General features: G+C 48.1%; 1 protein-coding gene and 1 long non-coding RNA gene across 7 annotated transcripts; both read right to left on the reverse strand.

The window, feature by feature from the left end:
* Positions 1–10,840: 10,840 nt before the first annotated feature.
* Positions 10,841–81,758, reverse strand: JADE2 (jade family PHD finger 2). Of its 6 annotated transcripts, none has more exons than XM_086851532.1 (12): positions 81,347–81,758; positions 74,149–74,206; positions 71,612–71,697; positions 60,213–60,370; positions 44,017–44,186; positions 34,887–35,098; positions 31,029–31,196; positions 30,410–30,526; positions 24,479–24,940; positions 19,956–20,073; positions 15,959–16,087; positions 10,841–13,725 (listed from the first exon to the last, which is right to left on the reverse strand). In XM_086851532.1, exons 2-12 carry the CDS (start codon positions 74,204–74,206, stop codon positions 12,860–12,862), a joined length of 2,544 nt encoding a protein of 847 aa, XP_086707658.1. In that variant the 5' UTR covers positions 81,347–81,758; the 3' UTR covers positions 10,841–12,859. The 6 variants fall into 6 exon arrangements, with proteins under 6 accessions (XP_086707658.1, XP_086707657.1, XP_086707659.1 ...); XM_086851531.1 differs by lacking the exon at positions 81,347–81,758 and adding an exon at positions 80,511–81,014; XM_086851533.1 differs by lacking the exon at positions 81,347–81,758 and adding an exon at positions 79,372–79,976.
* Positions 81,759–83,781: 2,023 nt separating this feature from the next.
* Positions 83,782–104,973, reverse strand: LOC111935609 (uncharacterized). Its single transcript, XR_015276641.1, has 4 exons — positions 102,997–104,973; positions 100,797–100,957; positions 94,331–94,599; positions 83,782–86,487 (listed from the first exon to the last, which is right to left on the reverse strand). It is a non-coding gene; the product is annotated as an uncharacterized LOC111935609 (long non-coding RNA).
* Between the last annotated feature and the right edge of the window lie 2,795 nt (positions 104,974–107,768).

Genomic DNA, 107,768 nt, shown 5'->3' on the forward strand with positions numbered 1-107,768 from the left:
GAGCACCCATCTGCCATGCTCCCAGTACCCAGGAACAGCAGAAAAAAAGAAAAATATTTTCAAGAATATCACTATTCCAACCAGCAATGTATACCCCAGCTTCTTGGTAGCTGCCAATGTCATATTTACTTGTAGGCAAAGTTCAGAGGATGGATTCCATACAGGATGAGCACCTGCCACAGGGCTGCAGGGAACCCCCTGTGCTGTGAGCACCCCAAAACTGAGCCTTGGTGGTGCATGGGGCCACACAGAATCACAGAGGATCAGAGAATATTCTGAGTTGGAAGAGACCCACAAGTATCACTGAGTACAGCTCAGCACACAAGTAAGCACTTCTCTCTCTTCCCATGTGAAATTGGATTTTTCAGCCTTTAATTCTAGGAATATAGTTTTTCATTTATAGATATTCAAGATATCTTGACAATCTGCAGATCAAAAAACTGTATTTATAGAGCTATGTATCTATAGGTATCTATCCATATAGATTTTCATATATGGATATTTCAAGATATTCATTATAGATGCACTTATAATATACTTTTATAAGACTAAAAACCTTTGTAATTTCAGGAAAAGATGGATGCTGGCATTGGTGAATTGCTCAGCTGTGATGCCTGAGTAGCTTCTGTGCCCATGGGTGGGAGCTGACTAAGAGAAGCTCTTTAACCCCACAGCTTCAGCACAGATTTGCTCCTTGGTAGTTGCTGGTGCCATCCAGCCTGGTTTGGTTGCTCTTCTCTCAGCAAGAGCAGGGTAGGAAATGTTAGGACAGGTGTTAGGCCATGTTAGTGTTTTAAAGGATTTTCATATTGGGATTCACATCTGCCTTGGGAAAACCCAGAGAGGAATTGCAGGTGAGTGAGGGACATTTACAGTTTAAGTGTCACTCTCAGCTTGTCCTGACCAGGCTGGGCTCTGATCTATTATTCCCAGTCTCCACCTGTCCTGCTGCTCCGACACACCAAGGACCTGCAATTACTTCCAGAAGAAGTTCACCCATTCCCCTCTGGCTCAAGCAGTCCATGCCTTTATCCAAAAAAGATCTTCAAGTACTTTTCGACTCTGAGCTGGAGAAGCAGCAGCTTCTGGGCAGTTGAAATGGGTGTTCTGTCTCCGTCAGGTGGATTCTGCTCCATCACTACAGAAAATTCTGCTTTTATTTGTTTTCACCATTTCTTTGCATTAACCAGATGGGAAGTTATGGATGCTGAAAGCAGGCAGGGAGCACAGAGCCTGTGTGAAGCTAAGTCACACAATGTTCTCACTCTGGCCTGAGAAAGCATAAAGAGGAATCCAAACAGTCCTTGGAGAAGGACAACAACCTTTGCAAGTGTTGTTTGAATCCTTGTTGTTTACTTGCAAGAAACAGTCAAAGGGTGTAGTTCCTAATTGTCCAATAATACTGATGTGTTGGTTTAATGACCAATGAGAGTTTTACTTCTCTCATTCTTGGAACTGTCTATAAAAGATCTGGAAGAATAAAACTCACTCTCTTGGGCAACCCAGCTAAGAGAGTCAGTGTCGTACTTCGCTGTTACCAATACAGTGTGACAGGAAGTATCTGCTGTACAGCCAAGCTGTGTTTGTACCTGAGAAGAGCCCACAATTTCACCCTTCCCCTGTGGCTTTGCTGCATTGTTTGCTGCTCTAGTGCTTCGTGTGGAGCTCACAAAATGTGCCAAACCTGGGAGCCATAGCAGAGTTGTCCCTCCATGGTCAAGTGCCACTGCAGGCAGTAGGACAGTTTCCTCAGCTGCTCCTAGTCTATCCTGGGGGATGAAATCACGCTGCAGACACTCAGTGTGGTCCATGTGGCAACTCAAACCAGCCCAGTGGCACTGCACTCCCAAAAACGCTTTCTCTAGCACTGGGATGCCTGCCTGGAGTCAGCAGTGTCCAGACAGGAGCATGTACAAGTGGGATCATCATCAGGATATTGGCAGTGGCCTTGCTGCATATTCCTGCAGAAAAGAGCAATTCCCACGTGCTGCTACCACAAAAGCTGTTCCTTCATGCACAGCCCTGTGTCACTCTGGGTCACTTCTGCTCCCTGCTCCAGAAACTGGTCTGGGAGAGTTGGAATGGGCTGGGGAAAACCCTGTCTGCAGCAGGCTGAGTGTTCCTCCTTTATGAGAGTTTTATTTATTTATGAATTTATTTTGCCAGGTCCAGCCTAGCTCCCACCCACCAGCTTGCTGGGTGATGAGCCACCAGGACAGGCACATGAGGACAACCTAGTGTCATTTCAAGGAGCAGCAATGGTTCTGGCGTGTTTTGCAGCATAATCACCTGCCCAAGGGGTTGGAGTGGAGATTTGTCATCAAACTAGACTTGAAAAGTTATAAAATTATTGCGCTAACATCCTCACAATATTTACATCTCTAAGCAAAAACTCTGCATGTGCAGAGCTTAAGGAAGCTGGTGGTCCTCAGGCTGCAGTAGTGCTGAGCATCCTGGCATGCCTCAGGGTCCATGTCCCTGTTCCTGCTCCCCTCCCTGTCCGTGTCCTCTGCTGGGGTGGGAAGGTGCTCAGCAGGGCTGCCAGGGCAGCAGCAGTGGGGGGAAGCTCTCCTGGAGCAAAGCCCCTCTGCACTGCAGCAGACCCAACACAAACTGCTCCCTGCCTCAGGGAGGGGACATCAGCCCTGCTTTGTCTTCCTGAAGCCAGCTGGCCAAGACAGACCGCAAGAAAAACCCCCAGCCTTCCGAAAAGCAGCAAAGTCTGGAGCAGAGCTGGTGGCTGAGAGGTGGCGGCGGGGGCAGGAAGGAAGGAAGGCAGAAGGGAAGCCAAACTCGCTGGGTTTGGCCGGCTCTCCCCAGCAGCATGTGGGATCCTGCGGCTCAGCCCGACACCGGCTGCTGCTGCGGAGATGACTCATGTGTTTCTCAGCAAAGATGATGCTCTCCACGTCGCCAAGTGATGCCTTTGCTTTCCTCCCCTCCCCAGGTGAAGGTGCCAAAAGTCTTCCAGTACCTAAAGGGGCTGCAATAATGCTGGAGAGGGGCTTTTTACAAGGGCATGGAGTGACAGAAGAAATGGGAATGGCTTTAAGCTGAATGAGGGTGGATTTATATTCAATATTAAAAGGAAATGCTTCCCTGTGAGAGTGGTGGGGCACTGGCACAGGTTTCCCATAGAAGTTATATCTTCCCCATCCCTGGAAGTGTTCAAGGCCAGGCTGGATGGGGCTTGGTGCAACCTGGTGTAGTGGAAAGTGTCCCTGCCCATGGCAGGAGGTTGTAAATGGGCTTTAGGGTTCCTTCCAACCCAATTCAAACTGTGACTATGAAAACTGCACTGAGGGCAGGCTCTTATGTTTGATTGTGAAACAAATTTGTCTGTGGAAAATCTGAGCCTGTCAGTCCTCTTGCTCACGTGGGGGCTAAGAGCATCATGAAAGGGGCTGCAGCACTCCTGGGAGGCCAGGCTTGGGAGCGGGGGTCTGACAGTCAGAGGTGCAGGCAGTGAACTGCTGGCAGCTTGCCCACTGCCTTTGGCTCCAGGTGTGGGTAGATGCCTCTCCTGGCTTTCAGTGTTTCAGGTGTCATTCCTTCCCCCACCCCAAGAGTTCAGGGTTGACTTTCACTCTGGCATCAGTCAAACTCGAAGAGCAAAATGTAAACAAAATTGCTGCCTGTGGCTGGCTTTCCACTTGTACCAGATCACAGGAGCACCCTCGGGGGGGACAGCCCTGCTGTGGGTGTCATGTCCTAAAGGGGAGCACAGTCACAGCCCCACACAGTCTCTCTGGGAAAGATAAAGAGGCACAAAATGAAGAGAAGGGGATGGGGATATTTTGTGAGAAAAACCCCTGTTCTTGTTGTTTCCCTTCTGAGGGCTTCACGTGCACATTCCAGCTGGGTTTAGCCTACAGCTGAGTCTGGAAGATGCTGCAGTTGTTGCTGCAAGAAGACTCCTGGTTCTTTCCAGTCATTCAGTAATGAGCCAATTCCTGTCTTATTCACCCCATCAGTACAGCCCTCCAGGTCCACAAACCCTTCCCCTGATTTCCTCATTTCCAACAAACTGCTTTCATTGATACATTACAGAAACCAAAAGGCAAAATGAGTTTGTATATGCATGACAATTTCACTTCTGCCAGCCACCAGCATTGCAGCTCTCCAGCAGCCAGCAAACACCACCCTCACACTAGAAAATCAGCTGAAATGTGATTTCTGTCAGGGCCCCAGTGTGGCTCCTCTGGCTATCAGACAGTGCTGCCACGTGCCTTAGTGTAAGGTAATTCTTTTTGCTGAAGAAGTTGTTGGACACTTAATTATCAAGAGGTGAAAACCCTTAGCTAAGCCAAAGACTTTATAAAACTACATAAAAAAGCCAGTGAGCAGTCTCAGAAGCCAGTAACGGCATCCTATGTTGTTCCCCCATCAGGAAGCAGAGAGTTACACTGTGTTTCAACTCCCAGGTCATGTTTTCCAACAGGCAGCTGTGAGCCAGGGGCAGCACTGACATCTCCCTTGGCGTCAGGTGCACCTGTTACTTCATAACCACTGAATATCCTCTAATGCTTGGGATGGAAAACACTGCAGGCGCCTGTCAGGGGGGCTGGTGGGATGCTGGGGAGCTCTGGCTGTTGATGGAGTGGGGAGGAGGGGCCACTCTTGGCACACTCTCTGCTCTGGTTGTGCCAGTGCCATGCCATGCCCTTGCTGCTCCCAGCCTGTGCTCCAGGAGCTCAGCTATTTATACTCCTTTATTTATACTCCTTCTTCCTCCTGGTGTGTTTGTATGAGCTGGTTTTGGAGCTGTTGTGCACCACACACAGAGGACTGGGAAGATGTTTGCAGGCTTCAGATCAGGGCAGTGACCTAAGTCCTCATGGCTCAGTGGACACCTGGCTTTTGCTGTGCCAATAAATGTGCCTTGTGGCTGACTCTGCCTTGGCATCCTTGTGACTCAGCCTAAAATATCAGCCATGGGTCCTTCTGCTGCTAGGAGAAAGCTGTGCCAAGGAGGTGATGCTCGTGGCACAGGGATGAGTGTCCCCAGCATGCCTCTGGCCACACAGTGATGCTGCTTGGCCCTGTGCTGCTCCAGAGCTGCTGCCTGTGTGGTGGATTAAAAAACCTGATTGGAAACAGCTCGTTCCCCATGGCTCTCCAGAGCAGCCCTTCAGGGAGGCTGGCCCATGCCAGGTCTGTGTCTTGGTCTCTCTGTGTGCTGAGGACTCCTGTGTCCCCCAGCATGGCACCTGGCTCAAGCTGGCTTTGGGAATGCAGGGCACATGGGCTGGCATCCCTGCTGCTGTGCTTTATCCCCCAAACTTACTCATTTTAAAGCTGGAGCCACAAAAACTGCTGATTTCCCTCTTTTAGAAATGCTTTATTTACCCTGCTTTCTTATTAAGGGCAGGAATTCATCCCCCGCCTGACAGTTGCTCTGTGGAGTGTCAGTGTTATTTGTGGTATCCCATACAACAAACACCTATTTATAGCTGAGCATTCTTGGAAGGGGTTTTGGTACCTTGTTTTCTGCAGGGAATTTTCTCTCTTGCAGGGTACTGCACTCCAGCCTGCACAGGGAGATGTTTGGATGGAGGCAGGGCACGTGGCAGGACATTCCCACATGGATGGCTGGTGTCCTCAGCCTCTCTCTCCTGAGAATAATTTTCCTAGGAGTTATGGCTGCAGATGTTATTTTGCTTTCTTGACCTGCTGTTGTTTTCCCTGGAAAAACTCCATTTCATTGATCTGGCCATTTGGAGCTCATTGCAGGGCTGCTAATGACCAGGTGTAGCAGCAGTATTTTAACCTCTTCATTTTCTCCTTGTGCTCAGTGTCAACATTATAAAGTACCACTTAAAATATAAACACAGGCAGTCAATTATTTTAATCTTTATTACATCTGAATGTACAGCAGCTACTCCTGAGGAAAAACACTGCATCTGATACTCAGTAGAGTGGCTTTAGCTGGGAAACACCATCCCAGCACTTCAAGAAATGCCAAAATCCAACCACTTTGGGAAGCTCCATCCCAGAACTGCACACACCAGCAGAGCTCAGACTGCCCCAGGTCTTGTTTCTCAGGACACCCACAGCACAAACAGTACCACCAGCATCTGACTTCTGATTTTGGAAGGGAGCTGCATTCCTCTTACCACCTAATTCCCCTGTAAACCTGCTGTTTGCATGATTTATACCTGATGGCAGACAAGGTCCAGGATCTGTGCCCATAGCACCCTCTCATGGATAAGGGATGGGTATGGGCAAAGCTGTGGGCTCACCCTGTGCCCCCAAAACTTGGCTGGGGCTGGGAACCTCCTCACCATGCCTTCATGGTGGATCTCCAGCATATTTGGCTCTCTCAGGAGAAGGAAGAACTGCCTGCAACCAATACCAGTCCCAACTCATCCCCAAACTAAGTTGCCAGGGGAAAATGTACCTGGTTAAACCCTCCACAAAAAAATATCTCGTTATACCCTCCACAAGTCTAGTTTTCACCTGTGCATTAAATGAACAGGGAATGAGTTTGTAAAATAAAGTTTGGGATGGGCAAGACAGCAGAGGCAATGTTTGTGAAACCCTCTGGATCAGCCAGGGTCGACACTGCCTGCAGTGGGATTTTTCCCTTGTTTTGTGGGTTAGTCATAGGTTTGTTTATTTTTTTAGAGATTTTTTTTTCTTATTCATGTGTTGCAATCACAGCAGACACATCATTTCACAGCCCTACATGGAAATCCAAGACCAAGGAACTATTTTTAGTGCACAAAATGTCTCCTCTAAATGTATTAACTTTGGAAGAGTAAATATTAAATATGGTCTCATCACATTAGAGGCATGTATGCAGAAGTACAGCACCAGTGGTTTTCAGGGTTATGGAGAATTATGTTATGCCACCAGCACTTAATCAAACACAATAAAACAAGTTCTTACTGCAATTCTTTCAGGATAAGCTGAAGGAAAATTAATTACTTTCCACATCCTTTGCTGATGATTTACTGACACTGGGGTGTATTTGACCCATTAGTATTTATGGTGGCACTTGCAATCCATATGCAAAACATATAGGCACTAGCCTAACATTTATTTTGCAATTAAATTGAAATGATTCTTTGGCTACTCACTAAAAACTGAGGCATTTGGCACCATCTGTGATGAGGATACTTCAGCAAGCCCTGAGTGAGCACCACAGCAAAGCCCTGTGTGCTTTAACTGCCTACAAATATATGCTTAATACTAGCTTTCTGTAACTTTTTTGAGGAATCTTTTCCCAGGTTGGGCTGTAGGACAGTGTGGTGCTGCTGGTGGAGCCCCAGTGCCCCAGGTCTGCCTGTCCCTGCTCTGTCAGCAGTGCCCCAGGCTCTCTTCTGGTGATGGTGATGGGCAGTGGGGTTACTGCCTGGGTTTGGTACTCAGGGTTTGGGTCCTGGCCTTGTGGAACTCCCCCCTGCACCCCACTCCTTCAAAAGACAGTTTGGTGTTTAGAAGGTGCCTGTCAGAACTCAGATATGAGCTGCTGGGCTGTTCTTGGTGAATTGGTTTTGTTGTCAGCTCAATGAAATAGATACATTTTATCTATTTAATGGGTCTTTAGGAGATGAGGTGACATACAGAGGTGATGCAGTCTTTTTTGCAGCCCAAAATTCTCTCTTCCTTTGCTTGCAGGCATTTCTGTTCCATTCCCCATGCCCACTTCTGCAATACATCCAGCTAGACCATCCCAGCCATCTCTGGTCTAATGTAGGTGCCAGCAGGCAGGGATGCATCTTCCCAGGAATTTGGCTAGCTCTCTTTTCCATGAGCTGTAAATATTTTTGAGACAAAATCCTTGCCAGCTTGTAAAGATGTTGCCTCATGCTCCCCAGCATAAGATCTCTGAGATCCATCTGGGCTTGGCATCATCCCCTTGGACATTTTGGGGCTGGGAAAGGGGTTGCTGTTTCAGGTGAAACAGTAACAGTCAGGCTGGCCTTGCTCCCTGCTTTATGGAATTGAACTCACGAGTATCTCCCTGCCTAGAACAGGTGAAAAATTTGATACAGAAGGCAAGCCTTGAACTGGCTTTTGACAGGTTCATGCACATTGCTGTGGGCATCACACCTGCACAAAGGGGCTCTGGGGACTAGACTGGAGATTGAGTTCATCACTGGGGTGCCTGGAGAGCTGTGAGCAAGAACACAGCCCAGTAAAAAATCCTTACTTTGCAATAAACCAATGCTTTGCCTTTTCATTGAAGAGCTAAATGTAAGGCCATGGTAGCTGTCTCCATCCCCCAGAAGACCCATCTCAGATGAATGGTTTTGCTCTCTTTACTGTGCCCCATGACCTGATTAATCACTTCAGCAACAAATTGAACCAAGTACGTCTACTAAATAGCTCATTTTCCTTCCGCAGCTTGGACACTTGGGCAATTTTACAGAAGAAAAATGTGTCAGTAAAGACCAAAAAAAGGTAGAAGAGCCATTGCTTGATGAGTCAAATATTTACTGAAGCAAGGCAGCACCCTTGCCTGTGGCCTCCAAACCATCCAAGCATGCACAAGATGTGGATCCCATTCAAGTTTTTAAAGCTGTGTGATGAGCCCTGTGGAGGGTCAGGCCATCAACAATTCTGTATCAGCAATCACAGAATGGAAGTGACCTTAGAGACCATTTAGCTCCATGGCCACTCACTACACAGGTTGCTGGTTGGTATCAGCAGGGTACATGGAGTGTCTTACAAACAGGAACACATTGCTGGAGTATTTTGGATTTCACAGCTTGCTTTTGCTTCCATGAATAGCAAATCTAGCAGTGTGTTTCCCTGCCTGTTAAACTAGTTCCTGGTGCAAGAAGCTGTTCCTCTGAGCATCCTGTCTCACAGCAGGACTTCCTCTGTGGGCTTTGCTCCAAATTTGCAAAACAAGACTTAAATCTCCACGAGAAAGGTGGCTACATTGAATTACAGAAATTTTCAGGCATGGGGAACTTTGTGAACATCCTCTTGCTTGGGCTTGCCCTTCCAGCTGTGACAAGCATCTCCAGCTGTGTTTCCCAAGAGCTGGCTAAGATTTGGCAATGGAAATGCAATGGAAGTTCAAAAATTTGCTACCCACAGGCAGAGTGGCTGCATCAGGAGGGCTGGACCAGCCCTTCATCCCCACAGAGCTGCATCCCTGGGATGAGTTTTCTCACTACACCAACACGAGGTACACAGAAAACACTGCTTTATTGACTGCATTTGCCAACACATTGAGGAATGCAAAGGGTTTTTTTTTCATAAGCAATGGGCCATGGTCCCAATGTGTATTAAAGCATACACTGTATCTAAACAGGATGAAAATAATGGCAGACAGAGCTATTCCAAGGCAACACAAATAGCATGCATAATACAGTCTCACACAGAACAAGTTTGATAACATTATATTGCTTTAAGAATTAACTAACATGGAAAATGTACAAAAAGGAGAAATAGGTTTTTGCATTAATGAAAAATACATTTTTTTTTCTCTACAAAGGAATTTCTAATACAAGAAAATAAATATTGCAACATAAGCCAAAAATAATTTAAAATTGCTCTTTTCAATATATTTTCAATATTTCTCTTTTGTATTAACAAATGGCACATCACGTTCTTTGAAACAAAGAAAACAGAAGGGTTTCTCCTCCTGCGACATTCATATCATTTCCTGTAACTGATGTGAAGTGGGTTGTTTTGAATGTGGAATGCTGCAAACTGCAGGGGATTTCCTTAAAGAACAACCAAACCTCATGCCCTGCACTGTAGCAGCATCTTCCTGCAGCCTGCATCCAGCCTGGCTCCATTCTGCATCCAGCCTTGGGGCGAGCTCCATGGGACAGCAGGCATCCTAACCCCATAAAATAGGTGCAAGTGGAAAAAAAAACCAAACCAAATAATAATAATAATAATAATAATAATAATAATAATTTAAAAAATATCAAAATATGGGTGTAGGGAAAATGGGAGTGTGGAATGGGAGCTGTCCTGGGGGAAGTCCCTCAACCATCACGGTTGGGGCTGGTGTGGGGCCGTGCTCCATCAGGGAATGATGCTTTCTGCATCCTCATTGCAACAGTGGCTGTTCCTCCAAGGAAACAGGTGCTCTAACAGTGCAAATGTAGATTCCTGCAGTTTATACATCTTAAAAGATAACATTTCTGTACTAAAATAAACCTTTTTTTTTCTTCTCTTTCTATTCATTTCAAAATACATTTACATTAACATCAAAAATATTTTCCTTGTGCATTTTCTCTCCAGAACACCAGACTCTCCTGCTCCAAGGATGCTCCAGGCAGAGGATGCTCTGGGGTGGCTGCAGCTGTCCTGCCATGGTCCAGCCCTTGCTCAGCCCCACAGCTCACCAATGAGCCCGTTTCCTCCTTTCTATTCCTGCCATCCCATTCTTCTCCCTGCGCCCCACCAGCTCCCTTAGCTTTTCCCCCATCTCCTGATGCAAAACATGATGCCTGATGTTTTGGGAGTGTTTCAACTGTGCCCAGTGCTGGAGGTGCCAGGTCAGTTGTTCTTTAAAGTTTCCCCCTTTTTGCTTTCCTGTACTGAGAAAACAAGTAGTGCAGAAGCTGATGAATGGAATTGTGTACAGTGAAATTTGTGGATTCCTTTTTTTATAACCATAATTGAGTGAAGCACACGGAAGCAAGACTCATTAAAAGGCAGCATATTGATTATTGTTATGACTCGTATACTAGGATACTGGAGCTAAAGCTAGCAAGCCTGATAAGATAAACTAAGTCCTATTTACTGTATTTAACATTATCTGAACATACTGAGCCTTAATTAATGAGCAGATTTTCATTTCCAACCTCAATGGATTATGCTAATTTATAACAAAGGTGGTTCCTGTTTTGTTGGTATTTTGCTGTTTTTCTGTTTTCTTTTTTTTTTCTTTTTTTTTTTTCCACTAATAAAACATTGTCACATTTTTCCCATCTGAGGAAGATTCCTTCCCAGGCACAGTCAGTCTCAGCCAGGTGAGTGTTTGGCTTGGGCAGGGCTGGGCATCCCACCCAAAGGCCCCACCAGTTGCCGTGTCTGGGATCAGCTGGGCTGTCATCGCTGATCTTTGCTGCAATTTTATCAATAATAAGGACTTTGGAAGGCTGATAAAGATGATGATCTACTCTAAAACATGAATCAAAATAGTCTCAGAGTTTCAAAAAAGAAAGCTCACAGTGAAATGAGCAAAAAGCATTGGAAACCAAAATGGCAGGATGCGGTCTTGGAGCAGCAGCATCCCTCGGAGCAAGCTTGGAACCTAACGCCGCAGCAGTGTGGTATGAGTGTGTCTTTAGTCCTTGGTTGCTAAATAACTTCCAATTTTTTTTTTTCATAATGACAAGTTTCCGGTTTCTGTGCTGCTTGACTGTCAAAATATTTCTTTGGCATCCACAAAATTCTTTGACTGATTGGTTTGACAATTGCAAGGTTTTTTTGTTCAGTGATGGGTTTAACCGGTTGCAGAAGTGTCCCAGGTTTGGGTTGGTTTTGTGGGTTTTTTTTTTTTTAGTTTTTTTTTTTAAACATTTTTTATTTTTAAAAAACAACAACAACAAAAGTTTCAGTGAATTCCTTTTTTGTTTTTGTTCCCTGAGCTCACACTGGGGTCACTCCAATAAAACACGTAGCATGACTTAACTGTGACCTTTGAAGCCAAAACCGAAGTAATGGTGCAATTAAGTGCAAACATGGAAATTCGCCTGACTTATAGGTAACATGGGCTTTTAAACAACATTTAAGGCTTACTGGGGACATTTTATGCATTAAATTATTGTAATATTTATGTCAGCTTCTGTGAATCACCCCTCCACAACGAGTCAACAGCTTGTAACCAGGATTTAAGGTAATAAAAAATAAACCAAACCACAAACCAAAACAAAGGATGGAGAGGAATAAATTCACCATTTCCATTGTAGCATTTAGTGGTGGTGGCAAGGGTTGCTATTTCCCCTCAGTGATGGCACATTTGGCCTTGGGGCCATAGTTTTGGTTTGCAAGGGGGATTTCATATGTGCTGCCCTGGCATGGTGGGACCATGGCAGCACTGGAGAGAAACATGGGCAAAAAATTGCTCAACCTCCCAGGTTACACCAACCCTCACTCCCCACAGTGGTTTTAAAGGACACTTTCCTCTTCCATCCTGCCCCACATTTCCATTTTCCACTTGCTGATCCATTCACCTGAGTAAATCACTTCAGTGTTTCTCAGAACCTCAGTGGGGGCATGGACGGGGAAGACTCCTGCATCCTGGCCCCTGAATGGATCCCAACCAGATGGAAAGATGATGGGAAAAATAATGACCAAGGGTTGGTTTTTTTTCCCAAGAAACAGAAATGTAACATTTCTCTCTTCCACCCCAAGCGTTTTCCTCCAACAAGCTTTTTGTGCTTTAGTCATTATTTATTTTAGAATCGCTTATTTCGCCTCCTTCTCTCTGCACACACAGGTGGGAATTTCCCCTCCCACGGCTGGCCACTGCCGGACCCTCTACTCGCTCCCTGCTCTGAGGGCAACCGTCCCAGGCAGAAATCTGCCCCTCATTAAATAATGCCCATTAATTGAACTGTCATCCCTGCAGAAAGCACGGGTACCGGCACCCACCACCCTCTCTGCACCCTTGACATCGGTCCTGGCAGGTGCCAGCTCACGTTCCCAGGAAGTGGGGTCTGGCAGGGAGCCGGGGAGGGACCACTGCTGTCACAGTCATCGATGTCGGTGAAGCTGAAGCTGTATCTCAGGCGTATCGAGAAGAGAAAGACAACAGTGCAGAATTTCCAACTATATACACATATTAAAAACCCCCCTCGCTGTGATACCAGGCAGAAATCGGACATGGCAGTTGGAACTGGGTTGAGGCCTCATGGAGCCAGCGTGATCAGAGGAGTTAGGACGCCAGGATGCTCATCCTGACAATGTCCTCGCCGGCCGCGTCCAGCTGGCCCCGCTGCGCCCGGCCGCCGCGGGACTCCCCGTCCGAGTCGCTCATCTCGGCGTCGGAGAAGTATCCGTCCGTGTCGGCGTCGAAGCGACGCAGGGGAGCTCCGCCAGCGCCATCGGCCTTGGGGGGCTGCGAGCGCCGCGTCCCCCGGCTCTCCTTTGGTAATTTAAACCGCACGATGGTTTTGGGGCTACCTATGGAGTCAGGCACTTTGGCTGCGGGGCTGGGCTCCGTCTGAGCGCAGCGCGGCGTCTCCTCCTCCTCCTCCTCCTCATCCTTGCTGACGCAGCCCCGTGTCCCAGCGGGGGGATGAGGCTCGCTGGCTTTCTGGAGAGAGCCCTTCCTGGCCACCTTTTTGGTCTCTCCCGTCCCTTTGCGGTCTGTGGGAAGCTTTGCTGCCCCTTTTTCCAGCTTGCTCGGTCTGGAATCCAGAGCGAAGGGCTTGGCGGGATCATCCGACAAGCCGCTGGCATTGTTAGTCCAGGGCTCTGAGCCCTCGGGGGGGCCCCCACCCACTGCAGAGGGGTTGCTCCTTGGCAGCTTTTTCTTAGTGTTCGTTCTCGTTCTGCTTTTCACTTTCTTTGTGGTCTCACTCTGCCTGAATGGGGACCTGAGGGAATGGTCCATCATGAAGCTCAGCAAGGTCTCCTCATCCTGGAGAAGCTCCTCGGAGAGGCCAGGGGTGCTGTCCTCACGGTGGGCGTTGTTGAGTGACCACTCGCTCATTGCCATGTTCTCCGCGGTGATCTGCACCGACTGTGCCAACCAGCTGTTGAAGAACGTCCCATCGATGGGGAAGGAGGTTGACAAGCCTGGGAAAAACAAGAGTGGAAGATTGCCTCAGAAGCCAGGAACAGCCAAGCTGCCCTCTGTCACCATCACCAACTCCACCAAAACTCCCTGGCCCTGGAGGAACACTTGAAAGAGCAACTGTAAGGCACCGGACACAGAGCAGGGTTTACTCCAGCACTAGTGCTGAACTTGGGGTTCACTGAGGTCACAGTACAAATACCCAAGCAGTCCCTCACATCCAACTCTCCACAAACCTCCCTGAATCCAAACCAAGCTTTTTCCTTCAGTGAAGATGACAAGCAATGAATGACACATCCCAGCACAGGTGGAAACATTCTCCTGCAATGGCAGAAGACAAACAATTCAAGTGTACGTTAAAAAATGTGGTGACAGAGCAGAACTTGTGCCCAAACAAGGGATGACAGGTTCCCCAGGAAGCAGCTGCTGCCAGGCCACTACCAGAGCCAAGCAGCCAGCATGGTGATGGGACCACTGCTACATCTGCAGGTCTGAGAACATCTCAAAAGGTGTGGAAACTGAAGAAGGGGAGCAGAGATAAAGGCTGGAATGGAAAAAGCTGAAAATTTTCCTGATAATGATCATTGAGAGCAAGAGAGAGCACTGTGGCTGGACTAATTGGGTCCAATTAGCAATGGGAAAGGTGCACACCTACACAGAGAGAGTTTTAATCTCTGAAACAGAAACCCACAGGTTCAACATCTGAGTTGGTTTTATGGATGGAGGAAAAATGAGGTTTGATTTTGGATTTCAGGAAGAGCTTTCCTTTGAAACAGTCAGTCTAGCAACAGAGAGAAAGAGTAGTGGCTTGGGCAAGGTGAGTCATGCCCACAATGTTTGCTGGTAGCAGTGACAGCTTTACATCACCCTCACCTGTGAGCAGCAACACAGGATGTGACCCTGCACCTTACCATGGCCCTTTTTGGAGAAGAAAGCACCCCACCCTGTCACCAGCCCAAGGCACAGAAGGTGAAGCAGAAGCAAGGATGAACTCAGGGCATTGTGTGGTACCCAAATACTGAAAAGCCCAAGTTTTGTGGGCAAGGGCACTGCCCAGCTCACCCTCCCCAGCCCTTCTCTGATGACAGCCGCCCTAAGGGATGCTTCCAACCCTTCACAAAATTCAGGAGGTTACAAGAACTTGGTGAAGCTTTGGGTCAAGCTGCCTGGTTTCCTAGGCTCATAGCCATTCAGATTTTCTCTGAGAATCACCAGCCTCTCTTGTTTGCTGGAATTTGCCCCAGTAAATCCAAAACTTCTTTAGCAAAGAACAGAGCAGAGACAGAATGAGTGCAAATGCCCCATTTCCAAAGGTCCTAAAACCAACAGCTCTGAGATAACCAGAAAGCAGCGTAGTCAGGTGGGCAATGTGCAAAGCAGAGCAAGGCAGGGTAGTCCAGACTGACAGACGTCCCACAGAAATGCTCTGTACCCCTTGGAGGGTTTTACAGCATCTCCAGACTACCTGAGAGCCTGACAGTACCCGTGCTCCCCTGTGTGGCAGCTAGGCACACACAAACTCATCACCTTCTGCCTCTGCTGGTAGAGGTGGCAGCACCAGAGGAAGTCAAACAACAACCCAATTCCATGTAAGAACCATATGCAGTTGTCAAGGACCTTGTCCAAAACAACCTTTTTTGTTCTGTTTCCTTTTCTTCCCCCAGCCCTGCCTGCTGCTGTAGCCGATGGGGATGAACTGGAGGTGGCTGAAGCATCTGTGGGGCCAGGCTCCTCCCCCTTGAGCAAATTCAAGCGATGGATGCACTTTGTGCCTGACTCCTGATGTTCCTGCACCAGTGGCACAACCAGCACAGCCATATGTGCCATGGACAGGACATGAAACCTCAGAGCCCACGTGCTGTACTCACTGTCACTGCACAGCACAGAAGGCACAGGGGAGCAGCCCTACCATGGGATGGGTAAGTCTGATTTTATCACCTGAAAGCGAAATCCCGCTCCAGCAGCACATCACAGGTTTTGTAACACATTCTTCCAATCCTGGAGCTACAGGGGGGAATTTTGAATCCCCTGCCCTTCCAGTGAACATGTTCCTGACACAGTCTCTCTAGTAGGACCTGGATAATTCAGGTTGATTCCCACAAAGGAGAGATGGAAGGTGTAACTCCACCATGTTCCATGCAGGAGGGGTCAGGGGCTGGGACTCTTAACCCTGCTCCCCAAAACAGGGAGCCTCCAGCATCGCGGGCCAACTCTGCGCCGTAAAATCAGACTTACCCAGTTGTCCCAAAACAGTTTCGTTGACCGATTTCCTTTTCTCTGTCTTCTCAGGACTACTTTTTCTACCATCTCTTCCTTTCCTTCTTGGGTCACTTTTCTTACCCCTTGTCTTCTTCCCAGTTTGTTCTGGCATTTTTTAGAAAAAAAGGAAAACGCCGTGTGAGACGAGGCATCAGGGATGCTGTGGTGAGCAAGTTCCCCTGGGGCACACCCCTGCAGTGGAGACCTGCAGCAAACCACTCCAAGCCAAAGGGAGAACAAGGGCCATTCTTTGGCCAGCTGTGGGCTAAGGTCTCTACGTGTTAAGAAAATCTGAAATCTGTAGGTTACAAAAAAAGGAGATTTTAGCCTTGGAGAGGAGTGACCACAGGAGCAGCCCCACTGAAGGCAGGTGATTTGCTGGAGACTCTACAGCCACAGACCTGGGCCAGGACTTTGAGGTGATGACCCACTAGGGAGTAACCCCAAATCCTGCTCAGACACCTTGCAAGAACCATGGTGACCTATAAACCTGGTGCTGTGTCACCCATCACCAACAAGAGCATCTCCAGGAAGGGATTCAGCTGCACAGCCAGCCTGACAGAGCAGCAGTTTTAAAGCCAGCCTTGATTTGACCTTTTGGCAAAACTGTGCAGAAGTGAAAAAACCCCAAAGTGATATAAGTACATGAAGTAGAAAAGATGACTAGAATTGCCTATGGAAAGGTAGGGATATAACTCTTAGCTATACAGACATTCAGCTAAAAATTAGCATTTCCTAAATGGCTTTGAACTTCTACTGGATTTATTCCTCTTGAGTAAACAGGACAAATACCATATAAAAGTACAACTTGTATTGCCAAGTAAAATACTTCCAACAGTTTTTACTTACTCCATTAGTCCATTCTCCCTCAGAAGTCCATGCTAAAACTTCTATTGATTTTCAGAGAGGGAAGGATATTGCCCTTAAACCAAAATGTGAGTGGCTCATAGAAGTGGAGGTGAGACAAGTAGTTTTTTGGAGTCTGGCCCATAGGCTAAACAATGATCTTAAGGAAGAAATCAGATTTCTGTGTCAGCCAGCAGCAAATCCTCAGCAGAGAGGCCATGAGGTGGACAGGTCAGAGGGAATAACCTCAGCTCTCCCCCTGAGGCAGCAGTGGAAATGTACCAGGTAAGCAGGGGAGAGAATTTGCATTGCACCTGCCTGAGCCTGAATTAACAGAGGATTTACAGTCCTGGAGTTGCCAGCCAGGAACCCCTCCTGACCAAAGAACTTACAGGAAGAAAGAAATGCAAAAGCAAATTTGGTATTTGTTATGTTCCTGCCAAGTAATGGGAGGAAGGCAGACACATTTTTCACTTCGCTTACAAAATCAAAATCTAACTTTGTTTAGACAGCACAACGGGGCTAAAGAGAAACCCGAGCAGCACTTTTTGAAGAGGAACCTGTCAAAATAGTAGCCATGTTTCAAAGCCAGACAGTGTTTGCTTTCCACTCTGTGCAAGAAAAATACAGGGAAGAGAGGAAGGTTCATTTTACACGGGCAGTTCTCACTGATTTTATTAAGAATCTCCTGCTTAAATGATCATTTGACAGCAGGAAAAATAAACCCCTCCTGTTCTGAGTTTTGTGTGGGAGCTGGTCCAAAAAAACCTTTGTGCCAAAACCATCTTTGGAACAACCCCAGCAGATCTTGGTCAATGGCTACTGTAACAGCAGTTAAAAACTGGCCTCATCCTGGTGAAATAATGGAGACATTTTCCTTCCTCCTAGGAACCCCAGGTATGGAGAGCATCTGGTCCGGAGCTTTGGGGGAGGATGCTAACAGAACCATCCTCCACTTCCCAACCAGTAAGTGCTTTGTAATGCTGGAAAAGGCAGCAGTGAGTTATCCAAAGCTTTGGTTCCATTGGATACTGAGTATCTGCAGCTCCTGGTGTGGTCACTTGGCAAGGGAACTCCTCCTGAGCTCAGGACACTCTATGGTGATGCCGAAAGGCACTCGGGTCCCTCATGTCCCCCTGGCACGGGAAGGACCCAGATGCACAAACCACCTTTAGATGCCAGGACCAAATTCCAGGAGTTGGGCTGTTTCCCTGGCAGCAGGGACTGACAGGAGCTGGGTCCCAGAGGAAGCAGTCAGTCCCTGCTCAGGCTCAACCAGTAAGTCCATCCCAGGAGAGAAAAGCAGCTCAGCTCAGTCGGTTCAGAGTGGAAAGTGCAAGCACCAGCCAGGTAGGGCAGGAGAGAACAGAATCTGCATCACAAGGTCTGAAGTGATCCCTGCACACCAATCAAAACACCCAAGCCACCCTCCCACTGTGGGTTTGTCTCTGATCACTCACCTTTAGGCAGAACAAACATCATGGGAACAGCAGCCATGCTTTTCTCAAGTACACCCATAACATTTTTGGGAAGGGCAATTGCAAAGCACCAGCACTGGGCTATGCAGACAACCCCAAAACACCATCAGCAGAGCCTGAACACAGCTCCCCATCACTGGCTGGCACCTGCACCCCACTGGTGAAGCTCCTAACTCACCTACTCCAGCTCTCCCTGGGAGGAATTGCCGGCTCCCATCCCACTGCTACATCAGAGAGACACGTACCCCCAAGGCACTTTGGGGAACACAGGTCCCCAAGGGCATTTCCAGCTATCTAACACCTTGTCTACAAGAGAGATGAGCTTAAAAACACATCCTGGCAAACTACCCTGTGCCTATCTCCTTCTGAAAGTACCAAATGCTGGGCTGGGTTTGCCCAGCTGAACTGAAGAGCATCCTTAAGTCCCCTGTGATGCCTCCAAAACCCACAGAACCTGGCAGTGACAGCCCATGGGGCAGTGAGGTGGGCGCCCAGCTCAGGAGTAATATGCACACAATAATCTGGGTGCCAGGGCATGGATGTGCAATGTGGGGTCTCCAGTTGGTGGGAACACCATTTGTGTGTGTTCAGGCTGGTGAGCTGTACCTCCAGTCCAGTAAAGATGTGTGGAGCAACACAGAATATGACAGGGACTGGGATTTACAGGACCCACATCACCCCAGAGCACACCCTGGGGTCCCAGCTGCTCCAGCGCTGCCTGGCTTTGGCTATCAAGAGGAATTTGCATGGGCTTGAGTCACAGACATCTCAACATACACATTCCTAAGCCTCCAAAACTTCAGTCAAAGGAGACTTTTGTCAAGGAAAGCTCAGCCCAGACAGTTCCTGAAGAAACCCCAACCATGTGATGGCTTCAAACACAACTCCAAAGCCACAAACACAACAACCGTCAGAAGCAGCTGCCAAAGCACCAGATGCTGCTGCTGGAAAAACTGTTCTGCAGCCACAGGGTCTGGTCTGCCCTGCCACTGGAGGCAAAGGAGGAGAGGGAGGAGGGAGCAGAAGCTGTGGGCTCTGGGACTGCTTGTGCAAAAGGAAAAAGAAGTAGGACAAAAGGAAACCAGCTTTACTTCAGCTCCTTAACAGAAGTTGGCAGCGGCTTTGCAGTCAGCAGCATGATCTCTGCTAATGGATATGTGAAGCAGGGAGCTGCAGCTGACCAGAGCTAAAGGAGCTGGTCTCCTGGAGCCACAGAACCCCCACCAACAGCTTATCCCTTGACTCTTGACAGAATGCTCAAAGGCATCTGCAAAGAGCCTGAAGCAGGGCTTCCACCCTGTATCAGGGAGCCAGGTGCAGAGCAGCCCATGCCCAGGATGTGCCATCTCCTCCCCAGCAGTCCCAGGTCACAAAATACTGCCTTAGCATCCCCACCTAAGCAAATGCATGGTCCTGACTGGTTTCCAGGAAGGGGAGGATCAAGAGGGATCTGTGAAAACAAATAGCTCCAGCACTCCAGTCACCCAGAGTCTGGCTTTATTGAGTGTTTCTGAGTCAATATATGAACTGTGCCAAAATAACATATCAGGGGAGGGGGCAGCTCTGGCTTCCCTGGTGAAGGGAGCTGGGGCACACAACTTGGCTTCAGTGGGGACAGTGTCTGTGAGAACGAGCTCTGTGGTACTGACCTGGGTAAAGATCTTTCTCAATAAGCTTCATCTGGAGATGGAAGATCTGCTCCTGCAGTTTACAAATGGTGTGTTTCATTTTCTCCCGTCTGGTCACCATGTAACAGAGATTTCTAACCTACAGAAACACAAGAAACAGTGTCTCGTTTAGGCAGGGTCAAAGCAGGTCCCCTCAAGTTGTGTTGCTCCTGTTGCCCAGGGAAATCCCCACTCCCTGGGATTCCATCCTTTTCACCTCACCATCATCTGCTGAACTCCTACCACGGCCCTGTGGGTAGGCCAGGGCTAGCAGTGAGGGCTCTTGATCCAAACTGTTATTCAAAGGTGTGATACATATGGGAAAAACCATGCAGAGAATCATCTCAAACCTAAATGTCTGTCCTGGCTCCAACAGCCAGGATCCCATGGTGGGCAAGGAAGGCTGGCTGGCTTCTCCAGCACGGGCACTGGAAGTCTGGGAAGGGAAGATGCTGCAGAAGGAGCATTATAACATGCAAAAGTCCAGCACCAATCATCTGAGCATCGAGCTGAGCGCTTGGCCCAGCAGCTGCATCATGTACATGTCCTGTTCACACCTGACATGGCCACCTGCACAAAAAAATGCCAAATTCTATGAAGCAGCTTGGTGCCCTGAGAAATGCACAGGTTCTCATCCACAAACTGCACCTTCTGCAGAGAGGGATAAACCCTCTTCCCACAGCCAGTGCAGGGAAGGGGCTGAGCTGGGATGGGGATGTCAGAGCCTCACAGAACTGCCCTAAAGCAGATACCAGGAAAAAACATAGAAAATACAGCAAAATACCCTGGTGGTGCTGACCCAGGTCAGCAGCTGGAGCAGCTCCTGCCTCAAATCTGGCTCCTCTATATGGTCATTCACACTTGCTCCACATCTACCTGCAAGTCACTGGTGCCTTTTTTTCCTTTTGTCCCAGTTCAAGAACTCTCATTAACCATGGCAGTGGGGTTGGAAGAAGATGATTTTTTTTAAGGTCACTTCCACCCCAACCCAACCCATTCTGTAATTATCTGAAGCTCTAAATACAAACAGCAAAGCACAAAATATAACTGCTCACGTGAGCCAGTGCAGCAGCAGCAGCTAAACCCTGCTGCTGATAAACACCCCCAGCAGCACAAGATGACAGAGCTATATAACTCCTGGCACCTGGCCCTTGATGAGTTTCAGTGCCACGCTTTTGCCAGCCCCATGGAACGGTGCCTGGACAGCCAGGCTCTGGCACTGCTGCCACAATGGACATCAAGGCTTTTAGAGCAAGCAGAGGCTTTCAGCTGCAGAGCAGAAAATGCTGGCAGCTAACAGGATTTGACAGCATTTATTCAGCTTTCTGATGCTCTGAAAGAGCAAAGATTCCTGTAATAAGGAAAGGAGGAGGTGGCCTGAATAGAGGAACATGCACATGGGTATGTCCACACTCATGTGACCCTGATGTCTTCAATTCCTTCCCCTCCTCATGCTCACACTCTTCTCTGCAGAGAGGATTTCCAGGCATGGGGGATTGTCCCAATGTGTCCAAGAGCCTCTGAAACTCTCACAATGACAGAGCAAGCCAGGACATCATCCCACGCTTACCTGGTGTCTGCCAGCAAAGGTTGTGAGGGCAGCAGGACAACTGCAGCCAACCCCTCATACTTACATGTCTCACTTGTCACTTAAGGACAATTTGGGAATGTTTAGAAAAAAAAGGAGAAAAAGCTGCTCTTCTTTTTTTTTGTTGTTGAATCCCCTAGATGTAAATACAAGGCAGGGAATTATATAGCATATTTTACTATGTTCTCTTTTTTTCTTTCTGGATTGGAGAAAACATCAAACTATTTCTTTATGAAGAAAACAACTGCTTCTGGCAACCTGAATCTCCAAGAGTTTGGCCGTATCTCTTCTCTATGATTTTATATTCCTGGAAAAAAACATTAGCTTTGCTTAGAGACTGCTGGTATTTACCCACACTTACACAGCTCAACACCACCCAGTGCTGCTTCCTCAAGCCAAGTTTAGATGCTGGTGTGAAAGCCTGGAAACCACAGCTTTTTGTTAAAGCTAATTTGAACACCCAGTCCTTTGAAAAAGCTTTTTAAAAAAGGCAACGAGGGTTAAAAAAGGCCCTAGATAAAATGGGGGGACTGTATTAGGATTCCCAGGCTATAGCTTTAATTTGCTGACACTGAAATGCAGAAATGTCAGGGATTAAGAAATGACAGAGGGAACCACCATCACTCTGCCTGTCCCCATGTCATCTGCTCCCTGCTTCTGCCTCCCCAGCTCCTGGATCCCTACAACACTGTCAGCCCCAAAATCACTTCTGCCAGATTAATTGCTGAAATTGCTATAATTGCTAAAATCCAACATGACATCCTGTGGACACCCTCTGAAAACCTTCAGAGGCTTCCGTCTCTGATCCCAATTTCATGTGATTCCTCACTATTTGCAAGTGAAACAGGGGGGCTGTGACCTGCCAGGTGCAGGACCAGATACCTGGGATGCTCTGCCCACAACTGGATTTAAATCCATATCACCCATCTGAGCACTGGACTTTGATCCAGCTGGTGTTTATTGTTCCACTCTTGGAAGCAGAACAAACAAACAGCTCTTCCAGGGCCAGGCAGTGAAACCTGGCAGGGAGCTGCTAAGCAGAGGCTGAATGCTGATGGGCACACCCCACAAAGCCTGGAGGCAACTCTGGAAAATGAGAAATCTGGTGAAACACATAGTTTTGACACAAAGAAACCAAAGAGAAGCTGCCGTGAGCAAAGATGGTACCCAGGGATGCATGGTGGTTCAGTGCAGCTGGAAAAGCCAAGCTGGGAACAAGAGGAAGCAGCAGGAGGCAAAGGAGCCTGGCTTAGATTTACAATATAGAGCAGATGAGGGGGAAAAGTGAGTTGAACTTGTCACCCTCAGATCAGGCAGATGCAGCCTGTTGCTGGAGACCCACTAATGGTGGAACCAGCCCAGCCTAACAGAGATGGAAATTTGGTAAGTAAAGGCAGGAACAAAGTGGGGACAGACTGGCAGAGGGATGGCAATGATGACCACAGGGATGAAGGCCCAAAGGATCACAGGAAAGAGACCAATAGGTTCAAACCCAACTATTTTTAGACAGAAGAAGGCTCTCGGGCTCCAGGACCCACACGGGAGGTGGGTGCAGCAAGGGACCAGGGAGGGCTGGTCCAAAGCTGAACCTCTGCCTGGACATGAACACAGTTCCCACCCACACTGCCTTTCTCCCCATGGGTTCTGTTATGCCACAGACCCACAGCAGCTTGAAGGGAGGGTTCAGACATGCAGGGGGCAGCATTCCCACCACTTTCACCTCCTAGGGACAGCATGTCACCTACAGCACCCTCAGCCCCTGCTCAGGGAACCGCAGCACCACATCCATCTGGTCAGAGCAATGCTATTTTCCTGCTTTCCTTCCTCTTTGCTCCTAGAGATTCCCTAAGCCCTTCCATGGCTTTTGCACCATGAGTGGGTGGTCTAACAGGGCCCTGGGCAAGGGAAATGGATTCACCCTCTGGCAGGAGAGAGGTGACAGAAGAGAGGGGACCAGGCAGGCCTTGGGTCTTAAGTGAAGGAGGAGAAGGAGCTTGGGCTGTGCATGCCAAGCTCAGCATCCCTGCCCTGCCTGTCCCTGCCCCACTGCTGCGCCCATGTACCTCCCCAGCAGCAGCACTACTGGGCCTTCCCCTCTCTGCCATCTCACCACACGTTCTGTGTGTGCTTCTTCTTCCCCTGTGCTTCTTCCCCTCGCTGCTTCTCACCTTCAGGGCTGCTCTTCCTCCTCAGCCTCTGCCCTCCAAGCAGCCATACAGCCAAATCCACAGGCAGCTGCATGCTGTGGCAGCATGCCCAGCCCAGGGAGCTCTGGCACCACGTGGGCCCATGCTCCCTCTCACCCAGAAAGCTGCTGCTTCCTCTGCTGTGGTTGGGGGGATTCAAGGATGTCCTGCACCACCGGGAGCTGCAGGTGCCTGCATCCTCCATCTGCATCCTCTGGCCCAGCTCTGCCTCCACCAGCAGCTCCCTGAGGAGCTGACCCACTTTTGGCTGCAGCAGGGCAGGGGATGCCCAGTCCCACCAGGCCTGCTCTCACTCTGCCTTTCACCCATCTTTGATGCTTAATAGAAGTAAATAACAGTGTGTTCCCAAGATTTGCTGCTGCAAAGCATCTGAGGGGCAACACAGGATAATTCTGTGATTTGAAACTACTTCGGAATAGTGGACATAAGCTGCAGCATCATCTGCCCCCCATCCACCCAGCCCTGCCAAGGCACCTCTCCCTGCAGACATTTTTTCTTTCTGAAGCCCCAGCTGAGACCAATACTAACTTACTCCATCAGGGTCAGTGTTTTGGCAGGGATGATGTACACACACCGAGCACTGCTGTGTTTCTGAATGAGGATCAAAGAACCAAACTGTCAGGGGAGTCAGACTGGGCTTTGCTGTCTATGGGTGCCAGCAGCCCTGATGGAGCACATGGACACACAACTGAAGGAGAAGCTGTACTCACCCTCTCCAGGTCTTGCCTGAGGTGCATGAAGAGCTTTAAGCGTCGGTAGAGAACATCCTGCTCTTGCTGAGCCAAGTTGTCCACTTCATCCGTTTTTGGTGTCAGCAGCGGTTTGTTGGAGTTTGCTTTCCTCTTCAGTTTCCAGTACTGGTAGACAAAATCCACCAGAGATTCACTTAAGTCAAGGTTCTCTGCCACCTCTGAAGGCTTCACGAGCTCATAGAAGTCCTCCTCCAGCTGCTGGAGCTTCTGCTTCCGCAGCGTGACCTTCTCCAAGTCCAGCTGGGCTTGGTCGGGCTCTGTCCGTGTCTCCTCAGGCAACTTGGTGGCCCCAGTGCTGTGCTCAAGGCAGAAGGACTTGAACTTCACTTCATCATTGTCTGCAAGGATAGTCCGCATGTCGAGGTTGTGGTCGAAGGCGCAGGTGACGTGGAATGCGGTGACACAGGCTGGCATGGAGCACTGCAGGACAAGGACAGGGCTCAGGGCCAGGGCAAGGCACCATCGCTGAGGGGACACTCACCAACACAACAGGCGACAAGGACATGCCACAAACCCAGGGAGACCATCAGGGTGACACCTGCCATGAAGTGATGGATGCTCCACAACAGGAGTTCCTGATGGAGGAACATCTGTACTGCCCCAGTTGCAGAGACCCAGGGGCCCAACACAACAAACACAAGCAGAAGAGCCCCAGGGTTCAAGAGGTGGCATTTTGCCACCAGACCTTCTTTAATCCACCTCTGTCATGGGCCCTGCTCATCTCTCACCTACCATAACCAGAAGCTTCCAACAGTTCTTCCAACGAGACATGTCAAAAGCCAAAGAACAGCACAGGCCAATGGGATGATCAGGACTGTCAGTGGATTTCTCCCGATGGAGAAATGCTCACCTGTATTTCACTCTCAAGCTATTCCCCCTCTGTTACCACATCTAAAGCCAATATGCCATTTTTGCTGGAAGCACATAGAACATGGCAAGGTTTAGGAGTGAACATGGGATCTAAGCAGCCAATGCTCCTAAATGCCTTCCTCCTCAGGAAATTACAGCCTCCAACTCGCTCCATTTAAAAAAGAAAGAACAACGCAACTGGAGCAAAACATCACAAAATGAATGCTTTAGAACTTGTACAGTGGCTACAATGTTGTCAAAGTTGTATCAGATCAATTTTTTTAATGATTTCCCTAACTTACCTCAGGCTTAAATTACTTTGGATCCCACAGGCAAAAAATCTCAGCCTGGTGTCCCACAGAGGAACTCCCACCAGCCAGCACTGTGCCTGTGTCCATGTCAGCACCTTCTCCCCCTCTACTCATTAACTGTTTTTAATGGCTCAAAGTGTAAGGTAATTATTTCAACCATAACCCATAAGAAATCAGTCTATTCCAGCTGCTAATGACCAGTTAAACTGCAATAATGAGACATTTTAAGTGGGCTATTACTGTAGGCACTACTTTGGCATTAATGGAAGAACTGCTCTTGTGGGGGATGAAGATGCACTTGTGGCCTGAATGACCAGGTGGAGGCATGTGAAATTTCCTAAATGTTGATGACAAACCATTTAGTTTTACTGGAGCTCTGCTGCACCTTAATTCTCAAAAAGAAAAATATATTCTGGTAGAAGTCGAGGAACAGAAGTTTTACAGCTTTTTATCATCATCCCATCCATCAGCCCTGAATCCTGCCCAGGCACTCGGGGGCGAACTTTTGACATTGCTGCTTTCAGGTATTTTACTTTGACTTTTTTTATGAGTCTGCTGGTGCTCAAGAAGCTGCCAGGACCAAGAAAAGCATAGGCAAGCATTGTCCAAATCCTTCACTTCCAGAGCTCTCCAGGCCCTACTGCAAAGCCTCAGAGAGCAGTGGGAAGAGCTGGATGTATCAGCATGGCTCTGAGCAGCAATGCTGGGCACTAACTCCTGCAGGCACCACAAGCAAGTGGACTACGAACTCCAACACCGTGTTTATCCTGTTTAAAAATGGCCATTTGGTCCTAATTTCAGTCTGAAATTTTTCACAAAAATATCTGGTAACTTGCAAAACTCAACTCCTTATGCTGTGCTGCTGGCACTGGCTTGGAGCCTGGCACTGTGAGGCACCCACTGATGCTCCCTGTGCCAGCCCAGGGCACTCAGCAGCACAGCAGGCACAGGATGCCTGCCCTGCTACCCTGGCCATCCCCTGGGACAAGCCCTGTCACAGCCACACGTGTAGCTGAAGCACCAGCTCCATTCTCAAGTATTTATTTTTGGCAGCGTAGGAGGGACAGAGGGAGCCCAGCCTGAACTGCAGCTTCCAGATTTACTCAAGGCAGGCAGTATATCACACACTGGCTTTTAAAGTGCACACAGTGCTGTCCCTTCCCTTCTGTTTCTGCCATCAGCGCTAAAAACAGCATTAACAACACGCCCATGTCTTCTGCCAGGACAGAGTCCTGTTAACAGGAATGACCATCACTCCACCTTAGGAATAAAGCAAATCCAGTGACACTCATCCTGGATCTCTCTACTCCAACAGATGGCAAGCAACACTTGTCAGAAACCGTGCCCAAAATGCAAACAGAAAATAATTAGGCAGCTCAGCTGACAGGGTGACAAAGATACCTGGTCAACCACAGCCACTGAGGGACCCTGGACAAGCTAACAATAAAAATATATTGATCCATCCCAGCATGGCACTGGAATGAAGCCACTTGTGGTGGGAGGGATCTGCCACACAGAATAAACCAGGCTCAAAAGATTGGAGCAGTACCCACTTCGTTATTGATTGTGCTTCATTATCTTACAGCACCTTTCATTTAAGGATTTCAGCACACTTTGCTTATCCAGGGAAATCCATTCCCAAACAAAATTCTGAGAGAAAACTGCTCCAGAGATTAAACATGGGCTCTTAATTAGTTCTAAAATCATTCTTAATGGGAAGAAACAGAGAGGTGATTTTAGTTGCCAAGGACATTCAAACAGAAGTTTAGCTGCTTGCAGTGGTGCTCCACTGCAGTTTGGGTCTGAGGGGAAGGAAGTGGCTCCTCCAACAGACCTGAGAGGGAGCTCAGGAAGGAAAAATTAATTACCGGTGCTGAACACTGGCCAAGGCATCAGACGCAACACTTCTGCATCCTTAAAAAACTACCATGTGATTTTTCGTGACCACATATGGTCTGGAGCCTGGTAGAGCTTAACTGATTTCAACTTTTAGGCAATTTCAGCCTCACAGACTCCTCAGAGTATGCAGGGCAGAAGATGGATGGGACTGGGGCAGCATGGGCAACACACTCTGCTCTTATCCCTGACTCCACTCGCTGCCTTTTCAGGACCACAGGCAGAAGACAGCTTTGGGAACCACCAGCTATCCCAGTGGACGAGGACGAGTGGCACTGCTTGCTTAATGGGAGTGGCTGGCAGTGAGCAGAGAAGTGATGATGAATGGGGGAGTGATGGAGGACATTTCCAAGGGCAAAATATGACAACAAGAAGAAAGCTGGAAGATGGGGACAGCAGAAGATTGTGCCCTTTGGAGAAGCTTGCCAGCAACCAAGAGAGCCCTGGCGTTCTGTGCTGCCTTGATGAGCTCTTCCAGTCGCTGTGACACGTGAGGAGGAGGGAGTGGAGTCCCAAAAAAGCATGGTCAGGACTCAGGCTGCACCAGAGCCTGGCTCCTGGCACTCTCTTTTCCATCTCAGAAATGCAAACAAGAAAATTCCTCCTGCATTCTGAGCTGTCTGGCATCTCCTGATGTCTGACCACAAGAACCACCATGAAGTAATGACTTCCTCTTAACAGGAGTCAGGTAAAGGGTGTCTCCAGAGCTGCATCTCTGCACAGCATCAGGCAGCTTAGGCTTGGTTACGGTCACACCAGGTTACTCTGGGCTCACAGCTCTGCACCAGAAAGCAGGGGTTGAGTTACGTGCAGCAGCAAGGGCAAAGACATGGGCAGCAGTGGGGAGCCCTTCCTTGGGCTTTTCTTAGTTTCTTTCCCTTTTGATGGTCAAATTTGGATGGGGAAAAACACCCCCACACACAGAGGTCCCCACAAAGACTTCTTGTGTGTGTCTCTGCAAATGTGGCTGAGGTGGGTGCTTTCTCAAGCTGCAGTGCTGCCTCTGAGATGCCCTGCTGGGATGACAGTCTTCTACTCCTCCAGCCTGCCTCCCAGATTTCTGCCTCATAAAACCCTCTTGGAAAACCCCCTCCTGGAAGCAACTTCCTTCCTTCTGCAGACCTGCCCACCTCCAGCACCTGATTGCTGCTGCCAGGAGCAAACACCCAGTGCTTTTGCAGAAAACAACATCCTTCTTTCAGAGCTGGGTCACAAACCCAAAATGCTGACAAGGGTAGATCCCACCTGTATAAACAGGTTCTAGCAAAAATATGCTCCATAAAATATGCTCTGTAAAAATAAGTTTTTGAAACAGAGCTCTGTACCATGGATGAGTACAGAGCGTATTTATTTACCTATGGGTGCTAATTTACCCCATAAATCCTTAAATAAAGGCACTGGCTGCTTTTTTTTCACTTCTCCCCCTTTTCCTTGAATCAAAACCATCCTGCACACAGCAGGGTGGCCTCGGTAAATGCTCCAGTGGCAATCTCATGAAGACTTATAAACCATAAGCTTCCAGGACAGCAAGGCTCCTGTTCCATCTCAGGTGACCTTTAATGCAAATCCATTCAGTCCCCGGGATCTCACAGCTCCCATGTCATGATGGCACTAAGAGGATGAAGCCTGAGAGACACTGAATTCTTTTTGATGCTGCCAAGCCTGTTTGCTTCCTTCCCTGCTGCTCTGTTCTTTGAAAGCAGTTGCCATTCTGACACAGTATCTCCATCTGGCAGGGTGAATAAGCACCCAGAGCCATCAAAAAAAAAATGAGTCAATGTGACAGATTTAAAGAAGTATTGTGAGATTTCATTTCAAACTATGGGGATTACTTTTAAATAGCTGCCTTTAAAGTATTAAACCCAAGACAACAGCACAAACACAGCAGAGCCTGCAGAGCTCCTATCCCTGCTGCCCTTCTGCCACCAGCCAGCAGCTCCTGGTCCACGGTCACTGCTGCAAACACCGACCTCCACTGTGCAGCTCTTGCTGAGGTACTGAAGCTGATCACTTGGGATCAGGACACATCCCTAAATTTCTCTCAATTTTCCAAAGCTTAATGGCTTTGGGACCACCAGGACATCACACTGACCAAGCAGGTGGAAGGAGGGGGAATCATGGGGTTCAGCAGGGCTCCAAAAAATGCCCTCACACCAAGAGTGCTGCATTTCGTATGGGAGCTTCTGCTCTGCTCCCCAAGAACAGAGATCATGGTGTGGGAAGCTATGTCCCACTTTTGTCATAGAAAAACCTGGAGAATCCTGCTTTCTATCTGAAAAGAGAATGTCTGTCTCTCCTGCTGGGAGGGCAGGCAATCAGGTATCAGCAGTGGTTTCCTTAGGTGTGGCAAAATAGAAAATGTGGAAATGTCATACATGGTAAGTACTTTATTTTCTGAGGCAGCAAGTCAGTGAGGACTATCCAACCCTTGTGCACCCTGATTTCCCCAAAAACTGAAAGGCTGACCCCCCCTCAGTTCTGTGAAATACTTGTGCTATATATCCCATGAGCATCTCACTTTCCTGGCAGCCTCAAAAAACCCTTCTCCTGGAGGCTTCTGATCTAAACCAAGGTCATCTGCAGTCCCAGTAATTAGTGTCACTACAGCAACACCACCGTGTTATGCAAAGAAAGTTAATCTAGAGTTCTAGCACTCAGTGCATTAAATGACTGCAAACAACATCTGATGATGCCTGACAGGCTCTTGTCATTAAGTTTACTCAGAACAGAAATAAGAGTCATTCAGACCATGTCCTTCAGCATCTCAAGGCTCCAGTGGCTGATACAGGCACAATCCCCGAGGTCAGAGTTTCCTCAGTGCCAAGTTACATACCTGAATGCATGTCCCAGTGCACTCCTTGCAGAGGCTGCAGGACAAAGCCCATCTGCTTGCTGGGATATGTGAGATCTTTGTAATGGGTTCCATCTTTTCAGGACATCCAATGCTAACCTGGCCACAAAATAGAAGACAAGTTGTAAATGTCAGCTATGCTCCCAAATCTCCTCCAAGAGGGTGTCTGTGGCAGTCTGAATGAAGGATGGATTACATTTCTTATTCTTCAGGGTCAGTTGTAATTTGGAAAAAAAACCCAAAACCAGAAACAAATCTGGGTGACACAGAAGGAAAAATGTATGTTGGTTTTTCCTCTACATTAATTCCTCATCTGAGGTGTATCTCAGATGGGCATATGAAATTAGCTTTACTCTGCTCAAAGGCATGCTCCCCACCTCTGTGGCTCTGCACTCCAATTCTCTGCCCTCCCTTAACAGGGTGCCCCTTGGCTGCTAATTAAACACACGGCGTGATAACTGCCTGGCATTGCGGCTCTGGCATAGCTTGATAAGCCAAACTGTATTTGTTATTTACACTGTTAATGAACATCCTTGGGCCAAGACCTGAAACCAGGACTGTGCCCACCCGTGTGTCAGGAGGAGGCTGGAGAATGTCTTACTTCAGGTATCCATAAGGCACAGCTAACGTGGACCCATTTCGTCCCGCTCCGGGTGGGTTTGAGCGCTCCCCCCCTCTTGGGGCACAGCAGACACTTGGGCTGAACACCGAGGGCGCAGGTCCGGCACAGCCAGCTCCCAATGGGGACCTTCAGGATGCCATAGCACGCCTGTGGAGACATGAGGGACGAGGGTTAACCCAGCAGCCCAGGATGGACATCCTCCCAGACTGCCTCCATCACTCCCACCTTTCCCACTGCCGCTGCATCCCAACAAGCTGCAGACTCAACGCAGCACGGACAGGGAGCTGAAGTCCTTCCTTACTGCCTTCCTTGTTTTCACATGCATGCTCATGGTGGATCAGTGTGTCCTGGGTTTTTATTAAAAGCTAAGTATAAAAAGGTGCTGTGCCTCTTGCCAAGCACCTGCCTGGCTCCAGGCTTGGCGGGGCAGAGCCTCCACCAGCAGCAGCTCTGCGGTGCAGACATCTGCCCGCTCATATCCTGCCCGTTCCTGACCCACAATGACTTGGAAAAGTAAGAAATGCTATGCAGAGAAATCTTCTGAGGTCACTGAGGGCTGAAAAGCCACAAGCCCATGATTGAGAAAGTCGACCGCACTGGTCACAGGCCCAGCACAGCCCAAAGGGGAAGCAAAAATAACTACAGAAAGGTAAAAAAGGGAAGACAAGAGTCATGAATGCAAATGAGACGGGAGGAACCAAAAAAGATAGTAAGTCTTAAGGTTGACACATATAAAGGGAGCACAGACAAGACTCCAGCCAAGAGAGAACTGAAGGGCCTGGGCTGCCCATGGAGCTCCCTGACCTGCTGTGGTAACACAGGACACCGAGAAGCCAAAGTGTTTCATAAATATTTCTCTTCTGTACTTGGGGAAGAGCCAAATGATAAGCCGTATCACATAATGATAAATACTTTCCACTTCAACCATAATTTATGACTGTATTAAACAGCTACTACTAAAACTAGACAGTTTTTAACTGTCAGGTCCTGATAACTCCCACTTAAAGGGTTTTCAGAGGGCGACACACTGCCTTGGGCACTAACACAGGGCTGTGTCCCTATTTAAAGTGAGGAGATGTAATTAATTCTACATCTGGCTGCTCTGACGTCCCTACAGAAGGTAAGCAGCCAGTGCTGACATGGACTCCCAGCACTGGTGGCTGCAAATTGAGCCTGGGCATTCATCAGCTCCACTTCTTGAAGTTTACCACCCAAAAAGAATAGTTTTTTCTCCTGCTGATGCAGGTCACTGTCACTGCAAGTGACAATGCTGTGGATGGGAAACTGGAACAGAGGGGGCACATGGAGATGTGTGAGCATGGCAAAAGTCAGCCATCAGTCTTTACTGGCCCAGAACAGACTACAACATGATTTTAGGTTGCCCCAAATCACAAATTGACTGATAGTGGTTTCCAAGTGGAAAAAGCCACTTTGTGAACAGATCATTGGGATAACAAGGAATTAAGAGAGGAAATATTATTGCTTCAAGTCTACACAGTTCAAAGGAGACTTACTGTGTTTCATAGTGCCTCCAAATCTGACAGATAAATCATTTCTGGAACATGTTTTATAAAACATGTGATTTACTACCAGTCAAGAATCAGCCTGATATGTACTAGCAGCAGAATGAACTGGCAGACTCATCTCGAAATCCAGCGGAAAGCAGGAATTATGACCAGGTGCCCATCTCTAGCAGACTCTTAGATCTTGGTTATTTATTTCTAGTGATTTTAGAGCAGCTGAAGGTGCAATTCTGCTCCTGAGAAGAAAATACAGGGCTTCTGTCCCAGACAAGGTACAGCTCTAGAAACAAGGTGCATTATCAGCTAAACACACTCTTCCAAGTGCAGCACCAGAGGCAGAAGGTGCTCCAGAAACATGAAGCCAGAGGAATGCTGAGTAGGAGCAGCACAGCTATTTTTATTGCTGCATCTATCTGGGGTGCAACATCACTGAGAACAAGATGCCAAAAATCCAGGGAGGATGCCAAGCCATAGACAAGCTTGGTGTGGTCCATGGAAAAGAGGGCAGGTTCAGCCATGTGGCCACACCAGGGAAAGGGAATTCAGTGATGACAGGCCCATGGCATGGTGGCTGGAAACTGAAGGTGGATCATTCCCATGCTGCACAGAAATGTGATGTTGTCACTGTGAGAGCAATGAACTGTGATTTAGCAGTAGGTGACACGGTTCCACCTCGCTGACAATTTTAAAAGGACAACTGCATGTGCTTTCTAAAAGCTTGACTTTAGGAATTAATAGCAAGCCTCATGGCTTGTGTTATGCATATGGAGTGAGCACAACGATACCACCTGGCACCATAACCCACCACTGAGTGTCTTGAGCCTCTTCCTGATGGGATGCAGGAGGACAAGGCATGGCTCTGGTGAAGCCCATGGCACCAGCACCCATATGCTTGCAGGAAAGCATCACTCCCAGAAGGTTTGGGATGTGGTGCTGGCAAAGGCACAGTGCAGGTTAGATAACCACCATGCCACGTAACACCCTGCACTGTGCCTCTGGACTTTGAGGCTTAGGGTGTAAATCAGGGCAGAGATTAAATCATGGGCATCTTATGGGCTGGCATAGGGCTTAGGGCTGGACTTTACTCCCTGCAAACAACTGAAAATCCCTCTTTTCTTTCAACAGCCTTGAAATCCAGACTGCTGTGTCCCCTTCTGCAGCAGTGGGGCTGCTGCTTAAAGTGGAGAACACACAGTGCCACAGCTCCCCCTGAGTCCCTGCTGTGGCTCATGCCAGCTCACAGCCTGACATTGCCACTTGGGCTTGTTAAAAAAGAACCCAGGAAATAAAAAATACCCTGAACACAACCCTGAATCATTCTGGTATTTTGTGGAATCTGATTCACTGATGGAAACCATTCAAAACACCCACCTCCTACAGATATTTCCAGTGCTCTCCCACCTCCAGGAAGCACTGATGGAAAAGCTGCCCAAAAGATGAGCAAATGGCTCTTGTTAGAACTAAAAAAACCCAAAACCGTTCACACAGAGGCTGAAGCCCAGGTGCTGCTACTGCCATCCCATCACCACACAGCGCTTCCCCTTGAAGCACGGCCAGTAAAACCTCCCTGGGTCCACAAGGGACCCAGGACACCCTCACGTTGCTGCCTTCCCCTTGTCAAGGTTTCCCCAAAAGCAGGAGGCCCATAGACTCCCCCCAGCAAGAGCCTGAAGCATTTGCATTCAATTCTAAAAATAAAATTTATTTTCCTCCAGGCAGCAAAATAAAATGAAATCCCACGCTCACCCAGTGGGGAAGCTGGGACAGAAACCTCGCCATGTGAGACTGCAGTGCTGGAGCTGGAAGGTCCAACCACTCCCCAGATAAAGCAGAGGATGAGGAGGAAGCTGGGGGGGTCTGTGCAAGCACAGGACTGCAGACCCACATCCCACCCAGCCACCAGCTAAGTCTTGCACACACTGCTGGTTACCTGAGGGTGCTGAAGATCCCACTGGATAATAAATGCCGTGAAGAGAAGTAAGCATATTAAAGGATGAGGGAGACATAAAATATCACAGAGACCAGAGAATAAGGAGGAAGGGACACTTCAACCTCTGGTGGTGTGTTTCTGTGGGCACTTATAGATGGTTGGGGCTAAAAAAGTAAGAAAAGCAGGTTTGCTGTCTGCCAGCTATCCAAGACCCCACTGCTATCCCCACACCTCTGGAGCTGCACTTGGGATCCACGAGGAAAGCCCAGAGGATCCAGCAGCCCAGAGGAAGGGATGGGTGGGGATGGGAGGAAGCCAGAGGAGGAGGGTACCCGAGGGTGATGAGCAGAGCCAAGCGCTGCCACCCCGCCCTCAGGGGCTCACCTGGTGCACGCAGACGTTGCACTTGTCACAAAACACCATCTCATTGCCATCCTCCCCCTCTGGCGAGCGGCACACGTCACACACCACATCCTCGTCGTACTCGATGCCCAAGCCCTCCTCGGTCTCGATGGCGATATTCATGTTCTCGTAGCACATGGTCTCCAGCTCCTCCAGCACTCGCTCCAGGGTGATCTCATCCAGCTCAGGCTTTTCTGCAAGGCAGAAGGCAGAGCATGAAGGCAAAGCCACTGATGCAGCTCCGGCACAGGCGCCCACCCACCTTCAGGGAGCGTTTTGCCAGGGGCTGAGCATTTCAGATGGCAACTCAAGAGGCAAATCCACAGCAACGGTAAAAGCGGCGATTCGGAACACGGCTGCTCCTAGCTTGGGATGCAGTCTATGTTTCATAGACAGTAACAAAATATTGCTGCTGGCTGAGAGGAAGGAAACCCATTCAGCTGAAGCAATGCGGATAATTGGGGCTGACAGTTTAAATGTTCAAGGAAACAAGTTTTGCAAAGATGCTTTCCACAGTGAGGGCTCAGACAAGCTCTGGCAACACAAAATCAGTGCTTTAATTGTTAAGACTGAAAATTGACCATTTTATGGCCAATTAAACGGAAATGTAAAACTGAAGCCAAAGGCAGAAACTGAGGATAAATGAGGGGTTTTTTGTGTTTGGGTTTAGTGAAGTCAGGAGGTCAGACCCAGGTGGGTCTTTTATTCCCCCCATACCAGGATCTTTAATGGAGAGAGGTGGCAGGGATGCTTTACCAGAGCTTTCTCCACAGAGACAACCAGGAATACAAGGTTAGTAACTGGGAGAGGTTTCTTAGTGCAGCAGCCTCTAGGAGCGGGATACCCAGCTGCCTTTAGATGGGGCATGCTGCTGCCAGGAGCTCAGCAGCCCCAGAATGGTGCCACACTGAAGGCTGGTCCCAGAAGTGCTGCCCCCCACCTGTGCACAGAGATCCTGGTGCCACAAATGAAACGTGAGGTCACTCCAGGCAAGGAGAAAAATCTGTCAGGAGCAGGAGTAAGGTTCTCCATGAAGGGTTAGAGGCAGAGTTAAGCTCCCATCACACCCTGCCTCCCTACGAGCACTATGTCATCAGAGGAGAAGGCACGGAGACAACAGAAGTACCAGCAGGATGCAATACAAAACAATTAGACTTTGTAGTTCATTAGTGTGAATATCCACACACTGGCCAGACAGTGGAGGAACCTGACCCAAACTGCTGTCCCCCTCCTTGGTGCAAAGCAATGGAAGAAAATACCTCATTTATGAGCAGAGACAGAGAAAAAAGGCTTGAGGAAGAACCCATAAGGAACAGCTACTAACTGTTCAGTGAAAAATTTGGGATCCTGGTCATGTCTCAAGCCACAGTGTGATGTCCCTGCTCTGGGCTGAACACTGGGCTGCTCTAAAGCCCCCAGGGATGGGGTTGCAGGGGTCCCAGCACCTCTGGCTGGATGGGGCTGGCAAAGGCTGCATCTTTCCCCCCATAGCCACTGATCGACTGAAAAAACTCTGTCAAGGGGGAAAGCATCACGTAGGCGAGCTCGGCAAGCAAACACACCATTGTCTGTCTTTTTAAGCTCTTCCCCAATGTTTCACTGGCACAATTTCCCTTGGCTTGACAAGTCTCTGCAAACATCCAGCCTGGCATTTTACACGTCTATGTCGAGTCTGAGATACCATCTAAGACAGACAACACTGTTCCCTATCACAGCCCTTTCAAGAGCTCGGGCTGCTGTGCTGCAACATGCCAAGGAACCTGCTGATACCTGTTTGATTCCACTGCCGGGGCAATGGGCGCGGGATCTCAGCCCCAGGCTGGCACAGGCTGCCTGCGCCTCTGGAGCTCTGCAATGTGAAGCATCCCGCACTAGCACAGAGAGTTCTGAGCACCAGGGCTGGGGTAGAGCCATCATCTTGCTCTTGGCATAGTTCTGGTTGGATGTCATGGAAACATGGAATGGGCTGGGTTGGAAGGGACCTTAAAGATCTTCCCATTCCAAGCCCTCTGCCTTGGGCAGGGACAACTTCCACTATCCCAGGCTGTTCCAAGCCCCATCCAAGTGTTCCCTTGAATGCTTCCAGGGACAGTGCAGCCACAGCTTCTCTGGGTAAGCTGTGCCAGGGCCTCCCCACCCTCACAGGGAAAAATTTCTTCCCAATATGTAATCTAAATCGATCCTCTTTCAATTCAAAGCCACCCCCTCATGATCTTTAATTGCATGCATGTCACAGAGAAAGCCAGAACATTATTTTTGCCTTAATTGAGTCCCTTTACAAACACACCACCTGAGGTGCACTTGCTCAACATGACTTTATGTGAGTATCAAACCAGTCCAGCAAGAATATCCTCCTCTTGATCAGGATTTCAACTCCCCATCTGTGACTATGAGCCTAGGCACCGGAGTGCCAGCCTGGAGCTACTCCATTCCTCCCAACATTTCAGGCTCTGATCCTCTAGAAAGCAAAACAGTGATCAAGGTGTTCCCAGTGCTTTTCCCCACACACTTTCCAGAGCTGCCCTGTGCAGCAGGCAGCTGCAGGCAGCATGAGGAAGGAAAGGGAGGGGGTTTTCCACAGGAATCGTGAACCTGACCTTGCCCAGGGTCAGAACTGCCACCATTCCACTTCACCTCGAGTGGAAAGAACCAGCACCCATCCCACCTCCCGAATTTTCCATCACCTGTTTGACCCTGGGAAGAAAGTTCACGCTGATCCCTGTGCCAGAGGAAAGGCAGAGCCAGAGGGAGAGCAGCAGCTCGGTGGGGTTCCCTTATCAGCCTGTGTGCCATGCAGCTGCTCCAGCACTACATGGGAATATAGATCCATCCCTCCCGCACACACACACGCTCTCACACTCCATTTAGGTGTAATTACATTAGGAATGCATTTGCCAAGCGTCATCCCAAATACCTTGGAGCTTATTGAATTGACAATTGCACTTGATGGGGATGAAGTGATTAATCGTTTATGAAACTCTAAACAATGGGGCCTGGGGGTGAAGTGCTTTTTCCATTTGTGTTCCATTTATCTCCTTCTGTATCATATGAAGTTTGTGCTACTAAACTCCATTCATAAAATTGTCATCTTTTTGGCTGCAAAAACTCTCTATTTATTGATCGTGGACAGCTGAACAGCAAACAAAAATTTCTCCACCAAAAGACTTCCTGAGTACATGCACAAGTGACACCACTATTGTCCCCAGAGAAGGAAAGTACAGATGCAGACAACTGATCTTAGCTACAATGAACAAATCCAGTGATGTCCACATTTGGGAATGTGATCAGGTCAGCAGACTCTACCTGCTGACCAAGAGAACAGTATTTTCACCTGGTTAAGGTGTGCCAAGGTCTTAGGCAAGAAAACAAAGCTTTCCTGAGCCTCCACAGAGAACAGCAGTGAAAACCATATACTTCTTGAGAATTTCTGTGTGGAGGGACACAGGGAGAGGTGAGGCTTCAATCCTGTGCCAGTATAATCCCCAGCTATTCGGAGTCACATTCAAAACACCAACACAGGAGGAGTATGTCCCATCACCCTTCCAGGAGGCCACCCACACCCTTTCCCCATTAACACTGAGTGCATTAATGATGATGGGTTTTGATGTGGCCTCCCTGGAACACCCGGTATCCCCCCACAGTGGGAAGGGCTGTAATCCAGGGAATGCTGCCTCCCACAGCATCTCAGATGTGTGCCCTGTCTCCTCTTTGCACAGGGCAGGATGCTGTGGGGTAGCGCATTCCCAGCTAAAGGAAGCACCAGAAAATGGGACTTGCTTCACATATGGAGGAGAAGAGGTGTCAGATGATGATGCACTACAGGAGTCTCCAGATCTGATTCATGAAAAGAAAACCAGAAGGAACTTTGCTCCAAGCAAGAAGGTCTTCCCTGTGTGTCTGCATCAGGGTCTGCCACGACCCCTGCAGCTCCACAGCCACCCCCATCATCCCAGGGGGCTCCCAAGGGTCCCAGCCCAACTCCACACAGCTCAGCCCTTACAGCTGCCCATTCAGCACCTGAAACACAGAATTTTAGCACTCCACCCCAAAGGAACTGGGATTACTGGGCTGGCACCGCAGCCACAGCGCCGCGCCTGGGAGAAGTACCAGGCACATTCCTTTACACAACATCGCCCTCCGTTATAATTATTCCTGTAATATCATAATTTATGTGGCATGAAGGAACAATATTCTTCTGCTAAATGAATTCTCAGCTACTCCTTGTTGTGGTGTGAGCCAACTCATTGCAAGGGGAGGAAAAAAATAGCTGGAGAGCCACCTTTCACAAAACAGAAACCTATTTCCGACTGAACTGTGCTCTACTAATATCAATTTACTGAAACAATCAATCCTTTCCCCCTGTGGAGAATACCTGGAGATAGAAACAGTTCATGAACAAACAGCTATCAGGACTGCAGGCTGTGCCATCCACTCATTCACAGACTATAAACCTGGGAGTCTACTTTTCAGGAAATATATATATATATATATATATAAAAACAAGCAAAACTACTGCTTTTTAAAATTATAATTAAAAAAGGGAAAGCAATTGTGAAATGATGTAGGCTTGTCTCTGACTATCTTTGAAAACCTGAGGTGAAAGAATGACAGGTCCCTGATGGGATGGGGTGTTCACACATGGTACAGGGACCACAGACTCCAGAGATGTCCTTCCAGCTCAGTGGCCCTCCAGCTCGCCCCAGGCAAGCCACTTCAAACTTGCCTGCTTTGGCACTCATGGGGACACCAGCCAGCCTGCCCTGGGCTGAGTGCCCCCCTGGGCATCCTTCAGGGACAGCCAACCACCTGAACACCACAGCAGACCACCTGGGAGTCCCACAGCCACCTACAGACACAGCCCTTGGAAGATGCAGCAATTGTACATTAATCTTTTATCAATGTTATTTATAAACAGACCCTGCATGTAAAGTGTGACCAGTACACAAACAGTGAACTGAGCATCCACAGTGAAACCTCCAGACATTTTGTTACAAACAAAGCCTGCTAATGCACTTAAAAGATTTACAGGAACCAATTATCACCCTTTCTGCCACCCACTGATATCAATTATTGCTCGAATTTAAGATGATGACAAAATGTTTCAGAAGCCACTTTAGAAGCTGCTGCCTCTCTGAAGTGATGCTTGGCTCTGACAGGGCTGTCCTAGAGCACTCCTGATGAAAGCCTCCTCACCCCATCAGCAGCAAAACTGGAGTAGTGCTGGAAACTACCGCAATTACTGCCAGGAATTTATGGAAACAGCAAAACAGCGGCTTGATGTAAAAACTGATTGTGCTAAAAATGTGAAGGCAAAGTGTCTAAAGAGCCTACCACTGATCTCCAGCCCTGATAATTTATACATTAATACATCACATACAAACAATTAATACATTCATTTACACGTGGTATTGATTATCTGTATCTCCAAGGAGCTAAATAAGCTCTGTTCCAGAGGCTTGTGGTGTTTTCCAGAGGGGAATAGCTTCAAACTGACAGAGGGCAGAGTGAGATTGGATATGAGGAAGAAAATCCTCCCTGCAAGGGTGGGCAGGCCCTGGCACAGAGAAGCTGTGGTTGTCCCTTTCCTGGAAGTGTCCAATGCCAGGTTGGATGGGCTTGGAGAAACCTGGGATAGTGGAAGGTGTCCCTGCCCATGGCAGGGGGTTTGGGATGTGATGAGCTTTTAAGGTCCCTCCCAAACCAAACCATTCTACAATTCTATCCTGGGGTGGCCCTGCACAGCAGGACATGTACACACATTGGTGGGTGGCAGCTGCTTGGAAATGGGCTCTGCTGGGGAGTGCCAACTTGCTGCCTCAGGGTGGAAAAGGGGCTCCTAGAATCCCACAAGGATGCAGTGGAATGGGAGCAGCCTCAGAGTGTGACACCCAGGAGTGTCAAGGAGGGAAGCAGCCACTCTATGAGGAGCAGGACTGACAGCAGCCTCTGCTCCACTGAGCACATCTTGCCCGGGGTACTCCACTGACTGCAGCGTATTTCACATCTACTTGACCAATCTCACCTCTGCTGAGGGAGGTATCATCTCATTAGTACACAGACATATCTCAAGTATGCAGCGATGAATTCCCCCCGGAGCTTCAAAAGCAATCCATGTGACCTTTGCATGTTCCTGCCATAAAATACCAGGAACACCTCCAGCTCCCAAGATAGAAGCTGTGGTGGGCATATGTGAGCAGAATACACCATATGGATTAAGTCAAGGGAATACTTAGAAACTTCGACTCTGCCTTCAGCAAAATTGATTCCGACAACAATTTTAGCAATTTCTTGAGGATTTTCCATATGTTTATTAAGTGCTGATCACTGCAAAAGGATCTTTCAGCCTTGGTCTTTGAAGTCTCTCTAGCTCCACTCTTACAATAGCTTCGGATTTAGTGGAGATCATAAAATACAGCATAAAATGTTAATATAAAAATGAAGACTTATGGCATGGCTCCTGTCTAAAAGGACAGGCCTGTGCTGCCTGGAGTGGCATGGACATTAATCTGGCTCCAGGCTTCATTCAGTCTTCTTCAGATCCACTTCTTTTACAATCTCATATTGCAGCAGTAACAAATAAAACACTTAGGCATGCCTAAATACTGACTTCATCTCTAGCACACAAAAGGTTCTTTAAACAGCACATTTCCATCGAGTACAACAACAGCTACTGAGGCATCTTACTGGGGGGTTTAAAACTATTTAAAGCTGCTTTATGTTTAAAACTTTTGCTTTTCATGTAAAACCTTTGCTTTCTGGAGCAATTCCACTTAATTGGGAGAGGAGTCAGCAGGCAGAATGCAGAGAGTTGGAGCTATCTGGAGGTTTATCTGATCTTGGTGATAAAATTCCATCCCTGGGGTGACCTAAAAAGGACTGGAAAAGGCATGTGCTGTGTGCTACAGTGGACCCATGAAAGGCGAGCTGGATGATCTCATAGGTGTTTTCCAGCTCTCCTCCCTGCACATCCCTCAGGAGCCAGTCAGAGATCAGGATCCTTCTTTGTCATTAAATATTTTGGGAATGACATATTGTGCCCCTGGACAGCCCAGTGACAACAGTTCAGCCAAACACCCATGAGGAATTTAAACTTCTGCCTACCTCCCAAATTAATGCTGGAAGATAACTCCTGACTCCTCTGAATGGGAGGAGAAGCTGCCTGTTCTCTAGTTAAGTCATGTTAATGATCTTGGAGATTAGCAGAGCAGGTTTGGAAATCTCAGCGAGTCATTAGCAGTGTCATTAATGTCAAGGAGAAAGTGCTATTTATGGAGTGCCTTTGGACCAGGCAGCAGCAATCCTCTGCCTTGGCTGGTGAAGGGCACCCAAATCCAACCCTGGCTTTTCCCATGTGGGAAGCAGAGGGAGCAGAGCCCCCTGCTCTGGCCCAGCCTAGGAGCTGAGCAGTAATAGATTTGCTACAACAGCTTTCCTCTATGAGCACCCAAACCCCATCACTTCCACAGGTGGGAAGATGCATCCCCTCAAGGAAGCCCGATGACTTCCAGCCTCCACGGCTGCCACGGGTGATGTGACTGTGGTCCTGCAGCCAGGAGCACCAGCTCCCATCCTGCCAAACCCCCAGCTCCCCACAGCATCAGGGATGGGGCACTAATTAAAGCCACATCTTTTCCTTTCCAAGTCACTGGAAAAAATGTACTAGCCCTTGCACTGCTACAGAAGTTGTGAGGACTGGGGGAGGGTGCAAGATACCAGAATCTATTGGGCTGAAGCTGTATCCACATTATTTGAACTGCTTTTGAAACCTAATACTTTGAAGAAATAATAAAGTAAGGCAAGTTTAATCCAACTGAGCTGAAGAAGACAAATCTCTGCCCACTTCATTTCTAGAGACTTATGAAATACACACAGAGGGAAGTGGAAATAGAGACAACCCTTCTCTGGAGCCCAGAGACACTTCTGATGGCCATGCAGTGGTTGAGATGGCAGGGGAAACGTAGCAGGGAATACAGTGAAGGCACAGTGAGGTCAGAACCATGCCCAGTGTGGTAGAAGGTGGTTTCTTGATACAGCAGCAGCAGTTGTGCAGGGTGAGGAAGAGTGGATCCTCTGCAAGGTACTTGAGCAAGACTGAGACACTTGGCTTTATCTAGCAGCACCCTCTGCTCTGCCCAAGGACTCCACTGTAGCTGCCAGTGCCACAAAACCTGCATGAGCTAATGACAGAGCTGAGGCTGCTAATGCAGGACCAGCTAATGAGGGCAAAAGTGGCTTGTGATTTCTCTGTGATGCTACAGGCTCCACAGTGTTGAGCTCATGGGAAATCCAATATGCATATGTGTATATAATACTATACCAGATAATCAGACAAACTGTGAAGGCAGCTTCTACAACTTTCTCAAAAGCATGGTAACAAAACTTCCTTGTAAGTCATGAGTACAGCAGAAGGACAGATCTTCCAAAACCAAGATCAGTCAACGTCATGGCCAGCTTCTGAGCTCGTTTGTGCTCCATGCAAGCTCATAGAACTGTATCTTTCTGACCTCATCCTGAATCCTGCTGCAGCCCTCAACCAGATGCCTGTGAGAGCCAGCACAACCCCCCTGCTCAGCAGTGCACTATCACTGCTCAAGCACCTGGTAAAATCCTTTTTCCCACTCTTGAAAGGCCTTTGCCACCAGGACTAACCCTCCACGTAGGCACCCTTGAGCCTACAAGCTGACCTCACAAGCTGAATGCTTTATTGAGGTCTTACTCTTACCTGCAGAGATAAGAAAGCAACCCTTCCCTAACAAGGACTGGAAAATCCCTCCACAGTCAGGCAGGACTACACACCCACGGGTCTGTGCCAACAAATTTGCCCAGCAGACCATGCTAAGCACGAGTGCCAATGGTCAAATTCCAAGCTCAGGTACTTGGATTCGACCAAAATCCACTAGAGGATCTGAAGAATGTGCAGTGATATAACAGCAGTGATGCAGGCAGTGTTATGCTGTGCTATCTAGAGATGCCTGGAACACAAAACAATAAGGACCAGCATTTCTGACATTTCTTCTTCAAGGCCTTTAGTTCCACATGCTTACTCAAAAAGCCTGAATGCCCATTCTGGGACACCCGTGCCAGAAAGAAAAGAAAAACCAGCAGTACTCACCCATCTCCTTAAGCTCCATGTTAACAAGTTCCAACCAGCAGGTATCGAGCTCGTCCAAGTCATAGCGGCTCATTCCTTGCAAGTAAGTCCTTGTAGCTTCTGAAATATCAGAGCCAGGCAGGCTGCTCGGTGAAACCTGTGAAAGTGAGTTCTCCAGCTGGGGGATGATCCTGGAAGAAAAGAAGGGGAGGTTAAGAAAGAGCTACAGCTCAGAAAAATATTCTGTTTCTTGCCAGAGGTGGGTAGCCGAGTCTGTGAAGGAAAGCAAAGCCACTGCCCCTGAAGTCAGCCCATGGGCCAGCACTAACAGATGGCCCCAGCAGAGCACCTACAGCATCAGTGTTCCCATCCATCTACAGAAGTTAACTCTTTACATGAGAAAAACGAGGTGCAATGGAGATGATGATCCAGGTACTGATAACAAGCCCCCCAGCCATTAACCCCTCCATCAACACCTCCAGTGCTGTACACTGCAGTGCCGCATCCACACCATGCTGGGCAGCACTTTGGCACACTTGGCACTGGAGATTTGTTCTCAGTGCTCTCTAATCACAGGGATGGGGAGAGGAGCTGCCTCATCTGCTGCAAACTCCCCGCAGAGAGAGCGACCAGGCGCTGGCTGTCAGCTCTTCTGCCTTTCCTTGGCAACTCTGCAGCAATATGCATACTTGCCATGCACATGTCAACAGTGTCATGCCTAATGACATGCAAGCAGAGGACAAGCTGGAAATGAGAAGCAGCCTGTGGTGCCAGCTGACAGATCTCAGCGAAGCTGGGAACTGGAACTTGCTGCAGTATTTGCACAGCTCACATTTCCTCCCCTGGAATCCACCTCCTGGCACAGATATCAAGCCAGAAAGGTGCTGCAAAGAAACAGCAACCAAACATTAACTCGCTGCAGCACATCAGCCCCTTCCAAATAGCTTCTTCCCATGCAAAGCTGGAGGACCCAGCCTGCTCTTGCACCAGTGCCAGCTGGGAAGGCTGCTGATCTCTGGAAGACTTTTATCTGCCTTCTGTCCTGCTATGTAAGCTAATGTCAGAGCACCGAGTGCCTTGTGCTCTGTGATGTGTCTGGGGCAAAGCCACGGTGTCCATCACATAACCAGAGGAATTGTGGTACCAGATGCTCCGGGGTCTGTGTGTGCCAAGGAGAGACACTTGAGCCCGGCTGTCCTTGGGAATGAGACCCCACCTGCCTTGCCCAAGGTCAGGAAGGAAATCTGTGGCAGGGTAGGAAAATGAACCTGGAGTTTCTACAGACCCAGACAGGTAGTTTAATTGTTGTCCTTTGTAGTTACAAACACTGGAGGTACCTCCAGAGCCACCAGCAGGAGAAGCAACAATTTATGTCTCAGAGAGGAAATATCCAGAAATGGGTTCTTATTATATTTTTTGCTTCACTTTCCCCACCAGTAAATTGCAAATAAAGGTGTGACCCAATGTCCTGAGTACATCTCCAAATTTAAGGTCAAGAACTAAAAAGTGTCCACATGGAAGGACAGCTCTCAGTTCCCACATTTTAAAGCAATCTCACTGTAATCTAGGACAAGACTTGGGGATTCACTGACATCTTTAATGCAGACAGCAGTAATTAATACTGAAACTAGGCATGCTCCAGCCACAGCTTCAGGATTGGCACCTAAGGAGCTCCCAAACCCCTAAAATCAGAGAATCACAGAATAGATGGGTTTGGAGGGAGTCTTGGGTTTGGAGAAGATCATCCAGTTCCAACCCTCCCTGCCATAGGCAGGGACAACTTCCACTATCCCAGGTTGCTCCAAGCCCCATCCAGCCTGGCCCTGGACACTTCCAGGGATGGGGCAGTCAACAGCTTCTCTGGGCAACCTGTGCAGGGCCTCATCACTCTCACAGGGAAGAATTTCTCCCTAATATCTAATCTAAATCTGCTCTCTGTCAGTTCAAAGCTACTCCCTCCTGTCTAGTCACTACATACCCATCTAGAAGTGCCTGTCTAGCCTTTCTTGTAATCCCTTTAGCCACTGGAAGATGCTAGTAACAAAAACATAAAGCAGCAGTTGCTGCTGCAATGTGCATTGGTTCATGTCAAACTGAACCTCTTCTTCCCATGAGCCCAAGTCCAGATCATCCCTGCACAGAAAGAGAACCTTAGTGTGGGAGCAGCCAGGCTGGGCACAGCCTTGTTATGGGAGAGAAAAAAAAACCAATCCTCCACCCAAAATGAATGCTTCTGTTGGGAAGAGCTGCCTGAGCAGGCATGAGGTCAGGGCCATAAGCCTTCATAAAGCTGAATTACACAAGATGCTCGCTGCACAGTCCCTGCAACAGGTGATGCTCTGACACCGAGCCAGCCATGGAGGCTCGGGATGGCAGGAGGAAAAAGCTGCTATTTTTACCCCAGCATAAAATTGCAAAGATTTATGCTCTGTGTATGTACCAAAGGAGTATCCTGAACGGGTCATTTACTGTATTGACAGCACTGAAATGCACTGGGTGTGATAAGGATGTTGATGTGACTGGAGCAATCCCTTGGGGTTATCTGTCTCACACAGTGCATATGATACTGCCCACCAAGAGTGGTGTGTGGGACACAGCACCTGCCTGAGCCTGGGCACACAGCCTCCACCTCCTTTCTGCAGACATCTTATGGAGAAGTTTTGCTGAACCTGATGCTCAGAGACAGGAGACAAGTGACTCTCCCCTTGAGTCTGCCTCCCCAGCCAGTCACGCTCCCAAACCCTCCCCACTGCCCCCCCAAATCCTGGATGCATGTTTAGACTCTCAGGTCCTGGCTTTGCACAGTCCCTGGTGATGCAGAGATCACAGGGAGCTTGGGGACTCACAGATGTCAACAGCTCCACCAGCATCCCTGTCCAGCTTTTTCTGACACTGTAATTAACTGCAGCTTGCTTTGGTTTAATGGGAACTGGCACTTACAGAGTGGTATTTTGCCTCTGACCACGCCACTGACGATGAAGATCAAGGTAATGAAGATACAAACATTTAACAAGCTCACCCATCACTCTGTTAAAAGGTTTGAAACACGCCAGTGCAGTGCTGGCAGGTGCCTCTCCCCATCTGGGAACACAGGGATCAGGGGGGGATGATCAGGTGCTGCAGCACTCAGCAGCCACTTTCCTACAAGGAATAAGTATTAATATGGAAAGTATCTTCTTAAGAGGATCACTAAACTTTGAGTTTCCTCCCCATAACCCCATGGTGATCTGGCAGCATGGGCTGGGATCCCCTGGAGTTAATTCAGGCTTGGGGATGCTGGGACATGTTTGTGCCATTTTCTCACCATTTCAAATACCAGAAAACTGAAAAGGTCAGAAATGAAGAAACTGAAATAGCTGCTAAATTATTTTTTATACAGTGAGAAGCTTGTATAACCCTATGAAGACCTGCTGGAAGCCTGGTCCAGATAAACACCCTGACTCATCTGGAGCACTCAGTTAAACACAAGGGTTTTATGGCTTGAAAACAATTCAGCAAACCCTAAGACAGCCTGTGCCAGTTCCCATGAACATTCCTCCCACCCTGAGGGGAGCTGGAGGCTGCCAGATGCTGAGGCTCACATGGGGCATCCCAAGCTTCTGGGAAGACCAAGCAGGATGAAATGCCCAGAGGTGCAGAGCCTCCCCCTGACTCCTGGATTTGCTTTGGTGGATAAAATCACGTTCCTAAAAAGCAGCCCACTCCTTCCTGACACATGCTAACACACCTGCAAAGGGCTTCCTGGTGTTGAGATATAAAGATCAGTGACTACAGAAACAGTGCCTTAGGCTAAGAGGAACTTTGGAAGGAGGAGATCCTACAGTTTAAGACAAGAGAGCACTCCCTGGGGAAACACCATGCCCTGCCTCACAGCAATACAGAAAGCTGGGCACCCTTCCTCATCTCCAACAGCTTCAAGAAACTGGAGCCCAGAAAGCTGCAAGCTTTGTGCTGTCCAAACACTGCAGTGGAGACATAGCAAGAAAAAGGGAACAAAGCACAGAGGCTGCCCTCACCGGTGTCTATCCATCTCCTGCTGGGCTCCTAGAGCTGGGGACATCATCAGGGCTCCCCTTTTGCTCAGGGACAAGTCTTAATCCATTGTGAAACCATATTTCCAAACAGCTGCTCACCAGACAAAGAAATACCCAGGCTGGGTGATGAGGAGTCTGCACACGAGCCACCAACCCACCCAAATTCCCTGCACCATCACGGCAAAGAACCACAGAGGCAAAGCCTCCACCAAGAGCCAGACCATTCACAGAAGCTAAATTACACAGGGGGAGCATTTACTCCTTTATTTATCCAGCCAGCCAGAGACAACACATTTTTTTAAAATCCTGTATCAGTCAAAAGCTCATTTAAACAAAGGGCTGAAAATTTGGATCAACCTGAAAATCACAACAAACCTGAGGCCGTTAGTCTGAAAGTGTGTCTCAAGGGCACTTGAAGAAAAGGAGTAAGTGGACCCCAACACTCTTGAGGATCACATCTATCCCTGGAGAAGATTACACAGTAATAAAATATACTCAGCAAATTCCCATGGTTATTCATCTCTGTAAACTGAATGCTTCACTTGGCTGAAGGGAGAAGGCGTTTTTTTCTGTATGCTCCCATTTAATATATCAGATAGAAATAATTAATCCTGCATAGTGTTTCTCATTTAAAAATACTTAATTTTATTACAACAAAGGCTGTAGTCAGTCATCTTTTCTTTACCTCCATTCTACTCTAAATTAGTCTTGTCTAATGTCCATAAATAAGTCAGCTTAGGAAAGTCAGTGGAAAGATAGCTCTGCCAGCAACCTCCAGTCAATGCTGATACTGCTCCTGCTGCCAGCTCTGCTTATGTGGGAATTCTCCTGTGGCACACAACAGCTTTAAAAGGGCAATTTAAAGGGATGATTTTCACTTTCTGTTTATTAAAATAGCATCTAGCAGGCCATTTGGACCAGATGCCCCCTTTTCTTATGAACTTAAGCTAGCAGATTTTATAGATGCTATTGCCTCTCAACAGCAGAGCAGAATTTAAGTTAGAATAAGTGCCTGGGGGTATAAGGGTGAAGGATGGGGTTGGAGATATTGGTGGATGGTCACAATAATGAGCCACAACCCACACACAAGGGTTTGTGACCCTCAGCATACCCACACCCAGATTTACTGACCATGTTACTCCTACTTCTTGCATTTTTATGGCTTCTAGTAAAGGCTATAAAACCATGAGCCAAACACCATACTCCCAAAGCAGGGTTCAAAGATGAAAGAGAATGCCAAGAAGATAATATATGTTTAGGTTTTAAATTAACTGGCCTGATGTTCAGACCTGTGAGCAAGCTGGCCTGACCAGCTGGATGAGCCTAGAAGTGTCTTTAGGATCCAGGTGTTGGTGCTAACAGGTACCTGTACACTTCACCCCTACTCTCCTTGGCTGAAGATTTTCCAGGTAACATCTGGAGCACCCTGGTCACCAGCACAGAGAGTTCAGAGCCCTATGGGCACCCTGCTGTCACCCCTGGCATAAGCCACCTGAGACCAGAGCCCCTGGACCCTGCAGGGAGGACCACAGGTACTCAGAGTCTGTCAACACACCCTCCTGTGGATGGAGAAGAGAGGGCTGGAGGCAGCTGGTCCCAGAGAGGGAGGAGAGCGGTGACAGTGTATCTCAACAGGCCTCTGTCACCAAACCCTTTTATTTTAAAACAAACAAGAACCTGAGCAGAATGAGATGGCACTGCTGGGACCACTTTGTGCAGAAAATAAACGATTTGCAGTATTTCCTTATTGGCTGCTGGAGCCAAAACCCCCTCAAGATTTGGCAACAGCTTCTGAAAATCCATGAAAATTCATCATACATACATCAACAGAGCAGCCACAGGAAGAGGAATCTGTGATGGCTGATGGCCTGCTCTGCCACCCGTTTTGCACCATTTGTAGGCTATCTTCATGGCAGGGGCTGTAACAAGCACATTCCTAGCAAAAATGGTTGATTGAGGGAACTTAGCATCAACCCTTCCTGTGTACATCCATGCTTGAGCAAGCAGCTCAGTGCCACTGTGCAGTTTGTCCCCACTGCCACAGTGGGTGGCTGGGCTGGCACTGCCCTTTGCTATAACCTAACCCTTCCTTTAAGTGCTCGTCCCAAAAACCTGCACAGGCAGTTACATGTGTAGTTCAGCCATGAAGCTCCGTTTCGCTTTTTGCCGCTGCACTGAGAGAACAGAGCAGCTGAATTTGGCCCCAGAAGGATCCACCAAGCTCTGGTAACAGGAGCAGCTGTGCCCAAAACACCCCTCCTGACCGCACAGACATCTGTGGCTGATGCTCAGCTCTGCAGAGGTGCCTTTGTGGCACTGAGGCTGTTCAGGAAGGGGTTAATGCTGCTTGCAGCAGCGTCCTGCCCTCGGGTACCAGCAGCCAGTGAGTGCAGCTCCAGGTGACGTAATGCCTGGGTGGCTGTGCAGGCTGCACTCCCCATCCTCCTGCGCTGGAGATGCGTCAGGGACCACAGGATGCGTCAGGGACCTCGGCGAGTCTCAGGGATTCTGCTGTGCTCTGCCAGGCAGGGACCAGCCCAGGACAGAGCGGCACAGCGACGCCCACCATCCCTTCAGCTGCCGCCATTGTCCCTCCCAGCTGAATTCTGACGCTCAGCGCTGGTCAGTGAATATTAGAAATTTTCATTATCAGCTTTTAACACATCCCCAGCCATCGGGAGTGTCTGATCTGTGAGCAGCACAACTCTGCAGGGCACAGCCTCGCTGCCAGCACATCAAACTCCTTTCAGCTCCTGGACCATCCAAAGGCTCTCTCTTTGGGCTTGGAAATCCCCCTGTGACAATCCCATTTCTGTGCAGAACATTAAGGATGGAGTAGAGTGGCCCCTCCTGAGCTGCTGGTAGTTTAGGATTTACATAGGCAGGTTCTGGAAGTTTTACAGAAATACAGCTGAGGCTCCCAACTACAATTAGCAGGTGCAGTAAGAAAAATGCTTAGTTGCTCCCCCTCCATCTGAAATCTCCTTCTGTAACAACCTGTAACCATAGTGGGTCCATCCAGGCCCCTGGAATAACACAATCCTCTAAGGAGAAAGTGATTCACTCTTCTTTGATGTGATAAAAAGAGGAAAACAAGTGAACAGGAGGCACTAAACAGCCATCTTGTGAAACCCAGACAGCTTTTCCAATTCCATTTCTGAGCTGTTTATCACCACATAAAAAGCCTGATACCCAGCAGACTAGAGAAAGACCAATGCTGATGTCCCTGTCTTTCTCATGTTTATATTCCAGCCTAAATCTCACAGAGATTTAGCTCAACAAATGAATTATTTAAGTTGCAAGTCTGATTCAGTGCCCAGAGAATCATTTTGATGTAGATGGGAGTAGGGACCTGCTACAGAAGAATTCAGGTGCAGAGCAGTGACTGCTTTCCCAAGGCAGAGGAGAGCACCATAGCACAGCTGGGCTCATCTCCACAACTTCTGTCAGAGGAAAACCACAGCTGCAGGGACACAGCAATGGCTGGGCAGTGGTTTGCTGGTGGGCTGATTGGAACAACAAAACGCAGATGTTTTTCTGGTTGACTAGACAAAAGCAGTGTCTGGGCTGAGAGCAAAATATACACATAATTTCTGATGCTGTGCAAGGATCTTCTCCATATTCCTTTCCCCCTTTTCCTTCTGTGCTATTCAGCTCCAGAAGTGGTGCTGAAGGCAGCAGGGGGACTGCTGCTGGGAGGGGACACAGACTGTGCTGCTCTTCTGGCTCTGAAACACAACAAAATGCAGGAGCCTCCAGTTCCAGGGCAGCTGCAGAGGATGCTCACACAGCACCTTCTCCCTGAAGGCAAGCAGGGCAGAGCCAGCCCCAGCACCCACAGGTGTTGCTTTCCCCCTTGTCCCAGAGCATCACTGACCCACCTGGTGGCCCTTCAGGGACCCATGTCACACAGCAACCTTCTCCAGACCCCGCCTGCAGGCTGCCAGTATTCTGCTCACTTCCATTTAAGCAATGTATGTCTTGGAATTGCTACTAGAGAAGCCACGGACACTTGAGTGTGTGTTTTCTGGATATAAAAAGACAAAAAGTATGTTGCTTCTTTATGTAACTTAAGCCAAGCTACTAACATTAAAGCATCTGGAATTAATTTTCCCAGCCAGATAATGTTTCCATAATTGCTTCAGTAATGCAAACAGCTCCACTTGCCTTTGTATCCACCTACTGATGGAAACCAGAAACAGAAGACATGAGCAATGGTGGCAGCTCTGCACCTGCCATGCTCTTAGCATGAGCCATGGCAGATCAAGAACTGGACAAATCCTCCTGACACTTACAGAGCTGAGTATGGGAAAGCTCAAAACACAGACACAGGCACAAGATGACAATTCCCATCCACCAGCACAGTGTCTTTGCATGGGTCTCCTTAAAGAAATCCAGCCCAGTGAAAGCAAAGCTTTGAGGAATTTGAAAAGGCAGCATCCAGACTCTTTTAATGTGTTCTGGATCACTGAACTAACGCTGAATCCTGAAACACGTGAGAAGAGTTCTGACACTGAATCACTCAAGGCAGCACACAGCCCATCCCAGAAAACAAGGAGGGATCCATCTGCCTCTTTCACCATCCACGTGCAGCTAGGCTTGTTTGGGTGCACTTCATGAAACCCCAGAATGGTTTGAATTGGAAGGGACTTTTAAAGGTCACCTAATCCAAGTCCATGCCACCAAGTCCCATGCACTTCATGAAACCCCAGAATGGTTTGAATTGGAAGGGACTTTTAAAGGTCACCTAATCCAAGTCCCATGCCACCAGCAGGAACACCTTCAACTAGATCAGATTTTCTAGGTCTTCTCCAAATGCACTGAAAGAAACCACCCACCAGCTCTCTTCCACCTCCCCAAGGTCCTGGCAACACAGTGATGTTCACTTTCCAGCAACACTTCACGTAAATTCAACGGGATTACCCATAGCAACACCAAGAACTGAGCAGCTATTCCTGCTGCTGGGCTATCCCGCTCCTCCCATCACTCTGGAGAGCACTCAGAAGTAATAGTTCCTTGCACTGTTCAAAGGGGACCCAAGGTGCACTAAATCACTAAGAGGTGATTTCATTAGTGCTGCGGTTGCAAGCCCAGCAATCAGAGCTGCTGGGGTTTGCCTGGCTACACACTAAATGCATGGTTCTGGATGGAGAGCAGAGGCAATGGAGTGAGATGGGGAGGCTCCCAAGGCTGTACCAAACCAGAGTCAGTCCCAAGGGCTGTAAACCTTGTTACAGAGCAGCAGGAAATAAAGCTCTCTCATTCTATACATTTGCTGCTGAAGTACACTTGACTTTCTGTGTGCTTGATCCAGTATAAACCACAGGCATCCACTGGGAGGATTAGCAAACATTCAAAATAAAAGTCCAAGTGGCTCAGAATGAGGTAAGAACAGGCTGGATTAACACATTTCCCATAGCAAACTAATAAAGGTGAGGACTTGCTGAAAGCCCACACAAGAACTTGTCAAGCAGAGAGTAAACCAGAAACGATGACAAGTAACAGGCAGAGTAAATCACACTTACTCCTTTGCAAAGCAGTCGCAGGCAGTGGGCGCGAGCCAACAACCTTCTGCAGCACCAGCACCACCTTCTGCAGCACCAGCACCACCTTCTGCATGGCCCAGACCCTCTGCTGCCTCTGATTCATCCCATCCCAAACCAGGTACCTGAAGCACTGGCAGGACAGACCACCCTGTGCACAGCCCATCTCTCCCCAGAGACAAGGGTTGCCTGAGCAGATCTGACTGGAAACCTTCCTCTCCCACTGGCAAAGCTGGAGACAAAACTCACTGATGTCACATCACTAGGATTATTTTGCAGTCCTGGATCAGTGCCACTGGCCAGCCCATACTCACCACAGCCAGCTGTGAGGGTCCCCAGGAATGGGCAGGCAGGGAGCCTTCCTCTCCCCACACATGGCCCAGGGCTTGTGATCAAAACATTTAAGTCTAGTGCAACTGGGATTTTCACTTCTTTTGATCAGAGCACAGTCTCTGAGGGAAGTGTACACGTATTTCTGGAGCATACCAGAACACAGGCATACTTAAGGGCAGGCAGCCACAGAATGGGGATAACCAACCCAAGAAATAGCCCTTTGTAAAATCGCCAGCATGCCATCTGCAAGCTCCAAGCTCACACATTTTTCATGATGAGCTGGAGGGAAGGGAAAAAAAAAATAACAGGGAAAAATAAGAAAAAAAAAAAAAAAGGATTATGTTACAAAAAAAAAAAAGCTCTGCTCCAGAAGCTACTCAAACTGCTGCAGAATCCTGCCTGCCCCTTCTGCAGCAAAGCCCAAGGGAAGCAGCTGATGAGTCAACAGCCAGCCTGCGTCGCCGACCGAAGAAAGGAAGTCCAATCTCACCACTCGAGAACAAAGTGTGCTGGTTCATCGAGTACACACTGAGAACACAGCCTCGGGAAGCCCTCCCTGGGCTGGGAGCTGCAAGGATTCAGCCTGGCTGCCAGCCAGCACTCCCCAGGGACAGGGAGAGGTGACGTCCAGGCATAGCTGGGACATCTGCATCATGCCACCCTGCTGCCAGGCCAGCCTGGCCACCTTTCCTCAGGCTACCGTGCTCCACATTGCAGCAGAGACTGCTCCTGGAGGGATTTTCTCCCTTTGCTGGAATTGCTCCCTCACAGCGCTGGGTGTTCTGGGTGCAGCACCCAGCCCCGTGAGGAGGAGCTGTGATGTCTTTTCACTGCAAGGTGGGGGCAGGGATGTGTCCCAGTCCTACACCCACTGCTGGTGCACCAGTTCATTCTTCTCCCCGCCTCAGTACACTCAACTCCAGCACTGCTTCCCACAGACAGACCTGCTCTGCCTGCCTCCTCTTCCAATTGCACTGCTATCGCAAAGCCACAACCTGCCAGCAACTACATATCCCTGGAAAGAGCTGCTGGAACTCCTGGAGACGTGGGGGCAGCTCCTCATGGGAGTCCAGTAAAGAACAACACAGCTCAGAGGAGATGAACACAGGCTGGGCTGCACCACACCACCGGGACCCAGCCAGCCCTGCACCAGCTGGATGTGTTCCATGAGCACAGCAAGGAGCTGCTTGACCTGTGGCCATTAGGGAAGGGCAGAGGGGACTGAGGGAGGAGGACAGGACAGGATGGGACAGGACAGGACAGGGACACAGCCCCCGTGCCGAAGTGGCAGACGGCGTTTGCGCTGGTGCTGCCGCCATCGCCGAGCTGGTACTCACCAAGGTTGTGCCTTCCTGTTACCACAGCACTTTCTGTTTTCTGTTAAAACAGGGCCACAGCGACGATGCAAGTATAGATCTGCAATGCCAAGAATATCTGGGAAGCCTGCCAGCAAGAAGCAGCCTTCCTGCTCGTCCTCCCGCTGTGTGCAAATTCACAGGAAACAGAATCTACAGCACACACTAATGTGGCCTAATGTGAGATCCAAGAGCCACCTTGACATCCTGCTTGCATCCCTGTCAGCCTAGGGAAGGAGCCACATGCCAAGAACATTAAATCATTAAATAAAGGAGGAAATAAAACCTGCACAGGTGCATAAAATCCCACATAGGTGCTGCTGCTTTACAAAGTGATGCTCCACTGTGCAAGCTCAACACGCTGCCAGCATCGCCACCAGCAGGAAGGGACAAGCCCAGGTCAGGTCCTGGCACACCCAGTGCTCAAAAATAGCTTCACAGCCTCCTACCCATATCAACCAGCAAAGTCCATGTCCCTTTTATTATAGTGTGACTCTGGGAATATGAAGCTCATAGGAAACATCTACCCATTTACAACTGGAGAGGTACCCAAAGCCCTGATGCTCCCAAACTGCTGATAACTTACCCTTACTTCACCTTGTTTAATCCTGAAGCTGTACTGAGATGAGCCAACTTTGCATCCAACACCCAAATACACCCCACACCAGAGTGGGACCTCGAATCTGTCTCTCCTCATGCTGGAAATGTCTGTGCCTCTGTTGACACAACTGTAAAATAACTGCAGAGCTCACATGGGGGCTCTGTTAGGCTCAGCTGTGGTTCAAGAAAGCCAGTGGAGATCCTTGCACTATGGGCTCTAGCAGAGGTGGAATACACAGTACCACTGGGATGCAGTGTCAGCACCACCCACATCACAGTTGGGTGACCAGGAGACACACGGGCAGGGGATGCCAGCCTGCCTGTTGGAAGGGAAAACTGCCCTTCCTCACTCCTCTGATAGCTCCCATCTGACTGGAAGTGGCTTTTATGGCCACACTGGAGCCCCTCAAGCTCCAGGCAATTCTCAGTTGTGTCGGATACAATATAAAACTCTTTTAAATAGCCATGAGCCAGAAGTGATTGTGGAGAGGAAACAGCTGATCTCCTGCACTGCCTCTGATGACCCCAGCATCCAGGTGGCTGCCAGCAGCATCCTCCTGGGACAGCAAGCCAAGATATGCTGCACCTCTTCCCTCCTTGCTTTCCTCACAACTGCACAGCAATTTGTGCTAACCCAGAAAGGACCCTCGAGTTTAAGGTGGCTCTTAGCGGACGCATTTTGAGACAGCTGCTTTCTGGGGAAAGCATTCCTTAAAATACAGCTCTTGCCTCCTGCCTCACCCCCAGCTTTTGGCATTTTACAGCTCCAGTAAAACAAAATGTTTTAAAAATCTAATTTTCAGCTTTGGAGGCACAAAACCTAGAGGCAGGGCATGGGCAGGGGGAGCCGGTTTCCAAGCAGCCAGGCAGGAGATGAAAAGAGCAGCAGCGGCTGCGTGCACAGCAGCCTTTGGAGGACAAGATCCATCCCTGGAGTGGGCAGCAGCTCCTGCACACCCCACAGCACAATCCACTGGCTGCTGATGGCTCAGCCCAGGAGCCAACTCCTGAGCAGCAGCACGATGGGCTGGCGATTATTTTGCAGGCAGTGCTTGTCTGCTTGCCAGCTCCCAGAGCTCTAGTGTCTTCTCCCCAGCCCCCCCACCTCCCCCTAGGAATTTCACATGGAAGTGGCTGTCAGAAGTGACAACATCAGGACTGGATCAGCACAGGCATCCCTCCCTAAGGGCAGGATGCTCTGTTACACCTCTGAGAAGGGGGAAAGCAGAGCGCTGACAGCGAGAAAGAGCATCAGCCGCTGGGCTCCACATTTCCAGTCTACAAAAAACATCAATGCTGGGACTTTTTTCAGCAGATTAAAGGAATTTGGATAGTCTACACCCAACACAGACAGGATGTTTGGTTTAGATGAAATTTTTTGCGTGTGGTAAAAGGAAAGTTTGGAAGCAAAGGAGGAAAAGGAGGAAAGCAGTGCCGAGGCCATGGAGCAGCAGCCACAGGGTGGGGGGCAAAAGCAGCAGCTCAGGCAGGACCAGCAAGGTGCCTGCTCCTGAGATGGAGACTGGGATGAATTAAAGTAATAAAACAGGGAAGGTAAATGGAGTTGCAAGGACTTTCAAGGCTGCTCTCTTAAGGCGGATGAGATAGAGTCATCTCTTGTGAAAAAACATTTGACATTTCTCCAGAACAGGGCAAGACGCAAGAAGCTGTCTAACCCTGGAGACAGCAAAATGACTGCAATCTGCACTGTCCCTGGCAGTCCAGCACTGCCCTTTCCACCTCCCATTCTCACATCAGTGGCCCAAGTGGGAAAACCTTGAGGGCAGGGATGCTTTGGTAGGGAGAGCTGCTCAGCAGGAGCACACCATCTCTGCTGTGCCTTCTGGTGTGCATGCTGTCCTGATTAAAAAAAAATCTGGCAGTCTGACTGCCTGTCCCCCTGGGATGTGCATCATGGCTACAAACCAGGTGTAGCCATTAACACTGCTGTAAAATGAGCTCTTCATTTCACTCCCATCACACTGGGGGAAGCAAAATATCCCAAGCAGGCGTCTATCCGAGGACAAAGCCCTCCAGGCCATGCCTGCTGTCCAGCATGCAAAGAGAGATGTTCAGGCAATTGAGACACAGTGCAAGACAGAGCACCAGGAGAAGCAAGAAGAGGAAGCTGAAGCTGTGTGCAAGCAGCACAATCCCAAAGCAGCCCAGGAGCAGCCTGCAATGAGCAGGGCATGACACAAACTAGAGGGGCTGCAGAAATCCACCTGGGCTTAGCTGGCAGTGATGGAGTCAGCAATGAGTACCTCTGAGAGGTCATAGAAAATGGCTCAGATTTCAGAATTATGGACTGGCTTGCACTGCCAAAGGACCTTGAAGGGGTTATCTAGTTCCTGTACCCTGCCATGGGTAGGGACACCTTCCACTAGACCAGATTGCTCAAAGCCCTGTCTGGCCTGGCCATTCTCACAGAGATGCAGCCACAGCTTCTCTGGGCAACCTGTGCCAGCACCTCACCACCCTCACAGGGAAGAATTTCTTTCTAATAACTGTTGCTTTAAAAATAAAACTCTTTGTAGAGCAAGGCTTGAACTGAAAACAATGTTGAGGTACTGAAGAAAGAGCTGGAGCTATTTCAGAAGGCAATTCATCAAGGATTATGGAAATGTGCCAATTTTGAGAATAATCAAACAAGGAAAATAATCCCAAGAATTAGGAAACTCTTCAGAGGATAACCTGACACTGGAAGTGAAACTTCACACTCAAGGTGAGTGGGCAGCACCAGGATGTCTCTCTCCAGAAACCAATATCGCTGTAGTGATGGGGTGCCAGAGTAGGACAGAGTGGGATGGGGACCTGGGAGGGAATGACCTGTTCCAGGTGTTGATCTAGGAATATCCATGTATGAAAACATGCAGCAGAGCTGCTCCAGGACCCCCAAATCCAGGGGCTTGGAGACAAGCACAGAGGCACATTTCCGGCACTCCAGAAGCCCCTGGCTGCGAGGTCTGGGATGCCAAATCCCACTGCTGGAAAGCAGCACTGCTGGCTCTGCATGGGCACTGCCAGCCCAGGCAGTGCCAAGCTATCACTTTTCAGCTGGAAATAGCCACGGCACGAGCCCTCAGCTGGGAAGCAGAGCACTGGTGAGGCCAGCCTGTGGTTAGCTATCAAAGACAACTAAAAAAAGATATTTCACATACAGGCTTTTTATTTCCCTTCTCTTTTTTTTTGTTGCCTTTTTTTTTTTCCCAAGGATTAAATCAACTCAACAGCCCCCTTTACAACTTCCCTTTTGATGTGTTCAGACTCATTAAAGTTTCATTTCTTTCTCTGTTTTCCCCGGGGGAGGAAGGGGAGCGTACACAAAAGTTTATTTCAGAAGCGGGGTCGGCAGCTGCAGCAGCAGCAGCTGCTGTTGCTGTGGGACAAGCAGAGCCTCCACCAGCCTCTGCTCTGTGCCCAAATCGTTTGGCAAAACACATCCCCCTGCAGCCACCCTGCTCCCATGAGCAGCCCCAGCACCATCCTGGCATGATCTTCGTGTTCCTGCAGGATGCACACACGGTGTCACACAGCACAAAGGGAACACACGAGAGATGCAAAGCTCCTGTAAACCCTGGGGGAGAATTTTGGGTCTGATCCTGAAAGTTTTCAGGTCCCTTCCCAGCCTTTTCCATTCCCCCACTGGCAGCACCAACCTTTCCCTCCCAGCTTTGGCCACTGCCCTGGGATAATCCCCTGCACACGTCAAGGGAGTAGCAGCTCCCCCATGTTTCCTTCTCGCCTGAGCAGCTGTTTAAGTGTCTATTTTAAAACTCAGTTCCCTATTTTAAAATAGCTAATGAGCCCTGATCTCTGCTGACAGACGTCACCTCTACAAGGTCTGGGAGATGCTTCTCTGTTTGCTGAGCTCCTTTTCCCAAGCCCTGAATCTCAGCATGCCCAGCACGTCTCCAGCACAAACATGGTAAAGAGGGAAGTTTTTAATTTAAGGGCCAATTCCTGTTCCCCTACCATAAAATACCAGCAGTACAACCACATGCTCCTCAACAGAGAAGCATCAAGCAGCCAGGCAGAGGCTGGCATTCTGCACAGCTTTCTGCTGTTATTTTTTTATCCTTCCTTTGATTTTATCAGATCTTGACAAGAGCAAACAAGGAGCTGTCCCAGATGGCCACTGCCCAAAAAAAGCCACTCACGAGAGGGACCTTTCAGGATGTGGGGGGAGGTCCTCCTGCATCCCTGTGCAAGCCCAGAATGCTGAGCACCACCTTTATGTGCTCTCTGAGATGGTGTGCACCCCACCAAGGCAGAGGGAAGCCCACAGAGAGGACACCAGGCAGAGGGAGCCCCATGGACAGAAGCAGATGGAGGAGACGCTGCTGACTTACCTGACCACAGGTTCAGGGATGGCCTCGGCACTCGCTGGCACCTGGACACCCTTCTCCCACTCCTGCCTCCAGGGATCAGCCAGGACATAGTACTCATCAGGACTCAGCTGGAAGGAGTCAGGGATCTTCATTGCTGTTATCAGATCCGTCCGGAAAACCTGCACCAGGAAAAAACCCAAACTGAGTGCAGAGGTCTAGCAGAGGCTGGGCACACGTGCTGAGGGAGGGTGTCCTTGGGAAACTGTCCCCAAGGGACAGCACAGGGGGCGTCTGCATCACCAGTGGAGTGGCTTCAGGGTGTCGAATTAAGCCCCTGCAGGCTAAGTTTTGGGCAGGAGAACATGGCAGGGACTCCCCTCCAGCCAGGCAGTGCCAAGAGCCCAAGCCCTGCAGCTGCAACCCCTTCAAGGTCCCCTATACTGGGCAGTCAGGAAATCCAGCCACAGGGTGTGAGCTTGGACAAGATGCAGACCAAAAATTAGTTTTAAACTGAAGAAACAGGCTGCTTTATCTTAGGGGATTGATGGTTTCAGCACAGCCACACAAATCTACTCCAAATGCCAAGGGATGTACAGCAACTGGGCTTTTCCACATTTGGCCTTCACAGTCCACAAGAAAATTATGTTCTTGACATGAATGAAGAAACACAGAGCCATTTGCCCCAGAAAAATGCCCCTTCATATCCTCCTCACGTCACTTCACCATCCTGAGCACCTTTGTGTCCCCCTTCAGGTCACCTCACTGCCCCAAGCACCTTCATGTCTCCATCACATCACCTCCTTGTTCTGAACAGGGACAGGCAAAAGCTGAAGACAGAAATTATCCAGCTAAAATGTGATCTAGATGCTGCTTATACATCCACAAACACAGATTTTTCCTGACTCAATAAACCCCTTGTGAGACCAACCTGGTCCCCTCCTGGAGGAAAATCCTCCAGTCCTTCAGTCAGTGAATGGTCTCATTCTCCATCTCACTCCTGGCCCTGCAGCATCTTCTCCCAATACACAAGGATTAAAAACTCATTCTAAAAATATCCCTCACGGTAAGTAAGGTTTTCCTTCCAGAGGGTTGCCTGACAGCAATGATTCGAGCAATCCTGCCTCTTGCAGCATAAAAATAAATTGTAAATGAAAATGGATGATTTCTCCTCTGTACCATCTGCTATTAGCTGGAATAATAACTGCCAGTGCCAGCAATCCTGCCTGGACACCATCTCACTCCATCCCTCCTACTTCTGCATTCCTTCCACAAGGCTGGGATGGATCAGGTGTTTTCTTCAGATATTATTTAATCTCTTCATAGTCTGTTCTTCAAATAAGAATTGCTTTGTCAGAATCACAAGAAATAATACAGTAGAGTTTTACATTTTTTGATACAAAGATAACACGCTTTGGAGAGTATTTGTGAACCCAAAGCAACTGAAATGCAGGAAACTAGACATTAACTAAGACCACTGAGACCAGTATTTAGGTCAGTTTGTTTAATCCTCAGAGTCTCAGCTGCTAACCCAATTAGAGTTAAATACAATATATAAACAACCTTTGCTATGTTGGGACCTCTGAATTTTACTGGTACTTTCCTCCTGATGCAGCTGCTTGGAGACATTTTTGGCTACATCTATATCAACCTGATTTGAGCTGGTCAGACACAGCCTTGGAACAGCCCTCAACAAACAATAATTAACAGCCTATATATTACAGTCAGCTCAGTTTGGAAAGATCAGTGTCCTTTAAGTCTCTGTGTGCTACAAAGACATGGTTACAGACACCACAGTAACCTTTTAACACACTGCCAGTGCGGGAAATTAAAAAAAAAAATATTAAGACAGGCATTAATTAAACATGAGAAGGGATATGTGAGGTATCATAGTCCCTCCAGTAGTGTGGGTCTGTGTATCCAAACAAGCACAGGAATCTCACTGTAGAGTATATTCTAAAATAAAGGGTAGAAATACACACTGCTCTTGACAGCCCTGCGCTGACAGGCCACAGCCTGGGTCAACAACATCCCCTTAACCCAGTTTCAGTGCCCAGCTCCAGTGAGGATAACATGAACCTGGGTAATCCCTCACTCCTCAGAGCTCCCCTGTGCCTGAACCACACAGGGCTGAGGCCACCATGGGGGGCAGTGCCATCTCCCTGCTTGGCCAACAACACCATACAATTATTGAACTACGTAATTATTAAAGTTGGAAAAGCCCTACAAGATCATCAAGTCCAACTGTCAACCCAGCACTGCCAAGTTCAGCACTAAACCATGCCCCCAAGAGCCAAATCCACATGGTCTTTTTAACTCCCTGCAGGAATGGTGATTCCACCACTGCCCGTGGCAACCTGTGGCAGTGCTTAACCACCCTTACAGTCAAAAACTTTTTCCTAATTCAATCTAGCCTTCCCCTGGCAACAGCACAATGCTGTTACAGAAAATACTGTTTCAAAGAAACACTACATGCCCTTGGGGTTTGTGGGCAAAGCCAAGCAGGAATGGTTTCCAAAGATGCACGAGACCCAAAAGCTTTTCTGAATGGCCTGCACTGGATCCTGCTGATATGTGAGCACCCTCCCCGCTTTGTGCCAGCCCTGCTCCCTCCTGAGGACACCTCCTTTGATGCTGTGAGGTGCAGGAGCATTGCATCCCTCTTTCATGCAGGCAAATACCCCCAGTTCTGCCAGGAAGCTGCTCAGGGCAGTGCTGCAGTGCAGGACAGCATAGCACCATGCTCCTGCTTTCACCTCAGTGCACAGACCCAGCAACCAGCTCCAGAGCAGAGGAGAACATGAGACTGCCCTTTCCAGGAACAACCAACCATTGGGAGGGTCCAGACACATCATCACCCTGCCCTGAGGCCTCTCCAGGCACCCACAGCAGCTGTGGCCTCCCCAGAGATGCACCCCAAGCAAAGGATCCCCATTTTCTTTTGCTAGGCCAGCACCAGGTGACAGCAGTGAGGTGACAAGCCCTGTCTCTTTGGAGTAACACCAGGGCTGGGAACCCATGGAACAGGGTCAAAATCCTGGCCCAACACTCTCCACCTACTGATGAAGAGGGAGGCAGAGGAGCCTGCACAGCAATGGGACCAGCCCTCGGTACAATTTCTCCCCTCTGCATGGTGCAGATCCCAGGCTCGTGTTCTCCTGCCTTAAGTCTTCCCCAAATTCATCCCTTCTGGCTTTTCAGCTCGCATCAGCACAGAAGCTTAGTTTTAATTTTAAGCCAAATAAGCATGATTGTATCTATTTCCCTGAAGATAAGGCGCATCACAGGCTGGATTTGCAATCTCACTACTTCATTTATTTAGTCCTTCTTGGAAAACAGATAAGCTCACCCATCCGACGGCAGCACACGCGCCCCTACTTTATCACAGCGACGCCTCTGTCTTTTCATGAAGAACTGGATATGCTCAAATTATTAACTATCAAAGCAGAACACTTTAGAAATGATAGAACAGCACAGAAATTGTAAAGGAAAGCAGATCAGTTGTCTGGAAATCTCCCAACAGCTAATATGCTCAAATTGTAATCTAAATGTCTTTTTGTTTTGAATTGTCTGGGATTAGGGTTGGGAAAAGACTCAATTATTCTACTCAAACTCTTCTGAATTATTTATGAAAACCAAATAAAGGATAAATTGGGCACTGATGAACTGAGGACCTGGCGATGAAGAGAAAGTTGGGTACCAGAAAACAAGCAATTTTCCCTCAATAGGAGTGTTTACTGTTTCTCCTGGGCCGTGGGAGCTGACAGATTGCTGCCCTGCACCCGCTCCCCCCACCACCACCACAGCCCTGGCCAGGCTCTGTCCTTCCCTTTCAGCTCTGAATGGAATCTGAGTTACTGCCTATCAATCTGCCATTAAGGATAAAGGCCAAACCAAGACATTCCTTTATTACCTCTGCTTGCTCAGGAACCTCATGGAGGTTTAGTGATGCTCAGAGATGCATCACACCAGTGCCCAGGGCCAGCCTCTCCCTTTGTTACTGTCAGCTTTAAAGATGGGGAAAAAGAACATGAAATTTCAAAATCCCAAGGTATTTTTTCCTTCATATTTCCAAATGAAACCGACACGGAGTCCACACCGGGTCGGTGTGGCTGTGCAGCCTAAGACTCCAAGCAAAGAAAGGAACATGGAGAAATCCTTCATGTCTCTTGTATCTCACATGCCAGACAGGCCTGGATTACCCACCCCTACTACTTCCCCATCCTTGCAGCCCACCAGCCTATTGACTCACCAGTACAGCCAGTCCTGGCAGTCTGGCAACATGGGGAGTCCCTGGGACACCACAGCCATGGTGCTCCCCAACAATACATCGCTATTTTTGCAGTTTCTGAAATTTGCTATTTTGAAGCAAAAGCTGAATTGCTTTTACCCCTCAAAAATAAAAAAAGAAAATAAAAAAAAAATCCCTGAGCTAATTAAATGTAACATCCTCAGATGTTCACATCCCCTGATATTCACATCCTGATGTGTCACTTGAATCTGGCTGGCACTGGAAGGATGCTCCTGTGGGTATGGCAGAAACCAGCAAGGCAAGGATTGGATTTGACTCTTCCTTGAGCCCCTGGCACCTTATACATCAGCTGTTCCACCCTGGCGAGGATCTGCTACTTCTCCCACTGGACACAGCCCTGCAGCCTCTCCCTGTGCCCTGTGGCAGCTGTGAGGCATCTCTGTGAGCTCTCCATGGACCAGCATCAATTTGTCCAACACCTGGACAACCTCAGGAAAAACACGTACCCCTGGGAGATGCCAAGGCACACAGTGCCTCGCCACAACAGGAAGGACAATGGACACTGCCATGAGGCATCAGAAATGCTGCTCCCTATCCCTCCCTTAGCTAAGGACTCCCAGGCTGTGCTGCTTTCCAGCATTCTCCTCCTTCTCTGCCTCTGCCCCATCACCATCCAGCCCCTCTGAGAGCCTCTTCATCACCTTTCCATGCAATTCTCACATCAATTTCTAGGCTCTGTGATTCACTCACAAACCCCTATAAATGCCCAACGATCTCCCTGCCATCCAGTTCCCACTCCATGTGCTCTGTCAAGGACTTGGCTTTTCCAGTGACTGTACTGTAGGTCTGAGCCTGCCAAATATCCCCTTTGCCCCAAATAACCCACCCAGAAACACCAAACGTGGATCCCGTGGTAATGACTTTCCACTTGTATGAAACCAGCTCCTGGGTGAGAGCCAATGAGCTGGATCTGTTTTAGGCTTTAAATCGAAATGAAAAGAAACACTCGTCTAGCACTGGGTTTAATTAGCTTTTAAAGCAGCAGCCAGCCCAGGGACTGCTGTGCCAGATCCAGCACAGCCCATCACGCCTGCCGAGGTGGCGTGGCCTCGGCGTCCCCCAGCACGGGCACTCCAGGCGCCTGCTGCAAACCAGCCCAGGAGAAAACACATCCAGAGGGACCAGGTGGCTCAGCCCAACACAGATGGGCTCCAGCAGGCCAGGTCTCTGCACACCAGGCTTACTGAGCTGGCAGGAATTCTCTTACACACTTTCCCCTGCATCTGCACCCATCTGACTTCGGAGCTTTCAGACCTTGCTCTTGGGGCAGAGGAATAAGCTCAGTCCCTCCTCCTTCAAGTCCCAGGATAGGATGCCTTTTTTTAATGCACAGTAACATCTCTGTCCCTAAAAGTTAAAAATCTAAAAAGTTTTAGTGAAAAGAACTCCTTCCAAAGCACTCCACACTGCAAAGCAGTGGTACACAATGGAAGAGAGGAGACTCGAGGAGAGAAGAGAAGAGAAGAGAAGAGAAGAGAAGAGAAGAGAAGAGAAGAGAAGAGAAGAGAAGAGAAGAGAAGAGAAGAGAAGAGAAGAGAAGAGAAGAGAAGAGAAGAGAAGAGAAGAGAAGAGAAGAGAAGAGAAAAGAGAAGAGAAGAGCTCAAAATGAAGTGCATGCAGAAAACTCTGTGCTCACTAGGGTGAGGGCGGGCAGGAGAGGCGAGAAAGCATGGTCACAGCCTGCATCTCACCTTTGAATTCACTCCCTCCATCACTCAACAGACCTGTAATCCTCCCTGATGTCCTCACACCCACGTGTGACAGTGATGACCCTCACACGCACAGCACCACACACAATCTCACACTGATGTCCCCTCCACAGCAAGCAGAGGTGGTGGGTGCTCCAAGCGCTGCTCCCAAGCAGGGGCAGCAGCAGGTCACTCCAGGCAGGGTGTGGGGCTGCTTCCTGACACTGAGATAACAAGTTTTCTTCAGGTTTTGGCTCAACACTTTCTTCCCTCCCTGACTGCAGTCCTGGCAGCAGATTCCCACATACCCCCAGCCATAACCACCCTCCTCCATCCACACTGGGACCAGGGAAGTCTCCAGCTGCCTCATTTGCAGGACTCCCTCCTCATTTCCAGCCAGCTCTGTTAGCCCTTCACTCTCTCAAGCATAAAATTGTTTGTTATAGCTCATGAGTCACAAGGATTTTTAGAGAGAGAAAAAACAACAGGAACAATGGGACCCCTGAGAATAGGTTTTGGTTATACAAACTGTCTTGATATCAGCTTGAGATGGCACCTCTGTCAGTGCAGCCCTGGCTGCCTCACCCCACTTTCCCTCTGGACCTCCCAGTCCTACATCCCTGCTGTTCTATCACGTTTTCCCAGCCCTTTCCAAATAAGAGGAGTGTCGATACTCAGTAGCAAGGTTTTGAAATGTGGCTATGCCAGGAGTGTGTGAGCAACCAGGTATTATCTGCCTGTGAGGAAAGAAATTCTGAACTCTCATGTCCATTTGGGAGCCAGCCTCCTATCTCTTCATCTGGCCTTGTTTCCTCATGAGCTGCTGGATGTTAAATGAACAACAGAACTCAAAATAGGAACAAGGAGAATTTTTATCCAGCCCATCTCAGCATTCAGAAGACAGTGGTTTTAATCTGTTATCTCCATGCTGGCAAGGGAAAACTGACAAAGCCAAACTGCAGTCAAAGCCAAACTGCAGTCAAACCTTTCAACAGAGAGGGATTTTCTCCCCATCCAGCCCCATAAAAGCATGTCCAGTCTTGTTTGGCCACATCCATTAAAGCTCTTCTCCAAGCATGGAAGAGTACAAGAACTAAATTCACGTTGCACTGGTCATTATATACACCCAATGGAGAAGGAAAAAAACATGATCCAATGCAGTAAGAACTCCTTTTCAGAATGGAAAAGAGTTAAATCCTTTTAAAGAGATACAAAAAGGTGTCTTTCAAAACACGGAAGTAGTATCTAAACAAGGCAAGCAGAAAATAATATAAATTGTATAAATTTGTGGCTTCCCCTTCATCCTGAGCCCTGCCTGCAGCTGCAGTCCCCTTGCCTCCCAAAGGTCTGGAGAGAGGGAGAAGGACAAGAAGGATGTCCGGTGGGATGAGAGCACCTGCACAGCACAGCTGAGACTGTGCAGGGCTCTTCAGCTGAGAAAGGACGGCTGGGGGGCTGGCAGGCAGGTGTTCTGCACAGAAAAAGCAGGCTTTTGTCCCTCCAAAATGTATTCCAGCAGAGCAGGTGAGCACTGTGGATCTCAAATAGCTCTGGAGGGAATGACTAACATAGCAGCTAAGGCAGTGACTCAGAGGCAGCATCCAAGGGAGTCCCCGGGCTGCTGATGGCCAGGAGCTGGCAGATAGAACCAGCGACTATCATTACACCCTTGCCTTGATCTTAGAGCCTCTCCTTAGACACTGACAACTGTTCCCTGTCAGAAACAGGAGAGAGGCTTGATGACTGCAGTCAAACCAGCAAGGCTTGTGCTCACATCCCCGGTAGTTCTAGAGCCGGAGGCAGGATTGCACTCATGTGCCACTAACAGAAGCAGAAATCCATCCTTCAGGCATATCTGATTCCCTGCTGCAGATTCAGATCCATGGCAGGGATAACCTAAGAGAGCATTCCCTCCTTCCAGCTCCCAGGGTGGGGAGCATGACCAGCAGCTCCTTGCAGGGACCCAGGGAGACGGGTACCAGCCACCACGCTCCATTTGCAGACAAGTTAAGAGACAAACAAGCACTAATGAGATTAATTAAAATCACCAGATTGGTACTGCTATCACTGCAGATGCAAGAAGCTGTTGGCAGCTGCCAATGTTCATCCTCTGCATTCAGGCAACGCAGTGGAGCAGAGCCATGCCCAGGGCACGTCAGCATCAGGTTTTAGCCCCACAGGCTCTGCTGCCCAGGCAAGGAACAGGGGAGGACAACTGTCACCTCTGCAAGTGAGAGAGCCAAGACAGGGGCCTGGTGCCTGGGACAGTCAGGAAAGAGCCCGGGCAGAGCCCCGTGACAGGCACAGATAAATATAATCACCCTCCCTGGCAATGGCCCCTTCGCGGATGTTTACAAACAGCTCAGTACTTTTCCATGTTAAGAAGCTTGTTTTTCCAGATGCCTTGTATTGGATGGTTTTTAATGTGTATAGTTAATCCCGTCTCACAGAGTTTTTCATAATAAACATCACCCCCTGACCTGACTAATAACTATGTAACACTAATGCTTTTGATATTTTTCTCCTGCCCAGATTGTCAGGAGGAATGCATGTTTCTCTGGGACAGCAGCTCCCAGAAAAACAGGGATGTGACTTGGAGGGCAGCAAAGGTTGGTGGGTCCACACACACATGAACCCCCTGCTTCCCCAGCCCATCCACCAGCATGGCCATCCTCAGGACATCCACCCACTGCAGCTCTTGATAAAGCTACAAGCCATGTGTAAACCTGGAGTCTGAGTTACTGTTTGAATATATGTGTCCACACCCAAACTAGCAGGGGGTTCAATATCTGCTAATACATTTATCCTGCTCTCCAGATTATTCTCCTGTGAATCCCATCCTCAGCAGGATGGACAAGGGAAAAGGTGATACACTATTTCATGTGAAGTAGTTTGATAGTGGTGTAGTTTGTGTTTTACATTTCTCAGTACTTGCTCCAACAGGACATGATGCCTGTCCCAGTCCATGCCTGAAATCCCCCAGTGTTCCTGGGAGGATTTGCCAAACCCCACAGTGCTTCACAGATGACAAGCAGCAGATCCCACACACGGACCAGACGGGTTCATGGATGCTCACAGGAACAGCAGAAGTTCGGTCACACATGGAAAAGTTAGGAAGATGCTGTTGGAGAGGAAATTCATACTGGTGTGACCTCCAAACCATCTCCCTGTACCGCTGCAGGTCTTGGGGTGATACTACATCCAGCCTCCAACAATCTCCTGACCCCTGAGTTCCAGCTGGCACTGGCTTCCAGCAGATGTAGACACCAGCAAGTGCAGGGGCAATGCATGGTGAGGGGAGCACAGCTGAGATCTGGTCTGCTCCATCTGCTTGTGTGCCCACCATGCTTTGGTAAAAAACAGTTTGTCAGCTTGCTCATCCTGGCCAAACTCCAGCTGGAGTAACCAGACATCACCTCCCCAAATTCCCCTGGAGTTTCAGTTCAGATAAGTCACAGAAGTTCACTTTCTGTCCCAACTGTTGCTAAGCTGGGCACTGTTCAGCTTTTGTTCCACTTTATTTGTTCCACAGCTACATTTCACTGAGAACCCTACTTGGTGGTAATGGAGCAGTAAGCAGAGGGATAAGCCCTCTAAGATCCATGGGCTAAGATCTAGTTTTCATTCCAGCTGTTGTAGAGCAGCAACTTGGATCCAGGTCTTACCATCAAGTCCAGAAGCATTTTCACTTGGAATCCTGGACTTACATTCAGTAATAGTCAGGCAAAATCTTAGATGGCTGAATAAACTAACATATTAAAGACAAAAGTGTGTCTGTACCAGTGAGGCAGAAAGATGCCCCACTCTTGGAGTGGGATTTTAGTGGGCAGCAGCAGGGTGGTACCTATATGACATTGTTGTGACATGAGTGACATCCTCTCACATCTAACATGAGGCATCTCTGTGGCAGGGACTCCTGACAGCACCTGAAGGGCTCACCCAAAGCCTTTATGGACACATCAAGCTCAGGGATGGGCAGTTATTTCTGAGAGGGGTAACGGTGCCATAGGAGGAGATGCCCAAAATGCTTCACTTTCCAAAGGAGGATTCAGCTCACAGAAATCTCCCTCACCCACACTGAGAGACAAATCTACAGCCAAAACCCAACATTACCAGTGCTAATACTCAATTTTCCAATAGCCTTGTTAGCAGTCAGTGACACCTGCACCCCTGGTTCTTGTTCTCTGGAGTATTTCCAACTAACTCAGCTGGTAGTAAGAGCTTTCCAGTCCCTCTCTTTATCCAAGACACAAATAACTTCGACTTTTTCAGTCTGTGCCCTTTGCCAGCAGATACATCAATGTAAACCTGTCAGAGCAGTAAGAACCAAGTGCAGCTGTAATTCAGGCAGTGACCACAGGAAAACCTCAAAATCTCGACTCAGCTTGATGCAAAAGAAGGATGTTACAGAGCTTTGTGCTCACCAGGCCACAGCATGAGGAGAGGTGAAATGGGGAGGACTTGGTGAGTTCACATGAGCCATGCCAGCTTCATCATCTGCTTCTAAACTTAGCACTGCTTGACTCCAGACCTCAGTCAAGAGGGAAGGGAATGTGAGAACAATATCCCTCTGGCTTTGCTCACACCGCTGCTGAAATGAAGATGACCACTGCCAAACACTGCAGTTGCTACAACAGCAGCTCATGCCTGGTATAGTTTCCATGGCTAGTGGAAATGTATCTGAGGCACGTAAGGAAAACAGGACATAGCACCACCTCTTCCAGCACAGTCCTGGGGACAAACAGCTCCTCCCACCCAAGGCCCAGACCCTGCACTACAGAGCCAGCAGGTGAACCTGGGCAGTGTCCCCAGAATGGGCAGCACTGCCCACACCAGCAAGGGGAAACCCTGCAGGAAGGTCAGACACCGATGGCCTCAGCTTAATGTCCTTGAGCCCCGTGACAGGGGGAAAACAACACAACACAATCTGCAACTCAGCTGTGCTGTCTCTCATTTCAGCTCTCCATGCCTCCCACTTGTTCATGGGAGGAGTCTCCACATCACCCTCCCCTGCCATCAGTGCTGTGACCTGTGCCATTAATAAAAGGGCACCCAGGAGGGCACCCAAACCAGGAGATCTTGGCACACAGACACCCCAGTACTGCAGGACCTCCCAGTCCCACCAAACTTAGCTTCCAAATAAAATCCACTTCAATAGGGATGGAATGGGCACAAGGCACAAGGACCCCCAGCCTTCACCAGAGATGTTCATGGTGCATCCCCATCAGCTCCCTCCCCAGGAGAGCTGGGGTTGACAGTGCTGTTGGGAGTTGTGGCTCTGCAGCACAGGCTCTGGGCTCTCAGCAATACCTTGTCCTGGCACCTGCTGCCCACAGACAGCCATGGGCACGCTGGCTGCCACGCCTGGGCCAGGACAGTCCCATGGGAAAACTCTTCAGGGAAAAGCCTAAAAGTACACGTACCTCAGAGGGCTTCTTCTCCTTCTGCCGTGACCAGGGGGATTTGGTATTCGGAATTTTGGAGCATCTGGAGGTGGATGTGGTGTGACCTGCAACAAGGCAACCGAGACAGGTTACCTGGGAAAGAGTCAAAGCTTTTCCTTACCTTTGTCACCAGCCCCACTGCTCCAGCATCAACCAACACTTTGGGTCAGCACTAAGATGGAATAATACCTTGACATGGCTTCTTTTTTAACAGTATCCTCACCACTGCTGCCACCACCAAAAAGGAAGGGTGGCTAAAGCCTGAAATGTGCAGGAACCACCACATCACTGATTTTTATTTCCAACCCATTTGTGTCATTATCACTTAAATGCAAGACTGCATTTGTTAACAATAAATAACAAACTGATTATTGGAATTTCTGTGTAATAATGATGACAGTTCAGTCTTCTGTATAGGAGGGCCCCTCCATACTCCAGTATATAAAAATGTTTCTGTGACATTGCAACAAAATAGCTAACAGCAGGCCTCTTTAACACTGATTTTATCCTTGGAGGGCTAAATAGGAGGAAACATCACTGTGCACGTAAGTGATGTCCAAACATGATGGAGTCATATATATGTACCTTCCCTACCTCGGGAAGGGCTCTGGCCAGGAGCTGAGCTGACTCAGGGATCAGCCTGTGGTACCACTGCAGTTGGAAACATCTGCTCTTCCACCAGCTCAGGCCCACATAAATTTCACATGCCTATTTTTCCTGGCAGGGGAAGAGGCACCAGCTCAGCCTGTATTCTTTATTTGCAGTGTACTTTCTAGTACTTCACAAAATGAAAACCAAATGTGGGGGCATCACCTGTTTCCCAAAAGACAGCTTGTTTTTTGATGTGTCAGGCCAGATGTTATTAAAGAGGGTTCTATATAAATTAAATTCTTTATAACATTTCAGAATGTAAGAGGACTGTGTAGACAAAGCCCAGAGCAGACATCCCTATGCTGGAGCCCCATGGACACTCTGCTTTATTCAGCAAGCTGCTCCAAGAGTGCAGCAGCAACAGCTCCACAGCTTTCACTGAGAGATCAGCCACTAATTTCCACCTTTCCCCCTCTTCTCAAGCTACAGTGTGATGCTACAGCTATACAGGCTTGGATAACACACCACAATGACCCTTTCCTGGCAGAGGCATGAAAAAGAAGGTCACCCCTCTGTTTACAACTATCCTGCAGGAGAGCATTTGTCAACAGCTTAGATATCACCTGCAGCATAAATATCCAAGCCCCATAGAGATAAGGCCATGTTGTTTAATACCATGATTAAAGATGCCTTAGCCCCAAAAGGCAGTGAGGCCAGTGAGCACAGCTCGGCTCCATAAGCCTTTGAGCACCAGGGGATTAGGAGATGGGAAGTTTGGAGCATGGCTTCCAAAACAAACCCCTTTCTGAGACAGAGATGTTTCAGTTTACGAGAAGCGAATGGTGTTGACAGAGCCTGAAACCCTTTCTGTAGGCACAGCTCAGCCCCTGGTCCCCAGGGCTCCAGCAGGATGGGGGTCCCTGCTGGCAGCCAAACAGCAGGTTCCTGTTGGGAGCTGGGGTGCAAACCCCACTCACACTGACAATTTTTCTGGCTGAAGCTGTGGGAACAGTAGCCAAACCCAGCAAGATCAGCCTTTCCATAACCCCCTGTAATCTCTCCATCATCCTGTTAGGAAAAAGCCCAGAAGTTCAGTGTCTTTAGTAAAGTCCCTTTCGCTCTCGGATATCCAGCAACCAGATCCTGTAAAGTGTGGAGAGCAAATTCCCAGCACGGCCCAGATGAAATTACTGTGACATTTGTAAGAAACCAAGAGCAACTAGTAAGAAACTCCGGGAGTCCAGACAAGGGATTAGGCTGGTGCCCTGAGGGTACTGAACACCAAGGCACTGCAGTATGTCTGCAGCAGGTGAAACCCTGGGATAAGTGGGAGAGTGCTCTATTTATAGCCAAAATTCAGCACATTTGCACATGTTTGTTGTTGAACACAGGCTTCTGTGCCTTCCTGAATGAGGATGAAGTGAGGTAGATGTTGAAAAGCAAGCGTGGGCTTGCAAGTTTTGCAGGCTTGAGCCTTATCCCTTTTCCCACATCACTCTTCAGTTTGCAGGAAGGGAACAACGTGGCTCCAGTTTTACTCTGACTCCAGTAAAAAGTCCCCTTTCCCCTGGTACAACCCAAACCAAGAGCAAACTAGTCTCAGACTGCAGCTCACAGGAAAGGACAACTCATCTACAAAGGGTGTTTGCTGCTTCACTAGCAGATCTGCAAGCAGCAGCTCTCCCTGCCCAGACTCCTCACATGAGGGAGACACTCTCATCAGTTAAGAGGAGCCACAGCCAAGTGTTCAAATAAATTGATATCAGCTTGTTGCTGCACTTCTGACAAACCCAGCCCTGTACACTATCCATTGTGCAGAGACTTCCCAGTAAATGCAGTTTCCTCCACTCTTTGTAAAGTAATTATTCAAGCATTTTGACTGCTGGAGGTGAATCTTGTTCAAAGCTTTAAATTAAAGGTCTTACTGTCAGTGGTGTCTGAGTTATCACTGCTGATTGAGTACTTGCGTCGTTTTTCTTCCATCTGTAACAAAAGAAATTGAATGTTACACTTCATGTCCAGAAAACTCAGCACCAAAGCACTGCTATCTTAATATCTGCCCACCCTCTCACCCCAGCACCAGTCAGTCCTCACCCTCAGGACAGAGGCTACCCAGAGGCTAAAAAAAATGGAAGGAAACAATTCTCATGGATTTTTAAAATAACTTTAATTGTCTTTCTACCAGCTTTTCCCACTCCCAGTAGTTACAGTGTTTGCATCTGGATCACTCAGCTTTGCATGGAAATTTGTCTACCCAGGATTTGCATCCAAATGTCTCTTCCTCTGCAAGAGCGCTGCTGAGGGAGGAAGCTCCAACAGGGACCAGAGGATGCCCTACCAGGGACCGTGGTGCTGTTGGATGGCAGAAAAGATCTCCTGTGAACCACCTGTCCGAGCTGCAAAGCTGAGAAGTGTAAAGACAGAAGAATGGAAACTGCACACTCTCGGTATGTCTGCAGGGGGAAGTACGAGCATCCCGGAGCTGAACAAAACCCCCTGTACCTCAAGCCTGGGGTTTTACCCTCTGACCCATCTTCATATTCAGCTGGTATCTACTTCTTTGAAGACTTTGGGAGTATCTGTCACACAGGCCAGCCTGAAGCACTTCCCATCACTGCACACTGCCCTGCCAGGAGCTCCCCCAGGCTGGCACCAGAGCTCCTGAGGGTGAGCAAATGGCTTCTGCACAGCTGCCATGACTTCTCCATCCTTTCAGAGCTGAAATCACAGCAGTGGGCACCAGTGCACTGAGGAGGAGACCTGTTTCAAGCTCAGCTGATTTGCTTTGAGACTTTGAGCACGCCACAGGAGTGCAGGTTCTCCTGAACCAAGCACTCAGAACTCAAAGTAGACGCTTCAGGGAAAAAAAAAAATATATATATAAAAAAAAAGAAAGCTACTTTAACTTTTGAAGATCCAAATTTTACCAATGTGGCTAGTAGATGATCAACATGGCTAATACAGGGCTTGGTCAGCTATGGATGGAAAGGGGTACCTGTGGCCCAGACAACTATCCAACAGGCTGCAAGCCAAAATACATCCACAGAAAACAATCTTAACCTCATGGAAATCTTCCTAGTACTTTCTGAGATATTTTCAAAGAATCTGAATGTGTTCATATGTCATACCCACTATTGCTTCCGCAAATGTGAGAATGATAATGAAACACTGGGTTTGTGTGGTTTGGTTGCAGCAGATCCAAGCAGCACACAGACTGGGATAGCAAGCTAGAGCATGACATTTCCCCACAAACAAAAAAATGGTCCACATAAGCATATAAAAACCTTGTAATAGCTGTATTTTACAATATATGTGCTATCACAGCATTATAAGGGAAAATACTACAAAATAACCTGAACATGTTAACTACCAGTTTTGTGGTACGGCATTGCCCTGTCAAAATGTGACTTAAAACACTTCCAAACAGTATGGCAGTATCAATACTTTTCCCCTGATGATTCAAGGGGAAACAGATATTATTAAACCAGCCTTGTTCCAAGTAGTCATTAGATTTTGCTTGGGGGAAATGAAATTTAAGATAGCTCTAACTGCAGCTTACTTACTTTTAGTGAAAATCCTACCTCAACCTTTTAAACTGGTTCCTACTGGTCTGAAGAGGCAAACAGACATTTGGAGCACCAAGCAATGCTTTTATTGATTCTGGAATTCCAAATCACAGAGATTAAATAAGCCAAAGCCAAGAGAAGGAAAATAGACACCTGAGCTGAAGCAAAGGAATGCTTCTGATAGCCAGGAACATTTCCCAGGTTTCCCATCTTTGCTTTTACAGCAAGAGAGCATCACTGACATCACTCTCCTTCCAAGGCAGGGGAAAAGCTTTACAAATCAATGCCCAGCACAGGTAGAAGGAGGCTGGCACTGGTTTCAGCTGATATATATGAGGCAATGCACTCATCATCCCTCTAACTCAACTTGGTCCCTGCATCCTGCTTCCGTCCTACAGCTGCCTGCAGAATTAACACACCCACTACATAACAAGATGAATTGATATTCACATACAGAAGTGGTTCACACTGCAGGTAAAAATAGTGTCTGTACTTCAGTAAATCATTTTGCCACTGTCTGGCAGAGTGCAAGATGGCATCCTCCAAACCAAACTGCATTAAATTTCTGAATGAAATTTTGGCTTGAGTGAAGTATGGACATCTCTTAACAGCAGCACTGAAAGGCTGGGCAGGGAATGGCACACAAGGTACTGTGTGCCTGAAGGGAGCAAAAGCTTTGGCTAAAACCAGGCCATCCCAGAAAATGGTTACATTCCAGGCCCTGCTAAGATGCTGTTTTCTGAGGGACTCATCTTGAGCAGCCAAACAGTAGTAAACCCCATGGCACTTAACAGAGGAATTTACTGTAGAAGGGTAATTGGGCCATTTCCCCATCTGTATCCCAGAGCTATAAAGTCTGATGGTGGCTGATGGTGCCCTTTTGGCAACCGGGGGGGTTGCCCACATCCTTCCCGGGGCTGGAGCTCCAGGAGCAATTCAGCTGGTAAACTACTTAAGTCCCCACAAAATATGTCCTCTGCTCCAAAATTAATCTCTTGTTTACATTGAAAGTTAATTTCACCTTTAACTGACCCATTCCCCACATGGCATCATTAATAAAGTCATAAACAAATACCAAAAAAATTTGTAATACTTTGAAAAGGTCACTGTTAGGTCAAACTTGGCCCAAAATCTAGTTTTTACAGAGCCAGAAACCAAGTGAAAGGTTTCTATGTAGGCTTGCTTAAAAAATTCAAACAGAAACAGATGTGGGTTTCTTTTATAAACAAATGAACATCCCCCTGAAGTGTCTGCAGCTCAAATCCACAGGCATAGCCCTGGCTAAGCCTGGAAACCAAAAACTGAACTGCTTGCAAACTAACACATGTTTAGCATTGCCATTGTTCAAGCAGAGAAAGGCAGATAAATGCTAAACCAAGGAAGATGATGGCCCTTCATCAGCCTAAACAAATGTAAATCACTATGTCCTTGGACAAATTAGCACCACCATAGGTGTTAAAATGGAGATGATGGCCTGAGGCTGGCCTGCTTCACAGCAGGGGAAGGCTGGAGAGGAGCTCTTGGGAATGCAATTTTACCCAGCCCATGCAACCTTGGAGGTGAAGGCAACTACTCCTGGAGCACAGAGATGCCTCTGCCCAGATCCTGAGCTCAGCTGGGCACGCTGCCAGAGACAGGCACCCACTGCCATCCACACTACACCGAAACGCTTCATCCAGCCTTCAGCTAGTGCAGAAATCTTTCTCTGCAGACCCCTCCACCAGCCCTGTGCTCTGGAAAACCCCCTGATGTTGCCCAGCTCCCTGCAAACTCTTCTGCACATCAAGTCCATGTGAGATTTGGAGAATTTCAGTAGCATCCCAGCACCCTGTGCAGGGGCTGCTTCCACTGTTTCCAAGAAAAACCATTCTGAACTGTGGCAAGCAAATAGAGAAATTCATACATGCCTGTGCTCCCCAATTCCACAGGGAACAGGCACAGAAACCTGCGTAAGTTGCAGGGGGAAAAACCAAATTTGGTCGTCACCTCTCCCCAGCCTCCCCGCGGGCTGAGGATGCTCGGTCCCCGCGCTGCCACCTCTGCCGCTGGGAGCGACACCGGCTGAACGATGTGCTCTGTGTGAGCTGCAATGAGACTGCAGAAAAACCACTTCCCTGTTTGTTCTTCCAGCCCAGAAATAGGAACACAAACAGAACATAGTGCCCCCAGCGGCACGCACACGGCTCCGGTCACCGGCCCCGCTCCGGGGAGCCGGCCCGGCCCCGGGCCAGCGCCTGTGCCCGCTGGCTGCCACCGAGCCCTGGGGCTGTGCTCCCGGCGCATCCCCTCCGCCATCCCCTCCGCCTTAAACCTGCTTTTCCCTCCGCCCACAACACCAGCCAGTTGTTAGAAAGCGTAATAAAAAGGGTGGAGGGCTGGAACATCCCAGTGTGTACACCGTGGGAGTGTTGTCCTTGTCCCATTGCCTTTTCCCATGAAGAAATTCTGGAGCCAAGTGCTGCTACGGGAGGCTCTGAGAGAGCAGCAGCACACCCCAAATTGGCACAGCCCCAATTTCATAGTAAGAGAAGAACAAACTTTAGGACCAAAGGACGCACAGCAGCAGGGCCGACAAGACCCGCAGCAAATCACGGCACTCAGCCCCTACATCTGGGAGGAAGCTCTTCCCAACATCCTCGCTAGCCCTGCAAAGCGTAAATGCTAAAGGGCAGGATTCTGGTACCTAGAACAAACCACCTGGGCAGCAGGAGCCTGTCCCTGCCTGCCGGGGCTCGCCTGTCCCTCACCTCCTCTACAGGCAGCTGCCAGCCCCAGCTTTCCAGCAAAAGCTCAGGTGCCCAGGTGAGGAGCAAGCCATCCCTCCTCTCCTCCATACAAACTCTGCTGTCTTGGCTCCCCAGGGCAAAATTTAATCTCATTTCAATTTAAAACAAAACAAGCCCTCGTTTACTTCCTGTGCTTTGCCTTTCTCCACATCTACAAGGGGATTTTTTTGCTTTACTACTCACATTCATAACTTCACATGCCTCTTCTGACTCGTTACCTTCTAATTTTCTATTTTATCTTTGGCAAGCCCAGACAGAGCACAGGTAATCAGAAAGGTTACTGAGGGCACTGAGGCCACCCCTGCCTTCGTGGGGGAAGGTGCAGGCAGGGACACAGGACATGAGAAGGGACACCGGGCACAGCTCCATGCCCACAGCCCCATCCTGCAGGTCAGCTCTCTTGAGTATCAAAAACTCAGAGGAAATCAACAGGAGCTACAGGCACTGCAATCTTCGTGAAAGATGAAAACCCACAGAAAGGTAAAGACCAGACCTGATCTGAAGGACCACCCACCCACCAACTTTCAGAACTTGGGTGTCAAACACTTCAGCAGCCACCAGTATTTTAAAAGAATTGCATCTCCTTGCCTACAGACCCCCTAACGCGTACCCTCCATCCTTTGCTCCAAGCCTACATTTCTGAACATCAGCCTCAATTTTCCTAAGAAAAACAAATTTAACCTTCGATTTAACCTTTCTGCAAGCTATTTTTACTCCTATCTCAAGCTTATTTTAACCCCAGTAGCCAATAAATGCTTAAAGGTCAAAAACCATTCCTGAAAGCCGGGCTCCTTACCCCTGGGGAGAAGGCTGAGATCAGATAAATTTTTTTCCCTCCAAGCAAAATCTCCTCTTAGAAATGTCCAAGCGGTCGGAGGGTCCCTGCTCAACCAATTTTCACTGTGGGGGCTCAGAAGGCACTGAGAATTTTCCCTGTGAATGCCATAGCATCCTTCTCTTCCCACTCAAAAAGCGCTCGAAATGTATAGGTATGGAGAAAGATCATTTTCCCCCCCCCCAATTGCGATCGAGGTTGACAATTAATTCAGCAGCCTCCCGCCTTTGCAGCGCTTCCCAAGTTGCAGCTCGCTGCTCCCACCCCGGGCGCGGGGCAGCCGGGGCTGCTCCCAGCCCTGCATCCCGGCCGGGAAGCGCCTCGGCAGGTGGGGAAGGGCCGCCGGCTTCCCCGAACGATGCAGGAGGGAGCCTGAGCAGGGGGGAGGCGGCCGGGGAAAGAAGGGGGGGCTGCCCGGGGGGAACGCGGGATGTTTCCGAGCGCGGTTCACGCCGTGGCGGGGGTGGGGGGAGCGGCGGTGCCTCCGGGCCCGGCAGCACCGGGACCCAGCGTCGGGCGGGGTGGGGAGGGAGGGGGGGAAGACGGCGGGGAAAGCCCCGCGGTGGAGAGGGAAGGGGGGAGGAAGGGGAGGGCAGGCGGGAGCCGGCAGCCGCCACGCCCCCGGGCACCGCCATCCCGGCCCCGCGCAGCGCTCCGCGCCCGCGGCCCCGCCGCTGCCGCCCGGCCCCGCACGGCCCCGCACGGCCCCGCCGCCCGCCCCGGCCCCGGGGGACACCCGCCGTCCCCTCCTCTCCCAGCGGGCAGGGCAGGGCGCGGGGCCGCTGCCGCAGTCATTAATTCGGGGAATAAAGGGGCGAAGCGGCGAACCGAGCCTTGAAAAGTTCTTGTTTACGTCCCCGCCGCCTCCCTCCCGCACTTCCAAAGGAGAGTGACCACCGTGCGCCATCCGCCCCGGGAATGCTGCACATCCCCCGCCCGGCGGTCGGCGGAGGGAGGGGGGTGAAAAAAAAAAAAAAAGAAATTAAAAAAAAAAAAAAGAAAAGAAAAAGACATAAATACAGCAAAACCAGGGGGAGCTGCAAAATAACCATCCGCTGCAAACCCAGCCTGCTCCCGCCGCCACCCCGCCGAGCCTTTACCTTGGCCAGGAGTGTCCGCCCGGAGTTGCGCCGGTCTCAGGGGTGACAGGCGGGAGGAGGCGGGGGCGGGGGATGCTCCCGCAGTACCCGGCCGGGAGAGCCCCCTCGGCGGCTCAATCTGGTGTCATTGCCGGGGCCGCGCCGCTCGGGCCCTCCTTAGGAGCGCCCGCCCGGTAACTCCATGGATGCGGCCCCGCTCCCAGCCGAGATGGCCGCTCCGCCGCGGCCGGGCAAGCCCTGCCCGCTTGTTTCTCTTTCTTTTTTACCCCGCACTTCCTCCGGCGCTCCGCGCCCCGCCGCCGCCCGGGCTCCGGCTCCGGCAGGGAGGCGGGGAAGCGACTTTCGGAGCGGGGACGGATAATGGTGGCGGTGCTTCCACCCCCCCCACCCCCCCACCCCCCCCCCGCCTCGGCCGCCCCAAATCTTCAATTTCTTTGCCTTCTCCCCTCCCCGGGCGCCGCGGCAGGGCCAGGTGCGGGCAGCGCGGGTCCCATGGCGGGCCGCGCCGCCGCCGCCGCCGCCCGCCCCGCCTCACCCCCCCGCCGGCCGCCGGGGCCCCATGGCGCTGCCCGGAGCCCCAGCGCCCCGCAGCCCCGCAGCCCGGCCCTGCACACGCACTCACACTCACGCTCGCACACACTCACGCTCTCCGCCCCCCTGCCCGCTCCCCCTCTCCGCGCCGTGCACACGCGTACACGGGGCGGCTTCGCCAACCTTAAAAAAAAAAAAAAAAAAAAAAGGAGAAAAAAAAAAAAAAAAAAAGAAAAGCTTATACTTTAAAAAAAAAAAAAAAAAAAAAAAAAAAGAAGGCTTTTGGCGCCATATTAATGACGTACTTAAAATTTGCCATTTCTCCTGCGTCAAAAAGACGGCTCTTGCCCATCGCGGGGCGGGCGGGGGCCGCGGTGCGGAGCTGCTCCCTCCCTCCCTCCCGTACCCGCGGAGCAAAGTTCCGCGGCCGCGGGGCGTGGGAACCGCAGGGGGACGGGGGGGACGCGGAGCCTCCGCGCCGGCACCGCGGCAGCTCCGGCGGGGCGAGGAACAGCGGGGCTGGGGATGCGACCGCAAGCGAAGAGCCCCCCGGACCCGTGCATGTGTGCGTGTGTGTGTGTGTGTGTGTGTGTGTGTGTGTGTGTGTGTTCCCCCCAAAAACTTGGCGGAGTTCCGCGGAGAGGTGCGGAGCGGCGCGGCTGCGGGGTGACCCTGCTGTGCGCTGCCCAAACGAGGGCTGTGGGCTCTGCAGGGTTCAGGGCTGCCTGTTGCCAGCTGTTTTCCGCAGGATTAAAAACAACGACAGCAGTGCTGTCGGGATAGAAACGGCTTCTTAAATTAAAATAATAGTAATAATAATTGGATGTACAGCATACATCTTCCCCAGCTCCCAGGGGCCCTACAGAAGTTGGCTTGCACTGTTTTAAACCGGTGCTGCAGAAGATTAAAATTCAAGTTAAAGACTCTTTCAGTGACAATCTGCCATCATCTCTTACGATTCGTTAAGCTGGCCAGCCCTAAAAATGTGAATTACCGATTATAAGCCATTAGGAACCAGAGCTACAATAGCCAGATGCTCCCCAACTTACATCCCTGTTCTGGCTCCTTATAAATTACCCAACTTGAATGAATTAGGCTGTAACTTTCTGCCTTGGCAGCCTGTGCTGGATGTTTTCTGAACGTTCAAGTCCTTTGGCACTTCCAAGGATGAAAGCAGAGTAGAAGAGCATCACTTTGGTCATTCTTGGGATTGCTGTGGTTCTTAGGACTAACATTGGAAATAGGGTCTTGAAATTTGGCATGGAGCAGCCTTTTATGGTCTTTTAGATAAATCCACCCAAATTAGTCATGTTACTGGGTTTTGAAGAGCAGTTCACTACACAGCAATAAACATGCCCAGTTCTGGCAGCTGAAATCTCTCAAAATGCTGCTCTTGGGACACCTGCTGCTTCAGGTGCTCAGAGCCCTCTCAGCAGCCCCCCAGGGAACAAGAAACATCGACTACTGGCTAAAAAGCATTTCCTGGGATTACAAGAGCAATGGGATTCATCAGCACAGCCTCTGAGTCCATGACAGGACTTCACCTACAGATCCCACCTTATCTATAGCACAGTCTGCCTTAAAGAATATTGTGAAGGTGACTGTGTTTCCTGGTCTGGACATCAGAAGTGTCCAAAGTGAGGCATTCCATACCAATTTATGGAGATTTTCTTGTGCACACATACTCTAATGCAGTTCTTAGTTACACCATCACAATCTGATTTCTCTCTGACACCTGCACACCACGGATCTGCTCTGTACATCAAAAAGAAAACAAATTTTGGCCAGATCCTCATCTTATCTACATAACCAGGCTGCCCAGGGAGCAATGCAAGGGCTGCAAGACACAGACAGACTGTGACAAAAGGATAAAACTCTCACAAAGAAGCAGATTGTTTCCGTGCCCTTGCCACAGGCTGTGTAACACTGCAAGTCATTAACCCAAACTTTTAGCTGCTGCTGGCTGTATTGCCCACACTGCAGGTGCATGGCTGGAAACCTCTAGCCTGAATTGCTGGCATCCATCTTTGTGCAGCTGGAAGCAGTGGGTGCTGCGCTTGCATGTATGAAGTGCTGGATCGTGTTAAATGTTCTGAAAACGCAGACGTTACGCTTTTCAGATGAAGTACCCTGAATTAGTCAAAACTGACCTTAATCCATCCATGTGTCACTGACCCATCTTCAGAATGAGTGTTTGGGGAGGATTAATGAAGGTGCTGAAGCACTGAGGCAGTGTAGTGGAAAGTGCTATAGAAAAAGCCATGAGGAAATTAATAATTCTGTCTTTTGAGGAACCTGCAGGTCCCTGCTCTGGTCCTGTACAGCATGCTACAGCCTTACCACCCTGTGGGCCATTTCTCCAGGATTTCTGGAGTACTCCTCTAAAGAAGGTCACAGCACGGCATGGCAGGTCCACAGCATGCCTAGTTGCAACCTCAATACATTTTTACCATCCAGAAAATGGGCACCTTGCTCTGCTTTGAAAACTGCACAGAGAAATATTGGAGCTGTATTTCCTATTGCTGTGAAATCCAGAAGTGGTCAGACATGTGGATAATGCACTGAATAATGTGCTCTGCCCAGGCTCATGTGCTGAAGCAGGCACTGCTGAGCCCCTCACTGACCATCCCACTGCACACAAAGTGATGCAGAAGGAAAAGAGTGTCTGAACATGCAATTAAAATCTTGTTCTGCTTCAAAAAAAGTGTATAGATGAGTTACAGTGACAGGAGTTCGGACATTTCTGCTTTTTGAATGCTCCCTTTAATAGATTTTTGGCTACCATATATGCACACTTAAACACAGCTTGTGTACAAATGCATAAACATGACACACACAGAGACAGCACCTGATGGATGGTTCTCCAGAAAGGTCATGTATATGTTATATACAACACTCAGTTTACATAGTATGACATTTATGTAACACTCATGAAGAGCTCTGACAGGGTGTTGTAGGGTGTTGTCAGTTGGCATTTGCTAAGAGAGAAAATAAATCTAATAATAAAAACAAAAAAAAAAAAGCATTTTGGAAGAAACAATACTGAACAAATCCTTTAAAAGGACAGAATTGTCTGCACAACAAAGGCCTGGCTGATTGATGCTAAAATAAGCAGTTATGCAACAAGTAAGAAATATGATCTCCAGGGAAGAAACCAGCAAGGTTTCTCTTTCATCTTCATTCACCAGTGCTTATTTTCACAAACCTGAAAGGAGAAATATAGGCAGCCTTTCGATGATGAGCATGCAAGTGGAATTAGCAGATGTTTTGAAGTGAAGGGCAGAGTCTCCCTGAGTTTTGTACGAGCTCTGCACAGTTAAATCTTATCACTTTACCCTGAGTCCTTCAAAATGCTTCAGAGCTGTCACTGTCATGTCAACCTCAGGGCTGATTTCCCACCTTGGAGGAGCATGTGCTGGAGTGATTAGGTGTGAATACCTGGATTTCAGGGGTGGACTGACTCACTTTAGAGCTACAAAAGTGTTGAAGCAACTTCAGGAGAATAAGCATATGAAGCAGTTCATCTTCAACACTGATTCAAAAAAGCTTCTCAGTAAGAGTTGAGACCAGTGAAAATCTCAGTACAGACAAGAGAGAGGAGGAAAGCCCAGTTGCCATGTTGACATTAAATTTGATTCCCATAGTACAGGAGAATCAGACGGATAGGATCAGTCTATGGGAGTGCCAGTAGTCCCCAAAGAGAGCAAAAATCCAATGTCATTTTGAAGATCTTTAGGATTATTCTGTTTCTGACATTAGCTAGTGAAAAAGCCACGAGGGAAGCTCAGCTCTCCTAGCCCATTCCTACTGCACCACCCAGCCAGCCCTGGTGCTGGGACCATCATGGAACAGGGAGCTGCTCCAGGGACAGAGAATTCCTAGAGATCCCTCAGAAACACCACACTACTTGAAAACAGCACAGGAGACATACAGCTGCTAATTTACTGCCTTGGATGCCCTTTTTTGAGGCCTCTGGTAGCCAGAAGTCATCAAAATAGCCTCATGGCTACTTTAATTCCTTTTGAGGACCAGGGCAGTGCACAGTCATTCCAGGAGGGAAACACAAAGATAGTAAGAATCTTGCCACATCCATATCTCAGCTGGGGTCATCCAATATCCCAGCTATAGTCAGGATATTTAGTTTTTATTAAAATATGTGTTAATTTGGAGAGTAGTAAGCAGATACAGCAGAAGGAAAATGAACAAGCTCTGTTCTAAATTACAATAATAATCATTAGTATCTTTGAGAATGAACTACGACAGATCAAGGGAGAGATGGCTGCTATGGTCATTATATAAACTAATCCCTTTTCTTTCTCATTCATTCTGCATAATTCTTTTCCTCTCTGAAGCTAAGGAAAAACACTATACTTACAGGAGAAAAAATTTGATTTGGCAGATCAGTGGATAGTGAGATTTTGTTTTCAGTCTCAATTAACCTTCAGTAGCTGGAAATTTGGTATCAAAATAAACTGTAATTTTTTTTTTAAAAAAAAAAAGTAGATATAGCATTTAAAATGTCCATCCTTTGACAGATAGCTCAGTAATTCTCTGTATTCTAGCAACAGCTGCTTTAATATCTTTCAAAGAAATGGCAGCCTCACACTGTCTGAAGGGATTACCTTTAAGGAATGCATCTGTAAGTGGCTTTGTACAAAGATGTGTTCTTGTGGGGTTTGCACTGCATTTTTTCTGCCAAATTTCAAGATTTCCTTTTTGTTGTTGTTGCTGTTGTTTCTCCTGTTTCCTGTAAGTTTGCTGCTATTGCCGAATGCATTTAATACATCTCACATTTCATGCATTCCCCAGACTGGAAGAGCTGGGGCTTTTAGAGGGCTCTTAAAAGTAGATTGGGGGAAATAAGGACCATCAGTAGTCAAGTGAACAGCTTCAGTGCCCTTCCTGGGACAGGAGAGCTGCTGTAGCTCCTCCTGCTTCTGAGCCATCCTTGGGCATCTCAGCAGACTCCCCTGCAACTCCCTTCCAGCTCCCTTTCCTTTGCTGCCTTTTCCCACTTTCCACGTGCGGTGTGGTGAAGGGATAACACAACTCCTTGGACCACACAGGGCTTCAGATGAAGACATTTGACTGCTACAGGCAAAACTCTGTGGTTCTGGGTGATGGATGGTGAAAATAGAAATAGATTTAGAATAATTCAGTTGGAAGGGACGTGCAAGGAACATGGAATTCAGCTGCCTCAATAGCTCTGCTCCCCCTCGTGCTATCCCACAGGCAGGACACACCATTGCGAGCCCTTGTCCTGCCCATTTCCCACCCCACAACACAGGGAAGATCAGCCGAGGTGTAAATGCCGTCCTGCTTTGTCCCTGGGCAGTCCAGCAGAGCTCTCCTCCTGCAGCTATCCTGGTTTGGGAGGGAGGTTCACAGTCCAGTGCCAGTGTGTGTCTTCGTACGTGCAGATCCCACCACAGAACATGCAATTATTCTCCCAATGAAAAAAAATAAAGGGAAATATTAATGATCCTAGTCACAACTCAATGCACCATTTGGGTGAATGGTACATATGCTAAACAATACATGCATCAGAACTGCATTAATCCACATTTTATATGGATTCCCTCTAGACATTCAGTTTATAACCAAGTTGGCTATTTCCCTGTATTTCTCTGGAGTTGGAGGGTGTGAAAAAGACATTTCCATTTCATTGACTAAGTTCCCAAGGGGAGAGTTTATGAAAGTGCAAGTGCATAATTTACTGCCTGACAGGATGAAGATGGTATCTGGTTTTTAAAAAATAGTGCACCCTGAAAAACAAAATTGCTAGAACAGACATTTGTTTTCCTTAAGTACCGTATTTTAGAAGCATTTAATTTAGCTTAGAAGCACCGTTAAAAATATATGCATTGTAAATTGCAGCTGTATAACACGATATTTATCAGATAATGTCACTGAATAGTCTCCTGTTGCAATATAAATGCCATGGCATTTATAGAAAATAAATGTTGAAGTAGCAAGCTTTCTTTTCAAAGTGGAAAACCATTATCTCATCCAAAAGTCATAAATAAAATTATGAAGGTTTGCTTACAGGGTTGGTTTTAACCATAGGGGGGCTGACATGGACACTCCATCAATGTTCCCATGCAGCAAACCAGCCTCAATGAGGGAAGCATGTGGAATGGGAAACAATGTCTCAGAAAGACCTGAGAGTAGCCAGAAGGACAAGTCAGCTGCTAATGCATTTAAGGAAAGAGATAAAGGGGGAAAGTCAGGGATTTCTTGATATACAGTTTAACATGATATTTATAATGAGATTCCTGCAGCACTATCTTGGCTTCATTAATTTATCTTTCTGTGGTTCTGCTCCTTAACCACTTTTTGAATTGTTCACATGTTGTATTGGTTGCTTCTTTCTCTCTCTGTTTGCTCTCTCTGCATTTTTCTTTGGACAAACCAAATCCACTGATCCTCTTCAACGATCATAGTCCTAGCAAATTACTGGTTATCTGCCTTTCCATGCTCACTTCTTTCTCACACACTTTGGTCTGCCCTGTTACATCACACAGTCAGAGCTGAGGCTGGGTGTGCTGAGCTGAGCCAAATCCCCCATTCTTCTCACCAAGTTCCTCCATCCATCCGTCATCCATCCATCATCCATCCATCATCCATCATCCATCCATTATCCATCCATCCATCATCCATCCATCCATCCATCCATCCATCCATCATCCATCCATCCATCCATCCATCCATCCATCATCCATCCATCCATCCATCCATCATCCATCCATCCATCATCCATCCATCCATCCATCATCCATCCATCATCCATCCATCCATCCATCCATCCATCATCCATCCATCCATCCATCCATCCATCCTCCATCCATCATCCATCCATCCATCATCCATCATCCATCATCCATCATCCATCATCCATCATCCATCCATCCATCCATCCATCATCCATCCATCATCCATCCATCATCCATCCATCCATCATCCATCCATCCATCCATCATCCATCCATCCATCCATCCATCCATCATCCATCCATCCATCCATCATCCATCCATCATCCATCCATCCATCCATCCATCCATCCATCCATCCATCCATCCATCCATCATCCATCCATCATCCATCCATCATCCATCCATCCATCCATCATCCATCCATCCATCCATCCATCCATCCATCATCCATCATCCATCCATCCATCCATCCATCCATCCATCCATCCATCATCCATCCATCATCCATCCATCATCCATCATCCATCCATCCATCCATCCATCCATCCATCCATCCATCCATCATCCATCCATCCATCCATCCATCCATCCATTCATCCATCATCCATCCATCCATGAATCCATCATCCATCCATCATCCATCCATCCATCCATCCATCCATCCATCCATCCACCCACCCATCCATCCATCCATCCATCATCCATCCATCCATCCATCCATCCATCCATCCATCCATCCATCATCCATCCATCATCCATCATCCATCCATCCATCCATCCATCCATCATCCATCCATCATCCATCCATCCATCCATCCATCCATCATCCATCCATCCATCCATCATCCATCCATCCATCCATCATCCATCCATCATCCACCCACCCACCCATCCATCCATCATCCATCCATCATCCATCCATCATCCATCCATCCATCCATCCATCATCCATCATCCATCCATTCATCCATCCATCCATCATCCATCCATCCATCATCCATCCATCCATCCATCCATCCATCCATCCATCTATCCATCATCCATCCATCCATCATCCATCCATCCATCCATCCATCCATCCATCCATCCATCATCCATCCATCATCCATCCATCCATCCATCCATCCATCCATCCATTCATCCATCATCCATCCATCCATGAATCCATCATCCATCCATCATCCATCCATCATCCATCCATCCATCCATCCATCCATCCATCCATCCATCCATCCATCCATCCCATTTCCCAGTCAGAGGAGCAGAGCACACCTGGCATGGCTCAACTGTCAAAAGCACTTTATGTGATGAATGATAACAAATGAATGACACCAAAAATATATGTCTGAGATAACTTATATATACAAGAAGTGCCTGAATGGATGGACAGGTGATTCACTGGCACATCATCCATGGAAGGGAGGCAGAACACATCAGCAGAACACACCACACCAGCACCCAGGTTTTTGGGCCACATTCAGGAGAAGGTATGTCAGTCTTGGTAGCTCCTTGGAGAGGGGGTCCTACACTGAGCATTTCCCATCTGTGGACACTGAGGACCTCTAGGCTATGCACCATATTAGTAAAATATCACAGCAACAAGAGCATGGAGACATGTTAGATCACCAATTCTGTCATCTCCTGAGATAGGATTACAGCCCTTCTGCAGAGGATGCTACTGATTTGAATTTACTGTTTCCCTTTGAATGTAGCCACTCTTCACTAGCCCTTCCAGGCAGCCCCACATCTGTCTGAGCTCCGTGGATGAGCTTTGGTGAGCTCCACAGATGACAGGGAACCATTGAAGCAACAATTCCTGCATAGTCCTGCTAGGATTTTAATACATTCTATATGCAGTGCATCCCCCCTTTATAATGGTTATAATGTTCAAATCAATCCTACCTGGCAGCAGAAGTTTAACATTAATGACTTTCTTATTATGGATGGCAAAACCTTTCAGAGCTAATGAGCAGAAACAAGATCACTTGGCTACTAGTGAGGGGATGGCTCTGGCATCATGGCCAACACTTGGAGCAGAGCTGTGCAGTGTTTGCTTTGGTACAGCCCAAAGAGTTGGTCTGGCAGGTTACACTGCCTCTGCCTTTGGAGCTGAGATCTGAGTTCAGAAAATGCTTTAAGGATCTTAGCTGCTTAAAATAAGGATATCAGGTAAAGGTTCCTCACCCAGCGGGCGGTCTCACACAGGAACAGACTCCCCAGGAAACGGTCACAGCACCAAGCCTGAAAGAGCTTGTCCAAATTCCCTTAGAACAACACCCTCAGGCACATGTTGGGATTTCTGAGGTTGTCCTGTGCAGGGCCAGGAGCTGGACTTGATGATCTGTGTGGGTCCTTTCCAATCCAGGGCATTCTCTGACTCTATGAGTGCCATCAGCAGGGAGGAGGCAGCTACCCCATCACCCAGGCCTCAACCCAGATGCACCAACCCTCCCTGCAACAGGAGCTGAGACTGGTCCCAGGTGAGGCTGTGCTGTCCCCAGCCAGGGACAGCTGCTGAGGTGTGAAGTGGGAGGGTTCTGTTTAATTTTATCTTGACAGCCAGGAGAAATCAGGACCTGACTAGTTACATATTTAATTTCCAAGCTGGTCCCGCAGGGCAGGAGGAGCGGATGAGCCAGGGAGGGTGAGCTCCTGCCCCCAGCGTGCCAGGCATCCTGCAGTGCCCTGGGGTGGTGGCATCTGCCCTGGCATACCTCAGGGAGCAGCAGCTGCAAGCCTGGCTGCTGGAGGAAAAATAAACAACTCCAGTGAGTCACAAAGGCAAGCTGCATATGACGGGGACAGGTACTTATGCAAATAAACTGTTAACACCCAGCCAGACAGAGCTGATAAGCCTCCTAGGCCAGCTGGAGGCTTCTTCAGCCTACTAGGGGGAGGAGGAGGAAAACAGCTCTAGGACAACAATAGAAAACTGAAAAGCAAGAGCAAGGCAGCTCTGGAAAGGTTGGGCAGGGATGCCTGGTTTGGGTGACAGTCTGCTGCACCCTGCCATGCCAGTGTATCCCTGGGCTGCTCTGCTTCCAGAAGCATCCTGCTGTGCCAGCGTGGGCTACTGTGTGCCATGGGACCCACTGCTGAGATCTCCTGGGGTGCTGGGTGCCTGCCAGGACACATTTCTCCACACACCCATGGCAGCAAGGTACTTCATCCTGCAGCAAGGTTTGAGATTTGTGAGGCTGTGGCACAGGGGGTGCACGGAGAGCTGCCTTCCCCACATTTGGAATACCCCTATAACTCTTCCCCCTGCCCTCTCAGCTGGCCAATGCCCTCAAAACCATGAACAAGAGGCAAACTATCCTTCTGCAGCACTGATGGGGATACCCCAGGATCCCCATATCTGGCCTGGCTGGGCTACTGATAATCAGATAGAGTGGTTTAAAATAATCAAGCCTAAGCAGCTGAAAACCAAACTGGAATAGGTAATGGGGTCAGAAAACAAACACTGCAGAGTCAGGGGCTGTGCAGGGCACCCCTCACGCACTCAGGGTGGGTTGAGCTGGGAGCTGGGCTGCTTCCTCAGGATGCTGCCCAAAACCCAGTCTCCCAAGCCCTGTAGTTGGGAGCACTTTTCTGGCAGTGGGAAAGCTGTGCAAAAGACCCCAAATGTTTCATAGGGGATCCTGAGAGCCAGGTGGCACCTTCTCCCCCAACTGCAGCCACCACCTAAAGCCTGAGTAAAAGAAGAAAGGATTTTGCTGCCCCAGAGCTCCTTTAGTTCCAGCCCCAGCAGTGCCAGCAGCTCAAGAGATGCAGGACAGCTCCCTGCTCCTGTAGCATCATCACTCATTCCTCGTTCACTGGTCCCCATCCCACGCTGGCTCTGCCAGCACCTCAACCTGCCTTGCCTGTGGGCAGGGGAGAGGGGACTGAAGTTCCAAGGAAAGGGGGAATTATTAAGTTTAGGGAATTTGTTTTGCCCGCTGCTCAGATTTCCAGCTCGTTTTAATGACGTAATGCTCCAATGGTGAGAAGCCAAAGTTTGCCCTTCCTGTGGTATTCCCTTAGGAAAAGCATATTACTGCAATGTAAAACTGAAAATTGAAACAGGCTGGTGCTTCACCAGAGAAAATGCCTCTCCCTTTTCCCTATTCAGTGAGGCGGGGATGAATGTTGTGAGGTTTGAAAGAAAAACTGGAAAAGCCTTTAATTAATCCCTGGAGGCTAAACCCTGCCAGATATGGGCAGGATTTCTCCTCTGCCTCCTTTTCAGAGCAAGAACATGAAGCTGCCTTCCTGCTGCAGCTCTTTCCGGGGGATTCTCAGGTCCAAGAGGAGGATCCAAAGCATTTTACAGAGCTTTTTTTATGGAGAGAATGGCTGCCAGGGAATCCTCATTGCTGTCCCAGGACAGGGAGGAGACAAGGAACCCCTGCTCAGACTTTTGGAAGCTTTTACCTGCTGGGAGGAAACTTTTTGAGTTCAAGGTCAGGTCTGTTTGTCTTCCCTACTGACAGACGTAAACTGTTATGCAATATTCAGGAAGTCACTTTTATCAGACTCAATTCAATTTCTAAGATTAAGAGCATGGAAAAACAAATACTAGTGCTGGATGGAAAGTGCTGGCACTAACCAGTCCAACACTGTTTGGACAAGGATTGCTAATAGGGTATCTCTCATTTCCACAAGTCAGTAGGAGCAGGTCACAAAATGTGCTGCTTTTTATAGGGGGCTGATGAGGAGGAAAATTAACCCTTGCTTAGAGGGCAGAAACCATAGCAAAGTTTTTTGGAGAACAGCTTCTGTGTTTGCTACTGCAGCATCTGGGAGCATCCCAGGATATAAATTCAAGGCTCAGCCCTTGGCAGAGGAAGAGGACTGCACTGTTAGCAGGACACCTTTGCCCTGGTGCATGGCAGGGGCGTGGCTGCAGGACAGGTAAAAGCTTTGCTCACAAGAAACCTGACTTGCAAGGGAACAGGCAAAATGAAGAGCATGTGCAGTTTTCACAGGGATCATCACTTGGCACAGCACAACGGCCTCGTTCAGAAAATGCACTGGGAGAAGGCACTGGAGAAAAGAAATCTCGACTTGCAGAGGGAAAATTGTACTAACTAAAACCCAAGCTGCTCCTATGATCCAGAAGTCCTGAAGTCCTTAAAGAAAAGCACTAGGAACTGAAATGGAGATGGATGGATCATTTGATCTTTGGAGGTCCATGCCAGGGATCACACCAGCCCCAGCCCAGAAGACATTCCTGCTTTCATGACACTTTTTCCAACCAAGGCCCCTGTAAAGTTTCAGTGATAATCACTATTAATCTATTGAGATTACTTCAGTGCTTTCTGTTGGTACAGGGAAAAAAAAAAAATTGAAATTTAGCTTCCAGCACTGTGAGCTCCCTTAATTCAGTACCTTGTATGTAGATATTATACTCAGAGAAAGTTAAAATGTAGAAATAATGAGCCCTGGAGTTTGATAAAAGCTAAGGGAGAACCTGAGGTTTGAAATAAAACCATTAGCAATAGCAGATTTGCAAGTTCAGCTGTGGGAAGGACCACAAAATCCAAGCACATGCTATCTATCTTCTTTTTATTGACTGCTTTGTGGGAAGCTGCATTTCTTGTTGGAGTTGGGAGCTACAGCTTGCACTCTGTGTTGATTTTGATTATAGAGTGGTGGTAATTAAACCTCTGGAGCATTAAGTTACCATTTTAACCAAATGCCTGCATTCTATCTTGATGGGAAATCGGGAGTGAGACTCAGATTTTCACAGTAAATAAAAACTGTTGGCTGTTTCGCAGATAATCCTTTTCCTCAGCTTATAAATCTGTATGTACAGTTTCTTCCAGCCTTTTGCAAAGGCACACACTCCTTGAATAACCTCAGAAGGAGCCCTGCCAGCTTCTGAACACTGTTCAGCTTGTAAAATAATAATTATAATCATAATGTGCCTCCTTAGTGACACTTTTAATCCAGAGACCAGTATCCTTATCTCTGTGTAAGCAAACAGAAGCATGCAGAATTTTGCTCCAGTGATATAAGTGGCCAAGGTCAAAGTCAGCACCCAGGTTCTGTCTATCAGAAATATCCACTGCCTGTCTCTGAGGTAACGCTCTTATCTGCAGACAGATAGGCAAGGTGCAAATCTGGTTAATTCTTCGACAGTTGTGTGCTGACAGGCACAGGTCTGCCTCACTGCACACCTGTAGCTTAGGAATTGGGCAAATACAGCCATTTCAGGTTGTTACTGTCACCCTGTACCGTCCTGTGCCTGCCTGAACAAGTGACTGAAACAGGTGAATGCCTTAAATCCGCTGTTTTATTGCAATTAGCAGCGATATTGCTGAAGTCAGACTGAAGGCTGTGAGGCTGCAGTGTGTGCTGGCTGCCTTCTGTGCAGGCAGGGGCATTAAGTGCTCTGGAGATCAGCGATTCTGATAATAAACAGTTGCTTGTGCAGAGGATTGGGCTCAGCCCTTTCAAAGGAAGCCGTTGCCACAGAGTCTTTCATCCTCTGCTTTCAGAGTGAAGTGCATCCTCCCTGCCCAGAGCAGCAGCAGGTTTACCACAAAGTGTGTGCAGGATTTGCTGTCTGCAGAGGCAGGTATTACTCACCCAGTGGCTCCCTATGCAAATGTGCTGCCCTCACTGGGATAGCAGAGCCAGGAGCTGGAATTCAGGCTGCTGGAGATGCCCATCTGTGCTGCCAAGAGGCCAGGGACAGCCACAGGGCTCCTTTGGGGCCGTGTTTCTCAGCAGACAGTGCTTCTGCAGATCTGTGTGTTCACTGGTCAAACTGGAGCCTTGGGAGCTGCATCTTTTGGTGGGGACCAGAGTCTGAGACTGCATCACTTCACCTTCCTCATCACTCCCACTTCGGCCATCTGTTGAGAGGAAATGTCTGTCAAAGAAGGTGGGGGAAGGTACAGAGACCCCTGCAAACCTCAGGAGAGCTCCTGGCTGCACAGCTGCCTCGGGGAGAGCTCTCAGGGGGAGATGCCTCAAGCACACAGAGCTGCTCCATCCTCAGCAAGGCCACATGAGCTCAGGTGTGATCCATGGCACCTGGCAGAGACCAGGAGCACTGCTCCTCCTCATCCCACCCCATCTGCACGAGCAACTTGGGATCTCCTTGTGCAAACCCAGCCAACCCCGAGCCAAGGTTGTGATGAAGGTTTCTCCAGATAGAAATGGTTGTTGCTGGTGTGGGTGGGAACTCAGACAGAGTAAGGCGGCTTCCAATTTCATGAGAGTCACAAATAAGTCACTTATTTTGGAGAAACCTTGAAAGAGTACAAATTATTATATTATTTGTATCTAATAAAGGTAATTAAAACTGAAATTGCTACTGATGCTACTGGATTCAGGATTTCACACTTTCTTCCCACTGTACCATACTGAAATATGATGCCCTCCAAATAAAACTGATAAATCCCCCAACCCATTTCCAACTGTTCTACATCCTGGTTTTATACACCAACACAAACAAACAAAAAAACCCCAAAAAAACAAACAAAAACCCCAAACAAACAAACCCCAAAATCCCCAAAAAGCAAAAAAACCCCCAAACCCCATTTTTTTCCCAAACCAAGCAAACTAAGGAAGGAAAATAGATCTACTTAACATTTCTAGATGTAAATATTTAAGGAAAGAGAAAGAAAAAGCTGATTATTTTCTCCATTTGACAGGACAAATATAAAAGTGTCTTCTTTGAAAAATTCATCTAAGCATTATTCTGTATTTTTACATTAAGGGAAATGTTGCCTGTTTGCATCTTTTCCCAGAAATAGTAAACTGCTCTGGTGGTTTGGAAAAACAGAAGTAAGAATCTATTTTTCAATTATTTTTCTTTTTTTCCACAGACCTCTGCCATTTTTTATTTGAGTGATGGCCAGAGTTATAAAGGATAAGCCACCATAAAACAAAATTTTCTCAGAGTACTTTTCTGCTACAAACTTTTGGAAATATCAAAAGAAACCAAGTTTGTGTGAAGCTGGTGTCCCATGAGGAAGAACCAGGCTGGGTACACCCATAGTCACCAATGTGGCCAAGTTACCAGAATCAGTAATGATATTTTAAAAAATCTATTAATCAAAAAATAAATTGGGGAAATACCCAAATAACTCAAAAAGACTGCAAGAGCTCTACAGAGCAGCCCAGTCAGTGCTTTCTACTCCTCAAACAGTCAGGAATAGGTTGTTTTCTGCCATCCTCCTTCTTTTCTCCATTTCCTTCTCACCCAAGTGATACCAGGCTGAATTTCTTGGAACTAGGTTTCAAATTTGCTCTTTTTATCATGTCTAAAACTTTATTTTTTAAAATAATCTCCTCTAATCCTCCCTCTTCTTACATCAGCTATTACAAACTTCAGTTTTAGCAGCTACCCTCAAGGCCACATCAATTCACTCCACAACCACACCAGTCTTTCAGTTGCATAATTTACGAGCTTCTTGCCTTCTGCTCTTTATTCCTGTTACCTTTGCACATCTCCTCTTACCTGGCTGAACCAAAAGCCTACCTACAGGTAGGTATGGCCTGCCCACAACCTTTACCTCACCAGGCTTTAAATCCTGCTCTCAGCTCCTTCCCAAAGCACAGACTCACATTCTGCCCAGCTATCGTTTAAGCCTGGGAAAACCTTCCCGATAAAATCTGAACAGCCACTCCTTTCTCCTCCTTCAAAACTATCCTTACAACTCATTTCTGCCAAAAACCCAGCCAAACTTAGCTTCAGCTGTGGCTGGGCAACACGAATCAGGATTTTCTTCCCTCCTTTCCTTGCTCCCTATCTCTGCTCTCAGCTAAGCATTAGCCAAACCAACTTATCCTACCAAAGAAAGGACATTGCCTTATATTTATATTTATATTTATATTTATATTTATATTTATATTTATATTTATATTTATATTTATATTTATATTTATATTTATATTTATACACACACACACATATTTTGTGTGTGTGCATGTGCTATAAATGCCCCTGGCTCCCAGTGCCTGCAGAACATAAGACACTTGGGGCAGGGATTGCCTTTTCCCTCCACTTTTGCAGAGCACCTCGGAGAGCCATGGCTCAATTCCTGTACATGCTCCCAGAATATAAACATGTACTGATAACTGAGCATTCCCTGGAGGAAAGGTGCATCAGAGCTGGGAGCCACCAGTGAACTGCAGCTGCCACTGGTGCAGAGCAGAGAGGGAAAGGAGATCAGACTGATCAGATAAGGGCCTGGAGTGTCAGGACCAGGGGGAATGGCTTCAAACTGACAAGAGATTGGTTATTACAAGAAATTCTTCTCTGTGAGGGAGGTGAGGCCCTGCACAGGTTGCCCAGAGAAGCTGTGGCTGCTCCATCCCTGGAAGTGTTCAAGGCCAGGCTGGATGGGGCTTGGAGCAACCTGGGATTTGAAGGTGTCCCTGCCCATGGCAGGGGGCTGGAACAGGATGGGCTTTAAGGTCCCTTCCAATCCAAACCATTCTATCACGATTCATTGATGATTGATTAATCAATGTTACAGTTAAAATATCCCTTATGTGGTAAAACACTTGAATTAATAAGAATTAAGCACAGAGTAACGAGATAGGAATCTCTCACATATCTTTGCAGTGACTCCAGGACATGATGAATCTGAATAATGCAGCTGATGTGTGAGGACACAACCAAAGTTACTGTGCCAAGGTCTGTCTATACTGCCCAAATGTCCCTTTTCCTGCTGTCATGATGTGCAACAAGCTGCAGGTCCTACAGAGCACAAGGCCAGGAATGTTCCCAGGAAAGCTGAAGCCATGGCCAAGTAAGAGGCTTGGAGTATGTGCCAGAGTGGATGTTGCTGTGATTCCAGGTAAAATATTGTGTATAAAACATTAGAAGTGGGGAGATGAGTGAATCACTTGGCTGGAGTGGATTGGGACCTACAAAAATCCTATTAGGTTGTCTTCAGTGTCCAGGTACCCTCAAAAAAGCTGTTTCTAAATTGTTAATATGAATTGCAGGATTTTTACAAGTACAAACCATGTAGTTTCTGTAGAAACTGCAGTTTCTGTAGTTTCTGTGTTCTTTGTAGATTCTTTGACAAGAGTGAAATACAAGAGCAGAGAGCACTGAAACTGGTGGTATCAGGTGTGGAAGGAAGTGACCACCAGCACACTCAGGAGCTCCTGGATTTCCCTGGTCCAGCCCATCACAAGGCTTAAACACAGTTAGAAGCATCCCAGATGCCCTGTACTTAAACCAAACTTTGTTTCCAACAAAAAACTCCCAGAGCTTTCAGCCTTAACTCCTAAGCCAAACCCATATTACAACAGCTAAAATGTCAGAGCTAATTAAGAAGAGGAAGCCATGCATAAAGCAGCCAAGATGTGCATCTGCCACCAAGGAGAAACCCCATTCCTGCAGCGTGTGCCAGGAGCAGGCATGCACACCAAGTCCTCCCAGCAGAGGCAGGGAGCTGGCTGGCAGCTTGGTCAGCCCTCAATGACATGCTGAAGTGCTGACTTCCCTTGTGGTTTCAAAAAAAAATAATAATAAAAAAAAAGCATTAAACCCATGATTTTAAGTGATGCCAAGGGGTATGTTTGAGGAACAGCCAGTACCAAATTCCAGCATGCCTGCTGGAGCACCATCAGGCTCTGGTGGGGTTGCACAGCAGATAACAGACCATGGTGTTTGGGCAATTAGTTTTAACCATCATTATATAATATTGATGTCATATTGACTACATATCTGTATGCTGGCACAGGGGCTGGAATTACATTGATTTATTAAGTTGATAGCGTGCACCAGTGCCAAGCTACCAGGTCATTGATCAGCTGCCTGGGCTGAACTTCAGCATGTAATTTCCAGCACAATGTGACTGATCAGCAATACCATAATTGGTTGCAAATGTCCTTCCTTCTATTTGTTTTGTTAAGTGGCTTTTTCATTAACACAGCAGAGCCAAGAAAATAAATATGACTTTACTATTGGACTGCAGGCAGAGAATAGCTGAGAAATGGATGCAGACTGGGACAGGACTGTGCAATATTGTCAAACCAGCACTCCTCACTCCTTTTTTCTAGTTACAAATTTTCTATTTTGCTGCATTTAGGGCCCTGATTGCTTCAGAAGAGATGGCCTTTGGCTAGAAGGGACTTGGCCAACACTATGTTCAGTAAAACACAAATTTATTGAATTCATGTCCCCAAATTCCCTAAGTCAATAGGTTTATTATTAGGCAAAGCCATGATGTCTCCACTTGGAATGTAGCCCTCAGATGTTGCTGCTAATAGAGGGAACCAAGTCCAGTCCCTGGGAATGGGCTCTTTGCTCCTTACAGCAACACCCAGGCATCTGAACCAGCCAAAAAACTCAGGCCTAGGCACTGAGGTGGTACCTCCCTCCTGAACACCAAATCCAAGGCTGAACCAAGCAGTGGGTCCCTTCTCCAGAGCCTGATCCCAGCACAGCCCTGCACATCTGCAGGGTCACACGAAATGGGCCTTGATCTTTGAGAGGGCAAAAAGTGCCAGATATGGTCTGGGCCTAAGTGAGTTGCAAAGTTCCTGAAAATATTGACTCAAGCATTAAATCTGTGAGCAAGTTCAATTATTTGAACAAGAGGAAGAGAGAAGTGAGCTGCTGTAGCACCAGCTATCCCATGAAATAGCTCTGGGTATCACCCACATTATTGCATGTCCTTTCCAATTTCCAACAGATATATAAATCATTGTTTTCTCTGTGTGTCACTCCACAGTACCTGCTTTTAAATGCTCTTCCCACCTCTTATTTTACCCTGTTCTATTAATGTCAGCCCATTTCTGGCTATGTTCTAAACATCCATGACTGTGTTGGGTCTGAACAGGAGTAGTGGTTATCCGGTGACTTCACAGCAATGAAACATTATTACAGACCTTTCACAGGAGTTACCACAAAGCATTAGAAGAGAAAAGGCAATAAAAAAAAATAAATGTCAAAAAGAATAAAGGTATTGAGTCAGGAGAGAACAAATCCAATTATTTTTCACTATTTTCAGCAGTTTTGGACTTCATACTTTGATACTTTTCATCCACTGGACTCTGCCAAATAGAGCCATTGTTTCTTTCCAGTTAGCTCCCTGAAAATATCTGGCAATGGTTTACTCCAGCGTGAATAAAACTAAAGACTAAGCTACTTAACCAACGTGTGTTCTTTTGAAGTAGTGGATTTAAATCTCCAGGATACCAGCATGTTGCAAACAGGCACACTTCATTAGTGATGCTGAAACATTTCCTCAGAAGAAATCAGTATAGAAGTGTTTGATAAGTATTGTTTTATTTTCAGTTCAATTCAGTTGCAGGTTTCAAAGGGCTCTGGAGGGCCAGACCTGCAGCTGCTGGAGCACCAGCACTGGGCATGATGCAGTTTGACTGAAGCAGTGGTGAACACGGCATCACTCCCTACCTGTTCAGGATATACAGGGCTGAGGACTCTGATTTTTGTCTACACTTTATAAAGAGCTCAGCATAGTCATTACTCAGCAAATAACTAAAATAAACAGGTTTGTAATTTGGTTTGTTCAGAGGGTTGTAAATTATTAGTTTTTACTATGCCCTGGTGCATGTACAACCCAGGGAAAGCACCCTTCATGTAATGGCCTGTCCTGCAACTTCTGTTCAGAGCATTTGCTCCTTGAGTGGGGTCACAGAAACCATCACCCTCATTAATGTCATGAAGCAGCAGGCACCCTCTCCCTGTGTTTAATTTTGGATGTGTTCTTCAGTGCCCTGGTGCCTGGACCTGCTGAGCTCCCCCACCTCCCATTCCAACCTGGCTCCTTCCCACATTGCTGACTACTTCTGTCCCATCAGAAAGCTCCTTCCAAAGCCTAAACCCCAATTCCACAGGAGCTCCACCTCCCCAAAATCCAGAGCAGTGCTCCCAGCAATGTGCACAGCAAACCAGAAGGCTGCTTACCGTGGAAAGGGCAACATAAATGCGCCCAAAATGATTGGAGGGGATGCATTAATTGAGCCTTGAGTTTTTTCACCCCTGCTCTTGGTAGAGAAGGAGGTTGGTTTGGTTTGCAGCTCTTCCAGAAGTTTTACATGAGAGGGAAACACTCACCAGCTCTCAATGATCTGTCAAGGGCAGTGTCTGCTTCTTGGCAGGAGCCTCTGATGAAACACCAGCGAGCATCTCTCCCACTCCCAGAACAGCACTGCTGCCAGTGACTAAGCAGTTTCTATAAATCAAGCTGCAGCAGAGTTCTGAAGCCTAATAATAATCTGAAAATGTACAATAATGATAATATGATGATTTTAATGGTAAGAAGGTCACAGATAAGTATAATAGGCATTCTGATGTTGAGACTTGTAGCTTGGTTTCGAATAATTTTAACAGTCTATTTGATGTCTGGTCTTAGAGCAGTAGAAACTGAAATTAAACAATGCAATTCAAACACAGCAAAGCTGTAATCTGATTTTATGTCCTACTTCTAGCTTTGCTGCTTCACCTTTTCCTCTGAGCCCTTCATCTCTCCCACGATGAAGTATTTGTCATTGCCTGTTTGGGGGTTGGAACCAGCTTGCCTGCTGGGATGCCAGCAGTGCTGCTGTTCTCCATTCTGCTCTATTTAGCAGCAGAGGCCACCACAGCAGGTGGATGTTCATGGCTTGGCTGTGAATGTCCTCCCCAGTGCCACAAACACCCAAGGCTTTGCATCCCAAATGCCTGACAGTGCCCCTGCAGCTGGCACTGGACGAGTGCTGCTCATTCCATTTACTGTAACTGTCTTATTAATACTTTGTTTATATTGGTACAACTTAATCCAACTAATTGCCATCGTGAACCAGCAGCACATTAAGACCCTGGGCTATAAAGGACTATTGTTCTGCACCAAACATAATCCTTCTTAAAATGTCCTGTGTTGGTGCCTGCCAGTTTTCCAGGATTCCATCTGTGTAACTGACACGGAAGGTTTTGCAGATCTTTGATGTTCCTGTGCTGCAGTGAATGGCTCCAAAGCACACACAGCTTTGCACCACCAGCCCTTTTGGGGCAGGAATGGTTTGTTCCACGTGTGTTCAGTACCAAGCAGTACCAGACACCATGGCTGGAAGTAATAGACATTCCCAGAGCAAGGTTAATGAAAACCTTACGAATGGCTGTCTTCATATGGTTTTATTAGCAGAAGCTATTTTCCTGGAATTTCCCCATGTAGTCTCCAGCGCAGTGTGGCTCAGGACAAGGCAAGCTCTCCTCAAAAAAGCTGAAGGTTCAGCTTTGGATGTTGTTTTGAGGAGGATGGGGACTGATGCTGAACACCTGCTGATCCAGCTCTGCCCAGTGCCATTCACGAGACCGTTCACCTGGTCTAGTGTAATTCTCCCTGACTAGTACCAGGGGGTTGAAGTTGGATGATCCTTCAGATCCCTGCCACCCAAACCATTCTGTGATTCTGTGATTAGCCAGAGTTGTTCCTGATGGCACAAACAAAGCAGGACTTTGGTGATGCACAAGCTTTGCAATGGCCTGCTGTGCAGAACAAAAGAAAGAAACTCTCTGGATGCATAAAACCATCCCACAGCAGCAGTTTATCCATCAGCTTAGGGAAGGATTCCTGTATCAACACCAGCCCTTTGCCCAACAGTCATCCTTCACTGCCTGCATGCACAATGCATTCCAAAGCTGCTCCATCATTAGGGAATAAAGAACTTAATCCATAATGTGCCATCACCATATTACCTTGCAAAACAACATCATGCTTATCAAGTATCCAAATAGTCCAGCCACTACATCACACTCTCGTCACATAGTCAAAGACCCAAAAACCAAACTGGAAAATAATCCAGCTGTATGTCACATCAATGTGCTGGTTAACTATTACCATGCTTAATTTGTGTGTGGGGAAACTGAGGCATGGAGGGAGAGCAATGCGTTTGGGATCCTGCAGCCTCATCAGGCCAGGGGGAAGAGCCTTGCTGCTCCATCCCATGTGTGCCCACACAGCTCCTGGGGAGCACTCCACGTCTGCCCTGGTTCCAGGGCCTGGCTCTGACTCCTCTGCAGCCAATTCCTGACGGAGACCAAGGGTAGGTGTGAGAATTAATCAAACCTTCCACCTCCTGTTAATCCCCTGCTCTGCCAGCAAGTACACCACCAGTATTTAAGCTACTAAAACCCAGCCTAATTTTCTGAGTTCCTGGATGTCTGCATTGAGTCCAGAGACATCAGAACTGCTGAAAATCAGGGCATTGCTCTAGAATTAGTATTTATGTCTCTTTATATAATCTAAAATAAAGAGAATAGCACCACAATATCCTACCTGAGCTGAAGCTCAGATGAAGGTGGTGTTACAGTCAAGGCACCGCAGTGGGTTATAGGAGATCCTGCAGAAATCACTTAATTTCCGTGTGCCCTATTTCCACATCTGTGAAATGGGGATAACAAGACATCATGTTGTGAGGTGCTGAGCCACGAAGAGTTATTATGGGAGTTGCAGAAGTTGCTATAAATACCTGAAGAACGAGGGCATTCGGTGTTACACTAATAGAATACAAAGTCTATAAAAGCCTTTGCATTTTAGAGATGAAGGTTTGAGATAACTACAGGAAGCTAAAAAAAATCCTCCCAGAGCTTCATCCACAGGCACTGATGTTCCCCTGCAGAGCAGGGTGCTGGGAAGGCAGAGTTTATTCTTTACAGGGATGGGGATCTAAGAGCCTTCAAGCTGGTGACTGCTTGAACTTCACTTCCACAAGGAGAAGGTTGTAGTTTCAAAAGTGAGCAGCAGGGCTTTGGAGCTCACTTTCAAATTCAAATTAGGGCAGATTTGGGGACCACAGACATTTTACCACTGTTGGGCTGGTCTCTTGGCTTTCTCGTGAAGTCAGGTTATGTCAAGTTGTCTTCACTTCACCCAAATGATACAAAAACACTTTAGAAGAAATCCATCTCAGGTTTCCCACGGCAGTTCCAGCCCTTTCCTAAATCAAAAAGGTTCAGTTCCTGCATAGCTGTGACCTGCTCCTCGGACTTACAGAGACTCTCCTGCCAGACCCAGCAGACAGACAAAACAAATGGGTGAATTCTAAGGAGTGGGGAGGAGAAAGACCTGCCCCAGCACAGGTGGTGCAGCAAGGCTTGTCTGGAATCACAAACCTCCCTTTAGGTTATGGAGGCTGTTTCTGTGGGCAGCCACAGCTGGCAAGTCTGTGCAGAGCTGGGAGGCCGAGTCAGCAGGCTCAGACAGGGGCACAGCTCCACCTGCATGTACCTCCACTCCAAGGGGGTGTTCAGAAGCCTCTCCATTTTAGAAGCCCCCAGGATTTCCCCTAAGGGGCTGCAGTAAGTTGGCTTTCCTTAGTAACCCTCCCCAGACCTTTGGAAGGAGCCCGTGGATGCCTCTGCACTTACTGCAAGTGAAAAATATCTCCAGAGGAATCTCAAGACTCCTGCAGAACTGGGGATCAGAGGGGTTTGGAAAGGCTAATCCCATTCCTCCTCCACGACAGTCAGCCTTGTGCAGGTTAATTTAGCAAAAAGGCAGCAAAAGAGCTTCTCATTGAGGGTTTTTCCCCATGCTGTGCTGGTGGCTGTGATGAGAGGCAAAGAAGAAAAAACAGGGGAAAACTGTCAATAATCCCATCTCACCACTATTACTATCATCCCTCCTGTATATTATTTTGGCAGCAACTGGGAGGTGCCTCAGGCAGAAAAATACCGTGAAAAGTATTTGCTACCCCCGACCTTGTCAAACAATATTTGTTCCTGGTGAGATGTTTCATTTCTCCAATTCAGCTGTTTTCCCAACAAATGGATCTACACCTTTCACTAGTTGCTTCTGCAGGTTAAAAATTGACTGAACACACTGATTTCATGAGCCCTCTAGAGCTCCAGCAGCTCCATCAAAGCTGCACTCAAATGTATTTATTGAGCACTATATGTGAGAGAGATTACAATGAATTTTAACTCTCTCCCTGTTAATTGCAGGGTCTACCTGACCATCCTGCATGTGCCAGTCAGTGGGGAAGGAGAAATTAATTAACTCCTAAGCAGCCATGGTTAAAATGTGCTGGGCAAGGTCAATTTGAAGTGCTACTCTGTCAGAGTAGCTCCCATTCATGTGGGAAATGTTCAGTAGAAGGGTGTGAGGACTCAGATCAATGAGTGCTGGAGCCACTGGAAAAATATGTGAAAGATTCCTGTTTAATTCCTCTGGGTTTAATTCTTACTAATTTGAATATATTACTACATAAAGAATAATTTAACTGTAATATTATTTAATTAATCATGATAGAGGTTTAGGCTAGAAAGGGCCTTAAAGCCCATCTAATTCCAACCCCTCTGCCACACTTATTTCTAGACCTGGTTGCTCCTACATGGCCTTGAACACTTCCAGAGATGGGGTAGCAAAAGTTTCTCTGCACCTTACCAACCTCACAGGGAAGAATTTCTTCCTAATATCTGATCTGGTGGTCAATTAATGTTCATTTGGGTGAAGAGGTGAACTCAAAACTGATAATGTATGCTGTTAGATCTGCTGGAAGAAATCCTGTACGCTCATAAATCAGCAACAAACAAGAAGAGCCCCAAGTCCTGTGTGGGTAAATATAACTGTATATCCAGAGCCACAGCCTAGGAAAAGATCAAGTTTTGAGCCATTCCCCCTAAGTAGTAGTCTAACATATTTGGGGGGAGAAAATATTCCTGGGGAAAAGGCTTCTGTGCACACAGCCACCAGCACATCTCCTGGATCCTCTTCTGCAGCCTCTGAGAGAGGGTGAGACTGAGCCTGCTGGAAACAGGAGCCAGCTGGACCCCAGCTTGGTACAGTCTGAGACCTTTCACACTTGACAGAAGGCAATCTCAATCACATGCCTATAGTTAGGGAAGAACCAGCTTTTAGAGATTTTGACTGCAGAGTTCAGTTACAGCAGAAAAAACTGACCTCAAAAGAGTCCCAGCCTCTCTCCTGCACTTGGGAAGAATTCAAGGCAGGGAGGATGCAAGGTGCAGCGTCACATCCATGGATAGACTAAATGAAGAATTTGTATCTAAAAGCCTCCAGACTGTGGGGGAGTTCAGGTCCAAATCTGTGCTTTCCAACTTCACACTTCTCCCTTGTTGTGGTATCTTGTTTCACTTGGCTCTCTGGCCGTGTTTTTCAAGAAGCAGCCGTGGAAACCTATTGGTTTCAGTTCTATCTAATATTCTGGGAAACGGTTCAGAAGGCTGGAATTTGACCAAGACTCATGTCTAAGCTCCACTGGACCCTTCAAGAACCACTGTTAGCATTCTAATAATAAAATTTCACATGTCAGAGCCATGGGTCCAAATCTTTCCCTTAAAGAGCTGCTTATCAATGAGGCACTGCGCAGTGTGACACTCTTTGTGGCACCTTTCCCCTAAAGAGGCATCCATTTCCACCCATTTACAGAAACTGACAGTTTATTGTTACAAACACAAAGCAGAATCAGTCACATCTGTGGCTGCAGTTCCAGTGTTCTGGAAATGCTGCTCAAAACCTGTGTGGGGCTCAAGGTGACTTTGAGGCCACTACAGCTTATCCTGGCCCCATGTCCAGCCCAGCCCTTCCTCATGCACCTTAAGCAAATCCACCACCACTATCCTAAATCCTAAAGCAGTTTATTTAAATGCATTTTTAAACTTCCAGCACATGCATGTTTCCTGTTATTTCATCAAAGACTTGGATTTCTTTTTGGTGACATAATTTGTCAACACATGCAGTTTGTAACACAAAAAAGGTTGATCAAAGAATAGCAGGTAAGTCTTATTTACTGACTGATAACGAGCTAAATTGCTGCTATAGCTTTGTCTTACCAAGCTCCACATTTAGTGCTTCTATTAGCATTTCAGCTGCAACACACTCTTCAACTTCAGATAGACAATTTAATAATCAGAAAAGAGGTTTGCCACCTCCCCAGAGCTCAGTGCCAATGTTAGGATGCAGAAGACTGCAACTCACAGCTCATGATGAATCCAGACAAAATCCTGAGTGTGTCCCAGGTGAAGAAAGATGGGAGCAACACTCATCTGACTGACCACAAGACAACAGTGCAGGCCTGCAGTGCTCACAGAGAAAGCCTCTATTTGGGAGGGGAGCAAAGGCAGCAGAAATGGTTGAAAGTATAAAAGCAAGCCTTGGGCAGCAGTAACTGTCAGAAATTAGATTCAGCTTCAATTTGGGATAAACCCTCAGTTATTTGGATTGATCAGTTCAATTATCCAGCAGAATAAAATACATCATTTTCATATCATTTGGCCTTGTTTATGAAAATGTCAGACATTCAGACTGTTTCATAGATGTTACTGACTCTGCCTCCCTTCCCAGTAATACCAACATCCCTGGGGTTCAGTTTTGGATGGGATGTCAGGGGGTCAGGCAACATCTTCCCAACTGAGAACCTAGACACACAGTACCTGTGCTTTTAACCATTCACCTATAAATATAATTTTTATCTTTCTTTAAGATAAAAAAATATTTTATAAATATATTATATTATTATATAAATATATATAATCTTTATATATTATAATCGATATTATTTATAAATATAATTTTTATTTTTAAAACCTATAAATATAATTTTTATCTTTCTTTAAATTCATAATACTTCAGGAGTACAGGGCTCTGGGAACATGTGGTGGTCCTGTGTCACCTGGAGTCTGTGGGTACATCTGAACACTCCACATCCCTTTGAACTTCCCATTGCCCTCCTGCACTCAAAAAAGGGCATGCCATACCCCACACTGCAGTAGTAAACCTAATCCACCTACACCCAAAAATAAAACTTTACCAGCTAGAAGGTGGCTCTGGACAACATCATCTCCTCAGCACAAGCTCTGTAGTCCTGGGGAAGAGTTTTACTGGGTTCTTCAGCCTCTGCCAAGAGCCATTTTACTGAACTTAACTTTAAACAAAGAGATTTAAGGTTTAAAAGTGAGTTTAGGGATTGAAGGCAGGAGCCCAGCCTGGTAACACACCCAGCAAAGCCCTCAGTACCATCAAGGGGAGCAGAGCAGACCCAGAGTCACAGCCAGGCTCAGCCAAGAGCTGACATCAGGCAAGTTTGT

The sequence above is a fragment of the Cyanistes caeruleus genome, chromosome 15, assembly GCF_971803275.1.
Source record: "Cyanistes caeruleus chromosome 15, bCyaCae1.hap1.1, whole genome shotgun sequence".
NCBI lineage: Eukaryota > Metazoa > Chordata > Aves > Passeriformes > Paridae > Cyanistes > Cyanistes caeruleus.

Excerpts from the sequence above, each read along its gene's own strand:
- JADE2 (XM_086851532.1), bottom strand. The coding sequence starts at position 74,206 with ATGGAAGAAAAACGACGCAAGTACTCAATCAGCAGTGATAACTCAGAC. Across the intron at positions 60,371-71,611 it reads AGGAGAAGAAGCCCTCTGAG|GTTTTCCGGACGGATCTGAT; the intron begins GTACGTGTACTT and ends TTCCTGGTGCAG. Across the intron at positions 30,527-31,028 it reads GTGCCTTATGGATACCTGAA|GTTAGCATTGGATGTCCTGA; the intron begins GTAAGACATTCT and ends TTTTGTGGCCAG.